The sequence below is a fragment of the Paroedura picta genome, chromosome 2 (assembly GCF_049243985.1).
Source record: "Paroedura picta isolate Pp20150507F chromosome 2, Ppicta_v3.0, whole genome shotgun sequence".
Taxonomy (NCBI): domain Eukaryota; kingdom Metazoa; phylum Chordata; class Lepidosauria; order Squamata; family Gekkonidae; genus Paroedura; species Paroedura picta.
Window position 1 is genome coordinate 141,381,674 of NC_135370.1, and position 121,896 is coordinate 141,503,569.

Sequence of the window (121,896 nt, forward strand, 5' to 3'; positions counted from 1 at the left end):
TTTAACAGCTGTTTTTCATCCCCCTACAAACACGGGCCTCTCCTAATTATGGCTGTCCATGAGCATTCTTATTTTCTTGAAAGGATATATTGACCTCTTTTCAGGCTAATGCTGAAAAGGGCTAGCTTTTTATTATTATGGATAGCTCTGGGGTGTCTAAAATTCAAAGAGCCACAGGTTACAATTCACCAAAGAAGGAAGGAAAGTGTGCAATAATAAAATGTGAAATGCAGAAAGAACTCTGTCTGTATCTTTGCAATGATGTGCCAGTGTATTGTGGGAGATCTAGGTGCAGGTGAGGTAGGCTGCTAACCTTGGACTACGAAAGTAGCAGGGAGTATAATGGAGGTGATGACCTCAATCTCCAAGGGAAAGGGTTTGTACTGAATCCTTCACAAGCACCCTCAGTGGAAGAACAAGTTTAAAGTGGGAATCTCAAAGTCTCAGAAGCATCCAAGTGCTAGTTCAGTGGCAAGAATGGATTGAACTATCAGATCCTGGAATGTTTGGGGGCATAAAAAGCCAACTTTAATCAGAAAGGATGTGGGCTCAGAGGTGAAACAGTTATTTGAAAGCTCTCTAGTTCTTTTTCTGAGCACTCGGACTGTAGAGAAACTGTTTTAAAGAAGTGGAAATCTCCATAGGTATTTTGACAAATAGCTATGCTCAAATGGCTCTTCAAAAACACCACTGCTTACCACATCCCTCCTTTTTAAGAGGGCTCAAGGCAAACATCGGGCTTTCCCACTGACTCATGGTGTTTAATATTTAAGGCATATGAGATGTTTTGATCAGTGATTTGTAAACCAAAAAAAAAGCACAGGTTGTCTCTTAAGGGATTGTGATTCAGTTGCAGAGTATCTATATTACGTGCAGAAGATCCACATCTAATCTCCAGCCTTTTCAGTTGATAATAATAATACTACTACCTTTACTGGGATACAGCAAGTATAAAACACAGACAATTGAGCAAGATGCATATAAAAATTAATTTTAAAACATCTTAATTATAACTCGAGGTGTTAATGTTTGAGGAGTATAAAACACCTACGATTAAACAGGCTGCAATTAAAAATGTGATATTAAAACATCCTGATTCTAACTCAAAATACGGCCATTAAGAACTCATCTAGATGCAATGTGGTTTCTACAGAGTGATCATTTAGAAGAAACTGGAGTAAAGTTTCATTGTTTGATAACCAGCAAGAAGACAATAAGGGAAGGAAAAGTTCTCTATGAGCAATCCCATGGCACTGGCAGACCAGAATTATATGCAGGGTTGAGTCAGGAGAATTGGCAGAGCATGGACACAGTCACTCTCTTCTTGGAATATGTTGGTATCTACCTGCTAAATCATTAGAGAGAAGTGAACTCATTCTCGCCAGCATAAAGGCTCTACAAAGAGATGGGTTGACAATATTGGAAAAATATTTTGTCATTCCCCCAGGATTTAGTTGGATGCCTAAGGCAGTGGGGGAACAAACATGTGAAGGAAACGTTTTTGACTCTTCAAGATCAAATAGCCTTTGTTTCAAAGCATTGAGGATCCCACCCTCATTGGACATTTTAAAAAGTCAATTGAAAATCCAAGTTGAGCAATTTTTGATTCGATGAGAAATCATGATCTACATCGGGAGTCTGACTTTAGAAAATAAATTAAACTACTTGGCTCAGATCTGAAGACTATTTTGCGCCAAAATCTGAAAACAATTAACCAAGCCAGACCTTTCCAGTTGAAAGATCATCTGATGTCCAAGCTGCACATAATGATTTTAGATAAATTAGATTGGGTGGGATTGTCTGGACCTGACTCGGTTTCCCTGTAGTTATGTAACTGCTGTCAGGGACTTTTAAAGACCCCAGAGGCAAATTATTCTCAAAAAATTATTCTCTCCTGTGGAGAGAAGGACTCCTCCCACTATGCTGCTTTCCTGAACTCAAATAGCTGCAGCAGGTTTGCACAGTTTTGGAATTGCACTAGTTATTCATGTTTTGCAAATAACTTCCTGCAGGGGCTGTTACAGCTTAGGAAAGTGGGTGGAGAGGGAGACCATCACTATTGAAATGTACAAGATCTGTAGTGTGCATGATTCAAAAGCATACGAAGGATATCCTATAGGGGGCATCAGAGGAGATGTGCAATCAGCACAGTTTGATTAGGAATTTACTGATTTTTTTTTTCAAATAATCTCCTCCAGTGTCCTTATTGGCTCATTTGGAGACTTTCTGCTGCCTTGAACATACTTCCTCCCTGCTTCTCTCCAGGACAGATGACAGAATGAAGACAACAGAAAAGTTAGTTAGGACACACACTCTCCCTCTCCCCCCTCTCCTTTCTATGCAGTTTGTTTCTCTTCTAATTAAAACTATTTTGTTCTTTTAAGCAGATTAGTGCTTTGCCATCTTACATATTTAAATTCTGCCAATAGGCACAACTCCTCCCTCCATGTTGTACTTTTGAGCAAAAATGATCTCAGAGAGACTTTTAAAATGACTTTCCCCACAGCTGCTGGGTAAATTCAGGGAATGTGAGTTAAATCCAGGAAGCTTCAACCTGACTTGGGCCTGGGACTGCTGCCAGTCTGATAATAAAACTTCGATAGACTAATAATCTGACTCAGTGTAATATAGGTGCTGTGGGGGCTCCTTGCCCCCTGCTCCCTCCCCTACTGCTGCCACCTCCAGGCAGCTTTCCAGGCTTCCATCCCCAGTGTTTTGTGCACATGTGCTATGTCAGAGCTGCCAACATACACCGGGGGATGTCCTCCCCTATGCACATGAGGGAAGTGCTGGGGCATGCTGCCCCAGTGCAATGCCTGGCAGCAGCCCGGCATGGCTGCTACCATGCATAATGGGTCTTAGTTTCTCTTTCTTATCCTCAACGAGAATTTCGAAGACATCTCTGTGCCTAGACATGTGCAAATGTGTCATGTTGGGTTGCACATTGTCTCAACCCAAAGTGCTTCTTTATGGGTGGCTGTTTAAAATTCTTTTTCCTCCCACTGTTTTGGAGACACTTCCTTCTGCTTAGGGCCAGTTTGGTGTCATGGTTAGGAGTGTGGACTTCTAATCTGGTATGCAGGGTTCGATTCTGCGCTCCCCCACATGCAACCAGCTGGGTGACCTTGGGCTCGCCACGGCACTGATAAAACTGTTCTGACCGAGCAGTGATATCAGGACTCTCTCAGCCTCACCCACCCCACAGGGTGTCTGTTGTGGGGAGAGGAATGGGAAGGCGACTGTAAGCCGCTTTGAGCCTCCTTCGGGTAGGGAAAAAGCAGCATATAAGAACCAACTCTTCTTCTTCTTCTTCTTCTTCTTCTTCTTCTTCTTCTTCTTCTTCTTCTTCTTCTTCTTCTTCTTCTTCTTCTTCTAAGAATCATAGACTTTTTAAAGTGTCCTTGTTTTCTACATAAGTGACAAATCACATTGTTTTTGCTCCTTATATTCAGAGCCATTCTAATTCCAGCCAGATTGCTTTTGGTACACCATTTGAATGAATGTTAAAACATCCCTGTTGACCAAACCTTTGATCGGTACTCCCCTGGCTTTCTCACTGTTAGAGTTCCAAACCTTTTGCTGTGCAGGGATGTTATTTCCTGGTTGGGGGCCTTTCATCACATGCCACAGTCCCATGTCTAGCAAGTTGATCTTTATTCTCTCCTTCCAGACCAGGGATTTCCTTTTGGTAAGATGATCAAGAAGGTAATTATGCTGAATGCTGCAGGAACCTGCCATCTTCTGTATTTTCTTTCTTTCCCTATTGAACTATTTATCTTTTATTTCACAGCCTGAATGTTCATGCTGAGCCTAGAAACCTGTTGGCAGAGTTTAAATATGCAAAGGAGGATGGGAGCTCAAGCTGTTTAAAGAATAAAGTTTTATTGAGAAGAGAAATAATTTTGTAAAGAAGAGAGGAGAGAAATAGTCCTAACTGTCTGAATAATTATTGTGGACACAAAACATACAGGAAGTGTACCCAAAGGAGCAGGAAGTCTCCAATTAAGTCAATATGACACAGGAGACTACCGCAAAAATATCAGGAAGTTCCTAATTTAAATATGCTAACTACATATCTTTTCCAATGCCGAAAACAGCTTACAACACTTTCCCCTTCCTCTCCCCCTGTGGGGTAGGTGGGGCTGAGAAAGCTCTAAGAGAACTGCTCTGCAAGAACAGGTCTGTGGCTAGCCTAAGGTCACTCAGCTTGCTACATCTGGGGAAGTTGAGAATCAAACCCAGTTCTCCAGATTAGAGTCCACCACTCTTTTACGATTATACCACACTGGCTCTATTTTTCTTATGCTGTTAAGGCATGCACACTACAGATTTTGTATATTACAAAATAAATAAAAACCCACCTCCCCAAGAAAACAGCTTTTGAGGGCGGGAGTAGGCAGGAGCCCTTCCTCCCCATGGTGATTTTCTGAGTCCATTTGGGCTATCCTTCATTTTTTAAAAGCTATGCACCATATCAATTTTGTAGCTATGAAGAGCCCTTCACCCAGCTCATTAAAGACCTGAATGTGGCCTTTAAAGTTTGTCCCATGTGAGTTTAGAGCAAATTGTAAGGTTGCCCACATTAGTATAGTCATGTGTATTAGCATGGAGATAGATCAAGATGGGTAGCTATATTAGTCTGTCTATAAAACCAGAAAAGAGCAAGAGTAGTAATTCCTTAAATACTTACAAAATTTGTGGCAGGGTATGAACCTCTCGGGGTATGAGAAAGATACACTCAATTGAAGAACTGGTTGATGAAGTGGAATAGGGAAGAACTGGTAGAAGAGGTGGAAGTAGTGGGTACACTTGGTAGTAGTGACTATGTGCTTTTGGAATTTTCAACTACGTAAGGTAAGCATTTCACAATTTGGTTATATGTTTTATATTATTATATATGCTTCCTGTGTGTAACTTTACGTACACTAAATAATTGGCAGGCGAATCTATGGATCATGGTCAGATCTTCCAACAGCAGTGTTATTTCTGCTTGGTTATATCCTATTCCTGTTTCTTTGCAGCCATGCTTCCATTCTGTTTGCGTGTTGCTTGTTGTGCTGCCTTTAATTCAAAACCTTTCCTAGATAATTAATGAGAACGTTTGCTTTGAAACATTTTGTAATGGATGCGGCAGCTAAAATATGATCATTGTCCACCCAGCACTTTAGAGGAATGTTCAATTATCTTGTAGTAAACAGGTGAAATCATCAAAACATACCTCCTAAAGGAGATAACAAGCTTTAATTCAGAATGTTTACAACCAAGAGGAATCGTATTAACTGCAGATGTTAATTTAACATAACAAGACAAGTCTGTTGCTAACTACTTGTTCTTTTAAAAAGGGAACCATTTTAAATAATTATTTTAACTGCAGGTGTTGGTATTGGCTCAGCATGAACAAAAGTATCATTTGTAACAATCCCATCTTCATCAGCTGTGTTTATACAAAGCTGTTTCATTCATTTTAACAATGTTCTGCTCTTTCTAACAAAAAGGCTCAAAGCAGTGCATTTATTTACAGTATAGCTGGAAATCTCTGTTGAAAATAAATACTATTATGCCATTTTCCTCAAAAACTGAAAGTCAGTTCTCCTTAATTACTGATCAAATGGAAATAGTCAAAACATCTTAAAGGTTTTGGTCAAGATAATAATTTGAAGGATAAATAATGGTGCCCAGATCAAGAGAACATAAGCCCTGCTACCATCCTGTGAATGTTTCTGCATAAATAACCTCTGTAGAACACAGTGGGACTTGCTTCTGAGTGAACATCCTTAGGGTTGCTTATTAGGTGATAGATAGATAGATAGATAGATAGATAGATAGATAGATAGATAGATAGATAGATAGATAGATAGATAGATAGATAGATAGATAGATAGATAGATAGATAGATAGATAGATAGATAGATAGATAGATAGGCAGGCAGGCAGGCAGGCAGGCAGGCAGGCAGGCAGGCAGGCAGGCAGACAGACAGACAGACAGACAGACAGACAGACAGATAGATAGATAGATAGATAGATAGATAGATAGATAGATAGATAGATAGATAGATCTCACTTCCATAATGAGTGAGAGTTAAAACACAAGGTCATTAAAAGCAGAGACTGGAAGAGATCATGTATGTTCTATTTGCATGCAGATAATCTCAGGGCAGACTCAGGGCAATTTACAGTAGGGTAAGACATTAGCATTAAAATGTAAATTGAAATCAATACATTAAATTATAATATTTAAACAGACATTAAACAGTTGCCCATGCTCCTATCATGGAAAAGAAAGAGGGGTCTTATGAAGATGGTCCATTAAAATTGATCAGTGGGTTCTGACAGGGAAGCTAATAGATCACATGGTTTTAGGCCTCAACCATAGGCCTGGTGGACTAGCTCTGTTTTACAAGCCCTGCAGAATTGTCTCAGATCCCCCAGGGCTCCATTCTCAGTTGGCAAAGGATCCCACCAAGCTAGAGCCAGGACCAAAAGGGCCCTAGCACTGGTTGAGGCCAGTGTGATCTCTTTGGGGCCAGGGATCCTAAAAAGATTATACTGGCTAGATCTTAGTGGGAAAGGCAAGGTCCCAGACCATTTAAGGCTTTAAAGGTGAGAACTAAGACTCTGAACCAGATCTGGTTTTCAATCTGGAGCCAATGGATCTGGACAAGGACAGGTTGTTTATGAACCCTCCAACAGGTCACGGATGAATTATCATCATGCTGCAGAGTCAGATGTCTGGTAGCCCTGGGATCAACCACATCATCTGAATCTATAGACAATATTTTTCCCATGGACTTTGAGGGAAAAAGTGCTGTCAAGTGCCAGCTGACATTGTTTTTATAGAAAACCGTACAGGGTTTTCAAGGCAAGAGACATTCAGGGGTAGTTTGCCATTTCCTGCTTCTGTGTCATAACTCCGGACTTCCTTGGTGGTCTTCTATCCATATAGTAACCAGGGATAACACTGTTTAGCTTCTGAGATATTACAAAATATAGCTAACCATGCATTTACAAATGCCTTAAGTGGTCATATAACTGTATCTCAACAAAGGCCAATAACTAAAAATCGAATGTAGAACTGGGATTTAAGTAAACCACACAAGAGACTTCTGTCATGAACCCCACATGATATCCTTGTTGTAGTGTTCCATGGACTCAGAATCATTGGAAGAGGAGTTCACAGAACCAAGAGTGTCACCAGAGGAAGCTCAAGCCAGAAAGACCCCTCCTACATTGTAGCAGCCCTCTCAGTTCCTGATCTTGAGGGGCCTGCTATTGAGGCTCCAGATGTTCCAGCTGTCTTCACAGATGTGGAACTAACCAGGTAAATTACAAATCTGCTTTCAGAACAGCTGGGGCCTATTTAAGGTGAAAGCCTGCTTGGATTCTACAAAAATTCAACAAAGGGGTGGCAGGTTACAGTAGATGAGAGATTGGGATGTGAATGTCCTGCATAGTGCAGGGGGTTGGACTAGATGGCCCATGAGGTCCCTTCCAACTCTATTATTCTATGATTCTATGATTCTAACTCCAGCCCCAGCTTGGTCCTGCACTCCAGACCTCACCTAGCTGTAATCAGCATAGTAAGTCTTTGCTCTTGGCACTGAGGAATAATAATCTCCATAAAGGAATATTTAGAAGATATTCCTATTGTACTGAGGGAGATTGCACAGAATCCAACAACACACAATCTACCAACATGTTGATCTTCTTGCAACCCAACTTAGGGATACTCAGACCTTCACTTTGGAGGATTCTTGAATGACTCATCAACATTCTCAATAACCCAAAGCAGACATTTGCTTTCTATGTATAGCATGTCTCAGATGTTCCCAACTGAAATTTAGCACCTGACTGGCACAGCTGGACCACCTAATGGTGATCGTACCATTTTGGTAGGGATAGTCAGCGACAGAAATCTCTTATGATGCTTTGACAAGCATAGTCTTGGTTGCTGGGCCAAATCAGCTCCATTCTAAGCCATAGCAATAGTTGTATATAATTTACCTACACAGTGGAGTACCTACTTCATAGGCACAAGACCATACTGTGGTTGGTAAGAACCTGGAGGGGGAAAGTCTTGCCTCTTTAACAGAGATTAATGTGTGAACAAGGGCAGCTGAAGGTTTTCATGAAATTTAGATAAATAATATCATCTGCACTGATTCTACATAGATGTTTTTTCTCCATTTCAGCAAATCGCATGAACCGGATAGCCCAAGCTAGCCCAATCTCATCATATCTTGGAAGCAAAGGAAGAACAGCCCTGGTCAATATATACCAAGCAATACCAGGGTTCCTACATAGAGGCAGGCAATGGCAAACTCCCTCTGAACCATACAAGGTTGCCATAAATTAGCTATGAATGGGGGGGAGGGGAGGTTTTTTTGTTCCTCATATTATTAAGTACCATGCACACACAAATCATGAACAAGCCATTTTTTCTTCTAAAAACTCTGCTTTAAAATATAATCACGGGGAAATGCGCTTTCCTGGCATGGTATTGCTGGTGGGGGTGATCTTTTTACATGTTTCCAGAGGGCAAGTGATGCCTTCAATTTGATAAAAGAATCTAACCCTTCACCCCATTCTTCAACATTCTTCTGGTGAACTGCCTTGGACACCCTTGTTGTTGTTATGTGCGAAGTCGTGTCCGACCCATCGCGACCCCAAGGACAATGATCCTCCAGGCCTTCCTGTCCTTTACCATTCCCCGGAGTCCATTTAAGTTTGCACCTACTGCTTCAGTGACTCCATCCATCCACCTCATTCTCTGTCGTCCCCTTCTTCTTTTGCCCTCGATTTCTCCCAGCATTAGGCTCTTCTCCAGGGAGTCCTTCCTTCTCATGAGGTGGCCAAAATATTTGAGTTTCATCTTCAGGATCTGGCCTTCTAAAGAGCAGTCAGGGCTGATCTCCTCTAGGACTGACTGGTTTGTTCGCTTTGCAGTCCAAGGGACTCGCAAGAGTCTTCTCCAGCACCAGAGTTCAAAAGCCTCAATTCTTTGATGCTCGGCCTTCCTTATGGTCCAACTTTCGCAGCCATACATTGCAACTGGGAAGACCATAGCCTTGACTAAACGCACTTTTGTTGGCAGGGTGATGTCTCTGCTTTTTAGGATGCTGTCTAGATTTGCCATAGCTTTTCTCCCCAGGAGCAAGCGTCTTTTAATTTCTTTGCTGCAGTCCCCATCTGCAGTGATCTTGGAGCCCAGGAAAATAAAATCTGTCACTATCTCCATTTCCTCCCCTTCTATTTGCCAGGAATTGAGAGGGCCGGATGCCATGATCTTTGTTTTCTTGATGTTGAGTTTCAAGCCAACTTTTGCACTCTCCTCCTTCACCCGCATCAACAGGCTCTTTAGTTCCTCTTCACTTTCTGCCATTAGAGTGGTATCATCTGCATATCTGAGGTTGTTGATATTTCTCCCTGCAATCTTGATCCCAATTTGTGACTCCTCTAATCCCGCATTTCTCATGATGTGCTCTGCATACAAGTTAAATAGGCAAGGCGACAGTATACAGCCTTGCCGAACTCCTTTCTCAATTTTGAACCAGTCAGTGATTCCATGTTCAGTTCTCACTGTTGCTTCTTGACCTGCATATAAATTTCTCAAGAGACAAATAAGATGCTCTGGTATTCCCATCTCTTTAAGCACTTGCCACAATTTGTTGTGCTCCACACAATCAAAGGCTTTAGCATAGTCAATGAAGCAGGAATAGACGTTCTTCTGGTACTCCCTAGCTTTCTCCATGATCCAGCGTATGTTGGCAATTTGATCTCTAGTTCCTCTGCCTCTTCGAAATCCTGCCTGTACTTCTGGAAGTTCTCGGTCCACATATTGCTGGAGCCTAGCTTGTAGGATTTTGAGCATAACTTTGCTAGCATGAGAAATTAGTGCGATGGTGCGGTAGTTTGAACATTCTTTGGCATTGCCCTTCTTTGAGATTGGAATGTAAACTGACCTTTTCCAATCCTGTGGCCATTGTTGAGTTTTCCAAATTTGCTGGCATATTGAGTGTAGCACTTTTACTGCATCGTCTTTTAAGATTTTGAATAGTTCAACTGGAATGCTGTCACTACCACTAGCTTTATTGTTGCTCAGACTTCCTAAGGCCCATTTGACTTCACATTCCAGGATGTCTGGCTCCAGGTCAGTAACTACCCCATTGTGGTCATCAGGGATGTTAAGCTCGCTCTTGTATAGTTCTTCTGTATAATTTTGCCACCTTTGTTTGATCTCTTCTGCTTCTGTGAGGTCCCTACCATTTTGGTCCCTTATCATACCCATCTTTGCATGAAACGTTCTCTTCATATCTCCAATTTTCTTGAAAAGATCTCTGGTCCTCCCCATTCTATTGTTTTCTTCTATTTGTTTGCACTGTTCATTTAAGAAGGCATTCTTATCTCTTCTAGCTTTTCTCTGGAATTCTGCATTCAATTGGGTGTATCTTTCTCTTTCTCCCTTGCCTTTCACTTCCCTTCTCTCCTTAGCTATTTGTAAAGCTTCCTCAGACAGCCATTTTGATTTCTTGCATTTCTTTTTCTTTGGGATGGTTTTAGTTGCTACCTCTTGTACAATGTTGCGAACCTCCGTCCATAGTTCTTCAGGCACTCTGTCTATCAGATCTAATTCCTTAAATCTATTTGTCACCTCCACTGTGTATTCGTCGGGGATATGATTTAGTTCATACCTGAGTGGCCTAGTGCTTTTCCCTACTTTCTTCAATTTAAGCCTAAATTTTGCAACAAGAAGCTCATGATCTGAACCACAATCAGCTCCTGGTCTTGTTTTTATTGACTGGATAGAACTTTTCCATCTTTGGCTGCAGAGCACATAGTCAATCTGATTTCTGTGTTGACCGTCTGGTGATGTCCATGTATAGAGTCGTCTCTTGGGTTGCTGGAAAAGAGTGTTTGCTATGACCATTGTATTCTCTTGACAAAATTCTACCAGCCTGTGCCCTGCTTCATTTTGTACTCCAAGGCCAAATTTGCCTGTATTCCCGGTTATCTTTTGGCTTCCTACTTTAGCATTCCAATCCCCCATGATGATACGCACATCATTTTTGGGCGTTGCTTCTAGAAGGTGTTGTAGGGCTTCATAGAACTGATCAACTTCATCCTCTTCAGCAGCAGTGGTTGGGGCGTAGACCTGGATCACTGTGATGTTGAATGATTTGCCTTGGATTCGAACTGAGATCATTCTGTCATTTTGGGGATTGTATCCCAAGACTGCTTTTCCTACTCTCTTATTGATTATGAAGGCTACTCCATTTCTTCTGCGAGATTCTAGTATACCTGATGGTCATCTGAATTAAATTCACCCATTCCTGTCCATTTTAGTTCACTGATTCCTAAAATGTCGATGTTCAGTCTTCTCATTTCTTGTTTAACCACGTCCAGCTTGCCTTGATTCATGGATCTGACGTTCCAGGTTCCTATGGAATAAAAATATTTACAGCATCGGACTGTCTTTTCGCCACCAGTTACTTCCACAACTGAGCGTCCTTTCGGCTTTGGCCCAGCCGCTTCATTCATTCTGGCACTACTCGTACTAGCCGTCTGCTCATCCCCAGTAGCATATTGGACACCTTCCGACCTGAGGGGCTCATCTTCCAGCGTCATATCGTTATGCCTATTGGAACTGTCCATAGAGTTTTCATGGCAAAGATACTGGAGTGGTTTGCCATTTCCTTCTCCAGTGGATCACCTTTTGTCAGAGCTCTCAGCTATGACCTGTCCGTCTTGGGTGGCCCTGCACGGCATAACTCATAGCTTCACTGAACTACGCAAGCCCCCTTGCCACAACAAGGCAGCGATCCTTGAAGGGGGCTTGGACACCCTAGTGCCTTTCAACAGTTACCATTCCCAGTGGATTAAGTTTTTGCATTATTGTGAAGCAATGTGATGCCAATGCACAGGGTTCTTTTTTAAAATTAAAAGTAGTATTCTTGAGCAATGCTACCCATAGAAAACAAAAATTTTGATGGATGGGGGAAATCATGACACAAGCCTGATAACAGCAGGGAGGAGTGTGCAATCTGCATCTGATGAGAAGACAAACTGCAGCTAAGAAGGGCAAAAACTGGGTTACCAGGTGGGATAGAAATTTCTGTCCCAAGTTTGAATCAAGCAACAGCTGCCAAATGACCGCCTCCCAAAACACAGACCTCATGTGGTTTATAATACACCACTAAGCTTTTAAAGGGGCAGGAGATTCTCCCCCCCCCCATGTTGTTGGCAACCATAGATCATTCTCTGGCTCACTTTTTCTATGTTGCATCTTAACTAAATCAAAGGCTTAGAATGCCCAATTAAAGGGTATGAAGACATTAAAAGTAACAGAGTATCTATGGCTGGGATCACTCTAATTGCTCCAAGCTAAAAAGTATAAATGTATTTTATGTATCATCAGGAGGATCATTAAATTTGGATTAATGCTAAATGTGCACTATAAATAGGCCCTTATTCTGGAATACTTCTTTTACATTTCCTTCCAGACACAATTAAAATAATTTGGCACTTTCAATGTTAAACCATAAAGTTATTTAGCTTATCTCATCAAAAATGAAAGGCTTTTTATAAAAAAAAGAAAAAAGAAAAGAAATTGACTGATATCACTAAAAAAAGGAATTTGGAAACTTGTATTATTATTGGAATAACAATACTGAACTCAGTAATATTCTAAAAATTATATAGTGTTTTGCAGTTTAGAAATGTCAAGATCCATTATTAGATGAAAGGTAACTTTGATTCTTGAAAATGTTTTCTAATTAAGAACATGTTTCTTTATAGTGTTATATTGTCATGCCAATCACAGTAATAATCTATCCCTCCTTAAGCGTCACATTAGAATTAATGATGAACTTTATTGTTAAGCTATATTTAACCATAAGGAAGATAGGAACTGTGCTGTCCCTACCAGTTGCATATTCTCTTATCTTCTGAAGGAAATGGGTTATTCTTTAAAGTAGAACTCTTTTGATTCAGATTGAAATAATTAAATAAGGCATGATACGAAAGCTATTTTTTTCTTTATCAGCACATGGCTAATTTTCTCAGATTTCTGGAAAATGAGCGAGCAGCCACAGATATGGGAATAGCCCAGTAGCCAAGGTACAATGTATCTGTATGCTTCCAATGGATGCATAGAGACAAAGGAATTAAATCCACCATTTTACCATTTACTTCATGTATGTTTCACTTGCTGACTGTGCGCCTGCAAATGCTTCTCCTTCTCCCTTCCCATCCTTTTAGGCCAGGATCTCAATAGTGACTATAGGAAAACTGGCTTGGACATGCTCAGCGTGACCTCAGCAGACCCCTTCTCATCTGATCTGATTTTGCTGTATGCTGTACTGAGAAATTCTTATGTCATATGGTGGAGCAATAACATTGTGCCATATGAAGAAGAGTTGGTTTTTATAAACCGCTTTTCACTACCTGAAGGAGTCTCAGAGCAGCTTCCAATCGCCTTCCCTTCCTCTCCCCACAACAGACACCCTGTGAGGTAGGTGAGGCTGAAAGAGCTCAGAGAGATAGCCAGGTGCTAAGCCACTTTGAGCCTCCTTTAGGTACGGAAAAGCAGCATATAAGAACCAACTCTTCTTCTTCTTACAGTCTAGACATGATTGCAAGATAAAATTCTGAACAATGGCAAAACCTATGAAACCCTGAGATAACAGAATAACAGAACTGTGGTGGTCTCCATATTATTTTAAGGCAGACAGAAAAACAATATATAGTAGAAATTCTCTGCAGTAAGCCAACTAGAAATTGTCTGCAGTCTGCAGTAAGCCAACTCTTCCCATTCTACTTATAAATTCCAGCCCAAACAAAGAAATAAAGTACCTTTGATGATGACCAAAGGAAAAGAGGGGGGGCAGGGGGGGAATTGCCAGTGATATACTTCAATCTCGTGCAGTTAAGATAGGAAAGAAGGCAGAGGAGGAGAGCCAATGTTTTTATTTATTTATTTATTTTGAGGTATCACCTTCATACAGGCTTGAGCCTTTCTCATACTCCTTGTGCAAGAATGATGAACACTACATCTGCTAGGCTATCAGAGCCAGCATGGTGCAGTGGTTAAGAATGGTGGCCTCTAAATATGGTGTACCTTTGATGTACCTTTGGTGTATCTGAAGCAGTGTGTTTGTACATGAAAGTTTATACTTTGAATAAAACATTGTTGGTCTTAACGCTGCCACTGGACTCAAACTTTGTTCTGATGCTTGAGACCATCATGGCTGCCCACCTGAATCTATCTTTCTGGAAACCTTGGTGGTCTTTAAAGTGTTACTGGAGTCAAATCTAGCTACTCTACTGCAAGCAAACCCTCGGGAATTACCAATATGTATTACTTGAGATCATTAAACTGGAGATGGCAGTGATTTGTTGTACTTCCTATATGAAAATCATAATGCATTGCAAGAGGAAAAACCTAGTTATTGGGTGCCTCCAAGGAGCATTCCTTCAGCCTGTAGAGCCTTCATCGGGCTTAAGTAGTTCTTTTATTGGAAAGATGTTGCATTGTTGCCCAGAGGAGTGGTAGCATGGGAATAAGAGCCACCTCATTGTCTTTGTTTCACACTAATTGTGTTTGGATGAATTAAAAGGTTGGATATTCTTCCCTCAGAGCCTCTTGTGGCGCAGAGTGGTAAGGCAGCCGCCTGAAAGCTTTGCCCATGAGGTTGGGATTTCAATCCCAGCAGCCGGCTCAAGGTCGACTCAGCCTTCCATCCTCCCGAGGTCGGTAAAATGAGTACCCAGCTTGCTGGGGGGTAAACGGTAATGACTGGGGAAGGCACTGGCAAACCACCCCATATTGAGTCTGCCATGAAAACGCTAGAGGGCGTCACCCCAAGGGTCAGACATGACCCGGTGCTTGCACAGGGGATACCTTTACCTTTACCTTTATTCTTCCCTCCTGACAAAGACATTGCTATGTGAATGGTGAACTTGGGGTTTTATCCGCCCTTCCTTACCTTCTTTTTTGGGAATTTATGGTTCTTTGCCGCATTTTTATCTGCTGTATCTGTTCTTTGTCTTTTATCTGTGGTTTTAAGGGGTATTTTATTGTGGGTTTTATACAGGCGCTTGTAACCTGCCATGAGCCGTTGGAAGTGGCAGGTAAAAAATCTAATAAAAAATAAAATAAATAAATCTATCAAAATATTCTCTTGGCTTTTGTCTCATATTTATTGAAAGGCTAAGATTATTCCTGTGTTTCTTTACCTGCTTCAGGTAAGTCACCCACTATTACTTTATGTTCTATTCAGTTTATCTAATTCAGCTCACAATTCAGCTTGGGAATAGAACATTTATTCATTGATAATGTCTTAATTGCTAAGGGCACTCTCTGCATCCATGTTGGATAGGTCAAGGAATATGCACTGATTGGTGCACACATTTTGTAACATTGAGAAGATTAAATCAACTTCACGGGCTCCAAACCTGCATATGCAAAATTAGAGGTTTGTATCCTGAACCCAGGACCTGTTCCCGGAATGGAGAGTGATGGCTTTCCTATTAATTTAAATGAAGTGGACACAAAGAGATGTACCCACAGAACTGTTCCACCCAGTCAGATGCATGAAAAAAATCTTCATGCTCAGAAATTCGTGTGCCCATGGAACTTGGTAAGCCACTTTGAGACTCTTTCTGTTAGAGAAAAGTGGCATATAAGAAGCAACTCTTCTTCTAACTGTTAAGACGTTAAAGGTGCATAGAGGTGCATAAAGGTGTATAACAAGCAGAAATCCTTATCCATGGTTCCTCCATATATTTGTGAAACAGCCTGGGGGGGATGTGTCTGGCTGTACAAGTTGGAATAGGGCCAATGAGGGTGCACCATGATTGGCCCTGCCCCTGCAGCTCCCGCCCTCCATCCCTGGACTCTAGCCTCTTTGCTCTCAGACATGCCTCAGTGCCTGGAGCCAGCTGCAGCTAAGTGGAGAGGGCCCTGGGCAAAGGGTTGGGGTGGAAGGCTTGCTAACAGGGGCCTCTTGGCCTGCTAAGCAGGGCCTGCTAACGAGGGCCTCTTGGCCTGCTAAGCAGGGCCTGCAAATGAGGGCCTCTTGGCCTGTTAAGCAGGGCCTGCAAATGAGGGCCTCTTGGCCTGCTAAGCAGGGCCTGCTAACGATGGTCTCCCGGCCTGCTGACTGCCTGCTAAGCTAGCAAGCTGGCCAGCCCCCGCCCACCTCACTTGATCCGGCTGCCTGGCCGCGGCCCAAAGCCACCTTAAGCTGCCTGGCCGGGGCCCAGGGGAGGGGGCCCTTTCAAGGCCTGTTCTTAGGAATGGGCTTTGAAGTTAGTACTGATTAATATGGACGTAACGCTTACCTCATGTTTTAGAAAATAAAATAAGTACTTGTTATATTTTTATTACTATTAGTCTAACAAGCTGGTCTCGAAACTTTCATTTTCAAACTTTGGGATCTTGTCGAAATCCTTTATCATTTTTGTGAAGCCCAGCTTGAGCTCAGCAGAGCCATTTCCAAAGATATATATACATATTGGAGAAAGAGCCCTCTTTTTGGCAATCTACTGAAGTGACTAATGTGGAAATCACTGCACAGAAAGAAGAGAGAAAGCTTTTAGGAAGCCTAATAGTAATAAAATGGAACAAGTATTTATTTTATTTTCTAAAGCATAAGGCAAGCTTTACATGCATATTAATCACTATTTCTGCTTGTTATACAGAAAAGTATATACACCCTTAAAATATTAGCAGGCACTCACAAAGCAATTATATGGTCTGATGTGAACAATATAAATGGCCAGAAAAGGTTTTTTTATAAGCCACTAAAAGCATTTTTTTTAAAGACTGATTAAAATTGTAGGGGATTCAAACCATTATTCACATTTGACTTCACAAACAATTCTAAAACACTGACATGTTCATTCCTACTCATTCTCAGCTCATCCCATTCGTTTTAGTGGTAGCATATCTTGTTTATATGGGCAGTTTAAATATGCAAAGGAGCAGAGTAGTTATTGCTTAAAGAATAAATAGCTTTATTGAAAACTGAAACAACTTTTTAAAGAGAGAGAGGAGAGAGATTCCTAGCTAACTGTTCTTCATCTGAAGGCAATCAGGGAGGAAGTATGCTCAAAGGAGCAGGAAATCTCCAGTTGAGCCAGTCAGGACATAAAGGTAAAGGTAAAGGTATCCCCTGTGCAAGCACCGAGTCATGTCTGACTCTTGGGGTGACGCCCTCTAGCGTTTTCATAGCAGACTCAATACAAGGTGGTTTGCCAGTGCCTTCCCCAGTCATTACCGTTTACCCCCCAGCAAGCTGGGTACGCATTTTACCGACCTAGGAAGGATGGAAGGCTGAGTCAACCTTGAGCTGGCTGCTGGGATTGAACTCCAAGCCTCATGGGCAGAGCTTTCAGACTGCATGTCTGCTGCCTTACCACTCTGCACCACAAGAGGCTCTGCCTGTCAGGACGTAGGAGGAGATTGTTTGTAAAACACTAAGCAGTTTCTCTCTAACTACTAATCTCCAATGCCCCCTGGACGAGAGTCTTCATATGTCATTCAGTCATGCACTCTATTACATCCTCCAAAGCAACAGAACAGTTTTAGAAAGTAATTTAATCTTATTCAAGGAAATCAGTCATGAGGTTATAGTTGGAATCTTGTGGAGAGAAATGTTACCTCTGTGTGATAAGGTAAATGATAGAAGTTCATTAAATAATGAAATGTTTGGTGAACAGATAAGGGAAATAAATAAACAGAGAGAATTATTAACCTCAACAATTTCAAAAATCCTGTTATCAAGTTAAATTGCTAGGCTGAAGGTTGAAGACAAGCATAGACTCACACATTTTAATATGAAGTATAATTATTATGGTGTGTATTCAGATATTTTAAAAAATAACATGTACCAAAACCTCTTTATTCATTAATGTAGTGCAAAATTAGTGATCATAGAATCATAGAATCATAGAGTTGGAAGGGGCCATACAGGCAATGTAGTCCAACCCCCTGCTCAACGCAGGATCAGCCCAAAGAATCCTAAAGCATCCAAGAAAAGTGTGTATCCAACCTTTGCTTGAAGAGTGCCAGTGAGGGGGAGTTCACCACCTCCTTAGGCAACCTATTCCACTGCTGAACTACTCTGATTGTGAAAAAAGATTCCTGATATCTAGCCTATATCATTGTACTTGTAGTTTAAACCCATTACTGCGTGTCCTTTCCTCTGCAGCCAATGGGAACAGCATCTTGCCCTCCTCCAAATGACAATCATTCAAATAAAAGAGGGCTATTATGTCCCCTCTCAACCTCCTTTTCTCCAGGCTGACCATTTCCAAGTGCCTCAACCGATCTTCATAGGGTCTGGTCCCTTGGCCCCAGATCATCCTCGTTGCTCCCCTCTGTACCCTTTCAATTTTATACATGTCCTTCTTGAAGTGAGGCCTCCAGAACTGCACACAGTACTCCAGGTGTGGTCTGACCACTGCCGTATAGAATGGGACTATGACATCTTGTGATTTTGATGTGATGCCCTGTTGATACAGCCCAAAATGGCATTTGCCTTTTTTACTGCTGCATCACACTGCCTGCTCATGCTTAGTTTACAATCCACAAGTACCCCAAGGTCTCGTTCACACACTCCACCCCCTCCACCCCCTCATCTAGATCATTAATAAATATGTTAAAAAGTACTGGGCCGAGCACCAAGCCCTGAGGTACCCCGCTACTCACCTCCCTCCAGTCTGATGAAACACCATTGACAACAATTCTTTGAGTGTGGTTCTCTAACCAATTCCCTATCCATCTAACTATCTGAAAATCCAGATTGCAGTCCTTTAATTTATCCAACAGAACATCATGGGGAACCTTATCAAAAGGTTTACTAAAATCCAAGTAACCGACATCAACCAAATTTCCACGATCCAGCAAACCTGTTACTTGGTCAAAAAAGGAAACCAGGTTGGTCTGACAGGACCTGTTGGAGACAAATCCATGCTGATTTCCTTGGATCACCAAATTGTCCTCCAGATGTTTGCAGATCACTCCCTTTAATATCTGCTCCATTATCTTACCCAAAACAGAGGTCAGACTCACCGGTCTGTAGTTTCCCAGGTCATCCTTACTCCCTTTTTTGAAGATCGGAATAACGTTTGCTCTCTTCCAGTCCTCCAAGACATCTCCAGTCCTTAAAGAGGTCCTGAAGATGATAGACAAGGGTTCTGCAAGTTCTCCGGAAAGTTCTTTGAGCACTCTCGGGTGCATTTCATCTGGCCCAGGGGATTTGAACTCATCCAGTGCAGCTAAATACCTCTCGACAACCTCTTTGTCCATGTCAACCTGCCACCCAGACACTATCTCTTGGCTACTGCCATCTCTAGATGTGCCTAAACCCTTTGACCTGTGGGGAAAAACAGATGTAAAATAAGCACTGAGCCTTCCTGCTTCCTGAGATATAGTCATATGAATAAATGTTCAGCTCTTCCAGTTATTCTGATGACTGGATGTGTGGCTTAGCATGCATGAATTTATGAGTGCCATCCTTGTCCACTCCCTGATGATAGGTGTAACCCTTGAGTCCCCAGGGCCAGATTCAGAGTCTAAGGTAAAGTTAAATTCAATTTATTTAAATACAACTAAAAGGTTTATGTGAAGAAAAACTATCCCAAGGAGATAAATACAGGTTCACCAATTGTCCTAGAGTCCAACTCACAACCCCATTTGTGAAAGGCAGCAGAGTCCCAGATGTCAAAATGGCCTTCTTGAACTGGAAAAGATGCTGGGGTGTCTTCAAGCTTTCTTGTTGCGGTTCCCTTTTCCTGCTGGCACAAAGAAGTGGGGCAGCTCTGTACTCAGGTGCTGGCTTTCCAAGGCACTCAAAGCAATATTCATCTGCCAGCAAATCCTGTCCTTCACTTCTTCCCAGGGAGGATTACTGAAGGGGTCACCAACAGCGCCTCCCTACCACCACCTGACATGCTTGTAACAGTGTAAGTTCCCCCAACAGAATTCCCTTGGCAGTTCTCAGAGCATGGGCAGCTTGGGCCCTACCTGTCTGAGAGACCACTTGTCTCCTTATGTCCTTCAATTGGCTCCATGAGTGCTAATCTATTAGAGATCCCTGGCTTTAAAGAAACACGCCTGCCCTCAACCTGGACCAGGCCTTTTAGGTCCCGGCTCCATCCTGGTGGAATGAGCTCCCGGGAGAGCTAAGGGCCCTGACAGAACTATCAGGGTTCCACAGGGCACTGATCTCTTCGGCCAGGTCTTTGGTTGAGGTCAGAACCAATCTTGTTTTATCCTCTTTTTAAGGGAAGGCGACTGTAAGCTGCTTTGAGCGTCCTTTGGGTAGAGAATAGTGGCATATAAGAACCAACTCTTCTTCTTCTTCTTCTACTTCTTCTTCTTCTTCCTCTAGCTAGGCAGATTACTCTAAAAGTGTGAGTGAAGTTGTGGGTCTGAATTTATCTTTGTCATCATTAGTGAAACTTAACTAAAATCCTCATAATCACTCTGGTTTTGTTGTGCTACTTCAGACCAACATGGCTACCCATTTGAATCTATCCTCAAATCCTCATAACATGTTTTGGGTTTCCAGATAAGATTTATGCATGCACCAAACTGTCTGACTTGTTCAAAGGAATATTTCTTCATTTTGATTATAGACGGTATTTTTCTTTGTTGTTTTATTTATGTCCCACAATTCTTACATCATGGAATTAAAGGCAGAGTATAGACACTAATCAGTGCCAGGAATGTTGTACCATATGCCTTCTGACCATGAACCTCAAAACTGACAAGGCTTTTGCCCTCTGTCATTCACAAATACTGCTGATAATGTACTTTACAATGCTTCAAATGACTTCCCAAGCATATGATGTTAGCTTTACATAGTTATAGGGCAATTCCAGACCATGATGCTGCCCTTATAGAAACAGAATTTAATTTTTCCGAAACAGAACATGACCGTTTCCACATCTTAATCATATTCGACTCATCTGGCCAAGGACACAACCAGTCAAAGATAAAGTCTTTTAGTCTCCATTAATTTAACTGGAGGAAAGTTAAGCATATGCTAAAATATTTCCTATGGAAATAAATGAGACTAAGTGTCCTTCTGTGACTACATTGTGTTCTGGGTCCTGTAAACACTTTTATGTTTCTGATTACTAGACCGCTAATTTTGTTCCTATAGTATTGGGCTTCTAAGAGAGTAATCCTAAACTCGTCTATGCATATTTATAGGGGCTATTTATTATATGAGTTTTTTAAAGAAGAAGAAGAAGAACTGGTCCTTATATGCAGCTTTTCTCTACCCGAAGGAGGTTCAAAGTGGCTTACCTTTCTTCTCTTTCTTCTCTTACTTCGCCTTCCCTTTCTTCTCCCCACAATAGACACCCTGTGAAGTAGTTGAGGCTGAGAGAGCCCTGATATCATTGCTCGATCAGAACAGTTTTATCAGTGCCATGGAGAGCCCAAGGTCACCCAGCTGGCTGCATGTGGTAGAGTGCAGAATTGAACCCAGCATGCCAGATTAGAAGTCCTCACTCCTAACAACTACACCAAATTGGCAAGCCATAGCTAATAGTTTTTCCCCATTTGCATATTTTGTAAGATTTATACAGTTGTATGTTGGTATTTGTTACCCGAATGGCACACATGTCTTATGCCATGGGTGTATTAAGCCGTGGGGAACAGCTGAGCAAGACGATGGTAAGGTAGTGTTTAAGGATAGATTTGCTAATGTTTTATGAGGTAATTACACCCTTAAGAACTCAAGGCAGAATACTGGTACATTGAAAAAAATAATAAGAATAGTCTTTATTGAAAAGAAAATAATAAAGAGCATAAATATATCTAACACACTAACAAGCAGGCTGCATGGGGAGCGTGCAGGGTGTTTCAGTTGGGTCCCATTACCAAAAGGCAAGAGGGGGCTTGCTAAAGCCATTGTTTATATAGGGTTTTGGGGATGGGGGCCTACATGCTGTAAGCCAGGTGGAAGGTTAGTTGGAAATTTCCATTGAGCCTGGTGTTGGGCAATGCTAGCCCGAGCCTGATATGGTTCTTGATGGCCCTAAACAAAAGGAACCATCCTAGAGATGGTACTATCTATTGACTGGATGATGGGCTTAACCCCTGGGAGAGCAACCAAGTGTCAGGAGACAAAGAAATTGGCCAAGAGCCCCTAGCCAATCCAGTTCTGGCCAGAGCACACTATCAGCAAAACTATGGGGGGGATCAGAGTCCAAAGACACCTGAAATTCCAACCTGTAGCAGAGGACAAGCCGAGGCATGTCCTGGTTTCCAAGATGGATTCTGTCCTATAAGTGTGTCTGGTCAGGTTGTTTCAGTGTGTTCCTGTATCTGGCTTGCTTCCAAACCTTGACTGTTGCAGTGTACTACTGGTTATGGAGCACAGTGTGCCAGCATGTAAAGCAAGAATGCTGCCATACATATGCTTCTTTGGGAGCAAGCCCCATGGAATAGGCTTGAGTAGGGTTAGAATCATAGAATCATAGAGTTGGAAGGGGTCATACAGGCCATCTAGTCCAACCCCCTGCTCAACGCAGGATCAGCCCAAAGCATCCTAAAGCAGCTGACCTTCTCAGCTGACCTTCTTAGGATTATGTTCTTAGAGGTCCATAGCAAACATGTTGTTTCATGTCCTTGTGTAGCCTTGTTATATTCCAGTGGAAGAGCTTGTCATTATTATATATGATGATTTACACTATACCCATGGATGTCATCCCAAAACATTATCCTTAACATTGTACACCTTTGAAGAATTTCTTTGGTATGTTCAGATCCTTCAGAGAAAATAAACAACTGGTAAATACTAAATGGTGTAAATTCATTGTTTAATAAATTATAGGTTTCAATAAATTACAACAATCTTTAATTAACTTTTTAAAAAATTCTACATCTTGCTTCCAAACACAAATAAGTTATTTTTGTTATTTGATATGGGGAGCAAGAGACTGAAATCTCTGAGCATTGTCTTAATATCCTAATTTAGTTTGATGGTTCTCAAAGAGGACAGCAATAATTTCATATAGGTTTGAAAAGCAAAGACTTTAGGACAATGAAGGGCACAATTGCAGCCTATAAATACCTTCCTAGCATCAAAATGAATGATGGGAAGTTGAACATTTTTGTCACTAGGGAAAGTTATGACTTCCATTTGTAAGAAATCCTAGGTGAAATTCTTTCACCTGTATTATCAAAGAAATCATTGTGGAGGATAATAAGAGCACCTTTTGATTTTAGTCATTACTATACCCAAGAATAGCAGTTGAGTTTCAATTTTTGTAAGGATTTTTTTCCTAGATACCCAATCAATTTTATCAAGTTATTAGTGGGGAAAATTATGGTTGTTAATTAAGAAGTTGGTAGACATCATGATTATCCTTCTAATTATTATTTTCTACTGATACACATCTTTAGAATGACAAAAACAATTTTTTTTTTTGCAATGCTATTTCTGTACCTGCATTTTGTAGTGGAATAGTTTTCATTGCTCTTTTTCCTTTGATAATCTTCTAGTCTGGGTTAGAAAGATAACAAGTTTTATAAATCAATAGAAGTATATAAAAATACATCTTGAGACACCATAAAGCCTAACAAGAATCTAGTACACACTTCCATGTACTAGAGCAGTGGTCCCCAACCTTTTTATCACTGGGGACCACTCAACGCTTGACAATTTTACTGAGGCCCGGGAGGGGGGGGTAGTTTTACTCCTCTACTCTCAACCACTGCCCTAATGCTGTGGTCGCTATGGTAATGTTTAAACATCCCTTCAAAATAAGATACAGACACGCCACAACAATGAACATAAGGAACATTTTATTTTCATGGAAATTTTAACTCATGACAATGACAAATCAATGGGAACCCTGAGCTTGTTTCTCTGCAACGAGACAATGACACCCAAAGTGTGTTGTAAAGGGCCGGGGGTGGGGGTGGGAAGAAGGCGTTCTTCACGGCCCAACTCCAATTAGTCGACAGACCACATGTGGTCCGCAGCCCACAGGTTGGGGATCGCTACACTAGAGCAAACTGTAGTTTCTAGTCCATGAAAATTTAGGCTTAAACACAAACTTATTAATTTTTAAGCTACTAACATAAGACACTGGTTTATTTTTTCTCCAACAAAATTGTCATACTCCAACGTCTCCTCTCAAAAGAAACAAAAGGCCCGAAGTTCCACATTATGTTAAACAAATTAAGCTACTGATTTAATGTGTCATAATCAGCTTCATAGAATCACAGAGCAGGAAGCAACTTCCAGGGTCATCTAGCCCACCTCCCTGCACAATACAGGCAACACACAACTACCTGCCCACTGACAGTGATCTCAATTCCATGCCCAGATAATGCCCCTCCATCCAAACTAGAATCCCTGGTGATTGGCATTTCCCTAGGCATGCAAGAAAGGGCTACAGAGCCAAGTAGTGAAATAACTCTTCCCGCCCACCCACTCACCAACTGACTAAGTTCACAGAATCAGCATTTCTGTCAGATGACTATCTAGCCTCTGCTTAAAAAACTTCCAAGGAAGGAGAACCCACCACCTCCCAAGGAAACCTGTTCCACTGAGGAACCGCTCTGTCAGGAACTTCTTTCAGATGTTTAGCTGAAAATTCTTCACAATTAATTGCAACCCACTGGTTCTGATCTGACCCTCTGCGGCAACAGAAAACAACTGCTCTATCCTCTATAACAGGGGTAGTCAACCTGTTGTCCTCCAGATGTCCATGGACTACAATTCCCATGAGTCCCTGCCAGCAAACCCTGCCAGCAAATGTTCCTATGGGGCTCATGGGAATTGTAGTCCATGGACATCTGGAGGACCACAGGTTGGCTACCTCTGCCCTATAACAGCCTATCAAATACTTGAAAATGACTACCACTTGTTAAGACAATTGTGCACCAGCCACGCAACTCTGGGGTGTCATCAGTGCATTGCAATGGAGCAGTATGCTCTGCTGTTTCTTATGTCCCCACAGGAGACACATTTCAGTGGCAAACCTGGGCCGCTACTTTCTTCATCCCTATGGGGGATAAATCTTGGCAGTGAACCCAGTCCACCACTGAAATGCATCCCCATGTGGGATGCAGCCATGGTGGAAAGGTTCCGTCATGTGGGGAGCTTTGGGGGTTTTCAAGGTGGGATTTCATTATCACACAATCCCACCTTCCTGCAAAAAAAAAAAAAAGCCCATTGGACAAAGTGTCGTGGAGCTGAGTAGAAGATTTTTGTCCCCCGCCCCCACAGGCCTCTGTAGGATGGGGAGGAGCTGGGCCTGGGCCTGGTTCTTTCCATCCACATGGGCCTCCACCAGGCTTGGCCCTGTTGGCCCCCAGAGCACTTAAGGGAATACTGAAAATATTCATGTTCCCTTAAAGTGGGGCAATGGTCTGTAGCAGACCCCCATGGTAATACCATTCTTTCCTACTCCTTTTATTTTAACATGGACCGTCAACTGAACTTACATGCTCCGATAATATATTTCCTTAAAAGTATAAATCTTCTTAATGTATACTGCTGCTCCTCCCCTCTTCTTTATTTGTCTGCCCCTTTAAAATAAGTTGTGCCTCTCAATCTAAGTATTGCAATTCTGAGTGTTATCTCACCAGGTTTCTGTAATGCTTATTATGTCATAGTCCCCTTCCTCTACTAGGACTTCTACTTCTTCCAGCTTGTTTCCCATACTCTGTGGATTAGTGTACATACATCATAAACCTTTATGAGGAGTAGTGGCCAAACCAGAGAGTTCTAACATAAGTGCAGAATGTAGAATAGAATGTTGTGGGATGAGATTGGGAGACTTTAAAACTGAGAAGACTGAACCTGGATCAAGAACAAGGAAAGCTGGATAAAAGCATAGGGAAACACCTCTGAGAATAAATCTAGGAGCATCACTGTGGGATATGAGAACATTTCTGACTATAAACTAGCTTCTTGTGGACATTCAGTCTAAACCCAGAAACTGTATAATGTTTTCAGGATGCAAAAGCCAGAGTCCCTTTTCCACTGTTAATATATGAATAATTCATTGTCCCTGTATCAGTTTTTAATTGTTCTGTTGCATTTTCCCTACAGCCAGCAAGTTGTTCTTTTTATTATTTATTAATTTAAAAATTAATTATACATTAGCTACAGTAATTCAGTTACTGACTGCGGCCATTTAATCACACCACGCAGGCACTGGAAGTCTCATCTTTGTTGCAAACGGTAGTTTAGAGAAACAGCTCAAAATGGCTCCTTCTTAATTTGCACGTCATTTGGTATATAATATTTTTTTAAATGGATAGGTCATAACAAGAAATATAAAACAGAAACAGGCATTAAAGTACTGCTTATAATCTGCATGAAAACCCATAAAAGTACCTAAAGAGTTCTTTAAAAGCAATAACCTTCCCTCGAGCCATATTTACTGCTTAAAATTCACTATGTGTTTGGATCCATGTGCAGACCTAATTTTAGCAGCCATGAGAACAATAATTCAATTACAAGTTACAGTCATCTGCAGTTGTCGATATCATGCCATCTTGTTGAGGTTATTGGAGGCAGAAGCCAGCATTGGGTTGTGTGTTGAACTGGTTCAAATAATTCCTCCTGGATCAGACTCAAAGGGTTGCTATCAGTTGTCATCAGTGAGGAACTCCACGGGGCACAATTCTATTCCCCATGTTTTACAATGTCTATGTAAAACCCTTAGGACAAATTCTTTGAACTTTCAGGGTTTGGGGTTGGTTGTCATCAAATAAGAGATGATACCTCTAAATCTAAACCCTGAGAAGGCAGTGGTAAAGCTGGTTGGGAAGGTAGAAGGACATTTTTCTCCCACTTTTGATGGAGTTCAGCTGACCTTTGCAGACTCAGTTAAAAGCATTAGGGTCATACTGGATCTAGCTTTATTCGTGGTGATTTGCTGAAAGTATAAGACCATTGAAAGCCGCTGAGAAGCAATCAAAGGACGTAGATCCCTATGGCCTTACTGGAAGACAGTAACAAAAACATGGGGATAGCTGCTCCCTTACCCCTATGGAGGCATGCATTGCTGACAGGCTAGCAGAGCCCAGTGTGCCACCATGGTCTGGACACATACTAGATCAAGATGGATACCCATATTAGTTTGTCTGTAGCAGCAAAATAGGGTCAGAATCCAGTAGCACCTTAAAAACAAATAAAAATGATCACAGGGTATTAGCCTTCATGAGTCACTTCTGACTTCTTAAGATACCTGAAGAATATCTGAAATCTGAAGAACTGAAGCTCGCCAAAGCAGCCCTTTTTCTCTAGGGGGACTGAACTTTGTAGTCTGGAGACCAGTGATAATTTCAGCATATCCCAATGCTGCTTTGGCCTCCCAGTCTGCCTCTGGAGAAAAGGGGCTCCAGCCAAAATACAAAAGAGGACAAAAGTACCTTTAAGAAACTAAAAAAATAGTCTCAAAGCAACAGAAGTACTATACTAAAAGAAGTTCAGATGGAAAGAAGTGTGAGAAGAACTGGCAAAGACCTGCTAGATGAGCATTATCAAGCACAGCACAAATGTATGTCCCCCCAAGAGGAAAGAAGACATAAAATATGGCAGAATCATTTTGCTGAAATATATAACATTTTGCAAGATAGAAGCCTCATGGTTTCTTCCTTGGGTCACTGAATTCTTCGTCTCTGGAAGATGTGTGTTATCGCCTCATAACCATTCACAAAACAGTGAATTTTAAAACTGGCACAGGAGCTAAAGCTAATCCAGTATCTTGAAAAAACGTACAGAACATTCACTGCAAGTTCAGCTATTTCAGCATTCCGATATTGGATTAGTAACATACTCTGGGAAAAGAGGGCAGAGTGTTCAGTGAATCTAATCTGACTTGCATGTATATAGACCAGTTTCTGTTGAGCTGGACTTCTAGATAGTAGGTCTGGATGCACAAGCTGGACTGGATTGGAAAGCCATGATGAATTTATACTTGCTGTAAAGTGTTAATTTAATAAAATGAGACCTAGATAAATAAGATGCTGATATTGACAAAGAAGACATTTTTCAAACCTAGAGTTAGGTGGGTAGTCATGTTGCTCTGAAGCTGAAGAACGAAGTTTGGGCACACTGGGCTCAAAGTTTGTTCTGATGTTTCAAACCTAGGTTGCTTATTAATTAATTGGTTTAAATATTTCTATCCCCTCTTTCTCTTTCACAAAAAAGATCTAAGACATATTTTTTTTCAGATGAAGTGATTATAAGAACCTATGTGACTTCACGATTTTTAAAAAAATGTATACTGAAGTGCCTAATATTAGGTTAAGATGCATAGTGAGAAAAACTTATTGGATACAATAGGTAATGCTACCTGAAAGAAAGTCCCAAAGCGGCTTTCAATCCCCTTTCCTCTCTCCACAATAGATACCCTGTGAGGCAGGTGGGGCTGAGAGAGAACTGTGATTGGCCCATGGTCACCCAGCTGGCCACATGTGGAAGAGTGAGGAATCAAACCTGGTTCTCCAGATTAGAGGCCACCACTCTTAACCACTACATCAACGTGGGAAGAAGTAAGGAACACAAGAAGTAAATATCCTATGAATGAATGGTTGCATGGATGGGGGAACAGAAAACAAATATCCAGAGTCTGCAGGACAGGCCAAAAAGAAGTTGCCTCAACCAGGTTTTCTGAAGAGGCGGCAACAGTTTTTCTCCATTCTCTTCCCAGGTGATCCCCACTCCCCCTTCTCCCAGCTGAAGCAAGTTGTGGCTGGGATCCCCCCACCCCTTTCTCCTGGCCCTGGCGAGCTGCAGCCAGGACAAAGGGGGAACCAAACTTGCTGGGCCAGTTTGGTTTAGGGGTTTGGTTTATGGACAACTCAGAACCCAACTGCCCTTTTTAGGTTTGTGCCCATTCCTGTGGCAGCTCTGTGAACAAAATGTCCCATGGCAACATAGTGCCCACTTCTCTCCTTTTAAATGGATCCTTTTGTGTCAGCAGAAAGGATCCTTTAGCATCAGGGGAAGAGCAAGGAAGCAGCAATGTCACTAGATTCTCCTCTACCCATTGGTTCCCTCCCCTTTTCATATCCCATCTCAGTTTGTTCATGGGTCTGAAAGCTATACTATCTTTCCTGGCTGCCTTAAGCTTTAATACCTAGAAATGTGTGTAGATGTCGAGTCTAATTGCATGTTTTTAAGGAAAGGCACTCTGATCATGCTCAGAAACTTGTTGTTACTGCCCACATTGCAAGATCCACTCATAACACTGAAAATATATTTTGTGACTGAAAGCGCAGGTACAAATTAAGCCATGCTTCATACAGCAGCAAGTACATTAATTTGCTTCTGAGCAGTTATTTTTAATAGACCATGAACTTTTTTCCATGTAGTGCTGAAGAAGGAAAAATAATAAAGCATACGATTTTTTTTTTAAATCACAGAGATTCATAGAATAAATATGCTGTTTGGCAATAAAAGACATGCTGCATACGTTTAAATCTAATGAAATAAGACTAATTCTAGCACCATGCACTTGAGAGTCATAAATAGTAAGCCAGACTCCTACATTGCTCCTTGGAATGATGCTTTTAATAGGGCAACTTTGTCAGTTTAATATAAAAAATGCTCTTTTATTCCTTTATTTGCATTTGATTCAGCTGCTGCTCCCAATGCTTTCATTCCTCCTCTTCAGAAACTGCAAACCCAGAGACTTGTAAGGAGCAGGGAGCCAGCCATTTTCTTTCTTCTGAGAAGTTCATTAAAAGATTTGCTGCACACAAGAGAAAAGAACAATAATGTGGTGAAATGACTTTGTGTGTGTCCTGTACTTAAACACCCGACGGACTGAAACAAGTTCATACTATTGCTTTACATCCCTCCCCCTTCAAAGACATTGCTCACCAGTATTTGAATAAACAAGAGCTGCAGTCTTGCGGCTCTTCATACTCTCCGCTTCTAAAGCTAACAAAGGTTTCCCATGAATTCAGAGTGTCTCTTCTTTTCCTTCTTCTTTTTTTAAACCTTTCTATGAATTATAATAAGCAAAGGGAAAAGGGAAGCAACAGCTTCATCAATAAAACAAGGCTCTTCAGTGACAGGAGTAGATTGCCATCTACTGGGCTGCAGCTAGACACAAGGAAGGCCAAAGAGAATGAGACAGAACCTTTTGTTTCCTTTCTGAGGGCAAAATATTGCCTCGCTCTCTTTATTCACCAAGGTATAAGATATTGTGGACTCTCAGAGCAGGTTATAAAGCAAACTCAAGCCCCCAGTCAGTAATTCTCGCCATTATAAATATCACCAGCGGTTTTCATAAATGTTTATGCAGAATTAAAAGCAGTCACAAAACATGAAGAGAATGCTGTTTCTGTGATATTTTTGTATTGTGGTCCAGTGTACTTGGCTTGTAAAAGAAGATTTCTGTGTTTGACCAGCAGTTGTTGGCATTTCCATGTACTCATTTCCTTATCTTCTTTGTACAACATGGCAGCATTGTGAATTTGGCTGCAGCCATGCCTGAATAATGAAACACTGGGCTAAAAAACAACCCTTGTTGCAGAAGTGTTCTGTTGCAAAAAAATTGATTGGAAATACAAGTTTTCTAAGAGTCTTTTCAAATGTCTGTGAAGTTCTATGGTGACGGTACATACAAACTCCAAGATGTCTACACATCTTAAGGAGAAACTGAGCCTTCTGCCTTGGCTTAAGAACAACAGGCAAGTGAGGCTTTGAATCTGAATCTTACATAGATTCTAGGGCTGCCAGGCAGGCAGCTCTTCTTGTTCCACTGCTGCTTGCTAGGCTGGAAGGGGAAAATGGAAGGAAATGGTGGGCAATCAGTGTTGCATTGATGCCCCAACTTCTCTCCAGCACGAATCTAGAGTCTGAGGTGGACACTACAATACTGCCCCCAAATGCACTGATATTATGGATCATGATGGAAGTGACATCATGCCACTGATGCCAGGCAAAAAAGATAAGTCCCTCTTCCCCATGCAAGCCATAAGCTAGCAATTGTAATAGAATCCAGTGCAAGGAAAAACATAATTTCTTGTTACTACCAGTTCTTGATCATGAAGCTAGATGACCATTTACAACGTTTTTGAATAGCTTGGTGTAGTGGTTAAAAGCAGCGGCTTCTCATCTGGTGAGCCAAGTTTGATTCCCTGTTCCTCCTCCACAAGCAGCCAGATGGATGACCTTGGGCTGGTCACAGTCCTGTTAGAGCAATTCTCACAGAGCAGCTTCTCTCAGAGGTCTCTCAGCCTCACCTATCTCACAGGGTGTCTGTTGTGGGGAGAAGAAGGGAAGGGGATTATAAGCTGCTTTGAGACTCCTTCAAGTAGTGAAAAGTGGGGTATAAAAGCCAACTCTTCTCTATGACAGTTCATACACTGGGAACTTCACTGCCCCAGCTCCCATGCAGGGGCACAAATCGGGGGCAGATGAGGCGCACCAGGCCAAATGCTCCCTCGTGTGGGTGCAGGAAGAGATGGGGCAACCTGCCACAATTAAAACTCCAGCCTGCAGCCTGGCATGATACCTCCAGTGCATAAATGGTCCATCAGAGACTTTTATATATTTGTGAAATGTGATTTTAGTCTATTACTCAACATTTCCAGACATGGAATGGAAACTAAGAAAGAAAATCACACATGTTAAAACTCTTCCATGGTCTCATTTTTATGTGTGAAAGTGTGTGGACCTCAACGTGCACTGTAATAATGCACACATTGTGATCTCCACCACATCTGCACATGACAGAAAGCCCTAGTGTGTTCCGACAGCATGTATATGTTGCAAAACAGGCTTCCATGCATTTATCACATGTGATGGTATTTGCATGGCAAAGAACTAACCCAGATTATATCTATAATGTATATGAGCACTGTGCCAAAAAGCCATGGGAAAGCGATTACCCTGTTTCAGTGGTTATGTATGAATCGGCCCAGAAAATAAGAACACAATATAGTATATGTTGATGGGCTTGATTACACAAAACATTCATTCTCTATCTTTGCCTGTACTCGAGAGCTGCTAATTTAGCCACTCAGCACCTTGGCACAAGTCCCTCAGATTCCATTTTGAATTCAACACCCCTGCAATATTGTTAATTTAGAGATCAAAAGATGGGGGGGGGGAGAGAACAGGTAGCCCTGATTCATTCCCCAGACGGATGTCCTTTCTCAATTGCTCCTCAAGACCACAATGAACATGAGCAGTAGGGTTATTCACTATTTATTTTTCAAAATTCAGAGTTGGAAGAGTCATCAGAGTCATCTAGTGCAACCCCCTGCCAACAGAGGAACTACATCTCTCATATCCCTGACAAATAGGTATCCAATCAATACTTTTAAACCTCCAATGATGAAGAATCTACCACCACTTGCAAATGATGTCACATGCACCTCATCATCAGGAAATGCTTCCTCAACTTTAAAAAGAGTCCTTTGCTATAGTTTATATCTATTATACAGTTGCTGAATTAAATACAGACGTCAGTGGAAGGAGAATAAATTTTGGCCCAGAGATGCTTTTTGGATTAGGGGTTGAACATGGGTGAGCCAGCTTGGTGTTGTGGTTAAGAGTGGTGGTTAAGAGAGGATAAATATTACAGGTCAGTAGCTGACCTTTTTTTATAGCTTTTTCTGACGCACATGAGATTACACTCTGAGTACAGAATTTAATGATAGTGAAGAGTGGTGACTTTAGGGACATAACATAGGAATTGGTCTCCAAAAAGGATAAAATTTACACATTACAGATCCCACTGAACCATTCAGCTACACATTATAGAGAGTTCTATATAGGTATATTTATATAGAGAGTGTATTATCATAATCTTGACCACTGAGGAAGACCTGGAAGGGTCGAAACGCGTTTGGTACTTGGTTCTATGTGCTGTTAGTTCGGTATAGTTTTTAAGAAGTTTTTATTCTGTTTTTAATTGTGCACTATAATAATGAACAAGTTTTACATTATTTTTATTGTTCAGCTCAACTTTTGAGTTCCTCCCATCCGAGTACCAATCCTGTTTAGCTTTCAAGAACTGACAAGATTGGGCTATGCTGTGCTTCCTTCCCTTCTCCTAGAGCTTAGAGCCCAGCAAATCAGCATCCCTAGCATCAAAATCCCCATGCAATGGCAGGGGAAGTCTAGGATGAAGGGATGTCATCCAGCCTATTTGCACTATTGGAAGAAAGACTAAAAACAGGAGATTGTGGAACATAAACCATTGAAATGAACAACAATAAGCTGGAAACATGAAGGAGGATTTATAGAGTCACAGGAGGGCAACTAGGAATCTGTCCAGGGTGTTGGAGATCAAGTGTAAAATATCACCTTGGTGTCTACTTCCAGTGGACTCTTTACTAGCAGGAACAGTGTCAAAAACCTGGTCAAAAAAGACTTCAGTCTACACTGGTTTCCTCTTCATTTTCAGTGGCTTCAGCTTCAGAAGTGTTCTTGAGGCATGAGAGCAAGCAGTGGCAAAGGTCTATGGTGGCAGCAACTGGCTTACTTCAAGCATCCAAAGGAACAGACGTCATGGGTTTGAGACTAGCTCGGCAGGAACCCGACAATAACATTTCAAAGTTCAAGATTTTAAACAAAATACAAAGCCATCTTTCTTAAGACAACCCTTCTGGAAGCTTGTCTCACTGGCTTTCTCGCCCCTACACACTTTGTGTGTCCCCAACAAATTCTGATTTCATGCCAACTCAATTCATCAAAACAATCCACTGCAGCTGGCAATACCTTAAGCTACTGTGGCTTTTATCAACTCCAGTCCTGAGGTTTGAAGGCTAGAATGGACCCGACACAGATATGTTAAAAGAAAACTCAGATAAAAACCATTGTTCACTACAAGCCATGAAACAAATAGATAGAAACAATTCAGCTTGGCACATATATGCTCTCCTAATAAAAAAAAAATCAGAGAAATAATCCAGGGAAGAAAAAATACTTCAAAACTAAGCCAAGTCTCAAAATATACCCACCAGGCATGAAACACCAGCCTTCTGGATACTATTATTGGAAAACAGTTGCTACAAATTTTAAAAAAAGCAGAAGCCTATGAAAAGGAAAACACAGTTCGTATTCAAGACTGAGATATTGAGTTGAACGTCAAGGAAAGGATTTGAAGTGAGTTGCATAGTGGGTATACATGTGGTGCAAAATGGATGTTCCTGTTACTAATTCCTTAATCACTTGTACCTCTAAGTGTAGATCAACTGCAGTTCAGATTCCAGAAATGACTGTTCTGAGAGTTATTGGCAACATGACCATTGGGTAAAAACAATGACCCATGTGTCTTTTGTTGCATAGAGACTAATCAAAGTTAGCAGACAAATCTATTAATTAGTGTGAATCTTAGAAGGTGGCTGCTTATATGATTATAAATACAGGCTTTACTAGCACAATCAGGGACGGGGGGTGGGGCGGAAGCTGGTGGCCTCTTTGACAAGTTATTCGAAGGTCACACAGGGAGGGAATGTTGCTAATGGACCTGTTTCCATTTCCTGTTCTGTTGGTTGTAGAACAATGTAATCCAGTGCTAGTTTAGTAGTAGTAGTAGTAGTAGTAGTAGTAGTAGTAGTAGTAGTAGTAGTAGTTACACTTCTGCTGTAGCATCTGCTGGATGCCCCAACATTTAACTGTCCATGTGTCAAGTGTAGTCATAGCCAGCTTGTAGCAACCTCATAGAGCTGTCAAGACAAGAGATATTGAAAGATGGTTTTTCATTGCAGGCCTCTGTGAAGCATCTCTGGACTTCTTTAGTGGTCCCCCATTCAAATACTAACCAGGGCTGACTCTGCATAGCTTCCACCATCTAAGATCAGTCTAACCAGAGCTATCTGAGCCAGAGCAGCATGTAATTACCAGGTCTGTAGCTGTGCATCATGTATACCAACAATTACCCTATAAGTTGCTGTTGTATCATAAAAATAAGGTCCAGATCTATTTTACAGCTATACTTCATTCTGATCCTGTTTTTTTATAAAAATGAGGCAACTATTTCCTTTGGAATCCATGGAACCTGTCTCCCTATCACCCATCCTTTTGTATAGATGGAACACATGAAACATAAAAGCAAAAACAAAAAAAATCCAATCACAAAAAGTTGTTTCCTTCACATCCATACTGATTTCGGAGGCACTCTATAAATTCCTATGGATGATTATATAGTTGGATTTCCATTAAAATACCCATTTGGTTTGCAAGATTTCCAAATATGAGGTCTTTAATAATAAAGTCAGCCATAATTTTATAGCAAGTGGATATGAATATATTAGTTTTGTGCCCCTGCCTTTACAGCCTATAAATAAAGACAGTCGAAATGCTGAGGCTTATCCACATGAAAATGATTTATAGTTCCTAGGCTTCCTAGAAAGAACAGAGTAGGACTGATATAAAAATGTACGTTCAACAAAATCATGAATATTGGACCAAATACCTTCATGAATAGACAATACCTTCATGAATAGACCAGAGCAAAAATAATGAATTAAAAGTCAAACAATTTTCCTACATATCAGGATGTGCAAGATTCCAAATTTAAGCGGACCCTTGGAGCCATATTTATTCTAGAGGAAAGCAATTTATACTGTGGTTCTCTATTATCTGATTAGAAAGATTCTATTAACCTGCTTAATACACTGTTCCTCTATCCGATTTTCATTTGCAACAATTCACATCCCTTTGCCAACGACTGTCACAGTGAGGATGCTTTCTGATACAAAGGATGTATGGAATATCTGAAACCAAGAATTATTCTGCCAGTCTTCATGGAAACAACCTGGTAAATTCCCAGTCACTCCAGAAATAAGAAAGAGACGTCGCTTCGGAGTAGCCTGTAAATTTGAGGCTGCAAAATTAGCTGGAAACTTGGAAAATAATCCCAAATACACCAGTTTCACCATAATTTCACAGTATATGGTATCTGTGATATACAAAAGCTCATACCCTACTACAAATTTTGTTAGTCATCAAGGTGCTACAGGACTCTTGCTCTTTTTGACTTCTACTGACAAACATCTTCAATGGCTGCCCATCTTCTCAGATATGATATTTTTCCATTTGCTTGAAAGGGAACTGAATGCATATTAACTATACCCAATTGAAGACTTAATCATGGAATCATAGAGTTGGAAGGGGCCATACCTCCTGCTGAGTGCAAGATCAGTCTAAAACAGGCTTTCTCAATCATGGATTCATGAAATCCTGGGATTTCTTGCTGATCCTGGAAGGGTTTTCCAAATGGGTGGAAGTTAATTAATTTGTTATATGTTTTTAAATTTTAACCTTTGGGGGGGGGGCTATGTGACCATATATGGCCATGTTGATTCCCCCCCCCTTCCAAAATGCCCAATGATGGGCCTGGACTGGGTGGAGAGGGGAAGTGTCCCAGGTAGGCATAGACACAGCTATGCTTCCCAACTACATTCTGCACGATTGTACCACTTCTGGGGTTTCTTGAAGCCTTAAGAATGTTTCAGGGGTTTCTCAAAAGTAACAAAGTTGAGAAAGACTGGTCTAAAGCATTCATGATAAGTATCTGTTCAGCCACTACTTGAAGACTGCCAGTGAAGGGGAGATCACCACCTCTTTAGGCAGCCTATTCTATAATGCTATGGTGCAACTGATGCTATTGATCAAGAATGGTCAGCGCGTATATCCCTTGAGGGCATTTATTCTCCAGAAAGTAGTTAATAGGAACCATAATCTAATCCCTTTCCGGAAGGAGACAGTCTATAATAAAGTTACTGTTTCCCTGTAGGAAGACCTTCACAGACATCAAATATAAGTTTTTAGCTGCTGTGTCATCTGATGTGAAAGGGGCCAGGAAAATGAATGTATTTGGTGGAAGCAAGATTTGTTGTCATATTTCACCTGCTGCAAGATTCACTTGTAGTACGTGAGCTTTCATTGCTTCTCAAGTACAAAAATGCAAATAAAATATTAAGTGTATCACATCTCTGTCTCTGGTAAAGCTACGACAACTCCCATTTCCCTACCAAACTGATCAATCCACCTCCCCACCTCCCCCAAATTCCAGTTTCTGGGCCAGATTGCAGTATCACATGCTTCAGGAAACAGTACTGATACAATAAAGAGAGAGAGAGAAGAGAGAGAGAGAGCGAGAAACCGTTTATGCACTGGAGGTTTCATGCCAGGCTACAGGTTGGAGTTTTAGTCATGGCAGGTTGCCCCACCTCTTCCTGCACCCACACAGGGGAGCATTTGGTCTGGTGTATCTCATCTGCCCCCGATTTGTGTTCCTGCACGGGAGCTGGGGCAGTGAGGTTCCCAGTGCGTAAACGGTCAGAGGAGAGAGAGAGAGAGAGAGAGAGAGAGAAAGAGAGAGAGAAATTAATATACAGTAATGAAGGATGCAGTGAACTTTTCATTGAACACAACCTTCTTGACAATGTTGCTGCACCTCACCTCCATCTGAATGAACAGCTGCCAAACAATTTTGCAGCTGTCTAGATGCTGTGATGGAACAGTTTCATTTTCTTCTGCATTTCAGATGCTTTTGCACCTGTTCAGTTCACCTTATACATTCATTATTAACTTCCTGCAGTTAATGTGCTGTGAACTGGAGTTGCCACTCATACTGCTGCTAAAAGTATCCAGACAGACAGGTAAGCCACAGTTTATTTATTTACAGGGTATGCTGACTTTCTGCTCTTACAAGGGCCACCAAGATGAAAAAGAGTCCCCCTCTCACACTGCCTTAAATACCATGTCTAACACGGCACCACACCTTGACACACCAGAGAAATGTAATCTCTGAGGATGGCTGATGTAATGGGATCTACATTTCCCAGGGTACACCATGGAACAGCTCCTTGGACATGTCTGAACTTGCATTTCAGTGCGAGCCCAGGACCTTGTGCGGGGAGGGGGGGTGGCGGGAAAGCTTCGATGGGCCCAGAAGTGCAAGCCTGCTCTTCTGGCTATGCTGTAGCCGGGGTCTCAGGGGGGAGGGGGAGGGGGAGAAGGCATTGGTGTGCTGAGAAGAGCAGGTCCGATGCATCAGAGATGCATCGGGCCTGCTCCTTTCACCACGCCGAACCCGGGGGGGGGGGGAAGGGGAGTCTGAAAGGATTTGCCGCAGCGCAAACAGCAGGCCCGCCACGTCACAAATGCTCCGGGTCTGCTCCTGTCGCCGCGCCAAAGCCACCAAATCGGGGGAGGGTGAGGAGAGAGGCCGGCAGGGACTCCACAGCGAGGGGGCCCACGAGGATACCTGCGAGCCCCCCCACCTCACCAGCACCCATGCTAGGTCCATTGTATTTAAAAATACAATGGGATTTGCCCCTAGTAAAACCATAAAACAATAAAATCAACAATCCCCCATCAACCCTTCTGTTAACTATTTAAAACAACAAGTTGGAGGGGTAAAATCTAAAAATACCCCTAATAACTTCACTGTTCCTACATCCAGCCACAAATGTAGCCCCAGATGATATGTACAGGTTGTTGGTCTTCCTTGCCTTGCATCTAATGCTTGGCACTTGACACATGGCAGGACCCTCAGAAGGACTGAGTTTCAGACGACTCTGCCTGAGCTATCCAGCCACTGTTTCTAAACAACTATGCAAATGTATACAGGAGGGAGTCCGGCCGGCCAGCCAGCAGAAGGTAGAGCTGGATGTCATTTGTATATTGGTGACATCCCAGCCCAATGCCCTGGACCAGCTGAGCTAAAGGGTGCGTATAGATATAAAAAACCGTGGGGGAGAGTATCACCCCCTGAGGAACCCCACTGCTACCCTCTATGACTGATTCAGGAGAAAGGAGATCAGCCATTTCAAGGCAGTCCCCCTAATCCTGGTCACAGCAAGGCAATACGCCAACAACTCATGGTTGACCACATCAAATGCATCCAACGGCACTGGATATCATCTGCTAGAGCGACTAGTGCAGTCTCCACCCTGTGGCCAGGACAGAAGCTAGACTGGTATGGATCCAGGACCGAAGCTTTCTCCAAAAATACAAGGAGATGATCCACCATGGCCCGCTCCACTACCTTTCCCAGAAATGCAAGATGTAAGAACGGATGGTAGTTCGCATGATCCCAACCTGGTGGAATGATCTCCTGGGAGAGCTGATGGCCCTGATGTAGTTATCATAGTTCTGCAAATCCTGCAAAATGGAGCTCTTCTGCCAGGTCCTGGGTTGAGGCCAGAGCCAAGATCAATGTGGCCTCTCCTCATTTATATCTATGCCCCCCACCCCTAGATCAGTCTGCTCAGGAGGTAGGCGGTATTTAGCTGCCAATCTGGGGAGGGGGGAGTTGTAAGGGGTTTATTGGTCCATGAGATTTTATAACTGTAAGCCGCCATGAGTCTCTCAAGAGTGGCAGGATATGAATCCAAAAATAAATAAATTAATTAAATAAACCCTGATTTATATTTGTGGCAATTCTGAGAAGAATTGCACCCTAAACTAAGTCCATTCAATTCAATGGTTTAGAAGGCTAACTCTGATTATAAAATCATCCTACTTAGCTGCAACGTTTCCATGCATGTCATCCTTTTTCATGTGTCGTTCTCGACACAGAGTCGTCTGTTGTTACAGATCAATTAGTTCCAGACTAGTAGTACGTACCAGTTCTTGAATACCGTAGCAGATTCCCCTGATTGGTGAAAAAGCCGGAAGCCAAGATGGCTCTGCCAGCCAGAGCGCCTTCTTTGATGCAGCATCTGTAAAACTTGAGTGAGTTTTCCTTGCTCTGTTTGAGGCCAATATAACAACAACTCACATCTCTCGGCAGCGAGGCTAAAAGAATCTCTCTTTTCCCCCCTTCTGTCTGTGCACTGAGTGGGCAGGCTGTTTTTATTTCATACTTCATTTACACCTTGCTGGGTGAGGCCATAGCAAAGGCAGCAGTTCCATCTCCTCCTACCTAAGCAGCAGCACATTATGTTCGGCAGTAGCACCCACAACACTCATCATAAGCCCGGGCCTGATGTGAATCACAGGGCTCCTGCCAGCCTTGGCTCGGCAATGTCGGAAAGATGACAAAATCACATTTTTATTGTCGGATTAAAGTGAGTTTGAAAGCAGAGGGCTGATGAACTGAGAAACAATGGCCACACTCTAAGTGTGCAATCAAAAAAGAAAACGTTGGGATGGCCATTGAAAGCTCTTTTCCAAGGAAGAGAAACGAAGAGATAATTAATAAAAATATACTAAACAATGAATTTCGATTGAGCATTCCTCCTATAGACAATGCATTTCCACTAGAGGGAAACATGCAACGAGAGGTAATGAGAACCATGCATTATCAGTATCAAAGGAATAGCTTTTCAGGAATGATAGGAAGTCGGAAGTGGAAAGCTCGGGGATTTCTGCAATGCATTGGGAGAGGGTGCCTGAAGGGACAGACATGGCAAGAATGTTTCGAACAAATGCACAGGACCCATGGACAGAGTAGGACCTGGGGGCTCTGCTTGTGTGTTTTCTCTGAGGGCCAAATGGCCATGCCAGCTCCTTGGCACTGGTGTGTTAACTCTCTGCTCTGGATTTGCTTTGAAGATAAATAACTGTGTTCTGTGAGCCCAGTGGCACCTTTAAGACCAACCAAGATTTATTCAAGGCGTGAGCTTTTGAGTACCAGCACTCTTCTTTGGACTAGGTTCATAGTTTGAGGAAGAGTGCTTGCACTCAAAAGCTCACACCTTGAATAAATCTTGGTTGGTCTTAAAGGTGCCCCTGGACTCTGATTTTGTTTTGGTGTGCTGCTTCAGACCAACACAGCTACCCACTTGAATCTGTATTCTCTGAGAAAGTACTTTGGTGAGCAAAATGTGTGATTGGGGGGGGGGGGAGGAGGATTGTCTATATCAGGGGTAGTCAAACTGCGGCCCTCCAGATGTCCATGGACTACAATTCCCAGGAGCCCCTGCCAATGCTGGCAGGGGCTCCTGGGAATTGTAGTCCATGGATATCTGGAGGGCCGCAGTTTGACTACCCCTGGTCTATATGAACCTTGGGTTTTGACTAACAAATTGTTCTTAGAGAGGCCTACCTATGATGGAGACATCTGTGGGTTTCAATTTAAAAAATTAAAACAACTTTTTTTTTTGAGTATCCCTAATCAGGAACACATGTACAACCCCAGCACACTGAGAGCCAGAATGATGTAGTGGTAAAGAGCAGAGGACTCTAACTGGGAGACCTAAGTTTAATTCCCCATTCCTCCACATGTAACCAACTGGTGACCTTAGGCTAGTCACAGTTCTCTTAAGGCTGTTCATGCAGAGCACTTCTGTTAGAGCTCTCACAGGATGTCTGCTGTAGGAAGAGGAAGGGAAAGGTGTTTGTAACCTGCTTTGGGACTCCTTCAGGTAGGGAAAAGCAGCATATGAAGATCCAGCTCCTCTTCAGCTCTTATTTATTGGTGGGGGAATCTCAGTTAATGACAGTGGATGCAGTTTACCAGATAAAGTAACAGTACAACAGTTTAATGAAGTCATCAGATTCAAAACCCACCAAAGGGCTTTCAGAAGTTTTTCTCTCCCCCATTGTTATTCTTTTTCCATTTGATATGTGTAAATAAGTAAGCCAGGTTGCAGGGAGGATAGTATAGACATTGAATTGATGACGATGATGATGATGATGATAAATATATACTCTTATTTTCTATTCTCACTGGGTTTAAAAAAAAATCTGGATACAGTTCAAAGTGTACTAAATGGATTCTTGTTTGCCCTTATTCTCAGTTACGCTAGAAGTTATTTAGCATTTTGTACTCAGCATACTTGGTGAATATAACACTGCAAAATTACTGTTGAAATATTTACTTTGAGTTGTTGAACTACAAGTAGCTAATAAAATTTGGCTTATATATATATAACAGGCTGTTACTGCAATCCTAAATATACTTACCTGCGATTAAGTTTCTCTGAGATCCCAAATATAAAATGCTTTTTTCTCCTGGGTCAGACTAATTGGTCCATTTATCCGAGCGCAATCAACTCTACTTACCAGCACGTTCCATGGTCACAAGCAGAGGTCTTTCATAGTTCTACCATATGACAACCTTGAACTAGATATGCAAGAGTCAGACTTTGTGACTTTATGCATGCAAAGTATGTATTGTACAATTAAGCTGGAGACCTCTACCAACCACTGAAGATCTGTGGAAGACAACTCTTTATGCATTGCAAGTCTGGGGCACATGTTATGATACAACTATACTTTTCAATAAATTCTCTACCTCACATCTCCCTACCACCAACGCAACCCCAAACATACATGTTCTTCTTTCCTTGGCAGTACATTCATTTCACTTCAATGGCACATTCTTTTTGATAAACATTAATACTAGTAATAACTTACATTTTAAAATGAATCAAACACAACATTAAGACATCCTGTTAGTATTCTACAGACTAATGCATAATGTTTATGGTGTAATTATAAGCAGTCTTAATGCTCCTAACTGCTGTGAACTGTCCCAAACTAATTTTGTGCATGTTCATTCTTGTATATGTCAATGAACTACCACATATCAAATAGGCAGAATTTTCGCATCATCTCTGTCTTCAGAAAAGCTAATATATTCTACTGTGAATCACCCTGTGCAAATTTACTAATGAAACCAAGTGATTATGTGGATGTATGAACTGGTCCCTACAGTCTCAAACAGAGGAATTGGCATAGGAGAGTTTCTTATTAAATTGAAGTCAACATATATAAAAATATAAGCCATTTATCACATCATAGGTACAGTCAACCCAAAGTCCCACAATTCATCAAGTTGTTGTAGACTATAGATTTTACATTTAGATGACAATTTCTAAACTATGCACTAAACTACACACTCGCATCTTGTGCACCCCACTCCAGGGTAGACTGCTGTGAGGTTGGGGGGAGGGGGGATTTATGCTGCCAATCTTGTTTTACTGGGGTGGGGGGTTAGGGGGGTCTGATAGTTATTGGGTTTTATTGGGGTTGTATATACTGTAACCCACCACAAATCTATGGAGAGTGACAGTCTAGAAATGCAACAATAAATAAATAATAATAAAATATAATTCTACTAGGGGCAAAGCCCCTTGTCTCCAAGAATACAATGGGCACTAGAGCTTGGCAGTGGGAAGAGGAAGGGGAGGAGTTGTCCAGTCTGTAAGGGCATGGGGTTGGATGTGTGTGTTGTGTGGGAGGCTGTGGTGGCATGGTGGCAAATGAGGGCATGGGTGTGGAGATATGGGTGTCAAGAACCTGTGGTTTGGAATGTTCATTGAGTGTGGGAGAGGACTGACCTTTGGGAATTTTGGCATAGTGGTTACAGATGAGCTTTCCAGAGCCATGTCCTCAGATATGTGAAGGGAAAATCAGACTGGAGACTCTTCTTAGGGGAAGATTACGTGGCAACCAATTCCTCCCAGTTCTGCATCATTTCCCTTCTTGTGTGAATTAGGTCACATTCACCAAAATGCCCCTCTGCCCTAATACACATGGGGTAGTCACAGTACACAGGTGTCCAGCCTGTTCCTTCTATCTCCCATATTTTCACTGTTGGTAAAATGTTATGTGCCCACATGCTTCTTTCATGGTTGCTCCTTAGAAGAACGGATTTTTGTACCCTATTGCTTACTACCCAAAGGAGTCTCAAAGCGGTTTACAAGCATCTTTTCCATTCGTCTCTCCACAATAGTCAACCTGTGAGATATGTGGGGTTGTGAGAGATCTGAGAGAACTGGGAATGGGCCACAGTGACCCAGCAGGCCTCAGGTGTCTCAAAGCATTTTCCAATTGTCTTCCCTTTCTCTCCCCATAGCAGACTCCCCGTGAGGGAGGTGGGGTAGCGAGCCTCACAGGGAAGCTGGCAACCCTAAGAGGAAGACTCTCTGTGCACAGCAGTCTTGACCTTAGTAAGGTTTTTTATACTGTTTTTTTTTTTAATTTGCCAGGCCAACGTTATTTGCCAGGCCAATAAGTCATTTCAGTTACTATATGTCTCCAGACATTTACTTGTTCTCTATTTACAGTTTCAGGGTATAAATATTTATTTAGACCTTCCTGCACTTTCCAGACTCACAGGACTGATGCTGGTCTGCTTGTCTGCGCCCCAGAATACAAACAGCTGCTGGTAAGGGCTGGCCATAACCCATAGGCCAGGAGGGACACTCCTGCACCACTCCCTACCAACTGCAGGGAAAAATGGCTTATTTGAAGGCTGGACTCTGAGGCATTGTATGATTTTCAAGTCCCACCTCCAAACCTTCCAACCCAGGGGTAGCCAACCTACAGGTGTGGCCTGGAGAGCTCCTGGAATTACAGCTCACCTGCAGAGTATAAAGATCAGCTCCCCAGGCAGAAAGGGCTACTTTGGACAGGGTTGTGGTAGAGAAGAAATATTTAAGGGTTCCCACACAGGTTGTTGTTGAATTGAAATACTTGAGGCCTACTGCACAGGGTTGTTGTGCAGATGAAACAGGAGACAAAAGAGCCAGTTTCCTCTGCAGAATAATGTTGTGCAGTGGCCTCAAATCTGCAAGGAGTTGCAAAGAAGAAAGACACATGGCTTGGCTGTGTCTAACCTCCGGGCAGAGCAGTATTTTAAGTGAGAAGGGGCTTTTCTGTGGCCTCCCTGTCAGGCAACTGTTTGGCAGAAGGGGAAAGTCCCCCCCCTCAAAAGGAAGGCCCCTAAGGCTCCCCTGCATTGCCCTTGGAAAGGCCTCCTTCCCTCAGTCAGGGCCTGTCAGAGGTTCCTTCGCAGCAGGCCTGAAGGGGGGAGGGGGAGCACTCTGCAGCCTCCTGCCAGCTCTGTCAGGGTGCTGAGGCAATTTACAGTTGGACAGGGCAGTTAGGACAGCCTTGGGGCAAAAAGGGCTGGCGCAGCCTGCAAGCCTCTGTTCTCATCTCCCTTGGTAGCCCTGCTAACCTACTCTCCCTGCGGTGGTCAGGAGCAGACTGGCAGCCAGACTGGGCTGGGTGAGTGGAATTTTGGTCTGTCCTGGTGAGGGGCCAATAGGAAGGCGCTTTGCACGCCTCCCCATTGGCTGGTTGGCGAAGCAGCTCCTGATTGGGCCCTCTGAGTTTTTATCCTGGACAGGGCCCACCCTAACTCCTCCCCAGGTGGCCTTACCCTTTTATTTAACCACAGGAGTGGTTAAAGATAGTGAGAAAGTTTCCATCATACCTTGCTATATACCCAAATTCCTTGCACTGAAGTCAAGCAGACAATACTGTATTCTAAACTGCCTCCAGATCTTGACTTTTTCTGGTTTGCATTTGATGCCTTGGGGGATTTTTTTTTTTCAATATCAGCCTCTGTAACACTTATTAGGTCATAGTTTCCATCCCCTATTATGACTTCTAGTTTGGCCTTTTATACATCAACCATTAAACAAAAATGGGTCCAAAAAGCCATCTCTTCTTCTTTCTAAAACAATTTTGTCTAACAGCAAATGTTTATCAAGAAAGCAAAATAATGCAGAGGGTCCAGGAGTGAAGAACTGGAGGGGAAACACAAGCTAACAACTATCTATGGCAATGAAATCATCTATGTAGGTAACATTTATTCCTTATATAAAAAAATTCAATCTAACAGCAAGATACTTTTAAAAATAAGAATGCAACAGGGCTGGGAACAAAAGATTTGTTCTCTATGGAATAAAACAATCAATGTAAGAAAAGTGTTTTTGTTACAGAAGTTTGCTCTTGGGCTGCTGTATTATACAACCGTTTTCCTTTTATAAGAATGCTTACCTGAACAATTCTGGTTTCTGAAAAACAACAGAAGAGTGGAGTCCTCCATGATAGCCCCAGACAAGCCATTCCAAAGGTCCACCACAGAGCGGGTGGCTTACCATTTTACCTGTTGGCAGGATGGCAACTTCAAAAGGCTTTGCTCATATTAATACAGCTGTTATGGTGGAACAGAGCAGAACAGGTGACTCTGGAGCTATGCAGTCCCAGTGCCTCCTGGGGCTTTGCAGGCAATTCCTAGTACTGTGCCAAGGATGGGAGTGATATTAAAAGTGTGCTTAGCACCCACCAGCAACCAGGCTGTGGAGTTCTGCCATAGGCAGAGTTTCTGAGCTGTTTTTAAGAGCAGGCCCATGTAGAATGTGTTACCATAGTCTAGGATCAAGGTAACCGGGTAACATGGCCATTGAAGCAGAGTTAAGAGAGGGGGCCATCTTCCAGGTTAATTGGAAGGGTGCCTTCCCCCTTCCCCAGCTCAATCAGCTTGCTTCTCCAACAACAATGCTGGATCAGGTATCCTCCCTAGACTTTCAACTACATTAGCTGGACCGCATCAAAAGTGGGGAGCTCCATATCCTTCAAGAATTTCTAAATACAACATTATCTTAGTATTGTTAGGATTTGGTTTTGGCATGTTATGATATTCTCATATTTCATTAGGATAGTTCTGCTCAGCTGTGGCAATGGAGTTCCTCCTTTACAACTTGCCTGCTTTCTTTCTCCAGCAGGTTCTGAACTTCAGAATGGGGAAATGTTTCTTCGACAGAATCCTGACACACCCTGTTGTTTTACAGATGGCTCCATTTAATGGTTGATGTGTAAAAGAACTCTTCCTACTTAAGAAAAACCGTATGTTGCACAAATGACACGACAATATAGTTTACAGGAGAAGAGAAGATGTTAGGAGATGTCCTGCATTCATGCTCCATTCAGTCAGTGTTTGTGATGAGGGGCATGCCTTCTGTTTCATGTACCTGTCTGGAAGCATGTGGGATTGAAATCTGTGCTCAGGTGACAGCTTTAAAACAGAAAGGAGGAACATCTCTAGGCTTCCTCCTTCTATTTCTGTCTCCCAGATGACTGTCAACAATCTTTGCATTTTTGTGAGTTATAGGGAAGTTCAGAGAGATATTAAGAGGGGGACTTTCTTTTTTCTTTCTTGCATCAAGCTTTTTTTTGGGGGGGGGGGAGAAAGGATGGGGAAGAGTAAACTAATGGATGAACTTAGTGTGTTACAATCCAATTGTTTTAGTGAGTTGGTGCCTTATTCCTACAAAGGGTGGCAAATGTGGCTTCAGTTGGGAAACAGTCATATACTCAAAGAAACATACCACCATCTTGTGGCCAAATGGAAAGTTGCAGTGCAGTTTTTAGCTGCAGTAAAATTCTTTTGTTTGTCTTTCAACTGAAAAATCCTATGATAAATATAAACACTCACATTTAATTTGTGCCTTTTAAAGTATTTATTTATTTATTGTTTTATTTATAGCCCGACACTCCCATAATGTGGCTCGTGGCGGGTTACAATCATAAATATACATTAAAATCCCCCCAAAACAATAATAAAAATCCCTATAAGAATCTACCCTCCAGGGAATGAAAGAAATATTTGAAAGGAGAATATATTTGAAGAAACTGTGCATTGGTAGCTTTGTTTATAGTCCTTTCATTTAGTTTTAGGGGATGTTTTAATTTAAGTTGCGTGTGTGTATGTGTGTGTGTGCACATATACACTCTGGATTTCAGGCAGACTACATAGTTTGCTAGCTAGTAATCTAGATGGATGGATGATGATGGACAGACATGCTATAGTCGGATGCGTTTGGATATTTCCCATGTTTTCCTTGAGGCTCAGAACAACAACAAAAGATGGTGAATATGTTCTTGCGAGATCCTGAGAGCAGCTATCTCATAGCCAGCTCTCCCACCACTTTTGAAGGCCAGAATAGCAGCAGCTTAGACAGCAGCCGGGGATGCCGGTGAGGGTTGCTGCCAGAAATTATTTTCTACATCAGCTCAGTATTGTACGAATCACCCTGAAGTTGCTTCAATACTGTAACAAATATTCCAACACAACCCAAGATACTTTTCTAATTCAGACTAATCTATGGATGTGCCAATTTTGGTATAAATGCTTTACTATGTGTAAGATATTAGACAGTGGCTGAAATATCAAAAGATTTATGTTTCTCCCTCAGTACATACTAGCTGGGATAGTATTTTTAAGAGGAATTGGCCACACAGGATTGTCTATTCTTTACCTATTAGGGTTTATTTTGACACTCAGAAAGTCTACTCTGTTTCACAAGATCACACCACATGGTGTGCCCCTCTCTCTTCTAGAAACATATGTGAGTGGGTGAGTAAACTGGACCAGAAACACCTTGGTATTTCAACCTTATGGAAAGAAATGTTGGTAAAGCAAACCCTGAGGCAGCACTTTGTTGATCTTTTTGATAATTGTTCTTAGCATCCTGACCTTCCAGCAAATGGAATATTGGTCATAGATTAGCTAAATCACTGAGTTTGGCTTAAATTGTTTAGATGATGGAATTTTGGAAGAGAGGTTTGCTGTCAAGATTGATGACATCCAGCCATGCTAATTCCACACCAGCTTCGAGACCCTGCTGTTGATTTAACATAATTCTGCTCAAGCACCTGTTGATTTGGTTCACATACTGATCATCAGTTATGAGCAGGGAGCCAATTATTTCACAAGTTGTTTGGATGCATTGGATTGAATTCAGATGTGTTTGTTTGCATGATTGCATTACTTAAAGAATGTAAGAAGAGCCCAGCTGGATCAGACCACTGGTGCATCTAATCCAGAATCTCGTTTCACATAATGGCCAAGGAACCAGTAGCACAGGTGCAAAGAGGGAATTAAAAGTAAGCAAGCCTATACTATATACAAGTCAGTCCATTGTGATCATGACATATTCTTAATCTAAGCCTAAAATCCTCATCCTCGGTTGTTAATAGTTTGTTTTAAATGAAATAAAAATACTAATTGTAATATTCTGAAATGAAATGTGTCTTTTATTCTGGCTTCTGGCTATCTGTTTTAGAGTTCACCAAGGTTGAAAGGGGGGAAAGCAGTGAAAATGAGAAGAGAGTAACTAAAGGCCAGGATGTTTACCAGTCAGTCAAATTACATTGTTTCTGTTACCAAAGTGGATTGTGAAAACAGGTCTGTCTTTCCTGCACATGGGTGGCTTATTTGCTCTGAGAGGGCCTTGGTTTTATATTAACACTGGAATCTGATTGGTTGAGCACAACTAGATTACCTCACCAAAGGCCCACTACTTGTCCATTACAAGTCACCTAAAATCCCACTGAGGCCATCTTTGTTATGTATGACAGAACCCTGCCACGTTACTTCCCCAACATCTAGACATAGCTAGACATGATGGGTTACCCATTAATGCCTATCTCCTAACCTGGATTTTCAATACCAAATTCCATCATGTGCCCACCTGGTTTCAGTCCCGTCCACAACTCAACCCCCTTTCCCAAAACCATATATAAACAGTGGCTTTGCCAAGCCAAAATTGTGTCTTCTTATTCGGATCATTCAGAACACCCTTTGTGCTAGACATGTCACCCTCTCTGCTTCCACCCTCTTCAAGACCAGTAAATATACTTGCAACCCCTTTTCTCACTTTATTTTCCTATCCAGTAGAATATTAGTGTGCTAGTTATATTTTTGCTTATTTCCTTTTATTATTTTCCTTCCAATAAAGATTGTTATTATTTTACCACAACTATCTGTTGTCTGCCTTGAGTTCTAAAGGGTGGAATCACCTCATAAACCTTGGCAAACAGTCCTTAATGCTACATTAACAGATCTCTTGCAAAGCAATTCCCCACTACTAATTTTACATGTGTCTTCGACATGTGTGTGCGTTTCTGGTAACACCTTAGCCAGTGGCAGTAGGCTAACAGGTTATTCCACAAGGGCCTTAGTACCTCCCCAGCACAGCTACTTTCAATAGTCTAGGGAAAGGACATAATAAGGTATTCCTTTAGCTCACCCATGCCTAAATTTTCTGCCACCAGTGACACAAGACCTTTTCAGAACAGGAAGAAAATGAACAAATTTCTCCCATTCTTCTTCCTGTTTCTAACCACTCCCTCCATGTCCTTTCTTTCATTTCTGCTTTTTAGCTTCACTCATACCTGATTCCAGCCCTGGTCATCAGTTGTTTGTGCAACTGCCCTTTGCTTCCGCATAGCCCCAACCCTGGCTAGAGAGACTCCCTGTCTCCATCCAAACTTTCTCTCCTACTCCCTTCTGCTTTTTTGCATCTTCTCAGGTAACCCAACAACATCCTCTGATCATAGATGGTTTGTTTCTTTCAGTATCCAGGAGAGATGAACATATCATTTCTGGTTAAAATAATAACAGTCAGACATTAGTATTCTTTAGTTCAGTCCTACACCTGTGGGGATCCTTATAGCTGCAAAAGGGAAAGAAGGGAAAACTCACCCACGGAATGCCATAGAGTGACTAACGAGCTGAGAGTGCTTCGCAAACTACCATCCCAGGACTCTGTTTCTTGCATACTTGCCACATTCCTGATACATGTGTGACTACAGTGTTTTATTTATTGTTAAAATATCATATTGGTGCCCATTCTGCTATGTTTCCAGTTTCTTGGGCCACACTGCCTTCACGACCTAGTAAGACACATTCTCTAAACTTTCCAGAATCTGGCAAGAGAGATCCGTGGGTCAGGAGTGGGTCTCTCTTGAGAATGTCACCCCAATTAGATGAGACGAGGAGTTACAGATTTAAACTGGATTTCCAATGAAACCAATGGGGGTAAATGAAAAAAAAAATTGAATAAGATCCTCTGGATGCTGGTACACCTAGAGCATGAGGTGCCGCTCCCCCTGAGGCTGGGGGGGGGGTGCAGGGTGCAGGTGGTTTCAAAACACACAGGGCTAGTGGATTGGGAGGGAGGAAGAGGGATTATACTGCCAGGGGGTTTATAACCATATTTTATTGTATTTTATGGAGGTTTTATTGTAAACTACCATGAGCCAGCTTGGTCTGGGAATGGCAGTCAATAAATTCCATCAATTAATCAATAATAGTTTTAATCATGACCTGACATTATCTATGATCTTTTTCTGAAAAGGAAAAGAACCACTAGAAATTGCACACCGTCCTTACCAACCGTAACATGTACACCAGCCCATCTATGTAGTAACATTAATATGAAAGCATTCACAAGAAGCATTGATATAAGAATTGGAGGAGCCTTTCTGGCGGGCTACTACTTAACAGTTCCTGTTGACAGCAGAGGATAGGACCTGAGGTAATGGGTTTAAACTACATATAGAATGGTACTAGCTAGATATTGGGGGGAAATTCACAGTCAGGGTAGTTCAGCAGTGGGATAGACTGCCTAGAGAGGTGGTGAACTCCCCCTCACTGGCAGTCTTCAAGCAAAGGTTGGATGCACACTTTTCTTGGATGCTTTAGGATGCTTAGGGCTAATCCTGCGTAGAGCAGGGGGTTGGACTATATGGCCTGCATGGTACCTTCCAACTCTATGATTCTATGATTCTATGATTCTATTATTTTTAAAATGTACTAAACAAATAAATGCACTTAGGAGTTGGCCTTATCAGATCCTCAAAAGAGATGGTCAGAGACTGGCAGCAATGAGATGTTTTTGAACTTGTCAGGTACCTTCTATACTACTATAGTTCTAGCCCCTTTCTATCACCATAGATCTTGGACACCAGGCAACCTTACCCATTGGTTTAAAACAGCACTGGGATGCCCAAGGTGAGTAGGGGTGAGGCCTAACAGGGCTATGACATTCCACCTCCTTTTCCAGCTTGGTCAAGGGGAAGGAGCTCCAGCAATGCACCTATGAGTGTGCAGCACAGGCACAAAGGGATTCAAACCTAACATTGCTGCCTAGAGTGTGAGCATATCTTCAGAAACAGATGAGACCAGGCAGCAGTGGTGCATGCCGAGGCTGAGTGCCTCAATTAAAATCCCCTTGGCAACACCATTTTGCAAGTGTAATTGTGAGACAGCATTCACAGTTGCCTCCCCCCTCTGGCTTCTCAGTCTGCTGCCTGTATAGGAATACTGTCAGGACCACTGAGACTCCTCCTCCAGCTGCAGATGGGATCCCACCTCCCTGGCCTCCGTATTTCCCTTTCAAGCAGACTGCTGTGCTTGTCCCTACAGTAATGATCTCTTTGGAAAGAAGCCTTCTTTGAATCTTGTATGCTTTTTTATGCTTTTTTGTTTTCTGCCGGATCGTAGCTGGTGGGACTGTCCTCAGAAGCAACAAGCAGGCTTTGTCCAATCTGAGAGAAATTTGAATGTAGGTGATTGGTCTGTGTCAACACTCCATCATCAAGGCACCTTATTCCAAATTTTGTCCTTTAGTTATACTATGAATGAAACAATTCCTAACAGTACCCCTTGGAGTTCTTCTGTATATTTTCATGGACAACGAACCAAGGAACAAGTAATTTCTCTAGTTTCCTCAATCTTCCTTCAGTTTCATTCTTAAGGTATCACTTATCTCCTTCAAGACTATGCGTTGGATACATTCTAAAGTTTCCAATAGCAGAAAATAATTTCCCCCTCCCCCCTCCCTCTGTAACTCACAAAAGGGTACTCAGGGAGGATAGGTGACCTAAGGCAGGGGCACTGTGGTCCTCCAGATGTTCATGAACTACAATTCCCATGAGCCCCTGCCAGAACTTGCTGGCAGGGGCTCATGGGAATTGTAGTCCATGAACATCTGGAGGACCACAGGTTGACTACCCCTGACCTAAGGAACAACTGGGGGAAGGATTCAGGGGGAAGAGGGAACTGGTAGAAGTTTCCAGTTTAGTCTAGATCCAACCCTATAGCACAGGTCATAGTAATGGGCTGTGTAAGTCTGCACAGGAACCATTGTCCTATAAGCTCCTCTGATACAAAGGAAAACCAGACTCTCTCCATCTAACAGGAAACTGGCGGGCCCCTAAACAGATAAGGAAAGTTGCAAATCTGAGCAACTCAAAGACATCACAGGGGATACCCCGCATACCTGGGCATTCCTCCCCGGTCGGTGGAAACCAATTACTTTGTAAATTAACTGCAAAGACAAAGGAAGGTGGGAAATCTCAGAAATATCATAATGAAAGCTGACAATGTTCCAGGCAGGACAATATGCCGATGACAATGTTTTTAAAGGAAATGAGGTGGGAAATCGTTCTGATCAAGTCCACGAGAGCTTCAAATGTCCTGGAGGCAACATTTTGAGAGGGTTACAAATTGGTGCTTCTTTGTCCCATCTTGTTATCCAGTCCCGCAAAAGGCCCACTAAGACCTTTGACAGCAACAAGATGGGGAGGTGCTGTGGCGTGATGTCCTCATTCACAAATCACAGCAGCTCTTCCTCCGCTATACCCTGTAGAGAAGCGAGTGGCGCATTAAATGAGCCGCCTCCCTCAGGAGCAGTTGCTCAGGCTGGCACAAGAGCCGCAACACGCCGGCAGGGATGAATCAAGCCCACAATGTATTTTCCAGCCTCCTGTAATCTTACTTTGTGTTGCTGTGAAGTGGAACAGGCTTGTTTTCTCCAGGAAATGATGCGAAACAGCCGGGGAACAAGGAGCAAGATCATGACGCTCACTTATCTCAAGCAACAAAGCACAACCAATAGATTCTGGCTCCCTCGCAAGATACCGGGCCTATTAATGACCTGCACGAAAACGCACTTAGTGCCTCGCTGCTGTAGCTCTCCTGCCATCCAAGAGAATTGCCTATTCAAGGGCAGCCAGTGGGAAAAACGCTGGCTGTCTTTTGAGAAAGTGGTGAAAGATAAGGAACTGGAGAGTTTGACAGAGCATTCTGAGGTTGCCGTTTAACATGAAATAAACATGCGTTTGAAGGCTTTGACGCGTCGTTTCCCAGTGCAGAGCCAATGTAAAGCATTTGTAATACATCGCCTTGCATAAAACCCACACATCACGAGGGCCTACTGAATTGCAGATGTTTCTGAGAGCAAATCCATATGCATAGGGTTTAGAAACTCTGGCGAGTTTTTAAAAAGGGCTAACATCAAAACTAGGATTCTGTATTCTTCCTTTTACCTTTCTCTGGTCATAACTGTAAAGAACAAAGCATTACGCTTCACGGACTCTATCTTCAGTTGCCAGGATTAGTGCTATTATTTTTATCTACTGCTTTGTGAGACAGAGAGCCTGCTTTGCCTTCCCCTTCTCCAACCAAAGCACACATAGCCTTGACGTCCTCAAGTCTGCTTGACAGTCAGTGTACTTCAGCACCCAAAATAATGCCAAAGCTATCACATTTGCATTTAATTCCACCAAACACCCTGACCTTTTTCTTGGCATTTCTCAAACTCCACACTCTTTGAATCTCTAGCCCCCCTCTCCTGTATCAACCAGATATTTCATGGAGCAATATGTGGGGGTCCCTGTGCATAGTCATCTATACAGCCTGCTTCTAAGGGGCACCTAACCTCCTAGGTTGTTGTAGGGTGTGGATTGTGACAGCACACTTTGGGCAGCAACTACACAATATGTTCTTGGCTAATCTGCTCTGAGTTTACTCCTCAATTCAATGCTGAAATAATTTACAGGCAGCTCGCATCTCCCACCCATGGCACCTACGAAAGCATGTATCTGGGACGGCAGCCCAGTGGGAGTGACAGTACAGACCCCAGACTTCACCACCTGCTCCTGAAGAAGTCAGTTGTCAGTAAACGAGGTCTCAGAAGGCTGGCAGGGTGGGAAAGACCCACAGTAGTTAGTGGACCACATTTTAAGAGTCTGACTCAGCAAGCAAAGTGGAGATAGGCAAAGTAGACAGCAGGGCAAGAGAGGAAGAGGAGGTCTCAGGAGGGAGAACTTGGATATAAAGAAGGCTTTGGAATTCAAATCAGGGAGGAGAGGAGTAAGACAGCTGTAATTGCAAAGTGCACTTTACCCAAAAGGCAGTAACTTCTTCATGTTTATAGGAAAGTTTTTTCTCCCATTCTGAGGCTTAAAGGAGCATCTCAGCAGGGGTCACGGAACAGCAGACAGTGTACCTACCCAAATTGGCACCTGTGGAAAGCAGGTGAGGGGGATGGTGACACAGGCGGCACCCAGTGTCCTGATGCCTCAACCAGTGTTGGTGGCAGAGGGGCCAGGTACTTGGGCCTCAAGTCCCTTGGCTCATCCCTGCCATCAAGAAGGTAGGATGGGGGACTTGTGGCCATTGGGGGTGGCCAACACAGACGTTCGCTCAAGTGGAAAGGCTATGGAAGTTTGTGTTGGGCAGCTGTCAGGCATCATATCATCATGAGATGCCACCATGCCCAGCCTTGGGTCCATGATACCAGGGGGCCGGGCTGTCCATGGCCAGCATGTGTGCTGCTGAGCTGTCCTCCACCTGCCAGTGCTGGTGGTACAGGCTAGTCGGGGTGGAGGGCTCCCACTGCCCACAGGGACTTGATAGGACCCAGTGTACCTCATCAATTATGGCACCCAGGGCATGAGTCCTGGTTGCCAGTCCCTAAATACGCCATTGTCAGTGGAAGGCAGTGTTCAACCAGCCACATCCCTGTTTATGAAGCTGTTTATTTATGACAGCATAAAAAGTGGAAAGGACATAATAGCAGTCTTAAAATGTAGTGACTGTTTTCCAAAACATTTTTTAAAAATTGGAGTGTACTGTACACATGAAGCAGAAGGAAGTATGAATGGGGTGGCAGAGTCATGAAGTGGCAGAATGTACCGTTACAACATTGGGCATTCACATTTAAGGGAGAACGTCTACCTAAAAGAATGTTTCTGACTATCACAGAGTCAAACAATAAGAGCTGCTTATCACAATCATAACAACTTATACAAATGAAGAATGTGGTCCTAGGCATACTTGTTCTGGCCCACCAACTGGAATCATTGTGGCCATTATTAAATTCATGGGTTCCACAAGACACAGATACTCAGCTCCAAAAACCAAACCACTGTATTGAAGCAAGAAAACACTGAACACAAATAACTAGAACTGGGGAACTTATATACACATTCACAACTCCTGCCAAGACTAGAAATTAGCCATTAATAGAGGCCTCTGATTGGACCTGAAACCTGTTCACTGTTTGGCATCTCAATCTCTGTTCCTGAGCTCATGGTCTCTGAATGAGGCCACAGACGCAACAACCAACATGTGTGTGTGTGTTTTTTACATGAGTTTCTAGTGTTCAGTTTACAATACTTCATCATTTCCCCCCATTGATCTTCTGCTCTGAATCTCAAATGCAACACAGGAAAATTAACTGAAGCCTTTTCCTACTTCAAGGCAAAGTACAGAACATGAAGTCAAGGTGACAAACTATTTTTCATTGAATGGCTGTTACTCATTCATGCCAATTAGTTTTTGTTAGATCTATTTGGTAAATCACTACAAACTGCATGGCAGGTAGTATATGGAAACACTCTCTCTCTCTCTCTCTCTCTCTCTTTCTCAAAGCATAGTTCAAGGAGTCCTTATTTTGCTTAATAACCTTTCAGATAATGGTATGAATATCATATAATGAAATTCACTGATGGAATATAGACATGTTTTTAAATTTGAACCCTCATATTTTAGATACAGCTAAAATCTATTTCTTGTTATTTTCATAAATGGTTGATGTTTAAAGCAAAATGGATTAACACTTCTACTGGGTTGATTGAAGACAATAGAATGTTCATGAACGTTACCCTTTACATGAGATGATTCACACATCTGTCAGGTGTGCCTGCATTGGCCCACAGAAACCTCTAGCATATGCCAGGTCCTTAGAAGAATTACTTTGTCTTTATGATGTCAATCACTTTGACAGATGGCCTTGAGGTGTTAATGAGTAAGCTTCACAAATATTTATGTTCTGCCAAAATCTCTGTCTCACATCAGTGGGTGCAAACTTAAGTGCAGTGTTTGGAAAGAACACGGCTCACTGAAAGGACAGCTCTTCTCTTGAGTCACACAAGAGCTCATGTTTTTAAAGATCCTTGATTCCCTTAAAGTCATTTGGAGTATACTCTTTTGCATAAACATGCATTGGTAATTGACAGTGTCCATGTGACAATGATTGGTTTATGACTTCTTCGTATTTATTATCTCTGTTTATTTAATGTTTGACATGCTTTACTAAGTATAACGACTGTTATTAAAGGGACAATCCAGTTAATCCACCCTGTATTTAATGTGTGTGTTTTAAAAAATGCTTCAGATCTTGGGACTACAAAAAAAGAAAAAGATTCTTACCTGAAAGGAAGTCCACCATTTGCAGATGAATTTATAGCGTTGGGTTATAAGAGTATGTCAATGTGAAGCTCATGACAGAAGGCTGCCAGAAGGCTGTTCTGCTACATCTTTTCTGGGAGGGTGCTTTGGCAATAAGATAGAATCATAGAGTTGGAAGGGGCCATACAGGCCATCTAGTCCAACCCCCTGCTCAACGCAGGATCAGCCCTAAGCATACTAAAGCATCCAAGAAAAGTATCCAACCTTTGCTTGATGACTGCCAGTGAGGGGGAGCTCACCACCTCCCTAGGCAGCCTATTCCACTGCTGAACTACTCTGTGAAAAAAATTTTCTGGATATCTAGCCTATATTGTTGTACTTGAAGTTTAAACCCATTACTGCGTGTCCTCTCCTCTGCAGCCAACAGAAACAGCATCCTGCCCTCCTCCAAGTGACAACCTTTCAAATACTTAAAGAGGGCTATCATGTCCCCTCTCAACCTCCTTTTCTCCAGGCTGAACATTCCCAAGTCCCTCATCCTATCTTCATAGGGCTTGGTCCCTTGACCCCAGATCATCTTCGTCGCTCTCCTCTGTACCCTTTCAATTTTATCTACGTCCTTCTTGAAGTGAGGCCTCCGGAACTGCACACTGCACTCCAGGTGTGGTTTGACCACTACCGTATACAATGAGACTATGACATCTTGTGATTTTGATGTGATGCCTCTGTTGATACAGCCCAAAATGGCATTCGCCTTTTTTACCGCTGCATCACACTGCCTGCTCATGTTTAGTTTACAATTCACAAGTACCCCAAGGTCTCGTTCACACACGGTTTTACCTAGAAGCATATCCCCCATCCAGTAGGCATGCTTTTCATTTTTCTGACCCAGATGCAGAACTTTACACTTATCTTTATTAAATTGCATCATGTTCCCAGTTATGTTTTGTTAGGCTTTCATTACCCTAACTATGATAGCCTAGGATAGCCCAATCCCATCAGATCTCAGAAGCTAAGCAGGGTCAGGCCTGACTAGTATTTGGATGGGAGACCACTAAGAAATACCAGGAGTCATAAAACAGGGCCAGGCAATGGCAAGCTTCCTTTTCTTGAAAACCCTACAGGGTCACTGTAAGTTGGCTGTGAATTGATGGTGGTGGTGGGGGGGAAGGTTTCCATTTCCCAGTGGTTGTAGGTGAAGGTCCTGTCTTTGTGCACCATGCATGTCCCCCCTAAGTACCTGCAATGAATTATTTGCCTAAAACAGAGTTAGACTGTGCATTTCTCCCCTAGCTACTTTTACATACAGACCTTTCTCAGTAGACTTGAGTCTTGATTTTCCCAGCCATGGTTTCCACATAATCTGCATTTGACATAGCTACCACTTCTTAGTAAGCATCTGATATGAGGCTGTCAAGATCAGTATTTTTTATAATGGCTAGAAGCTACCCTCTAGGAATTCAAGTAAGAAAGGTGTTCTCGAACACCTCCTATCTAAAACCCTTAAAGAAACCAGGAAATGAACTTGGGACCCTCTGCATAGAAAAAAGGTGATCTTACAGAACAAAATTTGAGTCTTGTGGCACCATTAAGACCAACTGAGTTTAATTCTAAGTTTCTGTGTGCATGCACACTTTTCCAGAGACGCATTCTTCAGATCCTTCAGTGAGCTTTGGCCCCTCCCCTGATCTTGCAAGATGCCTAGCACATGGCTGTTCAAATGTCTGATGAGTAAAATTCACGACATCACTGTCAAATGTATACAGGGCTTTATCTGCTGTTGACATTTGCATGTCAAAAGTGGAAATGTTTCTGTTTGCATTTTATATAGAAATCAAAGGCATAGTGCACAGCTTTACTGACATACCTGTAGATGTTGTCTATGCAACACATTTGCCATATGCCTTTTTTAAAAAACAGGGAGGGATGGAAACATGAAAAAGCATGGAATCTCATGGCATCCTAGTCTACATTCATGCTCTCATCTCCTACATATTGATATCCATAGATTTACTGTGCAGCTAGATGGAGAATAGGCCATGTCTCTCCCAGTACAGATTTCTTACATTTTGTAAATAACATGCACACTGCATCACCATAGCATATTAAGTGCTGCTGACATGGTCTGTAAGCAGTGATGATGTTCAGCACTGAAGTAGGGAGCAGTGGGACTCTCTGTCCTGAAGGAATCCAAAGAAACCGAGGATAGCTAGAGCCTTGAGAAGTTCTGGAAGCAGGTACAAGCACCCGAACACTGCCTATACTGAACCAGACCAGCACGGTCAGTATAGTCTACTCAGACTGGCAGTGGCTCTCCAGGAACTCAGGTCGAGGTTCTTCACATCAATTGCTATCTGATTCTATCAACTGGAGATGCCAGGTATTTAACCTGGGACTTTTTGCATGAGAAGCAGATGCTCTACCCCTGAGCCATGACCCATCCCACATTGGGATATTGGGACCCATATTGTACTTTTTAAGAATCTGACATTCCCTGAAAGTACTGCAGTCTGGGTTTTTTTGTTTTTTACTCAGTTGGAAATCAACAGTTTCTGGAACAGTGAATCTCCATGTAGCAGCTTCCAAAATTCTAGCAGGTTTTCTCGAAGTAAACCAGCAATACATCTCTGAGCCATCTCTGCACTAGACTATTGATGATGAACAGTGACCGAACAGGAGCTACTAGGAGAACTTTGAGTGGACTCGTATCTACTATGGGACCTTGTTTATGGTCAACATAGAAAAGACATCAAATTACCCCACCCCCACCCCAAAATAGGAAACCTCCACTGAAAACAGCAATTATGTTTCTATGCCAGTGACAATAAGGACTGCACTGGTGACATGGCTGAATAGAATTTAAATAGAAGATGCAAATGTTTTTAAAAGTTTTAATGTTAGAAAGTTTACATTTTAATGTTAATTTGTATAATTGTATTGCCACTGATGCACACCACCTTGAGCCTGAGAGGGCAGTATACAGATTAAATAAATAATAATAACAATAATAATACTCATTTATTTATTATTGCATTTCTATAGAGCTGCTCCACTCCTAAAAACTGGCTCACAGCAGTTCACAAATATAATCAATAAAATATTCACTCCCAAAACATTAAAACAATATAAAATACTAGCTTCAAAGCCCGTTCCTAAGAACAGGCCTTGAAAGGGTTCCCTCCCCTCAGCTAGGCAGCTTAAGGTAGCTTTGGGCTGCAGCTCGCAGCCAGATCAAGTGGGCCGGGTGGGGGCTGGGCAGCTCATTAGCAGGGGTTGGACAGAGCTCCTTAGCAGTCAGCTACTCAGCTCCTAAGCAATGAGCAATCAGGAGGCCAGGAAGCCCTTGTCAGCAGGCCCAGCCTAGCAGGCCATGAGGCCCTTTTTAGGAGGCCCTCCACCATGACCCTTTGTCCAGGGCCTCTCCCCATACCTGCTGCTGGCTCCAGGCACTGAGACATCTGAGAGCAAAGAGGCTGGAGTCCAGGGATGGAGGGTGGGAGCAACAGAGCCAGGTCCAATCAGGACAAAGCTGGCTGCACCCTGATTGGCCCTATTCCAACTTGGACAGCCGGACATGTCCCACACCCTAGGCTGTTTCATAAATATATAGAGGAACAACAATGCATAAGGATAAATACAGATACAAGATGGTGGAACTTAAAAATTGCTCCCCATATTCCAGGCATCAATCTTTATATGTAGCAGGTGGGAGATGGAAACAGGCCCCTGGCATTGTCTATCACTACAGCAGGAGCCGGGAGGAGGACCAAATCTAACACCCCAGGGTTCCCACCCTGCCTCAACCAAACGCCTGGCAGAAGAGCTCCGTTTTACAGGCCCTGCTGAATACAGAGAATCCTGACTGGGCCCGCAACTCATCCAGGAGCTCATTCCACCACGTAGGGGCCAGGATCAAAAAGGCCCTGGCCCTGGTCAAGACCAGGCATGCTTCTAATTTCTACCCTAATCCAAATTCTTGGTATAGAAATTCCCATGTCTTTGTGGTTGAGAACACTGGTGTCTAATCTAGTGAGCCGGGTTTGATTCCCTGCTCCCACACATGCATCCAGCTTGGTGACTTTAGTCCATTCACAGTTCTTTCAGAGCTCTCTCAAGCTGTCTTTTGTTGGGAGAAGAATGCAAGGCGATTGTAAGCCACTTTGAGACTCCTTTGGGCAGTGAAAAGAGGGTATCAAATGTCCCAATATGTCCCAAAAAAACAGTAATGTTTGTTGGGTCAGATGCCATTGCATATTACCAAAATACCAAAAGCACCCAGAACTTGAAAAGTTGACATGAGAAAGTTTTTCATTTTAACTATGTATATATTGTTTTTGTCTACATTGAATAACTCATACTAATTTTGTTGTTCTATAAAGCTGCAATTTTTATTTTCAGTTTGAACAAAATCAGTTTGAACCAAATATATTTGAAAGCTAACATAAAATGCCATAATTTTTTTAACGAAAATCCCTAATATTAATAAATCCCAATGTTGTTTAAATATGGGGTATTTTTCTACCCCAATAACATATCTTCTTGTGTGAGAGATATGTAGGATCTGTGGTTGTGTCCACCTATGGAGAATCCTGACCTCATTTCATAACTGCTGTGAACCTTGAAAGCAAATCTCCCAAATCCCCTGCCCCAGATCAAGTGAGACAACCTCCACTTGTTGATGTTCAGTTTGTCAATGTAGAAGCTTCTCCAGGTTCTTGTGGTACAGGGAATCCAAGATGAGCTGGTGTTGACTTGATGGCCTGGTTGAGCCTGGATATTTCTTCTGTCCTGCACACCTGAGAATCTACAGCAGAATGAATACCATAGGGAAAATATTTATTAAACAGAAATAAACATTTACTCTTCTTGATGAAACCCTCACTGTCTTCTCTGGCACACATGAAAACCCAAAGAAGGTGCTTTATACTGAATCTGACTATCAGTCCATCAAGGTCCGTATTGTCTACTTAGACCAGCAGCAGCTCTCCAAGTTCTCAGGCAGCAGTCTTTCTCACTACCTGCTGCCTGGTCCTTTTTAATTGGAGATGATACAGTGTGAACCTGGGACCTCCTGCAAGCAAAGCCACCCCTCCTCCCAAGTCTTTTTTGTTCTGGGATGCTACTGGCTGGATGAGAACTGCAAAGTAAATCTAACATTGTTGAATCATTTATTTTATTCTCAAATTTTTTGTCCTGCCTTTCTGCTCTCACACGGGCCACCAAGGCGACTAGTAATTTTAAACATACATGATAAAATCACATTTTGAAACAATTAAAATCAAGACCCTGCTTGCCCACCCCCCCAAAAAACCCCTTGTTACAAGATTTAAAAGACACAAAGTCATCAAAACACTAATTAAAAGATTGACTAGGAAGGAGGAATCACTGAAAGAATGCCAAATGAAACAAAAAAAATGTATTCAACCGTGAGTGGAAGATAGCAACAGGACGGATTGGAAAATCTCCTTGGGGGGAGAGTTCCAGTTTGGTTCCATGACTGTGAAGGCCCTCTCCCAAGTTGCCACTCACCTAATCGCAGAAGGTGGAGGTACCTGAAGCATGACCTCCAAAAATGACTAAATGGAAATCCAAAATGAGGCTAAAACAAGGTGCAGAAATGATCTAAGTGTGATACTTCTGAGAAAAAGGGGGAAATTGCCCTAAGAGTAGCAATCTGAAGACAAAAAAGGAATGACACTTCACAGGAGAGAAGATCCTCCCTCACTATCCTAATTGTCTTCTTGCTGCCCCCTGCAGGTCATCTTCTTTGTACACCAGACATTGCCTTTTCCAATACCTGTTTGGTCCCCCTTTTGGATGACTTGCTTGCTGAGCATTTGAGACCTTCTAGTTTATGCTGGGCATTTGACTGGACCTTCAGATTTGGTTGCTGTTTTTTTCACATATTATCTCTCACTCTCTAGACACCTGCCTCCTTCCCTGAGTAGCAACATCCTTAGAATTAATGGCATTAGGTATCGAGTACCATTTCCTTGTTAGTATTGGACTCCTTAAGTCTTGCTGTTTCCCCCATCTAGACATTTGTATTATTCCCCACACACAAAAAAGAAAACCTTTATTTCTGATTTTCACTCTGTTCTGCTCTCATTATTTATTTATTTTGTTTTATTTATTTATTTACTTGGATTTTTATACCTCTCATTCTTTACGGCTCTGGGCAGTTTAAATGGAACACTGCATAAATTGACATGGAACATTAGAACAATCTATAACATACAATTTTCAATAGAACATCAGAAACTATTAGTAACAATTACAACATAACGTGAATAACAACAACACTGGAGAGATCAAATTGTTCAGGCATGGCAGGGTGTCTGGGGGGGGGGGGCAGCAGATGTCCCAAGTCAGTCGGCCTCAAGTGAATGCCTGGTGGAGGAGTTCCCTTTTGCAGGCCCTGTGTTCTTTTCAGACTTGTGGTGGTCCTCATTAGTTGTACACGGGCAATTGGGACAGTGCTTTGACCCCTATTAAACCCTAAACCTAGGCAAATAAGAAAGCTTGTTTTCTTATACAAAACTGTGGACTGGGCTTTGATTTGGGCTTTGCCTGAAGAAAGGTACCATAGTGACCCAGAGCAACACGTGTGTTCTCACCATGCACATTAACAATGATTGCACTCTTGGATCAGATCTCAAGCTTATGTCAAAGACGTGGTTTACCCCATGAGAAAAGGTAGATACCTTTACAACAACAGATCTGTACTCTCATGATGGTCTTGCTGTCATTCCCATCAGCCATGTGTATGAGAAGATTCAACTGGCTCTACATCTACAGAAATTCTCTTCCAGAAGGGCACAGCTATGCCTTCCCACATGATGTGAGCTTTGCTCATTGCCATTAGCTCAATGTTGCCTGACTGCAATGACTGCAACACCTACTAATAAAGGCTGTTTTTGCTACCATAATGTTGCATTCATGTTAACTCCACTGTTAGCTTATTAATGCCAGCATGACAGAACCAAGGTATAAAGTCTAGCTGGTATACAGCCTCCCCCAAAAATCTCATATTTTAGGAGTGGGCTGCTTGATATTATTCTTCGTGGTAAAAAAAAAATATCAAAATCTGAAATTATGAAATAAATCAGACTTCTCCCACACATTTATGAGGGGGAAACAAGATTACTGGCAGATTAATGGAATTCCCCCAGCCTGAAGTGTAGGTTGGTTCCCTTGCTGTCAGTGGAGCTCTGCTTTCCAAGATTAGATTCTGAAGCATGGCATTGTGCCCCCTTCTTTAGAGGAGTGAATTGGGTAATATTCAGAATCAGTAGGCCATGTAATCTGATTAAGAAAGTTTATCAGATCATTCTGCTATGCAAGGCAATCATATGAAGGAAAGGGGAAAGAGCTTCACAGTAAGTTTTCAAATGGATATGATCCTCAGAAGTACACATTCAGTTCAGTCAAAGACACAGTGGGAAATAGCAAAAAGTGAATGTCCCTTAATACAAATATTAAATAGCCAGGAATAAGAGTCTGAATGAAGACATTTTCTTATCATGGAAAAACATATTGGAGGTTTAGGATGAGCAGTTGACAGGCAAAATATTCAACCTAGCACATAGATTTATGGGTAAAAAGAGCTTTCTCTGGTCTATTTTTCACATTTTCTCCCTTCAGGGAGTTCATGGTGGCATATTTAGGCCTCTCCTCCCCACAGTCTCTTCACAACAAACCTGTAAAATAGGTTAGACTGGAAAAGAGTGACTGTTGCAAGCATCACTCATTAAGGATCATGGCAATGTGGAGACTCTTGTTAGGCATGGAAGACCGTTGGTAAACAAGTAATGAAGATTGAAATGGAGCTGCTAGAATGACTTTATGACAGCCCTGTCCCACTTTCCTCCCTCAGAGGCAAGATTTCCCCTCCATTTTTTCCCTTTACTGACTGAGGCACCCTAGTAATGTTTTTCTTCTTTGCTGAAAAAAACTGTCCAACCCTGTCAGAGTATGATATTATAGCTGTTGGCTCAGCCTAGGAACCCGAGAGAAGGATCAGGAGCCACTTTACATTAAACAACTTAAATTACACTTGAGACATTCTTAAATTTAAAAGTAACAAAATATTTTATTTAACAGAAGGGGAAAGTCAAGTGAAATCAGGTATTGAAAATGTCTGAGGTAAAACCAGTACATGCACAAATTTTAGTTCTTATGTTTCAGGCTAATGAGAGTTTCTTAAGCTATTCACAGTTACTTACATATTTATGTTGAGAGGCTTTTGTTCCAGTGTTTTTCGCAAATGCTACAGTATGCTTCCTTTGAGTAATCTCTAACTCCTTAGTTTCCAGAAGATTGGCACCCTCTTTCCAGTATGAAACCACTTATCTTTTAACACCAGTACTTGTCTTGAGTTTTTAACTGACTCTAAAGGTCTCTAAAGGTAGTCTCTAACCATATCAAACCAGAGCTAATTCCCTGTTTGACTGGGTAGGATTTTTTCTTCTCTCTCTAGAAGATCTACCCCCTTTCCTTGGCCTGAATGGGAGTCTCTTTCTAACTGCCAACTCATCCTTGCCAACTTTTCCCAGTTCTCCTGTCAGTGTTAAAGTGCTCTCAGTTAGGGATGAATTCTGCAACTGTCCATACTCATCTCTTCTCAGCTATGCCTGAAATCAGACTGCATCTCTCCTCAGCATCCAGTTAAGAGGTCTTTCTCTGTTCAACTGATGCTAACCAATCAAAACTCTTGGAATAACCTGCAACTCAGGGATCCCTGGTTTTGTAGCCTTTCATCTGTTTACACAGCACTTCTAAGTTTTTAACAGGCCACCACAGACCTCTTATGTTCTTACTGTGAGAATTTTGAGGCGTTTTCTTATTCCTGTTGGGGTGACAGGAAGTAAACACAGCTGTATGTAAATAAAATAGGGGATACATCAGGAAAGGGCAGCAGCAACTGATATGAAGAGCTTGGGGGAGAAATATGGTGGAAGAGATAACCATGAAGCATATGGCAGCAACAGTGGAGAAGGAAGGGACAGCTATACCGACAGGAGACAGAAAGGAGGGTCCACTGCAGGTCTTTTTGTCTGCAGAAGCCTGAAGATGTTCTTGCTTGTAAAACCAAATTAATATGCTAAAAACATATTCACTTCACACTATGCAGCACTGGAGATGCATCCATAATTTATTTCACTTTCTATAAGCCCACCGTTTGCTTAGTTCCCTTGCATATCATATTTCTGCCATTTCAGAATATGTTAAGCTGCCCTATATCAAATGCAGCTCTTCAATTAGAAATAAAATTACCAGCAGGGGGAATGGTTCTCTTGCCTCATTATCATAAAGTTATTATCAATCATACAAGAAAGGCAATTTTCTACAGTTGGTTTCAAAGAATTCTGTTCAACCTCAACTGTAGTGATAAATTGTGTTTTGAAGAAGTATCTCAGTGACCTTTCCCTCCCTTCCAATGAGAGGAGCTCTTTCAAGACTTCCCCTGCATGGAAACTTTCTTTAAAAGAGCCCCAAATGGGCTGAAGTGACATCAACAGTAGCCAGATTTTAATATTTCTTACGCAGTTTTCAGTGAACGTGTCCTATGAACAACTGAAGATCTAAGAGAAATGCAATGCAGAATACAAGTGATAGTCTCCATACAACCAAACCATACAATTTCCAAGTGCTCATCCTCAACCAGAGGCTTTCTGATTTGACTGAGTTGTTAAAGTCACATCTGCCACCTCTGCATCCATGAGCATAATTACTGGAACTCATTTCTGAACCTGTGGTGATCAAATATCTGCATCAAAATATGAACTTGGCATGCTTAATATAAACAAATATCCTTGACGATCTCTCTTTCTAAGAAGTAGACTTTTACAGCCTGGCCATTGGTCCAACTAGCTCACAGTTGTTTCCATCAACTGCCATTGCTCTCTGTGCTCTCCAAGCAAAATCTTTCCCAGCTCTGCCATCCTTCAGTTTCCAGGTTTCCATTAACTAAGGCTGGGCTCTTGGGCAAGCCAACCCAGTGTTCTGCCATAGCAAAAAAGTAGCAAAAAGTAGCAAAAAGTTGTAGCATGAGTTCTAGGGAGAACACAGAAGGTCTTCCACAAAACTTGGTTTCTCAAGGGTCACTGAGCTGCTCTTATGGGAGCAATGGGTGGCTGCATTCCCTCCTGGCCAATCAACATAACATCCAGTCGAACTTCCATTATGTGGGAGTCATAAAGGTTGGGACAAAGTTGAAGCTGCTATAATTAACAGTATCACTGCAATATCAAGAAACTAGAAATTCCAATTTTAGCATTTTGGTTTGACAATGAGCCCAAAAGTCCCAGATGTAGTACTCAGGCTTGCTATTTGACAATGTGTTTCTGTACTCTTTTAAAGGAGGATTATTCATGGCTGGTTAGGCAAAGAAGTTAAACCAGTACCAAAGTCAGCATATTCTATTTGCCACGTCAGCTGTCAGACTCTATCAAATGTTGGTGGCTACCACATGTGAGCTGCTAAACACCACTGCAGCATGTCAGCTGTCAGATAATAACAACATTTATATAGCACTTCCAGAGTTCAAAACACTTCAGATACATTATCTTGTAATCCTCCAGGGTTAATGGACAAGTTAAAAACTAACAAATCACCAAGTGGATGGCATACACCTGAGGGTTCTTCAAGAAGTCAAATGCAAAATTGTTGGTCTTCGAACAAAAATTATGCGGTGTGGCTAAAATTAGCCACCCTACTGAAGGATTGGAAAGAAGCAAACATAACACCATTAAAAAAAAAAAGAATCCATTGGAAACTAGGAAATTACAGACCATTTAACTAATGTCTGTTTCGGGTAAATTGGTAGGGGTTATTATGAAAGGTAGAATTATTATGAAAATAGAGGGACTAGAGTGTTGGACTAGATTGGGGAAAACTCAGCTTCAAATCCCTGCTCACTAAGAAACTCAGAGGGTGACCTTGAGCTAGTCCTTCTGCCTTAAGTCTTTATTGGGTAGTTGTGAGGATAAAATGTATAGGGGAATCATATATGAAACATTTGAAGAAAGAATGGGATTAAAATGTACTCAATTTTTTAAAATGATGGCAGTATCAGCATGGCTGTAGTAAAGAGAAGCCTCACCTTTTACTCCATGAGGAGGCTCTGAGTTGGGCACCTGACATCATTGGGATCCCCTCACCCCTTCATCTCCGCAAGGGCGATGCATCCTTTAAATCGTATTACTCTAATGTTGGGAGAGAAGGGAAACACTGAAAAGAAAGAAGAGCTGTTTTTGTACCCCACATTTTACTACACAAATGATTCTCAATACAGTTTACACTAGGGTTGCGCGTGGTGGCGTCTGAATTGACTGCTCCAGGCCACCGCAGCCAGCACCTCACCGTGGGGAGGGGGAGGGAGGATGCGTGGCTGTGCACCCTCCCTCCCCCACCCCTGCGGTGAGGTGCTGGCTGAAGCAGCCTGGAGTGGCTGAGTCGGCCGCAGCGCACAGCCCTACTTATAATTGCCCATTCTTCCTCTTCCCACAACAGACACCTTGTGTGGCAGGAGGGGCTGAGAGAGCTCTGAGAGACCTCTAAGAACAATGACTGCTCCAAGGTCACCCAGCTGGCTGCATGTGTAGAAGTGGGGAATCAACCCCGGTTCTCCAGATTAGAAGTCTCTTCTCTACACCACGCTGGCTCTCAGCAAATCATACTACTTCCAGAGTAGGATGTAGCATTATTATCTGCATGTTTGGGAAAAGACACATATGAACAAGCTCACCCCTCCCCCCACTCCAAGATAATAAAAGTATCTCATTTAATTGTATCCAGCATTCTACACACAGTTACAGGATCTGTCCCTCAGGTAGCAAGGATTCATCAACTCATCAGTCTCTGATGTCGATGTATTTCTTCCTTTCATTATGGTTTTCCTGGACTTAACTCCAAATAAATGGTCACCTAAATTCCAGAAGATCTCCAAGTCACATCTTGAAGTCAGCCACTCTAGGCCTCATTAAAGGCTCCTGAGTAAACTTGGAAGTCATGGGGACAAGGATGAAGGGGTTGAATAACAGAAAGAGGTAAATAGACAGTCTTCACCCTTCTGCCAGGCGTTTGGTTGAGACCAGGCTGAGGAAAGATCTATAACCCCTCCTTCACCATAGCACAGCTTCCCTGGATGTATGCCAGATAAAAAGGATGTTGAGTATGGGTTGGGGAGGGTGGTTTGGGGAGGGTGAGTATGTTTTCTTATGTTGAATGTTTTTTAATGTATATTTTCTTGTTATGAATTATTGCTGTTACTAGCTGTCACAAGTCGGCTGTTGAGGAGCAGCGGTTTATAAATTTAACAAAAAATAAATAAACCTTTTCAATACTTAAAGAGAGCAATCATGCCCCCTCAACTTCCTCTTCTCCAGGCTGAACATTCCCAAGTTCCTCAGCCTTTCCTCATAAGACTTGGTCCCCAGGTCACAGATGATCCTTGTCAGCCTCCTCTGAACCCTCTCAGTTTTGTCCATATTTGTTTTGAAGTAAGACCCCTAGAACTGCACACAGTACTCCAAGTGCACTTTGACCAATGCTGTATATAGTAGAAGTATGACATATTGCAATTTTGATGTGATGTCTCTGTTGATACAGGCCAGCAGACTATATATATAGTCTGTTGGAGTCAGTGCCTTGTATATGGCTGTGGTAATTTGTAATACACACATCTGCTGATTTCTTGTGTGTGTTTTTTTTTAACTAAGCGTGCATTCATTGTGCCATTCACATTCTGGGTACAGACATTTCTAACAAAGTGAACATTTTCTACCACAAACGACCTGACTTGCCTTGGACGATGCATGCAAGCATCCACCTGTCATGTAATCCTGCCTGCCTTCCTTGAAGTGCCGGTCCTTGGTCCCCTCTCTTTTGTTGCATTGGCCTATGTTGGGTCAACAAATACAAATCTTAGGCTCATTTGCAAACTGCCTCTTTCCTTTCTCAAGATACTTAAAATCAGTCTTCCATGCACCAGAGAATACTAAGGGGCTTTTTGCACGGCTTCAAAATAGCACAATGGTTGCTAATTGAAAACGCTACTGATTTGGAATAACGCACGACGTCGTAGACAATCTGCAACACTCCTGAAACCGATCAGCAAAAAGCGCTTCGTTGTAGCGCTTTCAGGGGAATCCCAAAAAGTGGATTCACCCTCCGGAAAGCGATACACTCCTGCAACCAATCTGCAACACTAGCGATAAAGACCTGTGCGTTAACATTGTTGCGGTTTCTTCAAAGTCCCTCCTCCTGAGCCTGTCCTCCAAACTTCCGGCGAAGCGATCGCCATTTTTTTTTCTCCGAGCGAGCGGGGATAAACGCACCAGCGAGCCTCTTTCTGTTTAGAGGCTTCCCTGGCTTCAGTCCTTCACCTTTAGTCACTAAGCACAAACCACATAAAAGCCCGTTTGCTGAAATAAAGTCCTTTTATTTTTTACACATTAATTCAGCCGAAAATTGGGCCCGTGAGAGGGGGGGGGATTTTTTTTTTATCACTCGAGGCAGCGTGGCAACGATCATACGATCAAACGACAGCTCACATTAGGCAGCTGGATGGGTCTCTCCGTTGCAACGAATCTACCCAGATTCGTTGCTATGGGTCTGTTTTTTTTTAAAAAAAAACCTTTCTTAAAGGGAAAGGGGCTGTTTGGGAGCATGCTAACGGCTGCCCATTGGCTGCTTGACGGCCAGGGGCGGGACGAGCTTGGCAATAGCGCTTCCTTTCTAGCGATTTCTGCCGAGACCGGAAGCCTGTGGGAAACGCTAAAAAACGCAACTGATTCCACTACAAAGGCAGGTATGCATAACGACGAATTCCACTATTTTAAATGGCAATTTTTCATTCCGCAAACAATTTGCAACAAAGATCCCCGTGCGTAAAGGCCCTAAGTGTCTTCCTGGGTTGCCAGTTGTAGGCCTCGGTGTTCACTGTGACCTATTGCCTAAACTCCTCAAGAGGTCATGAGATGCTTCCCATGGCTCTCTCTGAAACATTATTACCTGCTTCCTGGATTTACCCAAAGCCGTGTTCTTTGCTAGGATCCCAAACGCCCCATTAAGCCCCCTTGTTATAATACTGACTACCTTCTTGGGGTGCCAGACTAGGGATGCCAGTCCTCAAGTGGGACCTCAGGAACCCTGAGAATGACAGCTGATCTCCAGACTACAATGATCAGTTCCCCTGGAGAAAATGGCTACTTTGGAGGGTGGACTCGAGAGCATTGTACCCCACTGAGGTCCCTGTTCTCACCAACCTATATCCCCAAATATCCTGAGTTTCCCAGCCTGGATCTGTTAGCTCTACCTCCCTTGCCCCTTTTGTGGCCAGAGGGAACCTAACCACCCTATGCCAGACATTCCCTAAAACATTTATCCAATGCAAATCAGATAGTGAATAATGGAATAATTAAAATGGATTAAAAAAACAATACACTAAAAAAAAAACATACACAAGCACATGTATCCAATAATGGCAATAGAATTATCTCTCTTGAGGAAAGGGGAGGGATTTATTGGACCCCTTCCAGCATACATTCACGCACACACATGTATGCAGAACTGGTGGTTGAAGCTGAAATGGGTGACTGTTTTTTATGAAATATAGTTCTGCAAATGCCCTTCTGCACAAGTGGATCCCGAAATTGGAGCCCTGGTATTTTATGCAAATTATACAGCTGAAGGCTTTGGTTCTACCTTATATTAATATATTTCTGTTGGTAGAAACTTGAAATGTGCCATCAGTAATGATACCTGCTTTTGCATAACATGTCAAAAATATACTGCTGTAACCGAGCGGAGAAGGAAAAAACCCTTGAGATTATTGGCATTTAGCTACAAAGAATACATGTCTGCCATTATTTACAAGTGGGTTATTGCTTTCTTTTATGAATAGGTGTAAAGATGTTTGCTAATTATATACTGCATGAGTGGCGGGGGGGGGTGTTCAGCCGTCTACTAACATTTTTTTTAAAATGCCCTGTTTCTATATAATTACATCTAAGGTAAGATGAACAACTCTGTACCAGTATAATAGTAAGAAATATGCATATATCCTACCCTGATCTTGAAGTGGGCTATAAATGGATTTTCCACCTAGTTAATCTGAAACTCACTTTTCTTGTTGAAAGAGTTTCAATATTTCAGAGGTCTTTTCATTTGATTATACATGCAAATCACCAGGGAAGCCTGAAACACTGATCATGAAATTATTCATTCCTGCAATAGAAACTTAACAACCATATCTACACAGCGAACAAGGCTTTTAAAATAATTCTCCGTTCCCCCTGGAGCATTGATAATGGTTGTTGGAAACACAGGGGTCCAATCCAGCAAGGCCTTCTTACCAGCTGTGCAGGGGAAAGAGGGAATTGGAGGAGTGGGGATGAAGTAAGATGGAACAAATATAGGGGGGAGACTTTTCCCCATAACTTGGTTCTCCCTGCCATTTCGGTAGAAAACAGGAAAGGTCAATGGCATGTTCACATTTCACTTACTAACGTGTTAAAAAAAGCAGTCGCTAGTCGACTAGCAGAGAGACCTTTTATATCCTTCAATGTTCCCTTCAAGTAATTTTCAATGGAAGTGTCTACATACTCATTCTCAACATGGAATTCCAACAAGGGAATGAGCCAAAGAATTGCCCTCACTCAGAACTAGGAGAGGTGCAAGGAACTGAACCCTCTGTGTCCTAATCACTTCACTCCCTCCTCCTCCTCCTCAGAAGAAGTGTTGGTTCTTATATGCTGCTTTTCTCTACCCAAAGGAGTCTCCAAGCAGCTTACATCCACCTTCCATTTCCTCTTCCCACAACAGACATCCTGTGAGCTGGGTGAGGCTGAGAGAGCCCTGATATCACTGCTCGGTCAGAACAGCTTTATCAGTGTTGTGGCGAGCCCAAGGTCACCCAGCTGGCTGTGTGTGAGGGAGCACGGAATCAAACTCAACTCACCAGATTAGAAGCCGCCACTCCTAACCACTATACCAAACTGGTTCTCGGTCAGAGAGAGATATAGTTTAGTCTTGAAACTATGAACTTGGGCACTCCCTTGGAGAGATCTGATGGAAAGTTATTGTTTCCTTCACTTTGGAGGATCCTATCAGTTTCCAGCCTCTTTCTACATTATTTTCCCCCAGCATCCAGTTTGTCCATCCTCTCAACTCCCTAAAACATTTGTGCAACTACACTCCATCACACAGCACTCAAAAGTTTCTGGGTGAGTTACAGAAAGAGGCGAGGAATTCTTTTCTCTAAATGATAATACTTCACTGGCCTATTTGCTTGGGGAAAGGCAGCATCATAACAAAAAACAAACAAAAAAAAGAGCCTGCACTGAGGAAAAGCATCTGAATCATATGTGCAGTGTCTGGCCATTTATCACACAGTGGGAAAAATCTGGTAACATTTTGCACATGTTGGATAATGCACTTACAGTGCACTTTATAAGTGAGTTTCAAGTTTCACACAGAGGAATCCAGCTGCAAGAGTACAATGGAAATACATTATCCAATGTATTTATTTATAATTCAGTTTATACTCCACCTCTGTAGACTAAATCATCATGAAGTGGCTTGCAATGATAAAACAGTACACCCCTGAAAATGGATGCCCCCAGAACCCTCACCTCAAGGGAACTCCAGTCTTTGATCCCACCCTTGCACATGTATATCTCAACATGGGCCTAGAAGAAACAGATGGACAATTCAACCTCAGACTAATATTAAGTGGCAATGAGTTGTGCTAAGGACCTAAAGAGTACATGGTAGTGTATCCATCAACCATGCAAAAAGAGAACAATCAGCAGCTGTTTTCCCCAAGGACCTTGGAGCTTCAACTTTGATGATAACCCAGATCTCTAAAAAATTAAGTAACAGGTCAATTCTGGCAATTTCCCCCATAACAACTGGACAAGGCTATTGCCCAAACCCAAGCATGCCAAACCTTTAGCCATAGATACTTACCTATCTAACTTCCAGACCCCGCCAAAGGAGCATTTTTGATACATTTAAGCAAACAAATAAGGATTCCCTTCACAATACAAGCAAAGTCTTTCTTTTCAAACTAGGTCATCTCAACAGAGATTGAATTTTCATCAATCTCACATTCTGGTGACAACGCCTGCTTCCCTCCTCACTCTTGGGAAAAGTGTATAAAGAGTTACTCCTCATGCCCAGTTTGGTAGCTGGTTTTGATTCACCCCTACTTCACTGTTGTCCTTCTGGTCTTTTGCAATTGAGGAACACATTCCCTTTCTCCAAAACCAGTCTTGTGTGTCTTGTTTCCCCCTTTCAGTTTTTCCTAGTTAGGTACTTTAGCAGGGAAAGGGTTGAAGATAGTTCTTCTGAATGTTGGTCTGAATCTGTACCTTGATATATACAACATTAAAGACCCCAGATATATTGTCACTTCAGAATATGTGTGTTTTTTCCATGCTAGCAAGGGAAAACTATTGCTAATTACAAGACCTTCATGGGTATAGTGATTTGGATAACTCTATAGTATGAGAAAGGTAATCCTGGACTAACTTGCAGGGATGTTGTAGGAACCACAGTAATGGAGTGTGAAATGCTTTGAGTACATAGGAAAAAAGCATAGAACTATGTAGCGATAGCACCTTCTCTCTGCATGTGGTACACTTTGGTCAGACTTGTCCTGTGCTGATAATAACATAAGACTTTCAAGAGAAATCTTGCACATTTGAATTATTTTTGAAGCTATAGATGACTTATAAGATGAGAGCCAGTTTGGTGTAGTGGTTAGGAGTGCAGACTTCTAATCTGGCATGCCGGGTTCGATTCTGCGCTCCCCCACATGCAGCCAGCTGGGTGACCTTGAGCTCGCCACGGCACTGATAAAGCTCTTCTGACCGAGCAGTGATATGAGGGCTCTCTCAGCCTCACCCACCCCACAGGGTGTCTGTTGTGGGGAAAGGAATGGGAAGGCGACTGTAAGCCGCTTTGAGCCTCCTTCGGGTAGGGAAAGGCGGCATATAAGAACCAACTCTTCTTCTTCTTCTTCTTCTTCTTCTTCTTCTTCTTCTTCTATAATGGGATCATGATATCTAGAATGCTCATCTATAATAAAACATATTCACTGTAAAATTGGGAAAAGACACCTTGATAAAACATAGCACTCTGCTGAATGAGTTCCTTTACCAAGATGGCAGCAGTGGCAAAAGGGAAATTTCAAACTAGATATAATTATTTTAGGCATGTTAGTGCTGGAAACTGGGTAGTGCAGGAGGAGGAAAATTACAAAATGGCCACCAGTGAGTTTGGGGCGAGTTCAGCAGCTGACAAGCAGAGCTTGAAGGTCGGGGGGAAAGCGGACGCAGAGATCAGCATAAGCCTTGAAAGATCTCCGCCTGGACCACAACTCCATCCTTCTTGATCTTCTGTGATCAGTGGGCATTTCCAAATAAGGATTTCCTCCACAATACAAGCAAAGTCTTTCTTTTCAAACTGGGTCATCCCAGCAGAGATTGAATTTTCATCAGTCTCACATTATGGTGACAACACCTGTTTTCCTCCTCACTCTTGGGCAAAGCGTATAAAGAGTTACTCCTCATCCCCAGCTTGGTAGCTGGTTTTGATTCACTCCTACTTCACTGTTGTCCTTCTGCTCTTTCACAATTGAAAGCAGCCAGTGAGTTCCAACGGAGCACCGAGGCATCAGGAGGAGTCCTAGCAGCAACAGGGAGGTGGAGTGGCAAGTTGGATCCCTGACCCAGGCATCTGGTGGCATTGACAGCACCTTGGGCGTGTTAGGAGAAAGCATGGTAGGAGAGAGAAGCTTGAGCTGTGGGAGAAACATGCCACCAAGATCAGCACGTTGGAGGTCCAGATTATTTCAGACTGTTTAAACCCAAGGCAAGCCCTCTCTATGTTAGAGCCTTTGGGGCTCCTATGGAAACAAATCACAGCAAGGCAATGCGAGCAACCCATCCAGCACCCCCTCCCAGAGACTTCCCATCCTTAATCCACTGCACTGGTTCAGGGACAGGAGAAGAGCCCCCCCCCCGCAGAGTGGAGGGGGCACAGGAATACACACCACATCACCAGATACCTTCCTTGGCAGAGGAAACCAGGAAGCAGACAGTGAATTCCAATGGAGCTCCGAGGCATCAGGAGGAGTCTCAGCGGCATCAGTGCTCATGGGAGGTGGAGTGGCAAGTTGGATCCCTGACCGAGACACCTTGGGCGCATTAGGAGAAAGTGTAAGAGAAGGAAGCGCACACTGATCACAGAAGATCAAGAAGGATGGAATTGAGGCCCAAATGGAGAACTTCTTAACACAGGGTGGAGTGTGGATGTTGTGTAACACCAGGTTGATAAACAACAAATTCTCCAACCTGTGAAACTATTTTGCAGGGCAGGAGATAGACCTGGGGTGTATTACTGAAACCCGGGTGAGGACTGGCTAGATGGTTGGCCTCAAAGTTCTGGCCCCGCCTGAGTTTGCAGTCCTTCACTAGTCTCAGCTCGATAGTAGGAGGGAAGGGGTGGCAATTCTGGTCCGGGAGCCATTCTCCTACAGGGCTCTCCCGGTGTCAGAGATCATTGGTTTGGAGTGTGTCAGAGTGGAATGGGGATCAGTGGAGGGCTTGGCCTGTTGGGCCTCCTGGAGATGGTGACAGTTTGGGCATTGCAGTACCCCTAGCTTCTAATCCTGGGGGACTTCAATGTTCACGCTGATTCACCATCCTCAGGGTCTGGTTCGGACCTGGTGACAACCATGGAGGCACTAGGGTTCTCCCAGGTTGTTACTGGCCCTACCCATCATGCTGGACACATGCTCAATTTCATCTTTGGTGCCAGGGAAGAGGTGGGTTGAGTGATGGTTGACCCCTTACCAGGTCCTGAAGGCCTGGCCCAGGATACCACCCCCTGCCTGTGTGGACAGCAGGTGCATTTTAGACCACCCGCTGAGATTTATGGATCCAACTGGATTCCTGAATGCTCTGCAGGATCAGATGCCTCCCAGTGATTCGCTGGTGGAGTTAGTGGAAGATTGCTCCTAAGTGCCCTCTTAACCCTCATCTCAAACTGGCACCCTGGTATACGAGAGAGCCAAGGGAGAGAAAGAGGGAAGTGAGAAAGCTAGAGCAAGTGTGGCAGAAATTTCGCAACGAAGCTGCAAGAACATCTTATTGCACACTTATGAATGCATATGAGATGGCAGTTAGGGGGCTAAGTGTGAGTTTTGTGCCTCCTTTATTGTGTCCGTGAGCTCTTGCCTGGCCCAATCGTTTAGGGTAGTTCAATCTCCAACCGCCCTTGAGGAAGGGCACCAAAATAGTAGTCAGTTGGCTCTTGGCTGTGAGGATTTAGCCAGTTTTTTTGCAGAAAAATTCTTGTCACTTCACCGGGACCTTCTTGCCCTCTTTAATACAGAAATAGGCCCGTTAGCCACTGCAGGAGAATATGTTTGATGTTTTCAGATTACTCTCAGGAACCAAAGTAGACAAGTTGCTGAGGTTGGTAAGTTGCTTGCCCCCTTGATCCCTGTCTGACTTGTTTACTCAAAATGAGTGACTGGCAGATAGGAGGCCTCCTGGGAGAAATAATCAACCCTGTCCACAGGGGAATTCCCAGGAGTGCTGAAGGAGGCCGTGGTCCATACCTTGCTGAAAAATCCATAGCTGGACCCATGGGACCCGTCCAGCTAGCGCCCAGTCTTGCATCTTGTATTTCTGGGAAAGGTAGTTGAAAGGGCCATGGCGGACCAAATCCTGGCTTACTTGGATGAAACTTCGGTGCTCGATCCATACCAGTTGGGGTTCCATCCCGGCCATGGGGTGGAGATAGTGTTGGTTGCCTTGGTAGATGATCTCCAGTGCCACCTGGATTGGGGCAGGTTGACAGTACTCATGCTGCTTGATCTGTCAGCTGTATTTGATGTAGCACCCCTTGTTAGATGAGTATGGGAGGTAGGAGGGACCTGGCCATCTTGGTACCTTGGGAGTTATGAGATGTTATGGAATGTATATTTTTATGTAACCCATATTGTGTCTTCAGAGGAAGGTGGGCTATTAATTAAATTTATATTATTATTAATAATAATAATCTTCATGCTAGAAATGAGAGATTGATATAGCAGTTTGTTTACATGACCTAACTTGATTCTGGTAGTATGAAACATGTTCCTTCTTCATTTTCTTTTATTATTACTTATATCTTTATATTATGAACCTTTTGATCACAATTAGGATATAGAGTAGTAATGATAACCAGATTAATGTCATGAGGTTGAGTTGGTCAGACAGCCATCGCTTTACTAAATGGAATATGCTCAAAATATATTCTAACAAAACATTTGGATACTGAAGAAATTATATATAATATAATTAAATATCAAATACAAGTATTTATTTATTACATTTTTATCTCACCTAGGGTTTTCCAACCACCATACCATAGTTTTGTAAGGTCCCTCAATGATACTGGAGTGTGGAGAATTTAAAAATGGTGGTTAGGGAGAGCGCTTTCACCCTGGGCCTGCCATTTCCTACAATAAGTTTAGAGGAAGGAAAAAGGCTTTTTAATTTTTAAAAATTCTACCCTTATTTAAGCAGGTTTACCCACCTTCTCCCCAAGTAGCCAAAGATGAGCTTGGAGCAGGTCAGGAGAGATGGCCCAAGGTCATCCATGGCAGGATGGTGAACTGAGACTGAGCCTTTCACATCTTGGCCAGGGCAGAGTCTGCACTTACTTTGTTTATTCCATTGTCAATCCTATTGAATTCAGATCACTTTGAACTCGGATCTTCCTCTTCCCCCCCCTCCCCATTGAAACAGGATAGTGTTCTGCACGTGGTTAGGGTAGTTCAGAAGGGGGGGAGCCAAGCCTCTTTCTTTTCTTGAAGGGGGGGAGAGGAGTCAAGCAGGGAGCCTCTTTCTTTTCTTGAGGGGGGGGGGAATGATCTAAAAAGGCAGAGGAGGGAGAAAAAATCCAGGACCGACAGAAGTTGAGAGAAATTAGGGCTTCTCCCTTAGGGCAAGTTTGTCACATGACGACCTGTGGCCAATCATGGGTCCTCTACCATGGAGCAGAGCCCAGATTCAAAACAGCCTTTAAATATTGAGCATTAAAAGCACTCTAAGATATCGCACAATAAAGGTAGGGTCATTCCTGATCAATCCTTCTTGCTGCAGAAGGAAATTTTAAATCGCCCAAAATTCAAACGGAAATCGCATTCTGTGTAGAGGGCAGGGACTGAATCGATCTGGGGTTGGAATAAAAGCTCCGTGCAGTTTACACCCAGTATTCTAACCAGGCTTTTCCCTCTCACCACATACCAATATGTTCTTGATGTCTTCACCACAAGGTCAGATGATTTCATCACATTTAAAATTACTTCCCCCCCCCCCCCCCGCAATAAAAGCCTGTAGGTTTGAAACCATCAGCTGATCATATCTCTTCTCATAGGGCTTTTCCATATGCTTATTTCTTATTTTCTGAGTAGTTGATCCACATGCATTGGAATCTGTTTGGGTGCAGTTCTTCCACATATCTACCTTCTCTTTGCATTTTCACACTTGTGAATTCAGTTTATTTTCTTCTGCATATTCCTTCAGTAATCAGGATTTTCAAGTGAGGGTATGTTCATCAATGGCAGCATCACTGGTGGGGTCACGGTTACTCCCCCCTCATTTATTTATGCTTACATCAATATGTCAATATACTGCTGTAATATTGGTCAAGCAGTTTGTCTGAATTTTCAACTTTAGTTTTTAGGTCTGTCCCATTCCCTTGCAAAAAGATATACCTTTTGAAAGCTGGGAATTCAGACAACCTGTTTGACCTGTCATTCCAGCAGCATATCATCAATATATATTGATATTTTAGTACCTTTTTTTACGAAGTCAAAAATGAAACCAGTCATCTTCAGGGTAGAGGGGAGCAGAGGAAATGTGCTGGGACTGATGCTAGTCAAGTCATTCAGAAGTGGTCTGGAGGGTCATGGAACAGAGAACACCAGCGGACCCATGAGGGAAAAGATGTCTCAAAACCAGCTTCCAGCGAAAGGATTGGGGTAAAAGTGGGAAATAGGCCAAAAATATTGGAGGGTGGAGGCATGTAAAAAAAAAAAGGTGCAAACTAAAGTTCACAAAGACATGGGCAGAAATCAGACAATAAACCAAAGCCGCATGAGGCCAGAACTGACCCAAAATAAAATGCAGGAAAGCCCATCATAAAGTACAGAAAAGGGACCACATACAGGAATGCAACTACAAACATGCTTCTCTTTAATGTCACAGAATTATGGAAGCATTCCTTTGTGTTATGAGGAAGGACCTTCGCACACTGTTGAATTCACAGCAGTTTTACAGCATATCTAAAAAGAATTATATGGCATGTGTTGAATGAAACTTTAATCAGCTCTATTTTGTTTCTCTGGTTTTCTTTCCAACAATTTCTAGCCCTCTTCTTTTCAAATTAAAACATTAGAGTTAGATTCCAGTTACAATAACATTGAGACAAGGGGGGGGGGGAATATATGCTAAAAACTGCTGGAAGATTGTGTGCGTGTGAGTGTATCTGAAAATTGTATATTTCTTTGTAGACATTGTTTCATTCCAGTAATATATTTTAATCCAAATCACTTGAAAAATCTGTCTACGCTACAGTTAATGGATTTAATTACAACGAATACAGTTCTGACCTTTCTCCAGTCTAGATTTAGACATTGTGCACCATAGTAAATGCCTTTTTAAAATTCACTAACGATATGTCATTATTAGTAGACAAAAGAACATTGATGATATCCAAAGACCTATCTAAAGCTTTTGATTTAATCATCATGTTCCCTTGATTAAAGAAATTACTATTCTTTGGACAATTTATTCCTGCTATTATCTGGGGCATATTTTCTTGGACAGTCATAAAACGTTAGAGAGAGAGAAGTTTTGATGAAAATGGCTACAGTTATGAGTTATTTGAAAATGTTGATTGACCCTTGTTTGTGATGGAAAAACAAATCTCATGATGTAAATAATCAAGCTTAGATTGAAGCTGAATTCAGAGTCCTAGACAGTGTTTTTCACCCATGCTACACTCACTATGCTAAACTGGTATGCATGCTGCCCTGAAACCACATATAGAGAAGAAACACTATGCAGACGGATAGATGATAACTGGTTATAATAGCTCAAGGACAATAGACCAGCACTGGCTAAATTGCTGCCCATTTTTCAGATCAGTTGATGTAATATAGTGTGTGTCATAAAGAGAAACAGGTAGCTACATAAAAAACTCAGTCCCTGAATTTTGTATTTTATCACATTCTAGTTCAGTGAGTGAACTGAAGCCAGTGTTGGACTGTGTAGACACTGCCCTAATTCTCAGTGGCTGCCATTCGATTTTTGTTTCACCCAAAAGAGGGTGAAACTTTTTCTTAATATGCCATTTTTCTCTTGGAACAAAGGGCTCAAAGTGACTTACAAATACCAGAGGTAGGGAAATTCAAGATGAGCACAATCAACATTCTAATATATCCAAGCATATTAACTTTGATACAATCCTTATTGAAACATGCTCACAGCCTTTTTACCACAAAAATTCAAAATGGGAGAAAAATGCTACATGCTGACAATCTGCAGCTTCTCCCTTCCCAGTCTCTAGTTTTGTGATAATCAGGAAACAGGAGCTCCTTAAAGATCAACAAGAAGGACTGAATCTGCTTCTCCTGGAGTTAGCCTGGAATTTTTAGGGGTGTGCATTCAACTAATCTGAACCTTGAAAATAGTCAAAAACGACTTCACAGGTGATTTTTTTTCAGATATTAATTAAACTGGATTTTATTTTTGCAATTTTTCATTCTACCAAAATATTTGGGATTTTTCAGGACAGCTGAATAGGAGTTTAAGCATTTAAAGGGACCAAGCTTTCTTTAAATGCCTTGGAGTCAGGCTTTGTAAAGTTGTGTCATTGGGTAAACTTACTCTAAGGCATTTAAAGGGATCTCAGTCCCTTTAAATACCTCAGACTTCACTCCAAGCTGTGTAATTCCACAAGTTCTCCACTCCAACTTGAATTGAACTGATCTCGGTCCCTTTAAATATCTTGAATTCTTGATTATTTACCAAATTGGAATACCATACCAGTATTGGGAATCACAGGAAATCACAGGAAATATCGATATTTTTGGAGTTCAGCATACTCGAGAGGCAGCTTTGTGTAGTGATTAAGACTGAGCAGCAGCTTCTAATCTGGAAAGCTGCGTTCGATTTCGACTCCTTCACATGCAGCCAGCTTGGTGACCTTGGGCTAATCATTATCCTGTTAGAAGCTGTTCTCACAGAGCAGTTTCTCTCAGAACTCTCTCAGTCTCACCTACCTTACAGGCTGTCTGTTGTGGGGAGAGGAAGGGAAGGCTTTTTCGTAGCAGGTTAAAAGCTTGAAGGTGCTCTTGAAAAATGGGTTGGCATCGTAGCCAGGAGAGACTTTTAACATCTGCGAGCAATTTGCCAACTGTCTCATTACCTAGAACATGGGTAGTCAAACTGTGGCCCTCCAGATGTCCATGGACTACAATTCCCATTAGCCCCCTGCCAACATTTTCTGGCAGGGGCTCATGGGAATTGTAGTGCATGGACATCTGGAGGGCCACAGTTTGACTACCCCTGACAGCTGATCTGGCTACACTGATCAATGCTTCTGTAACCTCACAGCTGTATTACTCCCACAAGATTTCTAGGCTATAAACTTTCAAGAGTCAAAGCTCCCTTCCTCAGAGCTGTCTCTCTCAAAACTTACCCCCTGCAAATCTTGTTGGTCTTTAAGGTGCTACTGGACCAGAATCTAGCTCTTCTCCTGAAGACCAATGTGGCTGCCCACCAGGAATTGCCAGGACATGCTGCAAGTCATAATTATGCCTAGCAAATTTATTTTCTCTTCTATGAATGAAAGGCTGTCATTCATTTTTATGGTCAAAACAAAACAGCTGCTCTGAGACTATATGGCCTGTATGGCCCCTTCCAACTCTATGATTCTATAGCCTCTTCCCCAACACTTTCAGTTTAGCACAGATGCCTCTCCATACTCTCCTGAAAGTTCTCATGATTACCTGGGCAACTCATATGTTTTCAACACTTTCCTCACTGCCACCAGAAAGAGCAAGGAGGGGGAAAGTGACCTCCCTAGTACATTGCTTATCTTGCTAATCATCCAAGGTGCTCAGGCCAGCTTGCAGAATTGTCTCTTCCCCACTGCATCCTCAGAAGACCCACATGAGCTGGATCTGGCTAGTATAACATAATCAGGACATCCAGTGAGCTTCATAGTGATATGGGGATCTGAGTCCAGGGATCGCAGAACATAGTCCACCCACTGCATTACACAGGTCTCCATGTAGCAATGTGGAGCCCTTCATCCCTCAGCCCTGATGAATGACATCACTACAGCTCTAAGAAGCTGATATTCTGAGCCTTGGCTCACACCGTCTGCTCGCTCGCTCTTCTGCCTTCTGTAGAGTTCTCACCCTTTTGTGCGGATTCTCTTGCAATGGTTTCCGATCACAGAGGTTAGGACAGGTTGATTATGCAAGATAACTTCTCAGTTAGTTGTGCTGTTGTCATCCTGATAACTAGGTAACATTGAATATGTGGTATTTCCAAAGAAATATCTGCAATGAAGGAAATCATTGGGGATTATCACATGAGGGGGGAGTGCTTTTAAATTCATATTCGGGATGTGATTCCTGGGCCCAGAAAAAATGTTTGTGTATATCCATGTCTCCACACTCATCAGGGTCTCCACTGTAGTTACCACTTGAAGAATCACCGTCCTTCACTTTGAGAAATTCACACAACTAGTCGGTGACCTGCTAACTATTCCTAGACTCCAGGGCATGGGGTGTACAACTAAATTCTCATGTGCTTGAAAACCTCCATGCATATAAAGACCTGGGTGACAGGGTGAAGAGTCCCAGCTTCACCTCCTCTTTGATAAGCATTCAGCCGTGGCATTCCACACCTGCAGCCTGAAGTGCAGCCTGGCAAGAGTTTCACCACCTCTGCTGGATGGACTGAAGCATTCGTTTACAATTCCAGGCAATGCAAGGGTTGCATCAGATTCTGCCTGAACATCTCCTTGTTGAGAAAGAACAGTGGAACTTTTGGGGGGTTATGTTTGCTGCAACAGCATCTTTCTGTGTGCTCAGCTGTAATTGTTGAATTTTTGAATACCTTACTCCCATTAAAATCATGCCATTAGGTCCCTCTGGTGATTTTCCAGAGCTTTGTGCAAACAAAAGTAATCACATCAACGGTATTTTATACATACTTTATCTTTCTTCAGTCTTGGAACTCAAGCAGGTGTGCATGGAATGTGTGGGAGAGGGTGTGTTCCCCATCCAGACACAGATATGACTCAGACCTATGTATCTTCAATAAGGCTGCTAGATCATATGCCTTCTAAACCTGGGCTTTGATTCTTTTCAATAAAACTAATCTAGTTACCATAATTTTGTTTTACGACATTTAATTTATGGGAATCAGATACTCCTAATATCCACGTGATACAGTGTATAATACTGTGCGAAACTGATGGAATTGCCAGTGGAATAGGATCTTGCTCAAAACTACTTGAAAATGCTTAGTATGGATATGTAAAAATCTAAAAAGAATATACCATTACAGCTCAAGTCCCATTTAAATAGCAAGGAGTTGCCCTAGCACAGCTCATTTTCATATAGAGCTTTTGCAGAAGAACCTCCCTACAAGCCATGCCCTTATCTACTCAGCTGTGTTTAACTGGACTCAACATCTACTGGCAAAAGCAGCCTCCTTGATCAGAAAAAGGTGGCAGCCACAGAGGGGGGTCCTGGCTGCCTCTCTACAATTCCAAGTTCCTTTCTTTCAGCTACCCTTTTTTAAAAAGGTAAGTATCTCACCATCTATTTGTGAAGATGTAAGGAGAACTTCTCAGACAATTTTTCAACAGTTTGGTGTAGTGTAAGGTGACTAGATTGTCCCACTTTTGGAGGGACATCTGGGGGTACCTGGCAATTGTACTTATGTTAAAAATTTTATATATATATATATATATATATATATATATATATATATATATATACACACACACACACACACACACACAATTTTTGTGTTCTATTCATTCTATGAAACATTTTGTTGCTCCATATAGACCAAATTTTAAATCAAGCCCCCCCCCCCGGTAAATGGTGTCCCGCTTTACCAATGTTAAAATCTGGTCACCTTAGTGTAGTGGTTAGAAGCTCCAAATTCTAATTTGGTGAGCCAGGTTTGATTTCCCACTCCCCCATATGCAGCCAGCCAGGTAATGATGTGCTATTCACAGCACTGATAAAGCTAGGTGTAGTCTGCACCGGGCTTTTTACCCACCCCCAGTTCGAATACATCCCTCCCATACACACTGAATTTGATTTCCATTTTGATTTTGGGAGCTTTGAATTTTCGCATGCAACATGCATGATTGATCCAGAGTGACCCTACCTTCGCCCCATGATATCCAGAAGTAGATATAACTTTCAATATTTGAAAAATCAGCATCAGTAAATGTGCAGATTTCTGCTTTTTGTGAATTAACTTCCTTCTCCATGCCTTGCTGCAAATCAGTCTTCCCTGATTGGCCAAAGCTTCAGTTCAAAGATTTCCTGGTTCCCAGTTGCAAGGCTTGTCTTAAAGTGTGCTCCAGAAGCCCTAATTTCTCTCAGCAGAGATTTGCCTCTTGGATTTATTCCCCCCTCCTCTGCTGTCTCCAATCATCCCCCATCCCATTTAAGAAAATAAAGAAAGAGACTCCTTGGCTCCCCTCACCACTCTGAACTTCTTCAACCAAGTGCAGAACACTTTCTCTTTCAATTGGGAAGGAGATAGGGGAAGACCCAAGTTCAAATAGATCTGAATTCAGCAGGATCCATAACGGAAAAAACAAAGGAAGTGCAGAATCAACCAGTTCTGACCGAGCAGTAATATCAGCCTCACCCACCTTACAGGGTGTCTGTTGTGGTGAGAAGAAAGGGAAGTAAATTGTAAGCCATTTTGAGACTCCTTCTGATAGAGAAAAGCAGCATATAAGAACCAACTCTTCTTCTTTTTCTGTGTTTCAGTGGTCATATTAAAAATGCAAAGACAGTTCACAAGCTCATGACACTTATTTGTACATGTTAAACTGGATTTCATTTGATTTCACTCAGATAATTTTAACATTGTGGTTGTAAGTAGAGTTATGTCCTTCTCCCCTGAAGACTTATAGATATAGACAGAGATAGATAGGGGCAGTTTCTGCCCTTGCCTTTAAAAAATCATGGAGGATGCTTCTGGAGGCCAGGAACAAGGTGGACCTGATTTATCAGCTCAATAGTCGAAATAAGGATTCAAGAGACCCAAAAGAGGACAGCCTCATAGAAGGGTAAAGGGGGCGGGGGGACTCACAATAATATGGCCTTTATAAACAGTCTAACCTGTTATTATTATTTATCATATGGCATGTGTATAGTGTAGCCAGTAGATCTTAGAATTACCATGCAGCCAGGCAAGAGGCATTCAGAGGTGGTTTGCTGTTGCCTGTCTCTGAACCATGACTCCTAGTGTTCCTTGGAGGAACTACCACCCAGATCCTTGCAGGTCTCCCATCCAAATACTATATGGGTCAAGATTTAGCTTAGCTTAGCTTAGCTTCCAAGATTTAATATGAGCAGGCTTACCTGGGCTATCCAGGTCCAGGCAATATAATCTATAAAAATGGATAATGCATGTAGAGGTCCAGGTGCGAGAAGCATCTGAGAATGACAAGAATGTGTGTATGTATATTAAGTGCCATCAAGTTGCTTCCAACTTATGAGGGCCCTATGAATTAATGACTTTCCAAATGGCTTATTGTTAGAAGCCTTGCTCAGATCTTGCGAACTGAGGCAGTGGATTCCTTTATAATGTCCATTCATCTCATGCTGGATCTTCCTCTTTTCCTCGTGTCTTCAACTTTTCTTTTCCAGTAATTCTTGGCTTCTCATATTGTGATGAAAATACGATATCCTCAGTTTAGTCATTTGAGCTTCTAGGGAGAGTTTAGACTTGGAACCCACTTGTCTTTTTTTGCCGGGCAACAGTATCCGTAAATTTCTTCTCAAAGAACATTTCAAATGAATCAACTTTCTTCTTGACAGCTTTCTTCATGGTCTAACTTTTACACCCATACATAGTAATGGGGGATACTCACAGGATAATGTGAATTAACCTGATCTGGGTCATCAGGATACATTCTGATGTTTTCTAGGTCCTTCATGACTTCTCTTCTCAGTCTCAATCTCCTTTTGATTTCTTGGTTGCAGGATATCTAACTAAATACAAATGTGAAGATATAGTCTGAAGATAGTTTACACTGATTGAGCCAAATCATAATCATAATCAGCATTTTATATATTTCCTGGTGATTATGATTATGATTATGATTATGATTAATTAGATTTATTTCCTGCCACTCCCATAGGCTCGTGGCGGGTCACAATAGTCTTATCCCCATTAAAATACCAATTAAAAGACTTTAAAAACAATCCCAACATGGTGGAAGCTCTCCTTATTCCTATCCCCTGCTATCAGAGCGGCAGGGCGGGTGGGGAGGAGATCTAACTTACTAGGTCCGGGGGGGGGGGAATGCTGGCACTCGTTCGCTGACCCCGGCCTCAACCAAAAACCTGGTGGAAGAGCTCCGTCTTGCAGGCCCTGCAGAAAGCTGGTAAATCCCGCAGGGCCCGCAGCTCACCCGGGAGCTCATTCCACCAGGTAGGGGCCAGGACCGAAAAGGCCCTGGCCCTGGTCGAGGCCAGGCGCGCTTCTCTAGGGCCAGGAATGATCAGGAGATTCTATTTATGATAAATACTGAGTCAATACATTATTGTTGTTGTTGTTGTTGTTATGTGCGAAGTCGTGTCCGACCCATCGCGACCCCATGGACAATGATCCTCCAGGCCTTCCTGTCCTCTACCATTCCCCGGAGTCCATTTAAGTTTGCACCTACTGCTTCAGTGACTCCATCCATCCACCTCATTCTCTGTCGTCCCCTTCTTCTTTTGCCCTCGATCTCTCCCAGCATTAGGCTCTTCTCCAGGGAGTCCTTCCTTCTCATGAGGTGGCCAAAATATTTGAGTTTCATCTTCAGGATCTGGCCTTCTAAAGAGCAGTCAGGGCTGATCTCCTCTAGGACTGACTGGTTTGTTCGCCTTGCAGTCCAAGGGACTCGCAAGAGTCTTCTCCAGCACCAGAGTTCAAAAGCCTCAATTCTTTGACGCTCGGCCTTCCTTATGGTCCAACTTTCGCAGCCATACATTGCAACTGGGAAGACCATAGCCTTGACTAAACGCACTTTTGTTGGCAGGGTGATGTCTCTGCTTTTTAGGATGCTGTCTAGATTTGCCATAGCTTTCCTCCCCAGGAGCAAGCGTCTTTTAATTTCTTTGCTGCAGTCCCCATCTGCAGTGATCTTGGAGCCCAGGAAAATAAAATCTGTCACTATCTCCATTTCTTCCCCTTCTATTTGCCAGGAATTGAGAGGGCCGGATGCCATGATCTTTGTTTTCTTGATGTTGAGTTTCAAGCCAACTTTGGCACTCTCCTCCTTCACCCGCATCAACAGGCTCTTTAGTTCCTCTTCACTTTCTGCCATTAGAGTGGTATCATCTGCATATCTGAGGTTGTTGATATTTCTCCCTGCAATCTTGATCCCAATTTGTGACTCCTCTAATCCCGCATTTCTCATGATGTGCTCTGCATACAAGTTAAATAGGCAAGGCGACAGTATACAGCCTTGCCGAACTCCTTTCTCAATTTTGAACCAGTCAGTGATTCCATGTTCAGTTCTCACTGTTGCTTCTTGACCTGCATATAAATTTCTCAAGAGACAAATAAGATGCTCTGGTATTCCCATCTCTTTAAGCACTTGCCACAATTTGTTGTGCTCCACACAATCAAAGGCTTTAGCATAGTCAATGAAGCAGAAGTAGACGTTCTTCTGGTACTCCCTAGCTTTCTCCATGATCCAGCGTATGTTGGCAATTTGATCTCTAGTTCCTCTGCCTCTTCGAAATCCTGCCTGTACTTCTGGAAGTTCTCGGTCCACATATTGCTGGAGCCTAGCTTGTAGGATTTTGAGCATAACTTTGCTAGCATGAGAAATTAGTGCGATGGTGCGGTAGTTTGAACATTCTTTGGCATTGCCCTTCTTTGGGATTGGAATGTAAACTGACCTTTTCCAATACTGTGGCCATTGTTGAGTTTTCCAAATTTGCTGGCATATTGAGTGTAGCACTTTTACTGCATCGTCCTTTAAGATTTTGAATAGTTCAACTGGAATGCTGTCACTACCACTAGCTTTATTGTTGCTCAGACTTCCTAAGGCCCATTTGACTTCACATTCCAGGATGTCTGGCTCCAGGTCAGTAACTACCCCATTGTGGTCATCAGGGATGTTAAGCTCGCTCTTGTATAGTTCTTCTGTATAATTTTGCCACCTTTGTTTGATCTCTTCTGCTTCTGTGAGGTCCCTACCATTTTGGTCCCTTATCATACCCATCTTTGCATGAAACGTTCTCTTCATATCTCCAATTTTCTTGAAAAGATCTCTGGTCCTCCCCATTCTATTGTTTTCTTCTATTTGTTTGCACTGTTCATTTAAGAAGGCATTCTTATCTCTTCTAGCTTTTCTCTGGAATTCTGCATTCAATTGGGTGTATCTTTCTCTTTCTCCCTTGCCTTTCACTTCCCTTCTCTCCTTAGCTATTTGTAAAGCTTCCTCAGACAGCCATTTTGATTTCTTGCATTTCTTTTTCTTTGGGATGGTTTTAGTTGCTACCTCTTGTACAATGTTGCGAACCTCCATCCATAGTTCTTCAGGCACTCTGTCTATCAGATCTAATTCCTTAAATCTATTTGTCACCTCCACTGTGTATTCGTCGGGGATATGATTTAGTTCATACCTGAGTGGCCTAGTGCTTTTCCCTACTTTCTTCAATTTAAGCCTAAATTTTGCAACAAGAAGCTCATGATCTGAACCACAATCAGCTCCTGGTCTTGTTTTTATTGACTGGATAGAACTTTTCCATCTTTGGCTGCAGAGCACATAGTCAATCTGATTTCTGTGTTGACCGTCTGGTGATGTCCATGTATAGAGTCGTCTCTTGGGTTGCTGGAAAAGAGTGTTTGCTATGACCATTGTATTCTCTTGACAAAATTCTACCAGCCTGTGCCCTGCTTCATTTTGTACTCCAAGGCCAAACTTGCCTGTTATCCCGGTTATCTTTTGGCTTCCTACTTTAGCATTCCAATCCCCCATGATGATACGCACATCATTTTTGGGCGTTGCTTCTAGAAGGTGTTGTAGGGCTTCATAGAACTGATCAACTTCATCCTCTTCAGCAGCAGTGGTTGGGGCGTAGACCTGGATCACTGTGATGTTGAATGGTTTGCCTTGGATTCGAACTGAGATCATTCTGTCATTTTGGGGATTGTATCCCAAGACTGCTTTTCCTACTCTCTTATTGATTATGAAGGCTACTCCATTTCTTCTGCGAGATTCTTGTCCACAGTAGTATACCTGATGGTCATCTGAATTAAATTCACCCATTCCTGTCCATTTTAGTTCACTGATTCCTAAAATGTCGATGTTCAGTCTTCTCATTTCTTGTTTAACCACGTCCAGCTTGCCTTGATTCATGGATCTGACGTTCCAGGTTCCTATGGAATAAAAATCTTTACAGCATCGGACTGTCTTTTCGCCACCAGTTACTTCCACAACTGAGCGTCCTTTCGGCTTTGGCCCAGCCGCTTCATTCATTCTGGCGCTACTCGTACTAGCCGTCTGCTCATCCCCAGTAGCATATTGGACACCTTCCGACCTGAGGGGCTCATCTTCCAGCGTCATATCGTTATGCCTATTGGAACTGTCCATAGAGTTTTCATGGCAAAGATACTGGAGTGGTTTGCCATTTCCTTCTCCAGTGGATCACCTTTTGTCAGAGCTCTCAGCTATGACCTGTCCGTCTTGGGTGGCCCTGCACGGCATAGCTCATAGCTTCACTGAACTACGCAAGCCCCCTTGCCACAACAAGGCAGCGATCCTTGAAGGGGGCAATACATTATATATAAGATAAATAAGTGTATACATTTTTCTTGGTGTTTGAAACAAATAAGGAATGTCAAAAAAATAAGGAATGTTGCTGAGATGTACCTCTTGCCAGGAAATAAGCAACATAGCACAGCAACAGTAAATTTATCTGATAAATGAAGTGCACTGAATCTGGATTCAGGTCAATAGCCATGTTGGGTCTGAAGGAACATAACAAAGTTTAAGTCCAATGGCACCTTTATTCAAGGTATTAGTTTACATGCACATGCACTTTACATCTGAAGAAGAGTGCATGAAAGGTATCCCTGGACTCAAACTTTGTTCTGCCCTGAATGTGGACACAGGGGTATCTTTAGTCTGGGGAAATTGGAGTCCAATGACTTTGAACCCTCACTCAGTCTCAGCCTAATCTACCTCACATGGTTATTGGGGTGATCATGAGGAAGCTGGAAGATATGAGCGTGCTACTTTGAGCTCTGTAGAGTAAAAGCTGCATATAAATGAAATATTGCATTCATCAAAAGAAAAAGGACCCTGAATATAAGATGAACTACCTGACCAAAAAGCATAGGTTAAGTACAAATCAAATGGTTTTTTTAATTGCCTTATGTAATAGTAAATTGTATGTGAATTCATCATTCCCCTCCTCCATTTTTCTTGACAGCACTCCAGGGGGGGGAGGGGTCCCAAACCTAATCTTCCCAAACATTCCACTCTTACATGCTCAGTAAGTGAGCAGCCAGTCACACATTCTAAGCCTAATTTACCTCAGAGGGTTGTTGTGAGCATAAAATTGTCAAGGGGGAACCATATAAACAGGCCTGAGCTCCTTGTGGCAAGGGTGGAATTAAAATGAACATGAATGGATAGCAAGACAGGCAGGCAGACAGACTGACCAACAGACCAACAGGCAGACCGACAGACCAACCGACTGACAGATGATAGACAGATAGACAGACAAACCGACAGATCATGCAGTGAAGTTTGATTCATAAGCACAGATTCTGTTCCATAATAGCACACAGTCAAGAAGATGGAAGACTTGTTGAAAGGCATTTGATATTGTCTTATATGACTTCCATCCCCTGTGAAGAATTTTCCCCTTTTATTCATGTCTTCACAGAGGACAACAACAACGTGTCAAATAAACACATGGCGAAAAATGATCCGATACCATCCAGATGATATAATTTTTTATAAAGGTAAAGGTAAAGTTATCCCCTGTGCAAGCATCGGGTCATGTCTGATCCTTGGGGTGACGCCCTCTAGTGTTTTCATGGCAGACTCAATACAGGGTGGTTTGCCAGTGCCTTCCCCAGTCATTACCGTTTTACCCCCCAGCAAGCTGGGTACTCATTTTACCGACCTCGGAAGGATGGAAGGCTGAGTCAACCTTGAGCCGGCTGCTGGGATTGAACTCCCAGGCTCATGGGCAAAGCTTTCAGACGGCTGCCTTACCACTCTGTGCCACAAGAGGCTCATATAATTTGTTATAGAGGCACGTTAACAAATTAACCTGCTCATCTTTAAAAGACATTCCAAATGCCAATTTTCCATGTCAATGAAACTGAAATACCTGGATGCACTCCAATTCATATTAAACACACACACACACACACATTTGTAGTATGACTCTAGGGCATGAGGAAGCCCAAGGAAAACTGTTAAGGACCATTGACTTATTTGGGCAAATGGATTGTGTCCAGTGAGCTTATATCCTAGACATTTGTGTTGATCTCCAGACCAACAGAATTTGAGATTTTTTTTAGGTTATCCCTTACTTAGCAGTAAATTCCATCACTAAAATGATGAGATATAATTGTCTTGCTACTAAGCTCCTTCCAACTGGGAATAATTTCCATTGAAATCGTGGGATCTTCCATACAAATCAAAGAGCAGTCCTTAAACACTTTAAAATCCTTAAATGTCTTGTTCACCTGTTACAGGGAATACACGTACATCCTTCATGGACACACATCTGTTTGTAAGAAAAGAGCTGATCTGAGTTAACTTTACAAATGAAAACACACTAATACCTGGATACATGGACCATTTCAATCAAGTACTCAGCCCTACATGTCGTTGTGTGTGACCTGAGAATTCTGCAACAAACAAATAAAATAATAAAAAATAAAACATGCACTGTATTTTGATTGTAAGCTCATTTGCCATAAATTGGGAACACAGCCAGTCAGAAGATAGGGTGGGCTGCTTAGGAACAGGTCATGTGTCATAGAAATGGGTAGGGGTCCCAGTGCATTCAAATTCATATGCCGTCTTTCTTCCAGCATGATGCTCAAGGTGGTGGAGGTCTCATATCCAAGAACTGATCAGATCCAGGATGAGAAGAAGAGAAGCAGAGTGGGATTTTTTGTACCCCACTTTTTACTACCTGCAGGAATCTCAGAGTTTCTTACAATCACCTACCCTTCAAGCAGATGAGTGCAAAAAATCATAAATTCATTTTAAAAAAATGATATGGGTTCAGCCCACAACCAGAAAGATATTGATTGGTAGACTTGTGGTAAAGTTTTAATATCCTGCAAGTTAGCAGAGTTCCTGGTTTGGCTGATAATCACAGTGTGCAGCTGAGTATGTGTGGTCAGAAAACAATAACAACAACAACAAAACACTTTCTCTAAGGTTATGCTTAACTAATATAGAAACTATTTATTAGTAGACTTAATTCTACACATGAAAAAGTAAATAGAAGATTCCTATTCTAAACTAAATAGCTGGATGGGGAGAGATACTGGGAGCATATCTGCATGTTGCAGGCTTGAAGGAAGGGGAAGAAGGAAGTAGAAAACAGGAACTTAACCCTAGGGGCATGTCAGTGTTCCTATCTGTCTCATTAAGTCTATGGTAAAGAGACTTCCTGTTTGTTGGTAAAGAGGCATCACTTTGGTCCGAATTATTTCTAACAGGAACTGCCCGTGGCCAATCAGAGAGGGTATAAAAGAAAGGGAATTACCTGACTCCATGACTTGTCAGCTGATCTACCGTGGTGAAGAGGAGACTTGCTGGGTCTGACTCACAGAGATTTTGCTGGTTTATTGGCACTGGAGATGACCACACTGGTTTGACTGGAGGGAATCTCTGGAAAACTTTGTTTTCTTTTTTCTATATTTTAAACTTATTTTACTTTTTTATGTCTCACTCTTTCAGTTTCTATGGATACGTGGGGGACTGTGATTTTTTTCTTTCCCTTCTGGGCTTTCAGGCTTTTTAATTATTTAATTATTTTTAGAATACTTAAAATTCTATTTTGATATTCTTTTTGGATTCCACTGAATCAACATTCCAACTAACATGTCTCTGAGAATAGGCTCCCCCCATTATGGAAGAGCCAATTTATAGCATTTGCACATGGTTTTGCTTTGTTGAATGTTGCTCTAAATTGGGAGATTCAAGATTAATTTTCAAAGAAAATCCCCAAATAGGAGAGGGTCTAATCTCTTCCTAGTTATAGAGATTTCTCTTCATGATGACTTAGTATTGGACACCTGTTAAAGAAGATCTAAAAATTCTGGGTCTAGTCCTCTATTTTGACAGCTGTTACAGATGATCCAATGATTCAGTGGTTTGACAGCTGTCAAAGGATTATCTAATGTCAATTGGTTTGACAGGTGGTTTATGGTCAAAACTCAGGTAATTAGCTTCAGCTGTTTACAATTAACTCTTACTCCATTCAGCCGGGACCATTAGCAAAGATATATTTCACTATGGTGGCTTGTGGGTCTACATAACGACAATTATCCTAAGAGATGATGTTGGGAGTGTTCGATATGAGAGCAACTAGAAACATGAGAAGCAAATTATTGGGAAACACCTGACATCTTGTAACTACAGCAATATATAATTTATCAACAACAGCAACATATTTCTAAGTGTTGTATGCCAATTTGAATAAATGTATAATGAGAGTTCATAAAAGGACAAGAGAAACTGAAGATTTCAACCCTCAGCTTCCTAACAATCAAAGTTTGGGGACTATTTTCTGCCAAATAATATCTTGCTTCCTAAAATCCCAATTTTTAATCATTTTACAATCCTGGCAGATACTCCTGATACTTTGCCTCATGTTCCCTCTTTAAACAATTCTTCCCTTAATATAGAGAATGAAAGGTTTGAAAATGTTGCTCTGTCTACTCCCAAGGAAAGAGTGACAACTGAAATTCCAGTGGGTCATTTTTTATTAACTGCAAAAACAGTGGAATTTATTTTTAAAGAAGATCTACACCGGCTGCACTCTAAGTTGGAAGAATTAACTAGAATGGTATCACTCCTTCTTGGAGAACTAAGGCTCTTGTCAGAAGATATGTAGGTGCCCTTTTTGGAAATCAAGTTGAGTATCTAAATTTCAGATCAGTAGAGTTACTGAATAACTTCAACCAAGTTTGGGGGGTGAGGGGCAGAGTGGCAAGTGGAGAGGCCAATTGGGAGGCGCTTTGCGCCTCCCAATTGCCCCCCCCCCCCACTTGTCAGTCCAGGGGCAAGGACCGAATCCATGAGTTTTGGTCACGGACTCGGCCCACCCTAACCCCTCTTACTGTTTTATTAAGAGGGAAAGATGATTTAGATGAAGGAATATAGGGGATACTTATTAAATCTGCAGATTACATTAAAATGGGAGGGGTATCAAACACACCAGAAGACAGAAGACAGGATGATCTCGACAGGCTAGAAAACTGGGCTAAAATGAATTTCAATAGTGATAAATATAAATTTAGGTAGGAAAATCAAATGCATCACTATATGATGGATGGATGAGATTTGTCTTGGCAATAGTATGTATGAAAAGGATCTGTGAGGGTCTCAGTAGATCAGACACTGAACATGAGTCAGCAATGTGACTCGGTTGCTAAAAAGTAAAATGAGATTTTAGGCTATAGTGAAAGAAGTATAGTGTCCAAATCATGCAAGGGGATGTAACCACTTTACTCCACTCTGGTAAGGCCTCACTTATTTATTTATTTATTTATTTGCTTGCTTGCTTGCTTATTTTTCACATTTATATACCGCCCTCCCCAAAGGCACAGTACTTAGAATACTGTATTCCGTTTTCGTCACCACAACTGAAGAAAGACGTAGAGAAACTGGAGCATGTCCAGAGGAGGGCTATGAAGATGGTGATGGGTTTGGAGACCAAGTCATATGAGGAAAGGTTGAGGGTGCTTGGTCTGGAGAGAAGACAACTGATATGATAACTGTCTTCAAATACTTGAAGGGCTGTCTTCTCCGCCAGAAGTAATGGGAACTGAGACGACGAAGAATCTAGAACATCTTATAGAATGGAGTTAAGAGCCTATGAGATGGCGGTGAAGTCAGTGAAATGAAACTTTTACTTGACTAGCATCACGTCTGCGCACTCACGCCCGGCACAATTATTTAGGATAGTCTGATCTCTTACCGTCCTTGATGAAGGACGCCAAAATAATAGCCAATTGGACATTAGCTGTGAGGCATTTGCGAGTCACTTCGCAGACAAAATCTTGAGGCTTCGTCGTGACCTTCCTTCAACACAGAAAGTGAACTAGAGGCCCCTTGGCCATCTTTACAGAGAACAATGAGTCACTTCAGATGACTCTCACAAACTTAAGTGGACAGGATGCTAGCAGCAATGAGGCTAACCACTTGCCCACTAGACCCATGCCCATCATGGTTCCTAAAAACAACAGACAGAAGAATAGGAGCCCCCCTCCAGGAAATAATTAACCTCTCCCTCTCTACAGGAGAATTCCCGGAGGGTCTAAAAGAGGCAGTGGTACAGCCGTTACTCAAGAAATCACCCCTGGCTGCGCAAGACCCTGACAACTATCACCCTGTTTCGCACTTAGCATTTTTGGGGAAGTTAGTTGAAAGGGCTGCTGTGGACCAAATATCAGCATTCCTGGAGAAAACTTCAGCCTTTGACCCATTTCAGTCGGGCTTTCAGCCTGGACATGGGGTGGAGACAGCGCTAGTCGCCCTGATGGATGACCTCCGACACCAGCTAGACCAGGGCAGGTCAGCACTGCTCATACTATTAGACCTATCGGCAGCGTTTGACACAGTAGACCATGAGCTCCTAGCTTGCCGCCTCGCCGACACCGGAATATGGGGAACAGCCCTCAAATGGCTGAATTCCTTCCTCCAGGTCCGTGAACAGAGGGTAGTGATAGGAGAGAGAATATCTAACCAACACCAGCTCACATGTGGAATCCCTCAAGGAGCTGTCCTCTCTCCTATCTTATTTAACATCTTTATGCGCCCTCTGGCTCAGCTGGTGCAGAGGTTTGGGCTGGGTTGCCACCAATATGCGGATGACACCCAGCTCTTCCTCCTAATGGATGACTGCCCTGACTCCCCCCAGAATCCTTAGCCAGATGTCTGGAAGCAGTGACAAAATGGATCAAGCAGAGTCGCCTGAAGCTCAACCCTTCAAAGACGGAAGTCCTATGGTTGGGTAGGAAGGGACCATGGGAGGAAGCGCGTCTGCCCACCCTGGATGGTGTGCAGCTCTTACCAACGCACTCCGCCAGGAACCTGGGCGTGATCCTGGATGCTTCCCTTACAATGGAAACCCAGGTCACAAAGGTAGCGGGGCTGGCCTTCTACCACCTCCACCAAGCCATCTACTAGCGCCCTACCTGGACCCAGAACACCTAGCCACAGTGATCCATGTGACGGTCACCTCTAGGCTGGACTTCTGCAACTCGCTCTACACAGGCCTACCCTCATCCTTGATCAGGAAACTACAACTGGTACAGAATGCTGCGGCCAGGATTCTCACTAAAACATCATGGAGATCCCACATCCGGCCGGCACTCCAACAACTTGGCTGGCTCCCAGTTGAATTCTGGATTAAGCTTAAGGTTCTGGTAATCACCTTTAAGGCCATACGTGGTTTGGGCCCAGTGTATCTGAGAGACCGCCTTCCTGCCTATATCCCCAAAAGAGTCTTAAGCTCTGCCACCTCCAACTGGCTGCAGATCCCTGGCCCCAGAGAAGCGCGTTGGACCTCAACAAGGGCCAGAGCCTTCTCGATCCTGGCCCTCACCTGGTGGAACGAGCTCCCTGAGGAGATCAGAGCCCTGCCTGAACTTCCACAGTTCCGCAGGGCCTGCAAGAGGGAGCTCTTCCACCAGGCATTTGCTTGAGGCCAACCGACTCAGAACACCTGCTGGTCCCCCCAGACACTTGCTCATGACTCTCCCAAATTTACTGTTAATTGTTCTTATAATTGTGGTTCTGTAATCTTTTGATGTTTTTTAAAGTTGTTCTGATGTTATACTCTACATAATGTTTCATGTAAGTTATAATGTTCTGTGTAAACTGCCCAGACCTGCAAAGAAATGGGTGGTATAGAAATCTAAATTAAATAAATAAATAAATAAATAAATAAATAAATAAATATAGACAATGGAGTAGAGTTGTTTTTTGTTGCCCCAAAGGGTCAGACCAGAACCAATTTTGAAATTAATTCAAAAGAATTTTTGACTAGACATCCGGAAGAAGTTTCTGACAGAGCAGTTCCTCTGTGGAACAAACTTCCTCAGTAGGTGGTGGGTTCTCCTTCTTTGGAAGTTTTTAAGTAGAGGCGAGATAGTTAAGTAGAGGCTAGATAAGCACGATGGGGTAGTCACTGACCTGGAGCCAGACATCCTGGAATTTGTAGTCAAATGGGCCTTAGGAAGTCTGAGCAACAATAAAGCTAATGATGACAGCAGTCCAGTTGAACTATTCAAAATCTTAAAAGACGATGCAGTAAAAGTGCTACACTCAATATGCCGTCAAATTTGGAAAACTCAACATTGGCCACAGGATTGGAAAAGTTCAGTTTACATTCCAATCCCAAAGATGGGCAATGCCAAAGAATGTTCAAACTACCGCACCATTGTAGTCATTTCTCATGCTAGCAAAGGTCCATTCCGCACAGCGTTAATGTTGCTGAAGTGTTACCATTGTGTAACACTGTTTATTGTTCATTATTCACGATGTCGTACACAATCGGCAGCACTTCTGCAACACTCCCACAAAAATCGCTTCATTGTAGCGATCCACAAAAGTGGATTTTCCCTAAAAAAAATGCTAGACTCTTGAGGATAACCTGCAACACATCCGAAAAAGACACATGTGTTCTCAATACAGCGGTAGTAAGCACGTCCCTCCCTAATCTCTCACCCCCGAGCTTCCGGCGTTGCAATCCCCATTCCCCCCCCCCTTTAAACTGGCCAAAGCAACGAACAAGCGATGCTTCTTTGACTGAAATCCTTCCACAGGCAATTGTCCGTAAAGATTCCGAGCACAATACAGCACCCCATTCGACACTGCCCATAATTTCAGCCAGAAATAGCACTGGGGAAGGGGGGCGAGTAAGCACAAGCTCCTAAGCCAGTGAAAAAGATCTTTCTGATACATCGAATGAATGAATATGTGTTGCTACTGGCATTTACGTGTTTTTAAAAAACAGTTTTTAAAGGGAAACACAAACACAACAGTTAATTGGCTGCTCTCTTTGATTGACGGCCAAGGGAGGGAGGGAGGAAGCACGGAAAAATATCGCTTCCTTTGTTTTGATTTCAGTGAGACCGGAAACTTGTGCGTTATGAGAGCAACGCTAGTGGGAGAGCATTTTTTTAAATGGAACTGGCTCAAAATGTTATGCTCAAAATCCTACAAGCTAGGCTGCAGCAATATGTGGACTGAGAACTTCCATAAATACAGGCAGGATTTCGAAGAGGCAGAAGAACTAGAGATCAAACTGCCAACATATGCTGGATCATGGAGAAAGCTAGGGAGTTCCAGAAAAATATCTACTTCTGCTTCATTACTATGCTAAAGCCTTTGATTGTGTGGAGCACAACAAATTGTGGCAAGTTCTTAAAGAGATGGGAATACCAGAGCATCTTATCTGTCTCTTGAGGAACCTATATGCAGGTCAAGACGCAACAGTGAGAACTGGGCATGGAATCACTGATTAGCTCAAAATTGAGAAAGGAGTTTGGTAAGGTTGTATACTGTCACCTTGCCTATTTAACTTGTATGCGGAGCACATCATGAGAAAGGTGGGGTTAGATGAGTCACAAATTAGTATCAAGGTTCCAGGGTGAAATATCAACAACTTCAGATATGCAGATGATACCACTCTAATGGCAGAAAGCGAAGAGGAACCAAAGAGTCTATTGGTGCGGGTAAAGGAGGAAAGTACAAAAGTTGGCTTGAAACTCAACATCAAGAAAACTCAAGGCATCCAGACCTCTCAATTCCTGGCAAATGGATGGGGAAGAAATGGATTTAGTGACAGATTTTATTTTCCTGGGCTCCAAGATCACTGCAGATGGGGACTGCAGCAAAGAAATTAAAAGACACTTGCTCCTGGGGAGGAAAGCTATGGCAAATCTACACAGCATCCTAAAAAGCAGAGACATCACCCTGCCGACAAAAGTGCGTCTAGTCAAGGTTATGGTCTTCCCAGTTGCAATATATGGCTGTGAAAGTTGGACCATACGGAAGGCCAAGCGTCAAAGAATTGAGGCTTTTGAACTCTGGTGCTGGAGAAGACTCTTGCGAGTCCCTTGGACTGCAAGGCGAACAAACCAGTTGGTCCTAGAGGAGATCATCCCTGCCTGCTCCTCAGAAGGCCAGATCCTGAAGATGGAGCTCAAATACTTTGGCCACCTCATGAGAAGAAAGGACTCCCTGGAGAAGAGCCTAATGCTGGGAGCGATCGAGGGCAAAAGAAGAAGGGGACGACAGGGAATGAAGTGGCTGGATGGAGTCGCTGAAGCAGTGGGTGCAAACTTAAATGGACTCTGGGGAATGGTAGAGGACAGGAAGGCCTGGAGGATCATTGTCCATGGGGTTGTGATGGGTCGGACACGACTATGCACCTAACAACCACAAGATAGTCATCTGACAGAAATGCTGATTTTATTAAGGATGTACCTGTGTTTTTCTCTTGTGGCCCTTCCTTGAATACCCAGTGAATTGCTGATTATCATTGTGGGCTGGAAGGTGAATTTCCTCCATGCCAGGCTGGATTTAGGAGATTTGTGGTGGAGGGATCACTAGGGCATGAAATCGGGGTAACTGTGGGTAGGCAGGTAGTTGTGAGTTCCTGCATGTTCAGGAATTTGGACTAGATGACCTGGAGATCCCTTCCTACTCTATGATTCTATGATAATTATGTAGTCTCTTTCATTATTGATTTCAGTTTTTTGAACTTGTAAGAATGATCTAATTTTCTTATTTTTACAGATTCTCATAATTTATTTATTTTACTGGCTGCTTTATGTATTTTATCATTGTATGTATGTCATGATTAGACCTCTGAGGAAAACCCAGTGAGGGTCTAAGACCTAAGATTGTACAGTGCACAGGACAACTTTTCAACAATGGCTTATGGACTTTGTGTGTGTTTTGAGCTTGAAAGTTTATTTAAAAGTTGTGCAAAATAAATGTTCTCATAGTTTTGTAAGTTGTTGTCTAGTTCACACACATATTCAACCTTTTTTGTCCTAACTATTCCAGTGAGGTTTTTTGTTTCCTCTTCTGGGACCAGGACTATTGATTAAAACCAAAACACATACACATTATAAACAACAACAACAAAAAACTGTCCAGGCCTAGAGCCTCTGACAAAGAGAATTGTTTTCCAGAGGCCAGGTCTTCCTACCCCCACAACCACTGCAGACAAGGATGGGTCAGTCCTGTTTCCTGGATGTACCAGTGGAATGCAAAGAAGAGTTGGTTTATGGTGCCTCACTTTTTCCTTTCAAGCGGCTTGAAGTCACCTGCCCTGGCCTCTGGAGAAATACAATGCACAGCTATGCACTCTTTCCCACTGTGTTTGAATGGATTGAAAATTCAGATATTAGTATTTGGGGGGGGGGGGATTTGCCTGAACTGTCAGCAAGAGTACTAGAATGCACGTTTTAGATGGAGGTTTGCTTCTTAGGTGCAACTCTGCTGTGTGATCTGTAAATAAATTACCAAATCAACAAATGGTAGATGGGTAGGTTGGTGAGCTCTGTTTTATTCATCTTTGTACAAATTTTATGAGGTAAGCTGCCTTGAGTTTGCTGTGCAAGACATTGTTCTGTGTTATTGATTTCTCTTTTTTCTCTTGCTTTCATTTTCAGCACAGCCAACCGTGGCTACCCATGGACTTTAAAGCCTTTAGCCCTTCTTTTCATATGATTGTGCAATGTTTTGCCCCATCCAGGACTGAAAGGATTCCCCAGACTGATTGACCAGGTGATCTCCTGCTTGCTGACTTTTTGACCTGGACATGGACTTTTGGGTCATTATGCGGAGTTTGCCATTTGCTGTTTTGCCTGGAACCCAAGGGATCACCTACCTTTGTGTGGGTGAGTGTACGTGTTCAATAAAGCTGTGTGTTTGTGGTGTGTCTGGTTGGGGGAGTGGTTGTTTGTCCCTGGCTCCATCCTGGTTGGTTTGGTTGGGAGGTTTTTCTGAAAAGGGACAGAATGTCAGGATTAGGCAGCCTTTCCTCCTTCCCAGAAGTGGGAAGTGCCTGCTTGGGAGCATCACTCTGCAATTGTGCCTTTTCCAGGGGGGGGGGGGGGCTAAATGCACCAGTTGTTTTGCTTCAGTCTCTGGGCCTAAAGCGATATCTGTGCTTCCAAGGCTGGGAGGTATGTGGGAAAGATTTTAGCTTTTAATATTCATTTATCCTCATTCATATTGCTTTGTGTTATTCCACAGGTGTGTTTTGTGTTATTCCATGTGAAACCCTTTGTAGTTCTTTAAGGTTAATAATATTCAGCATCTTGCATTTAGCTGTTCGTGCTTTGATTTATTTATGTTACGTTGTGATTATTTACTGATGCATACCTTAGTTTATATAGCAATCATTAACTTGCATTTATAAGTTAGGTGCATATCTTTATAGTCATATTTCTTTATGTATTCACAGCCATACATTTAGCCATATATATAATCCTTTGAGTTAGAAGACACTGCATTCCATCAGATGGTTGCTATGGGGATGGTAAGGCCTACTTTCTCATCAAGGCCTGTGTTTGGGTTAAGTACCAGGGGGTGGTCTCCACTATGGAAAGTCCCCATAAAACCTGTCCAGGTACCACCTAGTTTGCGATGTGTCACTGATATTTACACCTGTCATCTCATGTTGCCAATGGGCTGGCCTAGAAAACATTCCATACGTGGTTTGCTTAGGAATGTTTTCTTTTCCAGCTAGAAATTGCTACTGAAACCATGTTCTCATTCACTTAATAAACATTTATTCAAGGAGTTTGAGACAGCCTAGTAGTTGTTCCTAATAACCAAAACATTTAATAATAAGCTGAAGACCGCTGCCTGCATTTTGGCCCAGAATGGGTTAATAAAGGTGCAGGATTTCCATATTTTCATTTCTAAATATTGTTCTGAAGTGTCTGTAAGGCATCCCACTGTTTTTTGTGGTACTCTTTTAATGTCCCTTCTGGAGTGTTCCAGAAGCATTTTGACCCAGAATAGGTTAATAAAGGGGTGAGTTCCACTTTCATTTCTAAACTATTGTCCTTGAGCGTCTGTAATGCATCCCACTGTTTTTTGTGATACTCTTGTTTGTTTATTGCCCATTCTGGGGCGTTCCAAAAACATTTTGGCCCAGAATGGGTTAATAATGGTGCAGGATTTCCACCTTTTCACTTCTAAAATATTGCTCTGGGGTGTCTGTAATGCATCCCATTGCTTTTTGTGATACTCTTGTTTGTTTATTGCCCATTCTGAGCTTTTTCCTTGCCAGCATTGCAAAGCCTGTGATGCTTTAAAAATGCGTAGCGTTAAGTGTTCCAGTAATGATAGAACATTTTTCATCAATCAGTATATAACATGTCCTACATTTGGTGCTATATAGTTAGTGGCAAGTAAACATAAACAATACATAAACCTCACATCTAGAGCCTTAAGAGTACATATTCTTGAGCACCTAAGTAATTAAACATAATTGAGTTTCAGCTCGAACGGTCCAACACTTCAGAACAACTCAACAAACCATGAAAGGTCTTCAGTTTTATCGCATTGAAAAGATTACTGCATGTAAGGAACATCTCAGAGTCAAAGTACCTTTATTGGGATAAAAATGGCAAAACATAAAACAAAAATTTGAAACAGTTTCGGTTACAGATTCCATAATGGAAAGATTTAAAAATGCCAGCAAAGACTTAGTTACTTTTACAATTATTCCTGAGTCCCTCATACTTAATATAGTTTTAATCCAACGTTTCTTGCCAACACAGAAAAATCCCAGCTTCTTCAAATATTCAACTAAAGGGCAACGATACAGAGCAAATTTAGGACATTTCAATAGCATGTGGTATAATGTGTCAGGGACATTACACCTATGCAAATAGTATCCCTCCTAAGAAAGGATCTTCAAAAATCTACCTCAAGTGAAGTGTGAGGAAATTATGTTTAAATGAGCTAATAGAAATGCTCTTTTTAACAGGTGTGCCTCCAAAGTTGGAGATCCAAGGGCATGGTTTTGTATATTAAAGGAATATCCTGGAAACAGGGAGAACATATGCTGTTAGTAGAAGAACCTAATACCTGGTCTTCTAATCTCAAGATTGATTTTAGTATAATCCCTTCATTTTGCACACTAAGGGTTTCTCTCTATAGTTTGCCCAACTGTTGTTGTAAATTAAGTTTATGCCTAAGTATTTGTAGTGCTTTACCTGTTCTCTATGATTACCATTTATATTCCAGAGAAAGATGTAGCTAGTCTTTGTGAAAACCATGATCTTAGTTTTTTGGAAAATTATTTTTACTGATTGTCAGTACAATAATCTATAAATGATCAATGGTAATGAATTAGGCCCACTCGGGTTCTAGACAGGATTACTATGTCATCTGCATATAAAAGAAGCAGTGTGGGTCTTTTGCCAACTAAGGGGGGGATGGCCACATCAAAATAGAAGGGTAAATCATTTAAGAAGAGGCTAAATAACTGAGGTGCAAGGATACAACTTTGTTTCACTCCTATGTTTATTTGGATTTTTTGAGTTAAATTTCCATCTGCATAATATTTGACTTGGCAGTAGTTGTTATGATGGAGATGTTTTAATAAAAATAGTAGATGCAGGTCTATGTTTAGATTAGCTAATTTTCTCCAGAGTTTCTGTTTGGACACTGAGTCAATGGCTGCTTTTAGGTTAATAAAGGCAACAAATAATTTGCCCCTCTTAGGTTTCTTATATTTCTGGCTTAAAATAGCTAAGACAGTGCAGTGATCTAAGGTAGTATATCCCTTCCTAAATCCTATATAATGCCTGTTCTGGTCTCTTCTGGTTGTTCCAGAGGCCTTTTGGCCTGGTAAGGGTTAATGAAGGTGCTAGAGTTCTGTCTTTTCATTTCTAAAATATTGTTCTGGAGTGTCTGTAATGCATTTGATTTTTTTGGTTTTTTTTGCAGTACTCTTGTTCGTTTAATGCCTGTTCCAGGCCATCTCAGAGGCTTGGAAAGGGTTAATGAAGGTACAAAACTGCTATACAAATCAGGAACATGGACTTTACTAAAACCGGACATAAACTCAAGACCTTCCAAATGAGATCCCTGCGGCAGATTCTGGGTGTCTCTCGAAATTAGACAATTCGGACAAAATGTGACAACCAGCTGCAAATTAAAGAACAAATCCAAACTCACAGACTGCAATGATCTGGCCATGAACACCAGCAGACTGCCTCATAAACTCCTCTAGTGAGAGCGACCAACTGAATGGAAGGTCCAATGACTGGCGCCAAAGAAAACATGGCTTAAACAGATCAAGGAAGACTGTAGAAACCAGTGATTGACTATCCATATGGCCAAAACTACAGCCACCAATTGTCAAGAGTGGAAACATTTTATAAACAAGGCAAGAAATCCAGCAGCACCTACAGCATCGTGTTACCTGTTCCACCAATTGCCAGCTAAAGGGGAAAAATGAATGTGTTTTCATTTCTAAAATATTAAAGCATCCCACTGTTTTTTGGGGTACTCCTGTTTTATTGCCCATTCTGGGCCATTCCGGCTTTTGCCCTGTTCCAAATAAAAGCATTTTGTCAGAAAAGTTCTTGAGCAGGTGCACCCCCTGCCCTCTCTCTCTCCCACTTTGCCCTGGGAATTCTGGTTGATCAACCAGTCAAAAAATGCCTGGTTTCCATTTGTTTGACGGGTCTAATTCTTGGATAAACCAATTGAAGCAGGTATTCATGATAGTCTGAAGCAGAAGAACAAATTCAGAGTCCAGTGGCACCTTTAAGACCAAAAAAGTTTTGTCCAAGGCATGAGCTTTCCTGTACATGCATACTTCTTCAGATACAATGTATCTGAATTTGGGTAGACCCTTTTTGTAATTGTAATGGCTCAGGCCCCGGCTTGTGAGCATCCCCTGTTCATTCCTTATCCCTTCCATGACAATCACACCACCCTGCTGGCCTCCTTTTCAAACAAGGGAGGAGGGGTGTTAGGACCACCTGGGATTGATTTTCCAGGCTGAGCTCTTGACCAGGATATGACCTGCCCTATGCACATCTGGCGTCCTAAGACGGTTCAGCACCGAGAGACAGGCCGGGCTTGGGGGCCTGTATTTTAGGCCCTCCCGAAGGGGTTGACCATGGTCCACAAATGGGGGGGGAACGCTAGAGGCCCCCCTCAGCACCGTGGGCCTCGACGAAGGGGCTGCTAATTGCCCAAGACGAAGCCAGCGAGGTCGGTTTCCTCTGCATGGCGGTCGATCAGCGTTCTCCCTCGGCGCTCGGTCAACAGAGCGCGGGGAATTGTGGGTTTTTTTGGATTATGCGGAATGAAGGGAGAGGAAGAGCCCCTCACTCAGGGCACTTGCGTGGGAAACCGGACACTGTCCCTGCCCTGTTAACCCACAGGGAATATCCCCGACTCCCTTCATCACACATGGGAAAGAGAGAGAGTATTCTGCCAGGAAGCTTTCCAGTGCCCCCCCCCCCAGACTGGCTGGGAAGGGCCCGTATAGGTGGCGAGGGACACTGCTGGTCCCGCCACTCCCACCTCACTCTGAGTCTGCGATGGAGCGGCCAACCGGCTGGCCGCAGCGGGCATGGTTGGCCAGCCGTGGTGAGCGAACGAGAGAGGCTGCCCAAGCGGGAGAGCCAGAGGGCGACGGGCGCCCGTCTTGCCAGCGCTGGCACTGCTCCGCTCCAGCTGCACAGGCTTTGTCTGGGGCTGGCGGTCTCTCCCCCCCCCTGCTCTGTGACGGGCCGCGGCTGAGCGCCGCATGCTAACGAGCTCTCTGGCCCTGGAGGGAGGGTCTGTTTGGCGTGCCTGGCTTGGCTTGCCAAGTCCCCCCCACCCCCCAACCTACTCAGCAGAAAGACTTCTAGCCAGGCAATCGGAGAAAACCACCCCACCCCCTAATTGCAGGGCGGGTCTCCCTGGAGCGGAATGGAGGAAGGCGGAGAAGGAAAGTAGCGGCAACTGGGCCGCAATTCTCTGATCCGTACTGGAGCGTTGACACGCTCAGGAAGTCCAGATCGTTTGTTGGCAGGCATTAGAAACGGGGGGGGGGGCGATCCCAGTTCACATCCCAGTTTACATCTGAGGTTTGGGGCTGGGGAGCTTGCCTGCCCCCCCTTGCCCATTCCCATTTCACCCGGATGGATATGAAACCCCACTGTGGTCAGCCAAAAGAGGGGGAAGGGGCAGCCCCCCCCCACACCTTCTTAGGCCACTTTTCTCAGAAAGACCTCTTGGGAAGGGGGGAGGAAGTTCCACCATGAATGAGAATTGGGGTGGGGGGTAGGGGTGATTCCACCCCGTTAAGGGCACAGGCTAGGCAGACAGAGGCACCTCCGGGCTCGACTGTGTCGTCAGGCACCCTTAATCCACTGACGAGTGTTAATTTCTACCCGGTTGCTGGGTGGTGGTTGAGATTCGGAATGTGTGCGTTGTGTGCATACCTCTCACCCTTCTCCACAGAGGGGAGCCAGGATGCTTCCAGGGTTATCGGCTCCTCCATTGTCTTTGGGGGGGGGAGAGGAAGGGAGGGCAAACGTCACGTGAAACTTCTTTGGATAGTGGCAGGAGAAGTACACAAATCCAGCTCCTCTTCCTCCAGCTGCAGGCAACTTTTCCTGGCATTACTGTCTTTTCCAGTGACTCCGGTCTTCTCAAAACATGACAGCCTCTGTTGAGTCATTTCAGCTTCTCGGGAGAGGTCAACCTTGATTTTGTCTAACAGCCACTGGTTTGTCTTTCCGGCCATCCAGTGTCTCCACACACAGGCACACGCATGGCTATTTCCGACATGGCCTTCCTTCCTTGTTGGCCCTTGGCTCCCAGATGAAGTCCCAGGCCGGGCATCTCACAGACACGTCCCATCACCCCAAGGAAGACCCTTTGGAAGAGCAGCACCTGAAACGCGGCAGCAAATGACCGCATCAAGGCCAGAAGAAGCCAAAGAGCCCCAGAGCGCAGCGGCGACCCAAGGGGAAGAGAGGGGAGGCAGGGCTGGTCCCTGGCTCGAGCGTCAGGAGGGGGGATCTTCCTCCTCCCTGTGGCTTCAGCAGCCGCTTCTCCAGGCAGCCTCACCCACCTCACAGGGTGTCAGTTGTGGGGAGAGGAAAGGGAAGGCAAATGTCAGCCGCTTTGAGCCTCCTTCGGGAGAGAAAAGCGGCATATAAGAACCAGCTCTTCTTCTTCTTCCCTTCCCGACCGAGCCTGGCTTCCAAAGTGTTCAGGGCATTTGGCACTTGGCACCTCGACAGCCGCTCTAGAGCCTCCCACCTGCTCCTCCTGGCGCCGGGGCCTGGGCTGGCTTTCAGTTCTGTCCCCCCCTTAAGGGCGTGGGCCAGGCAGACAGAGGCACCTCCGTGCTCAACTGCAGTGTCAGACGTCCTTCGCCTCTGGTGGCTCCCGAAGAGCAGAGTGGAGAAGGGCGGCGAGGACTCTGGCTTCGTTCCACCCGCCCGAGGGTCTTTCCCGCACTGCTGACAGTGCAACTGGGTATCGGGGCACATGGGTCGCCAGGTGGGTCGAAAGCTGCAGGCCCAAGGTCCAAGCTGCCCTATGCAGGCAAACATCGTCAGAAGAATGCTCAGTGGGTCTTTCAGGTGCCCCATGGGACTCGAGCCCATTCGTCTTCCATCCCGAGGGATAGGCCGGCCCTTTGCATGTCATCCAGGCTTCTTCCATCCTGGGATCCTTCCTCCCCCCTCCCCCCCCCTCAGTTACTTCCTTTTACATGGAAGGCTCTGGTCCTTCAGAAAGCCAAACACACACACACACACACACACCAAAATGTAAAGAAATCAAATCTGAAGTCCTTGCTGAAGACTGAAGGCTCTGAGCCAAAGGAGGATCTAAAGCAGGCCCCTCCCCAGCTTCTGGAGTTGAAAGTTTGGTGAGCTTCCACTGAAGGGTGACCTCAACTCTCCTAGTCCCTACTGACTAGGCCAGGGGAGTTCTTGATGACCCTGGAAAGGTTTCCCTAAGTTGGAAGTTAATTTTGTCTCTGTTTTTATGATGTGTTAAACATGTATTGGGTAATATTCTGTACCATTGTGCCACTTCTGTGGTTTCTCAAAATCTGAAGAATATTTGAGGGGTTTTTCAGTGGTTGAAAAGTTGAGGAAGGTTGGACTAGACCTAAATAGGAATCAGAGTAGACCCGTTTGACATTGTTCTCTCTCACACACACATTTGCTCTCACACAGTTTCAAGTGGGTAGCCCTGTTGGTTTGTTGCAGCTGAGTCCAGTGGCACCTTTAAGACCAACAGAGGGTTTTTCTATTCAGAGTATACAGTTTTTGTGTGCAAGCACACTTCTTCTGAACCGTGTTGGTCTTCAAACTCTGCTGGTCTTCAAGGTGCCACTGGTCTCAGTCTTTGTTTCACATACACACACAAACACACAGAGGTGGGTGTACCTGAGCAGTGGGAGGGGAGAGGCCAAAGGATTTCCATCTTGGGTTGGCCAGAAGAAGGAGCAGCACCTGCACCTTTCGAGATGGGCATAAAAGGTGTTAGGAGAGAAGCAAAGGGGTGCTGCCCCTGAGTTTCAGCCTTCATGAGGGGCTGTGCTTGGTTGAGGGTATAGAAGCCAGGTCTCTACATTTCCTCTGATCTTTTATTACTGTCTCTTTTTAAGCAGACTGATTGATCTCAGAGTTTGGTGTCTTACAACTCTTTGTAAAGGACTCTCCATCTCTGAGAGTGAGATGCAAACACACCATCCCCATCATTTGATTGACTGCCTCAAGGCACCTGTCTGGAGGTGAAAGATGCCTGGCCGGGTTAATTAAAGGTGGGACCCCAAAAGGCCTTCCCTGTGGGGTTTCCATCTTCGTCCCTCTTAGACAGCTTGGCCAAGACTAGCTGTCTATCCCAGCTTGTCCTATCAGTGATGGATGTCCTATAACAGTTACATTAGACTGCCTGCTGTGCCATTTTCTTATGTGCGCTCATAATAGAGCACGGTCTGCTTCTCTTGGGCTTAGCCTTGAGCACTCTGCTATTTACATGCAAAGGGATTTGCCAGCATGCAGCTTCCATCCCAAGGGACATGGCTAGCAGCATCTTAAGAATGGAGAGAGGGACAACAGCAGTTGCAAGTTTGACAAAGTATTGTCAGCTAGTGGACAGTTCTCTCCTCCATCATTTCTAACCATCTGGGGCAGATTCAGTCTGTTCCAGATTCAGTGGCCTTCATCAACAAGCTAGGCTCATTTCTCACAGGCCAGCCTACCTGGGGTCATTTCAATTGAGTTTGATTCTGGACTGGGACCCCGAAGAGAGCTTGATTCGCAGCTTTCTTTTCTGGTTCAGCACACATTGGATAATGTCTTTTCAATGTGCTTTTGCAGTTGGATTGTCCTGTGTAAAACAGGGAAATTACTTCTAAAGTGTATTATCCAATGTGGAAGGAACAGGGACAAAACCCAAAGAGAAACTGTGCTATGTAGTGAGGTTTCAGGGGCGGGGGTTGGGAAGGGTAGTCCATGGTCTGACCAACTGAGGAACAAAACAGGCAGCAGGGCAAGAGACCCCTACCATCTAGACACTCCCCACCACCCCCATAAATTGATAAACTGCCTCAAATCCACCAGGCCAGCCTGGAGGTGAAGGATGAGTGGCAGGGTTAATAAAAGGTGGGAACCAAAAAGACCTCCCCCAAACTCCAGGGTAACCACACAACTCTCTGACAGATAGTTTGCAGGCAATCTGGTCCTATTGCAGCTTAATTTCTTCCCTTGAAATCTAGGAGTTGCTTCTTTCCACCCTGGCCTGGGGCTTTCCTGTAAGTTGCAAAAGGTGGCCAGGAGAGGGTGGACAGGTATTGACTGTTGGCTCATTTCTAGTGACTGTTAGGTGCATTGAACTCACATGCCTGCATGGACACTTTAAGGAATATAAAGATAAAGGTAAAGGTATCCCCTGTGCAAGCACCAGGTCATGTCTGACCCTTGGGGTGATATCCTCTAGCGTTTTCTTGGCAGACGCAATACAGGGTGGTTTGCCAGTGCCTTCCCCAGTCATTACCGTTTACCCCCCAGCAAGCAAGCTGGGTACACATTTTACTGACCTCGGAAGGAAGGAAGGCTGAGTCAACCTTGAGCTGGCTGCTGGGATTGAACTCCCAGCCTCATGGGCAGACAATGTCAGACAGCATTTCTGCTGCCTTACCACCCTGCGTCACAAGAGGCTCTTATGGAATGTACCCCACCACTAATTGAGAAAGCTTATAATTCCTTGTATACATGAGAAACGTCCTAAGCATCTGAAATAGGAAGGAAGGAAGGAAGGAAGGAAGGAAGGAAGGAAGGAAGGAAGGATCATTGTCCTCTATGAACCAGCAGGGATTTTAGAACCTTGAAACTGACAGTACAAAGCTTTGCCACTAGATGTCGCTGATGCAGTTCAAATGAGCTCGCTTAACCTGCGCTCCAATCCCGTTTGCAAGAAAAGTTTTTCTTCAATCCGTTCCAGAAAACCAACATCTGATTTGCAATAGATAGGTTACAGTTAACCTAAGTGGAGGGGGCCTGAGGACGAAATCCAACAGAGAGGCAGCCAGAACGGGTCCCATAATCTTCGGAGCTCGGCCTGCAAATGAACAACGGGGGTTGGAGAAATCATCTAGTATTGAGAAGGTGACAAAGATGCTGGAAGGGAGGGCCTCCCAAATCCATCTGCCTTCTGAGTCTGAATTGGGTTAGGGGTGGCTCAAGCATCACATGGCCAAAGAGGACTCTGGAGCTGCCTCCTCCCATCTTGAGTCCCCGCTCCCCCGCCCCCGAAATCCTTACCTCCCCGGGAAGCCAAGGCAAGCAGCCGAGCGCCGGCCCTCCCTGGGAAAGGCTCCAGGAACGACGAACGTTTTGTTGTTGTGTTCTTTGGCCGGGCATTAGCATCCTGAACACGTAGGGAAGGGCTCACATCTGCGGGCGAATCAAATGCCGACAAGAAATTATAGACCTGGGCATTTGAATGAGAGCCGCAGGGGGAGGGGGGATCCAAACAGCAGGTTAGGAGGGGGTGGATGGGGGGGGGGGTTGAAGCAATGCTAGGAAGGTAAGGGGGTGATGGAGTTCCAAGGCAGGCGTGGGACTGGGCAGTGTTAAAACCAGGATCTTACCCGTCACCTTCTGAACCCTCATTTTCGGAGTGTTTAGAAATGGACGGAAGGACGGACGGACGGACAGATGAGCGGGAACTGGGACCAGCTTGGGACCAGCTTGCAAACTTTGGTGTTCCTCTTGGGAAACAGGTGCCGCCCTTTCTGTCTCTTTCGGCTGCGCCTTCATAAAAAGGAGTCCCAAAGACACCAAGACTAACCATTGAGGAAGATTTGTTGGTCTTTTCTGTTCAACGTCTGGGAGCTGTGAGTTAGTGGGTACTGAGAGAAAAGAGATTAATCTTTTCAAACTCGTGTTCACTTTACTCGAGTCGTGAATTAGAAATTGAGTATCACACTACCCCTTTATTATTATTATATTAGTAGTAGTAGTATTTACTGCTACTTCTGCGGCCACTTCTTCGGAGTTCCAGTGTTTGTGTCCAACTTTGCTTCCAAATCGCCCACAGGCACCAATTTCCTCTCTGGGAACCAGAATCGAAGCCCAGGCAACCAAGGGAAGTGAAGCCCTGAGCTGCCGTGGGGGCACCAGCGCTGCGGCACTTTTTCATGCCCCTGGGAAGTCGGCTGGGGTGCTGAGGGCCGCTCCAGTGGAGCTGCTCCCTGGGGTTGCTTGGGTGGCCTGACTCTGAAACAAAGAGGCTCCTGGGTTCCTCCATGCCACAGGCATGCTCCCCTCCCCACCCCAGGAAAACGGGACAGACAGGCTGAAGGGTCCAAAGGCACACGGATGGGGTAGGGGGGTGAACCCCCATTTTCCCCTGGGAACTTTCATCTTCTGCTCCTCCCAGTCCATCTTGCCCACTGGGCGTCCCATGGGAAGGTGGCAAGCAGGGGGTGCTGCTGTGGAGAAGTGCTGCGCCAGATGGGAGTGGGACATACCGTGGCCCATTGGGGGGGCCTCACTGCATCCTGAGGTGGAGGCCCGAGTTGGCTGCGCCTTTCCACTGTCTCCACCTCGGCGCTGCTGGTGGGGCGGTTGTTCAAAATGCCGCCACTAAGTGGCAGCCAGGGGTGAAGCGGGGAGCTGCAGGGAGGGGCCTCTTCCCAGCCGCCCTTATGCTGACGTCAAGAGTCCCCCAACCCCAGCATCTCCTGAGGCAAAGGTGGTGACGGGCGTGGGGATGCGGCGTGGCCGTGGCTCCATCGTATGCGCGAGGGGAGGACAGGGACCTTTCCCAGGAGGTGGAGCCCTTTCAGGTACCACGAATGGCGCCTCCAACATGCTTCCCCTTCCAGACACCCGCCCAGGTCTTGCCTTCTGGCAGAGCGGGGCAGAGGGCTGAAGGGAAAGTCATTGATCCTTCCTAAGCAAAAGTCTGGGGGTCCCCCCTCACATGGTTGAAAATGAAAACTGTTGGAATAAATAAGTTTTCCTTCCCGCCCCCCACGCCCGGTTCCTCCTGAACATTTTGTTGTCAAAGTGTTAAATGTTCCTGTCATTTTTATTCAAACACTAACATGATTACGGTCAATTATATATTCACCAGTGTTCTTTAGTTTAGAGTAATTGTACTTGTCACTAATAAAACAGACATAATGGATCGCTCCTGCTCTGGATTTTCAAGCAATTTTCTGTAATTTGATTGAATTATTCTTTGCCGCTCCCCCCCCCCAAAAAAAAGGGGAAAAAGAAAAATCTATATTTTCGAATCTTTTTTGCTGTGAAATTGCCGCGCCTTCCTGTTTTTGTTGGGTTGCGAGTAATGTACACTTTCCTAACATTTATAAATAGAAACCAGCCCTTTTGGTAGCGGGGAGGGGAGGGAGACGTTTTTAAAGACACACACACACCCTTTCCTGCTTGAATTTTTGAAAAGTGCAGGAGCCACTTAAAAAAAAAGTACAAGGCACAAACAGAAACTCTTCCATACTAATCGGATGGGGGGGGGGGCTATTGTAATGGCTTTGTTGTTCCTCTCATTCTTCAAAACAGGAGAACATGTCGAGACAGGCAGGGGAGGGCTTTTTAAAAATATATAGTTATCAAGGGAGGCCAGGTATACACACACTGCTACAGGAAAATATAACGCCAATTACGTTCCCCGCAGCAATTAGGCTAATTATCTGCATACTGTTCCTATGTTCTTTTTGGGCTCGATTACCAGGCACAACCGACAGCGGCTTAACTGTCTGGAGGCAGGCAGGGTCCAGGGGAGCAAGCCCCGCCAATGGGCCCGATGCGTCCTGCTCCCCTGCGGGTCAATTTCGGTGGCTTACTGTGGGATGGGGGAGGCAAGATCCACAGAGTTCCATTCACGCCGTGGAGTCGACGCCTTTGCTGAGACCTTGCCCCAAGCGCCCATAGATCGAATGAGATGGCAAAGTAGCAATTTTCTCCTACTCCGGATTCAACCATTTTGCAAATTCAGATCAGCTTTAGAAATATATGCTGCCGTGCCGGTTAATGTCTATCCTCTAACCCCCCCCCCCCCACACACACATATTTTCAAAATGTTATTTAAAACTACATCTTCTTAGAAGGTTGAGAAAGGAAAGTGTCACAACGGTCTTTGTTGAACCAGCCCAGCCTTTTTCAGCATCTGGATTGTGACAGAATCCCTGAAATAACAAGCCAGGGGTTTGGGGTTTCCCCATCCGGCCTGTTAAAAGTAAGGCAGCAGAAGTAGGGGAGAAAAACCTGCTGCTGTTACTCAGCGTCTGGTATTCAGAGGTAGACTGCCTCTGCACCTGGAGATTTGGTTTAGGCTCTATGATTCAACCATTGGCAGACCCCCTCCTGCCTTCATTTCTAGAATTGTTCTCTAAAGCCGCCTGAGCTAGCATGGACCAGCACGTGATGTACAATTCTACATAGTTATGTTTTCTAAAGTTCTAGGAGGCTGCAAGAAGTGGAAGCCAAAGTGGCTTGCTGGCTTAGAGGATCTCATATGGATTGGGGGGTGGGGGAGGGCATGAGCAAAGCTCTCTGCAAGAAATGTCACCCATTGGCCAGTGGTTATTTGGGATTCGCCAAAAGCCCCCAAGACTGGCTTTTTTTTCCAATTTTTTTCCAGATGGAGGGAGCTCTCCGTAAATGCGATGCCTCACTTTGCAAAAGAGCTGGTTATTCGCCACTTGGTTGTACCATCAAAGAAACTGATGGTTTCACCTCCCAGGAAACAAAACTGAAAAGTTGCATGCAACTGAAGTCATATTTCCATTCCAGAACAAGGTTAGAGTTTAGATCCCGGTCCAGTGTCGGTGTAGAGTGTCTTGTGAAAAGACAGAACCTTTTCAGACCTCATATCCCGGGATCTATTCTAAACAACTCAATTCCAAGCAAACTCTTTCCGTGCCCTCTCCTGATAAATGGGTAAAGGCAGAGTTAACAAAGCAGAATCAGTAACTCTCGGCAGCGCACACTTTACTCACAAGTAAGCTAGTTTAAGGTGCTATTTATCTATGGCTGTACTGAGGATTGGGAGCAGTCATGATAACGGGGGTCGTCGTCAGAGCCCTGCCTCTCTCTACTTATAAATATCTCAAAATTAGGAGCACTGATGGCTAGGGCCCTGATTCTAAAACCCTTGGACAGTTTCAGCATGTTTGAGTTGTGCTGAATTTAAATCAAGTGCTCTGGTTTGATTCAGTCCTACCTTTCTCTGGTAGTCCTGACTGAACAAATGGGACCTCCGAACCAGGGGTGTTACAGGGGTGGGCAAGAGGAAATGTTTGTTATGTATCTGTGGGGAAGGGGGGGCGCATGTATTCTTTTGCTGGAGATGTCTTTCTCTGTCTCCGTGCCACAGTCTATTTACCTGCCTGTCATCCCCAGCCCTGTCTTTCTTTCCTCTTCTTATTGGGTAAGGATCAATGTGTAGCTCCATCTCAGCCTCAGAGGATCCGTTTGTTTGCCTAAGTTTCCCGGGTTACAAAATAATGTAATAGCCGAGTTTCTGTTTGTACCGTGATTTGGAAAATAACACCCTAGAATGTTTTTCCTCTGTGTGCATGTGTTATGAGAGAAACTGTGACTCTAATGGGCATGCCTGAGCCATCCAAAACACACAAATGGCTCCTGAGGATTGGGGATCACTCGGCAGGGATTCGCCCTCGGCTCTTGGAGGCTGCAGGCCCCAAAGGGCCTCGATGCCGTATTCAACTGTATGGGTGGCAAGATGGTGGTGGAGGAGGTAGGGGGCTCTGCCAACTGGAGCAAGCTTCCCGTTCTGGTTGGCAACTTGGCCGGGCAAGGTTTTTCTTTTAAAGGATCCCTGCCTCTCTGTTCGAAAATTTGGTCACCAAACAGACCGCGAGACAAGGAGTTTTACGGGAGGATTGAGAAGAAAATCCTGCCTAGACGCCGTCCATGGTTTTCTTGACAGCTGCTAATGGAGCTTGGAGGCCAGTGAGAAGCCCGAGGGAGAAGCCAGGTCTGTCTCCTGACAGTGCCCAGAAGCTCCCGCGGCTTGGCATCCAAGTCTCCTTCCCTCCTCCCCCACCTCCAGCTGTCCTCGGGCACCTTTCTTCCGACAAAAGGCCCAACAGCGCCCTACAGCCTGCTTCAAACCAGACGCCAGATCCCCGCGCTGTCTCTGGACGGCTGTTCAGGAAGGTCCCTACTCCAGCCAGCTTGCTGACCGTGGTGTGTGTGTGTGGGGGGGGAGGAGCGGTTACAGTCGCTCTAGATGAAACCTTCCTACCCTCAGGTCTCAGCCGATGTGACATTTTGGAGCCCAGCAAGAGGGGAAGACAAGATCCTACCCAAATTGATCTGCTGCAGCCCCCATTCTAGGGCTGAAGAGAGCTGCTCCTCCCTGGGCTCCTCCTCGCTCCACACAGGGAGGGCTGAAGGAACAGCAGCACAGCTCAGGGCGGCATTCCGTTTGCACCACTAGAATATCTCAAGCTACCCCTCCGCAACCATGTCACAACTGCGCCTGGAGCCATGTAGCTTGGCTTCCGAAGAAGGACCTCTCTTTTCCCCTCGTGCTGCTTCTGCTGCTCTTAGTAGCGCTATACGATTTGAGCTCCCCAGAAACTTTTAAAACTCCTCCCTCTCTCCGAACGAGGAGCCTCTGCGCTGATTGACTTGACTGTCTCGTGACGGCTAAAGCGCTTACGGGCACTTTGCAGGCAGCGGGCAGCTGTCGGCAAAGAACTTATCGCTAGCCAGGCCTGTCCCAAGAGAAGGAGTCAAAGACTTGGATGAAATATAATGGGAGGCATAACCCTGACTGTTTGTGGGCAGAGAATGCCTGCAAACCTCTAGCTCTACATGCTCAGAGGCCCGACACGCGTCTTTGCAAAATTCACGCACAGTATAAAGATCTGCACTTCCCCCTTGCTTCTCTCTCTCTCTCTCTTTGACGAAGGTCTAAAGCTCACGCCTTGAATAAATCTTTGTTGGTCTTAAAGGTGCTACTGGACTGATTTTATTGTGCTACTTCATACCAACACGGCTACCCACTTGAATCTCTCTGTGCAGTTTGTTGCCACAAAAGAAGAGAAGGACAAATGGTGATCTTGCCAACTAATTCCAGCACGTGTCCTCAGGCAGGACGTTCCACACCAGAAATTTCCCTGAGCAGATGCTGTTCAGTCCCAATGCTTGTCCTGTCTGCTGAAAACAGGATGCAAATCTCCCTCTTTCACCTTCTTTCCATTGGCCAGAAGGCTTCTTACCCTGCGAGGTGCGGAGCGTGGCTTTCTGTCACCTCGCACTCATAAGGGGGACCTTGGGGCATCCATGCCGCGGCTGTCAATGCCGGGGTGCTTTGGATCCCTCAACGGACAAGTCGTTTCGGGCAGGCACTTGGATAGCATCTTTCCAGGGAAAGGCTGAAATCAAGATGCTCTCTGCCACCGCCACCACCTGGACATGGATGTCCCCCCCCCCGCCCACCACCCTAACTCTCCTCTACCTGGACTCTGCCCTTCATTGCCCTTCATTCCCTCCCTCCCCGTTTCCAGGGACTGCCACCCTCTACCCAAAGCACGCTTGGCTCTACGAAGCTGGTGGGAGTGGGGGTCCCCGACTACATCTTCCTGGAGTTCAGCGCAGCAGATGCACTTGCAGCAGCAAGTCTTCCTTTCTCATCTCCCCCTCCCTTCCCACCCCAGCAAGTCTGAGAGGTTTCAGGGGCCTTTGGAAGAACCTGCCTGCTGCCATAGCACCCCTGGCTCTGCTCTCCAGCCCAGGTTGCAGCAACACCCACCGGCTTCCTTCCCACATTGGCAGCAGCGGGGGAGCTCCTTGGTCCGCGAGGAGGGCTCCCGAGCACAGAGTGCCCAGCCGGAAGACGGCGGAGGAGACCCGCTCGGGAAGGGGGGGCGAAATTCCCCTCATGGTCACCCGGACCCATGCCAACTGTGCCCCAGCACTTAACCCTGGAAGGGGCTGGCATTCGGGGGGGGGGCAGCCAATAAAACAAGCAGATGGGGGAAAGAATAGGACGGAGGCATGAGCTTGGCTTGGCTCGTTCAAATATTTGTCCCCAAAGTGCCGCTTTGTGAGCTCTTGGCCACCACACGTGCCTCCGCCGCCGCCGCCTCCTCCTCTCCTCCGCCATGCCAAGAAGTGTTAGTCATCCGGTGGGAACTTCGTGTTCCAGGCAGCGCGAGCAATAGGGGGAGTCCCTCTGAAGGCTGCTGGAGAGAATTCTGCCGGATGGCTTCTTTCTCTCCCCCCCCCCCCCGCCCAATGGATCCATTTCGAATGTATTAAATCATGTCTTCTCCCCCCCCCCCTCCTTCGCCAGTGCCCACGTACCTGCTTGAAGAGAACCGAGAGAAGAGTTTCCAAGAAGTCTCAGGCGGTCCCTGGGAGCTGGCCAGCGTCTCCGGTCCCTCCTCTGCAGAAGAAAATCTGCAGCGAGGCTTCCCAGGCTCTCTCTCGCTCTCGCTTCCCCCCCCACCTCTTTCTCTCTCCCTCTCGCTCACTTGCAAAGTCTAGGCTTCCATCGATTTGTTCTTTCCAATGGTTTCAAGCAAATTTCCCCGTGCCACAATGTTATGATGGAAGGATGCTGAAAATGACAGGCCCCGTAGACGCTTGTCTCTTAATCATCTGCTCCTTAATTTCGTTTGCCGTGCCGGGGGCTTGCGCGTGCGAACGCGCGCACCCGTGTGCGCGCCAAAGAGGGAGAAGCCGCTGACAACCTGCGGCTTCCTAATGAGTGACGAGGCAGGGCTGCGGCGGCAAAGTAACACTTCCCTGGTGTGAAGACCTCTCACTGGGAAGTTTAGTTCACTACTGTTCTCGCCAACCTAATGGTAGAACCTGTAACCAAAACCCACAGAAGAAGGCTACAGCACACCAAGGAGAGGAACTTCGCAGCTCTAAACGATAGCGCCATTCCCAGCTGTTATGGAAGACACCCGAGTTGGTTGGAGAGATGGGAGACCCCTTTGATAACTGAGAGGGAGACAGGAGCAGAGGGGCCTTCCCCATTTGTGCATCTGCCTGTCTGCTTCAGACTATCCTTCCTTCCTTCCTTCCTTCCTTCCTTCCTTCCTTCCATCTCTTTGTCTCTCTCTCTCTCTCTTACACACACACAAACACAAACACACTCCCACAACCAAAGTCGCTACCAATGGCCCAGGGAGCCAATATTCCTTGCTAGTTGTTTGCCCTCAGGAGGGAAACGAGGCCAGCAGGAGCAAAGTACCGGTCTTCCCAAGGCAGGGCGAGGTTGCCGGTTCTCTAGTCCTCAAAAGCATGCAGATTGGCTGGGCCCTCCAAGTACAGGCCCATGTCCCTTCGAAGTCTTTTGGGTGCCTTTGAAGGCCTCAAAAGACATAAGTTCGCTGGCAAAGTAACACTTCGGAGTGAAGGCCTGGCCATGCAGGGAACCATTTCTTGGTCTGGTTTATTATGATCCAATTAGAAATAATTCAACAGCAAGGGATAACCACCGCCCCCCCCCAAAAAAAAAATAATAAAAGAGAAAAGAGAAAAGGGGAAAGTTGAGTAGGCCCCTGACTTTTGACATCAGCAGGACAAGTTCTTAACCTTTTCTGGGTGCATCCCAAAGGATGGGATGTTATTATTCCTTACACTAATATATTTCAAGTCCAGCAGGGAAATGCAGGCATAAAATTCTCTGCCTGTTGATCCAGCTAAATCAACTAGAGGGTATGGGGAGGGGGGGAGGTCTTAATCCATATCCCTGAAGGTGACACAGCAGCGCAGGAATGATCTGCAGACGGGGTTGAGGCACTTTCCGCAAATGACGTAGGACTTCCCCCTTTGTTTGTGGGTGCAGGCCTGTTTTAAGAATTATTTTTAAAGTGAGCTATGGCGTAAAAGACACGAGGCTGGGGTTTGGGTGCACAAGCAATCATCTGGAAACCTTTCCATTGAGCCAGATGCGATCTCCTTTCCATCCTAAGGATCCTGCCCACCCTGACTTATGCCCCAACGGGTCTGTGCCCCGTCCTGAGTACGCAGTTCCAGTCCCAACCAGTCCCAACCCACCAGCTTTAATCCAAAGGACACATTTCCAGATTTGGGTGAGGGGGGGGGAGCCTGAGCTCACCTTACATTTAATATTTATAAATGGTTTCCCAAACACTGATGTAGGCGACATTTGGGGACGGGATTTGCTGTGGTCGTTGTCTTCTCTATTTGTTTTTGCTTTGGTTCCCGCCGCCCTGCTTTGTTTTCCTAGTGGGTCCCCAGCAAGACAATATAAAGGCTGTTCCGGGCTAAGGAACACCTCTGAGCATTAAAACTTCGATAGGCAATGACAATGTTGCAATGAACCACCTTTCCCCTTCAGTTCCATTGCAGAGCAGTGATTGGGGGGGGGGGGGGGGGCGGGGGGGGGGGCAGAGATGAAGCAGAGCTCAATGTTAACAAACAATACCCACGTTGGGCACTTTGTGCATTAAATGGATCAAAGAGATGTGGTAAGGCACAATGGCCCCGATTGTCAAGACCTGATTGAGTTAATATCATATCAGCAAATTCGGCAGCCAAAGGGATCGGTTGCTTCTCTTTGTGTTTCACAACCAGCGCAGATTACAAATTTTAATGATCCGAAAATGTTTGGTATACAAAATCATGCTTATTTCAGTATTAGCAAAAACACAAGAATTTTTGCAACACAAACACCCAGCTGTGTCTATTTTAAAAGCAGTTCAATGACAGCTTGCACTTATGAGCATGCAATCAGCTAATTTCGCTTTTTTTCCCCCTTCTGTGTTAATCAACACTTTCCTTCCTGCATAGCAGAGCACATATATAGGATAGTTGCTCCACATCA

The 121,896-nt window shown here is 43.6% G+C and overlaps 1 protein-coding gene and 1 long non-coding RNA gene across 3 annotated transcripts; both read right to left on the reverse strand.

Moving 5' to 3' along the window:
* Window positions 1-59,844: 59,844 nt before the first annotated feature.
* On the reverse strand, window positions 59,845-119,970 carry LOC143830471 (uncharacterized). 2 transcript variants are annotated; one of them, XR_013228469.1, is made up of 3 exons: window positions 119,400-119,970; window positions 68,072-68,174; window positions 59,845-61,771 (listed from the first exon to the last, which is right to left on the reverse strand). It is a non-coding gene; the product is annotated as an uncharacterized LOC143830471 (long non-coding RNA). The 2 variants fall into 2 exon arrangements; XR_013228468.1 differs by having other exon boundaries at window positions 68,072-68,199.
* On the reverse strand, window positions 104,214-118,892 carry LOC143830470 (uncharacterized). Its single transcript, XM_077323004.1, has 4 exons — window positions 118,846-118,892; window positions 112,685-112,945; window positions 112,356-112,487; window positions 104,214-112,152 (listed from the first exon to the last, which is right to left on the reverse strand). The coding sequence occupies exons 2-4, from the start codon at window positions 112,851-112,853 to the stop codon at window positions 112,022-112,024; spliced, it is 432 nt and encodes a 143-aa protein (XP_077179119.1). The 5' UTR covers window positions 112,854-112,945; window positions 118,846-118,892; the 3' UTR covers window positions 104,214-112,021.
* Window positions 119,971-121,896: the final 1,926 nt, after the last annotated feature.

Excerpts from the sequence above, each read along its gene's own strand:
- LOC143830470 (XM_077323004.1), bottom strand. The coding sequence starts at position 112,853 with ATGAAGGCGCAGCCGAAAGAGACAGAAAGGGCGGCACCTGTTTCCCAA. Across the intron at positions 112,488-112,684 it reads GAGGGTTCAGAAGGTGACGG|ATGTGAGCCCTTCCCTACGT; the intron begins GTAAGATCCTGG and ends ATTCGCCCGCAG. Across the intron at positions 112,153-112,355 it reads TGCCTTGGCTTCCCGGGGAG|GCCGAGCTCCGAAGATTATG; the intron begins GTAAGGATTTCG and ends GTTCATTTGCAG.